Here is a 144,179-nt window from a genome sequence, read left to right as displayed (position 1 = left end):
CAAAAAGTCAACAAGTGACTCTTTCACATTGGAATACCATGGCCATCTTGCTTTATGCATTCTTCCCAACAAACAGTTTAATCACATTTCACTGTATATTTGTACAGTCAACAGACAAAGCACGCTAATAGCAATTAAATTATATGCTCATTTCTAAATGCTATAAAGTGGAGAAAAAACAAAACAAAACAAAACAAAAAAAAGAAAAGAAATTATGCTGGGTAACTCATCTGGAATATATACCAGGATATTTCCTGATAACTCGTCACGAGATTTTTATTTATTTATTTATTTGTTTGTTTTTTGAGGGGGTGGGGGTGTGTAAGGAGGGCAGGGGGTGAGGCTGCAAATAGTATATGGCAACAAATGTTGTCTTTTGGGAAGATTTTGCTCCTAAAATGACATGAGCACGATGGGAAAATCTATTCATTACTGCTGAAAAATCTGTCTTAGGAGGACTGCCTCACAGAAGAAGGAACACTGGCAACTGCTACTTTGTAGGCTGAGCATTTGGAGACAGTGCTTTTTCTATTGCAAAACTGATACATGTGATTTCACCTAACTGTATGCTTTTTATTACTAGGCCTCCCTGAAAGTGTTCTTAATGTGATAGTTCACTACTTTTCATGCTCACAAAATATTTTTGAAAGAATGGGTCTGCCTTTCAGTGAAGAGAGGATAAAAAGTCACTGTCTGCTCCTGTTTGGGTGGCATGAACATTACCATTCAAGGCAAGAAAATGAAGAGGAAACTGTTAAGTATGCTGTGATTTGATCTCCATTTTACTGCCTTAAAAAAGCAAGGGTGAGGAAACATGAACATGCAAAGTAGGCTGCTGAAGGACAACAGATTTTCAGCTCTCTGAAATATTAAATCTTCAGCACTTTGCAGGATGATGACATTTTATGGACTGGACAGAGTTCTTCATTCTCTACAAAGGGAACATTAAATTTTTTTCAAACCAGCCATGCAAATAAATGTGCACATTTCTTCCAACATATGACATTTTCTTAGTAATTTTAAAGAACTTGCTAGAACTTACTAAAGAACTTAGTAATTTTAAAGAATTTTGGGAGGGGACGGGGAGGAGAAAGACAAAAAAAACACGCCAAACATAACCTTATCCCAAAATAAAACAAAACAAAGCAAAAACACCTACCAACATCTAATGAAAGCTGATGAACAAGACCTGAAGAACAGATATCACAAGTTATTGCAGGGACTTAAAGAAGCAAATCAGTCATAGGACTCAATAGGAAGTTAAGATAAATGCAAACATTTCATGTTAGGTATAAAGAGAGATTTAATTATCAGACTGTTAATTAGAAAGCTAAATGTCAGCTACTGCTTTTTTTTTTTTTTTTTTTTTTTTTCCTCCACTGGTTGGTTTGTTAGGGACTGGGAGGTTGTTTATTCTGTTTTGCTTTGTTTAACTTCCCATCAGTAAGTTTACAAGTACTTACAAAACACATTCCACATGCAGCAAAGAATGACCTATCAATTTTATCAGAATATATTTCCTTAAAATTTATTACAATTTTAGGGGATAAGAGCCCAAGGAAGCAGGTTCTACTGTTCTACTGTGATTCAGTTTCACAGTTCCATGCCTCTGCTCATATATGAGTGATCTTGTTTTCATCTACAAAATCCTCATTAAGTTCTGCCTCCTGCACTGGAAACTGCAAAGTTCTTCATCTCAGTATGTGGGTAATTGTAATTGTGGGGCAGTGGGGAGTCAACAAGATTTTAGTATTTGCACTACCCTCCTATGTGATGACAAAAGGAGAATTAATACTTGTGATAATCTCAGCATCTGTACAGTAAGTAACCTCGGTGAAAAACTTCACAGAATATCTGTATAAAAGAGTGTATGTGAGTGGAGTATGTTTACTGCCCATAGTCTAATCTTAATATTTCATTGTGCTTTATTTTGAAGACTTCTCGTTCCTTTCATTTCCTTTTGTTACTGTTGGTAAAAGGAAAGCAGCATAGACTCTTGCTCATTATTGTTTATATTCTTATTCTTAGGTGATCTCACAGTTGTTACATTCGAGACAAGATATGCAGTATTTTTTTTCTGTTACTTGATGGAGAGATTTTTCTTTCATAAATCACATTACCTAAGAAATTTGATGAAAATTTTGGTGTTGCACCATGCCTAGAGATTTGAAATGCACTTTCAGAAAATGTAGTCTCATCCTCAGAAAAATCATACGATCAAGTTCTCATTTTTAAATCAGTTAAATGACTTGTATTTAAAGATGTGTATGCACTCAAATGCTTTACTGGCCCCTAAGGGACCAAATATGTACTCTTCTGTTACATACATGGTGTAGTTAGAACTGTTGGTGATTGGTGGATGGTTGGACTGGATGATCTTGTAGGTCTTTTACAACCTTGGAAAAAAGATATTAATGTAAAATTCCCCCAGTGACTGTGAGCGTGCAAAGTTGCACCGTTCTCCATTATATTCTCAAATGGGATAAAATAATCTTAGTGACCCCAAACACGATAGCATTATTTGGCATTTATTCAAGTGGTGATGATACCTAAACATCAAGGATAGATGGCAAGGTCCTCTAGAGATTTCCTTGGTCCAAGGTAATTTTTCCACTGAAAGCATTTGTTGTTGCTTCATTCACCCAAGGATGTACTATATGAAAAGTTATCCTCTTACTGAAACTCACATTGCTGGGATAGATTCCAGAGGTCTAAGCTGGGCCAGAAAACTGTGCCTTATGCTATATTCTATAGCACCCCTTCCCCCTCCATCCCTCAAAGTAAAGAAATAAAAAAGAACCTCTGAAATTATTAACATATGAAAGATTAGATAACAGCCCTCAGCCAAACCCTCAATCCAGTCCTCCCTTTATTAATTATAAAGTAACAGAAAAGCTGGCACACATATCTTGGCTGAACATGCAAGCTGTAACTCCTATGATAGATGATGTTCTTGCACTAGCCAATACAGTCATGTGGCTGTACCAACTGTATATATTCCACAGTTGTTTCCTTCCTGCTAGATCTGCCTTTCTGTAGTATGCATGTCCTTCATCCAAAGTGTATTGTTAACATAAAACATATTTTTATGATATGTGCATAACCAAGAATAATTAACACTGTATCCCACGGGGATAAATGCTAAAACTTAAATTTATTTCTGTTTATCATATCACTACTTTTTTACAGATGCTTTGTCATTACCAAGTATAATTTGTTTCAAAATATTTAGGGATGTTCTAGGAGATTGTCGCTTTGAAGAAGGGGAGATTTAGCTGTTCCAGGCTGGAGTCTTTCTGCATTATAATTTGTCTTCTTTTTTTCTTTTTTTCTTTTTTTTTTTTTTTTTTTTTTTCCTTTTTTCCCCTAGCCATTTTTTACCAGTACAAGAGCATATTAAAAACACAGCATTCCTGAAGAATCCCATCTGAATCATTGCTGTATTAGCACTAACACACAGAGAAATGATTCTTCTGGTGTTCTGTGTTGGAATCAGCTACAGGCATGGTTTGGAGGGATAATAGTTCATGAGTGTTTCCTGAAATAGTGAGGTGAAATAAAAAATAAAAGCATAATAACAATAAAAGAAAGGACTTGATTTTTAATGTTAACAAGCTGTATTCTGTGTTGTGTGCAAGACTCTTATTTCACAGCTTTCTAGGCTGAGCTGTGGTTGGTAAGAAGTAGGCATCCGGCTTTGAACACAGATGAGAAAACAAACCATGCCTGCCTCTCTATGTTCATGCTGGAAAAGACTTCAGATTTAACAATCATTGATTTGTCTGAAAGTGAAGGAAGCAGAAAGTAATTTAGGCTCTTACATGTTTTTGCAAAAATTGGTTAAGGCCTCTGTTTGTTTGTTTGTTTGTTTGTTTACTTGAGAATTTAGAATCATAGAATCATTACGGCTGGAAAACACTTCCAAGATCACCAAGTCCAACCATCAGTCCATCCCCACCATGTCCACTGACCACATCTGTCAGTGCCACATTCATATTTTACTCAAACACCTCCAGGGACAGTGACTCTACCACTTCACTGCCATTGCCAAAAATTCTTCTTTGGAGAATTCTCAGGTTATTGATGTAGCTCTGCAAATATGCATTGTTAAATGCTGAATCTTATGAACTTTGTGTTCATTACATAAATTTTGTTATGCCGGAATTTGCCCTTAAGTACATGACTCTTCTCAGCGAGATCTCCTGTGAATTGTCAGCAGAGGAACTACTCCTTCCCAGTAAGTGATTTGAGAAGGATGACAACAGTAGGGAAATGAGAATTGCAGCTCCATATTCCTTGTTTGTTTTTTTTTTTATGGGAAGGGGGGGGGCGTTGGGATCAGGGTGGGGCAGAGAAGACCTGTGATTTAGAGCTGCTGAACTGCATAAATCTTACCTGCAATAATAGAATCACAGAATCACCAAGATTGGAAAAGACCTAAAAGATCATCCAGTCCAACCGTTCACCTATTACCAATAGCTCCCACTAAACCATGCCCCTCAATACAACATCCAGTCATTCCTTGAACACCCTCAGGGGTCGGTGACTCCACCACCTCCCTGGGTAGTCCATTCCAGTACCTGACCACCCTTTCTAAGAAGCAATACTTCTTAATGTCCAGCCTGAACCTCCCCTGCCGCAGTTTGAAACCATTCCCTCTGGTCCTATCACCAGTTACATGAGAGAAGAGTCCAACCCCCAGCTCACAACAACCTCCCTTCAGGTAGTTATAGAGAGCAATAAGGTCTCCCCTGAGCCTCCTCTTCTCCAGGCTGAACATTCCCAGTTCCTTCAGCCTCATATGGCCTGTGTTCCAGACCCCTCACCAGCTTTGCTGCCATTCTCTGAACGCACTCCACGGCCCTGATGTCTTTCTTGCAATGAGGGGCCCAAAACTGGACACAGTACTCAAGGTGTGGCCTCACCAGTGGTGAGTACAGGGGGACAATCACTGCCTTGTTCCTGCTGTCAACACTGTTTCTGATGCAAGCCAGGATGCCATTGGCCTTCCTGGCCACCTGGGCACACTGCTGGCTCATGTTTAGCCAAGCGTCAATCAATACCCTCAGTTCCCTTTCCTCCAGTCTTCTGTGACCTCACCATCAACAAGGAGTGCTGATAGATAACAGAAAGTGGCTTGGCTGTCACCTCCACCAGTTCCCTCAGTACTCTTGGGTGAATCTGATCCGGCCCCATGTACTTGTGGCAGCCCAGTTGGAGTAGTAATAATGAAAGGATGACCCAAGATTCATACATACATTCTAGCTACATTTCTTGCTGACATCTGCCTCTTTTGCCATATTTTTACAGGTGAAAAAAGCACTGCACAAATAGAAAACAAACAAACAAACAAAAACAACAACAACAACAACAACAAAAAAAAAAACAACAAAAAACAACCAACCAACAAACAAAAAAATAACCAACAACAAAGTAAGCTGCTGATAAGATACTATAAGGCATACTGCATGCCGCATCAGGAATGCCAACTTTTTCCCAGGAGCAAGGTAGGTGGATGGACCTTTGAAAAGCAGGAAATCACCTTAACTCCACTACTTTCTCAAGGGACAGTGGTTGTGTTTTGAAGCTGGGGTTGACGTGCCTTCCTTATTATCTTTTTACTGGATTTTTTGTTTGTTTGTTTGTTTTTCTGAAGTTAAATATTAGTCTTTGGTTTTCAACACTTTTTATATGACAATTCATTTTTTGTTGGGACCCCCTCAAAAGCATTTTGAAGAAAATTTTTATGTAGCCAGATTGCAAATAAAAGCTTGTGTGTGGCAAATCCCAGATAAATCCTTCAATCCATGTATTATTGTCCACATTTTGCCTCTTTGTCTGGCACAAATAATTCCCATAATGTTTCAGAAAAGCTGAAGTTATTCATGGGTGGGCTAGGCATTATCCATTCAACCCATCTGCAAAAACAGAAGTTGTGGCTTCCACGAATCTAATTAAACACTTAAATTCTCCTCTCCACAGAGCTCTGTATTTGTCCTAAACTGATATATGCATGAACGTCAGACAGTGAAAGAGTTCTCTCAGTTTGTGTGTGAGTTCACACCTATGCTGATTGGAAAGAATGGGACATACCTTGGAAATTTTTGTCATTGCTTAACAAGTAACTTGTTTGGATTCATAAGGGACATATTAAAAACAGACAGATATAAATAAATGAAATGAACAAATAAAGAAATAAAAGCAGGAGAGTCGCTGATGAGTATATTCTGGCTTTCTTTTGCAGCACAGAGACAAAGGATTGGATACATACTTGGAGGATGACAGAGAACTCTCTAGTATGAAAGAAAGAGCCATGTGGAACATATTGATTCCTCATTGCTTTGAATGAAACAACTTCATTTTCTGAAGTAACAGTAAGTGCTTAGCAGGTTCTGAGGACATTTAGGGTGAAGCACACATTCATGCAGTGTGTTTTGAACTACATAAAATTGACTGCAGAAACATAAATGAAAATACAGCCTTTCTGGGTGCCACTAAGTCTGCCTACATTCCTAGAAAACATATGTTGTAACAGGCTGACAAAACAGAAGAAATACCCTAAATCAACTTTCAGACCTTTAATAGAGGACTAGACTCAGACTGAGTCCTAAAGGCACAGCCACTCCTATTTTTATCCTTCTTTTAAAACTAAGTACACCATTCATGCTGTCAAATGTGTTCATGGAGTTGAGAAGCAGAGCACAAAGTGGCAAAGAAGGACCTTTGTGGTAGTCATAAGGCTTTGTTTCTTCTGCTCAGTGCTTTTAAGGTGGAAAGTAGTTGAGTTGGCTGAAACAACTGGAACTGAGAAAGGAAGTGTTGCATTCAGATAAAGAAAGACCATTCAGTCCTGGTGTTGGCTGTATTATCAAGGTGTTAGAATTGATTCTTGCTAATGGACTTTAAGGAAAAGCAGTTAGCCATTTCAGTCAGCAGAAGGTAGAATATGAAAGGAACTAAAGAAAATCTGTAACACTGGGGAGCTTCATTAGGAGTTCTATGGACAGGGAAGTTCCAGGGTGCTTGAGAAATGGACTGACCAGACTAGGCTAATTGACAGCAGACAGACTACCAAAATTGTTGGAATGATGATCAGGAATGATGCCAAAGGTGAATATTGGTGTTACAGCAAAACTGAATAATCAGAGCCAGTTATCAGTAATCCTTCTATGGGCATGGATGTAAGTATGTTGAGTGCTCAGACATAGCTTACTTATTCTGTTCTTCAGAGTCTGCACACAGTATCCACAACATCAGCTCAGTCCTTCAGTGAAACCCTATTATATTCTGTAGTTAAGTGGGTAGAAACTTATAGTGCTCCCAGAGAGCTTCATTTATCATTATGGTGATGATTAGTCTTATTAGGATACAAGTGCAAAATCCCAATCACACAGAACTGTTGTGTTTATAAAGTTCTGCAAGGGAGTACATGAAATGCAGGAGGGAAAATTTCCATTCAAGTTCCTCTTTGGCTGCACTGAAGGACTTCCCTGCTGTTTCAAGGCAGATCATATTCAGAAAATTTCATGGGAACCTCTCCATTGAAAGAGACTCCACTGCTGTACACTACAGAGAGAAACAACAGCTCTCTTCTTTAGAGGCTGAGTTGGATCCACCTAAAAAATCAAATACTGATATGCAATGCAATGAGGAATTATAGTCACATTTCCTTTTGCTGTCTCTTCCCTTTTATGCTAAAGAACCGAAATATCCCTCACAGTACTTCTGTTGGTTCCTGCATTATAATAATGATAAGGTTGTTTAACTTTTGGCTCATCTTTTAGAGCAAATCTACCATCTCAGGCAAAGTAGGGACTACAAATAAATCAGTTAAAGAGATAAATTAATTTTACCAGCAGAAGTATGAGAATGAAATTACTTGCAGAGTAGTGGCACATACTTATATCACTATGAAGGTCTGTCTGACTGGCCAACATGATGCATGGTGTCTTGTTAGGAAGTCTTCTTTATGGAGTCTTTAGAAAAGGGCTATGTTAGGTAATGTTTGCACAATCTTTTTGAAATGTTGCCTCAGATGTGTTTCCTCTTTCTGTGAATCATTAGAATAGTGTTCTATATATATTTTATATATATATATATATATATATATATATATATATATATATATATATATATATATTCTCATCCAGCAGTGCAGGAAAGCTTGAAAAAATAGGTCCAAGTAAATATATTGTAGTCACTTATTGGTATTAGAGAAGAGGCTAAGGACCTCATTGAGTGCCTGGTCCTTTCAGACAAATCCACTACTTGCACACAGAATTATTTTCCTAGCAATTTTGTGGTTTTCAGAAACAATATGGATTTTTCATTGTGCATCACATCTAGAACCCTTTCAGTGCAGACAAATGGTATCTTCTCTATCATTTATAGATTAAAAGTGTAGACTTATGAGGCTGGAAATTTGTTTTCTCACAGTGAAGGAAGTTGACTGATCAAAGATACCACTTTTTCTGTCAACTTATTTTTCCCCTACATTAGACTGTCACAGCTACAAAGAGTAGAACAACTATACCATTTATAAGCATATCTTAGCATGCATGAAAATACAAAGGATAGCAGTAGAAAGAATTCATATCATATAACCAAGGCAATCCAACATGACCCAGAGGCATATCAAACATATCATCTTGTTCTTTTTAGTAACTGTATGTTACCTTCCCCCCTTGATAATCAGTCTTCATGAAGCACTGGAATGAGCTTTAAATATTGTTTCTGAAGCAAATTAAGCCAAATGGTACTCTTCCTGAAAGAGTCTAAAGAACTCTGGTGTCAAAGATGAATACATGTAGAAATGTGCATGATGGTATATTATCTTTCAGCAAAAATAAATAAATAAATCAATAAATAAAAACACAGACTTAAGTTTTATACAACTGACAACACCCTAGAAGTCATTTAATAACAGATCTTACCCAATTTCTGAACAAAATCTTACAGGTGTCTAATTACTGAAATGGCTGGAAGTTTTATTACAAGTCAGACGTTCCATGAACAGGCATGTATAACCAGCCAAAGGCAAAGAGCTTGAGAGCATTCATTCTAAGAGCAAAGAGAAATAAGAGGTCTAGTCATGGTGATAACCATATTTTTGCTCCTAAATAAGCTATTTTATCTTTCTGTCTCCTTTGAGTGCATCCATTAACTATTCCGTTTGGACAGCTAGTGATAAGAAATGGCAAAGGTAGACTGTTATTTCAGGAGCTTTAGGTAACACAGAACCATTGAGGTAATCTGATCTCACCTTCTCCAGGACATGTCAGATAGATGTCCAAATGGAATCCTTCAGCAATCCTGTACCTTGTTCTGGTATTGGAGCATATCTTCTAGGCATATATTCAGCATGCCTCCCAAACTTCCTGATGACTCTATCTGGAGAAAGAATATTACCCTTAATCCTCAAATAAGGTCTTTTCTAGCACTGACATAGCTATGTTGTTGCAATTGTTAACCTCTCTTACTTAATAATGTAATTAATACTTCTTGTCTGAATTTGTCTGTTTTCACCTGTTATATCTTGTTAGGCCTTTATCAGATAGATTAAAGAACCATCTTGTATTAGAAGCCATCTCATCTTTCACACAACTGGAGCTCAAACCATCTTTCAGTCTTTGTTTTTAATTGTGCCATGTGTAGAAGAGCTTTGCCAGATTTTCATGTAAGCTCATCTTGTGAATCGTATGGAATCATATGATTCTTTAATAATGCATGTGCCAAAACTGGAGTTCAGAGCTGGTGTTGGTCTGGCAGGAAGACCTTTTCAAATTGTACACTGTCTAAGCTGTTTGGACTCTAATCTTGACAGTGACCTTATGTGCTCTGTCCTACAGCAATAAATTCCTTACATGAATATAGACGGAATTATTACTCAGACCCACAACTGACAGTGCTAGGATGCACAGGGTAGATATGGTTGAGGAAAATATTTGGCATAGGGTTGAAATATGTACGGTGACATATCCTACCTTTATTCAGAATAGAGAGAGTAGAGATTGACTTTTTAAAGCCTGTGTGGTTCTTGTTATTCATGTCTTTGAGTGATGTCAAGCTATCCTTCTGAGGACTAATATATCAGATAAGCACAGTTTTTTTTTGTTTTTGTTTTTTGGCATGCAGTCACTTCCTTTTAAAACACAGTATACAAATTATTTCTGTGTGGGAAGCCATGGAATGCTTGGCAATATTTTTCACCTTTAAGAAATTCAAGTGGTAAATGCCCAAGCACTTCCACACACTTTGATCTTCTGGCTTGAAGGAAAAACTTGTATACGACATAGAAACTTGGAGTTCCAGAGTAGGCTGGCAAATCACTGCATGAAGCAAATATGGATTAAAGTATTCTAAGTGGCTGCTATATGCCCTTCTACTTCCTGGAGTATAGTTCAATTTTTTTTTAATTTTTTTTTTTTAATTTATTTATTTATTTTACTATAGCTTGCCCATAGAACAGATTCCAAACAGAAGCCTAGTTCTTGCACTACCTGCTGGTTTTGTGTAATTTTAATGTATGAAAGTGGGTAATCCAGAGGTCAGACTAATGCCAAAGGAATGGTGCTAGTTTGTTCAGATGCAGGAAATAACTTTGTTTCTTTGAAGTAAAGCTAACCACAAAAACTACTTTACATAGTAGGTACACTTTCTCCTCCTGGAACCTCGAATTTCAGTTCCTAATGAAGAAGGTGGGCTAGGCAAATCTGGAGTGATTTGCATCAATTTCAGAGACTAAAAGCCTCCTCTGTCCAGTGGAATAGACACATAGCTGTTGTTGCTGATGATGCTGAGATATGTCAGCAGACAAAACCTAAAGACAAAAAAAGAGAGAGAAATTGTGACTTCACTCAAAGATGTGATGATAGCTTTCCTCTTCAGGAGGAAAGGAACACTCTAGGGCAAAAGGCCCTACCTCTCTCCTTCTTCTCTAAGAACCATTCAGCTTGACTGCATTGTACCAACCTGTTTATTACATCTTACTTTACAGTGTCTAGGCTTCATTTTCACCAGTGTCTGACTCCATAAGCCAAGGAAAGTTATACAGCTGCCTAGTATAAAATTCCTAGCCATTGTCATTAGAGCAGTGCACTTTGTTCTGCAGGGTCTAAGTTAAGCTCTCAGTAACCAAAATGAGTGTTTTTTCTTGTAGCCTCCTCTGTAATTTCTGACTCAAACCAGCATTTCAGCCTCAAGCCAAAGGAAAAATTACCATGTGCTGTGGGTGTCTTTCTGTCTTGTACATCAGTCTGCACTCTTCTCTTACAACTTTCAGGACCCACTGATCAGTTTCAACCCAGCTTCATAAGGAGAGTGGGAAGTCTCGCAGATGGAAAGTACTTAAAAATGTTATGAAGTTGAGCAACTGGAGAGAGCAATTAAGTATGATAAATGCTTCATTCAAAGATTTGCTATGAAAATGCACTTAAGTGTCACAAACAAAAATTAACCAAAAAAAAAAAAAAACCAAAAAAAAAACCCACAGAAAACAACTTATATACTTAACCAAGCAGAAGGAAAAATCTTCGCTAAAGCTTGTATGTTACTGGTTATCAGAAAATCAGTTGGGCCTTGCGAGTTAAAAAGAATCAAGATTTCACCAGCCTTGCTTAGAATATGATATTTCAAATTTGCTTGGTTTCACTTTTGCATTTTTTGTTTGTTTCTTTCCATAGACCCCAGAGTGAGATGAGGTATGTATCTTGTCTACAGAAGAATCAAGCTAGTCCACAGTTTGGTAAGGATAAAGATCCTCTTTCGCTTTTCTAAACCTATGGGAAATCAAACAAACAAGTAAACAAAAGAATCACCAGTTTCTTTGATGAGCAAGTATTGCAGTTTGAAGAGTTAATCACATAACACCTCTCCCTCCCCTTGGGAGAAGGGGTGGGGAAGGAAGAGGAAGAAACCTAGCTGAGATAGGATAAACTAATCTATTAAGCGAAATGTGAGATACTACAGAATAATTAAGAGTAATAAATCAAAACAAACCAGAAATTAAACCAAAGGAGACAGAGAGTCCAAGTTTTTATCAGCAGGTCTTCCACAACTCGTCTCCTAGATAAGACAACAGAGCTCTTCCCCCACCACTGTGAATCAGAAATCATGTGGAGGCTCTTGGGAAATGCAGTTCTTGCACTACCTGCAAACATATCTTCCTGTTGGAGTGTCAGAACTCATGTGAGGCTGCTAGAGAAATCAGGAAACACAGCTCCACGGTACACTGTGACTCTACACTGAATATTAAAGCTTGTTCCAGAACTGGCACAAATCAACCCTACAAAGACCTGTAGGGTCTCCTCCTGCTTGACAGAGGCACCTGCATAGAATCAGTTACATTCTTGTCCTTATTTTCATTCCAGCTTGGTGATACAAGAACATAAGTCTCCTGACCTATTTCCCGATAAGTAGCTAGGTAGTTTTTGTTCTGTGAAAGTAACAGAGAAAGCTTGAACCAGATAGCTACAAGTCAGAAAAGTCTTTAGAACAATAAGCTTTTTGAACATCACATGAGCCTGCTCTTGTTTACAGCATTTTCCTTTTCTCTCTGTTATGCTTGCTGTGACACTGGTCCTAGAGAATTAAAAAGCACCAAAAAGTTATTCTAGAAGGGACTAGGGGATACTTAGATCAGCTGCCTTTGTCCTTATGGGTGACTTCAGCTTCCCAAAAGTTAGTTGGGAATACCACAGAGACAATAAAAGAGGTCCAGGAAAACACATTAATCATAACTTCTTCATACAGGTAATAAGGGAGTCCATGAGAAAAGGTATCCTCCTAGATTTGTTGCTTGTTAACAGAGAGTGTTTCATGAGTGAAGTGGAAATTGGTGATGGTCTTGGCCATGGTGGCCATAAGGTAGTCAAATTTAAATTCCTTGGTGATGGGAGGAAAACTGGCAGCAAAACTGCATCCCTGGATGTGGAAAGGGTAGACTTAAGGCTACTCAGGTAACTGGTTAATAAGGTACTCTGGGAAATTTTGATTTCTGGAACATGTCCTCTCAACTTTTCTAACAAGAAAGCATACAATTCCTGTTCTGAGACAGTTTTTCAACCAAGTTTCACTGATGGTGAAATGAAGAATAAGGAAGAAATACTTTGAATGCAAAGACTTCAGAGATGTCAGATTAATAGACTGACTGTCCCAGTTTTCAAGAAGAGCAGGAAAGAAGATCCTAGAAAATACAAGCCCGTCAGTCTCACTTCAGTGCCTGGCAAAATTATGGAGAAGATTATTCGAGGAGTCGATGAAAAAGTCTTGAAATTGTGTCATCGGTTGCAGCCAACATAGTTCAGGAGGGGAAGGATATTCTAAGCTACCTTAATTTCCTTTTGTGAAATGGTTATCCATCTAGTTAACCAAGGCAAGGCAACAGATGCAATCTTTGGGGATTTAATTTTGTCCTTCCTAACTCACAGCACTTCCTACACAGTACTACATCTCTGAGAACCTTTCCTTCTCTCTCATCTGCCAGAATCTGTGACACCTCATGGACTTCTGAAGTGAATTGCAGTGGCTTGCTTATCCACAGTCATCACTGTCAAGCTGCCATAAGCTATGCTATTGATTGAAGGATTTGTTAAATTTCAGTCCTTTCAGGGATGAGACCTAGCTGCAGAGCACTGTGGGCTGTGTTATACTATGATTTTCTTGTACCTATATTGTACTGTACCAGCTCTTTCTACAAGAATTCCTCTTCTTTGTTAATTGCTAAAGCTATATTAGGAAAAATAGAAAAACCAACAGATTAACCCTTGCCGTTTTTTCTGATATGAAAAACATGTATTTGTAAAGCAAAATATTTTCTGTCCACATCTCCCCATTAACAAAGGAAAGCAAAGCACAAGCTAAAATAATATCTAGCTACATGAGAAATTAAGAATCAAAAATACAGCTACAAGAAGTTAAAAGAGCTGCTTAAACTCAAGTTAGTCTTTTGCAGAAAACATAGGCTTTGCTGTTTTTCAGCAAGAACTAATGCATTTTAGAGTTCTGAAAAAATTCTCTGGGAGTGAAAAGAAAATGTTATAATAACTTACATAGCATGACAGAGACTTTCCTTATTCTGCTTTAGAGGTGGAAGTCTTTAAAGAGCTGCTTTCCAAGTAAAATCTTTGAAGTCAAAGAGCTGAAAGCACTGGTGTAATTTACAGTTAATTCTGAAGAGCCTGTCCTTCTGAATGAACAATACTAATGAGTCTACCTGTTATTCTACTGCCCAGAAAATACAAGCCACTCACTATAATCCATCTTAGCTGAGTGATAGTTCTTCCACCAATGAATTAACTAATGTCCCTGTAAGGAAGAAAATATGTTTGACTTACCCTACATTTAACTGGAAATGCTAGGTTTGGAAGAAGGGTTTGGACTCCTTGCTTCAGGCTGTTCACTTACCTCTTGCTCTGCACAGCACAGTCCTTGGTTCTTCTCTGGTAACACACTTACACACAGCCTATGTCAGACTGCTTAGTGGCTGAAAAAAGCTGCTAGAAGAAGTCAACATTCTGTTCCTGGCTAGGGAACTCTGCAATATACAATGGATGTGCTCATCTAAATCCTTTAGATTTTTTTGTCATACAAATGATGTGTAACAGGAAAAAAATAATAATAATAATAATAATAAAAAAATAGAAAAGAAGAAGAAGAAAAGGAAAAAAAAAAAAAAAAAACACACACAGAAAAATTATACACTTGCTCAGACACCCAAAGTACTGGATGAAGTTTACTCAGAATAAGTGTGAACACTTTTCTGCCACTGCAGGTTGACAAAGAAAATGGTGGGAGAAAAGTTGGAGAATGGATACCATCTAGTGGTACCACCAGTAAAATAATAGATTTGGAGGCTGCCTTATTTGTTCATGCTTTCCTCCTCATGGGTTCCTGGTTCATTCACATTGATCACTATCTTTCCAAAAAGGTGACATTTCAACTGGCAGCTACTGGGGACATATGAGGCAGTGCTAGACTGATCCATCAAGCTCTCAGTTGTTAGATGATTATTTACCCACAGCTCTTTGGGGAAAGGAGCTTGGTAGGAGGCTAAAAAAATTGTGTGGAAAAGTGTTAGAGCCCCAGAAGAATACACAGACTTTGCTTTCAGCTAGTAGTCCTGAATGCTGGAGATGTATTTCCACTGTCACAGCTCCATTTTTCCTCCATTCCTCATGTCTGTCAGGGCACAAACTTGATCCAAAGCTTGCTGAAGTCAGCTTGCTTCTGTTTTAGCAAATAGAGATACATCTTCAGATTGACCTCTGACCTTCAGACTGAACTTCAGTCAGAAGTTCTGACTTCCATGGAAGGGTACAGAGCCTTTGATAACTTTTCTTTTCACACATCTGATGGACAGTTAGGCAGTACCTCAGCAGATTTATGCAGCATTTCACCTGCTGTTGGACATAAGATTGCAAAATATGTAGACAGAGGGAAATTAAATCTCATTTTAATGGTTAGACACTAGGAATTCATGAAACTCTCTCACACCACTACTGGTGTCTGGATGTGTACAGTAGGAAGCGCATTTTCCCCCTCCACCACAATAGCTGTCTTGCAGCACTTTACCATGCTTCTCACTGGGCTGCATGGTGTTACTGTGTGTGCTCTAACTTTGGTCCCAGGCAGCAAGGCAGAGAGGTATGCCTAGCCACAAGACTGCAGTCGTGTGCGGGGAACCCTGAGCATGACTGCTGTTCCCTGAGTTTCTGACATTCATCTTGCCCTTTCCTATTTCCTCTCCCCTTCCCTTCCCTTCCCTTCCCTTCCCTTCCCTTCCCTTCCCTTCCCTTCCCTTCCCTTCCCTTCCCTTCCCTTCCCTTCTCTTCCCTTCTCTTCTTTTGCTACTTCTCTCCTTTCCTTCTAGCATTACATCCTAAGTCCTTGCAATGTGTGAGGTCTCTAAGTTACTACAAGAGTTCTTTAACTTTTCCATTGACTTTTTAAAATTTTTTGTGAGATACTTTGGCTTTCTTTTACCATCACAAACAAACAAACAAACAAATATTTTCAGTGACTTTGTACTGCTTTGAAAACATATTCCATCCCCACCCAACACAAACACTTTGAAAGACGTGATTCCAGTTTGGTTGAAAATGTTAGGTTTGGGCTTTTGAAAATCATAACTTTTTTGGAAATTAAATGTTTTCTTATTCTAAGATTGATTGAATAAAATAGATAATTATTATTATTTTTACTTTGATTAAAGAAGCAAAAAATCATTATACTCGGTAGCAAATCTTTGCATAATCTGTTTTTCTGATTACGCTACTGAGTCCTATTTTCTTTGCGGCTGTGTTCCTAAGAGCTGTCTGTTGCTCTATCAGTCAGTCTGTTAACATGACATCTCTCAATCAAGTCTTTGCAGACATACATTCAAAGTATATCTTCCTTGTTCCTCATTTCACCATCTGTAAAACTTGGTTGACAAATTCTGACTCAGAACAGGAATTGTATGCTTTCATGTTAGAAGAGTTGAGAGAAGGACATGTTCTAGAAATCAAAATTGCCAAAATTGTTTATAATGCTAAATGAGGATTTTGTTTCCAGTTTAGCCTCCAGCAGAGCTTGAACGTGTCTTCTCATTCATTCAAGGCTGACCCACAAGTCTTGGCCAAACCCTCAAATGTTTTACTCCTTCAAAAGGCCTTTAAGCTTTAATAACCACTTGTCCTACTAAGGCTGTTTTAAGTAAGAAATGTAATGTTACAGTTTAATTAGAAAATTTCTTTGGTGAAAAAAATGTTCAAAGACACCAAAATGAGAGATTTTGCATCCATCTAAATTGTACCTATGGATAATTTTCCTGCTAACCTCTAGGCTTTTTGGACAGAGTGGATATCTCATTTTTACTTCATAGTGCTCACTCTTCAGCATGCCCCTGAAATTTCTTAAAAGTGTGGACATTTCTCTGCTTCTCTCCTTGTGTCACCTTTAGCCACATCATATGCCTGACATTGGCATCCAGTCTAATTTTCTGGTTCTGTTTGACAGTCTGTCAGACTTACATGTTTACACGTGTCCCAGTGATGATCAGAATAAGAAAATAATAATTATGATTATTTTGTCTTTAAGAAACATGTCATCTGATGTACCTGTCATATACCATAGAGTTTATTAATAGAGTCTCTCTGTCACCTCTCTTCTAGGGCCCCATAAATGCTGATCCTGTGCAGAGATAGCCTACTTCTCTGTTCTGCTCTGAAATCTTTGTCTCTACTATATTAGGAAAAATTGCTTTTCCAAAACAGTGGTCAAGCATTGCAAGAGGCTGCCTGGAGAGGTGGTGGAGTCACTGTCCATGGAGATGTTCAAAAGCTGTATGGATGTGGCACTGAGGGACATGATTCATTGGGCAATGTTGATGGAAGGAGTACTGCTGAACTAAGTGCTCTTATAGGTCTTTTTCAACATTAACAATTTTGTGATTTGATGATCAAGCTGGATTTATGCGAAGACTTATATACAGTCTCACACAGCATCCTTATCTCTAAACTGGAGAGACATGGATTTGATGGATGCATTACTTTGTGGATAAGGAGATGTCTGGAGGGTTGCAAAGAGTTGTGGTCAACCACTCAATGTCCAGGTGAAGACCAGTGATGAATGGTGTTTCTTACTGTGACCAGTACAGTTTAAAAACTTTTTTGGAAACATGGACAGTGGGGTTGAGTGCACTCCCAGCAAGTTTGCAAATGACACAAGGTGAGTGACATGGTCAACCTACAAGAGAGGGGATGTGATCACTTGACAGGCTTAAGTGGTAGGCCCACAGGAACTTCATGAAGTTCAACAAAACTAAGTGCAAGGTCCTATGCCTGAGTCAAGGCAAACCCAAAGACAAAAACAGGCTGAGTGGAGAACTGCCCTGAGGGGAAGGACTTGAAGGTGTTGGTAGAGGAAAAACTGAATATGAGCACTTGTAGCCCAGAAAGCCAAGCGTATCCTGGGCTGCATCAAAAGAAGTGTAGCTAGTTGGCACAGTTCTGGCCTGATTCAACCTAGTTCTGTGACTAATGGGGCAGAAGGATGCATAGACCCAGACATGGAGAAAGGGGAATGAGGTTTGGAAAAGATAGGGAAATGGCTATATTTGGAATTCAAGCTATTAAATCTAATAGAATGAGTGAGAGGCTGGATGGACTTTTGACCCATTATCTCTGGTGCAATATGTTCCCGCTCATGTGAAGGAGGTTGGAACTAGATGATATTTAAGGTACCTTCCAATCCAAGCAATTCTGTGAACAACATGAGATGTTTTGAGAAACACAGATGAAAGCATCACAGTTCACAATAGCTGCTTGCTTATATTTTTAAATACCTGTTTTTCTTTCCCACTACTATCACTATGATTTTACACAAGCAATGGCTTTCTTTCCATAAAGCTTACTGAAGTTAGTGTGAGCCTTTTCTTTGACCTCGATGGGAGTTAAGTCCAGCAAAATGTCTCAAGCTCCAGAATTTTTATATTGGCACTTTCTGGAAGGCATAAATCAAAATAAAGTTTTATAAGGAAAGGATTGTTTATTTGTTTGTCTTACTTTTAACTCCAGCTCCAACTCTTTGTTTTGGGGGTTTCTGTGGTTTCAAATTGGGTCTCCAAATATATGTGTCATTTTTCGTGCTATGTATTTCTGTTATGGCCTGCAATTAAACTTCTTTCATAGATGAGAGGGAATTCTCATTTCAAAATTATGCTCTGAAGCAGAAATGTAGTAAAAATACGCTGAGTGTTTTTCTCTTCAAAACAAGTTCAAGAGATTCTTCTGGAACATAGTGTATCAAAAAAGTTTACATTTTAAACTTCACACACAGTAACAGACAAGACTTGACATACCTAGAACATAAGCAGGCACAAATTTAGCATACGTGCAACAATCTTAATGAATAGCTTGGCTAAAGTGAACAAATCTAGTTTATTTCATACTCAAGAAGATCAATTTCCAAGCATCTTAGAGGAAAGAAAGACAGATCTTTAGGGAAAACTGCAATCCAAATAAAATGGAATTATTTCTCATTTATGTGGAGATGCCACTGTGAGACCATGTACAGAATATGCAGTTATATCTGTAGGGCTGGAGAAGATACATGAAAAATGAAGATAAAATACATTGGAATAATTGTCAAATAGATCTATCTAAAAAAGTAAATAAATTACCTAATTCAGTGAAAAAGGAGCAATACTAAATTGTCTCCTCTTTTATTTAGTAGATGTTCCTGAAATACAGCCTCAATATGAGAAAAAATATATATATATTGATTAAGAATAAACAAGAATTGAATTTTATTTTGCCGAACTTATCAGGGTCAAGTGAAAATTGTATTTGCTTTAAAAAGTTCAACATTTCCCCAATGAAGCACATTTAAACAAGAAAATATATTAACACTGACTTCTGATCTACTCTGTTTTTGAGTAAATCACTTTGTGAATTGCCTTCCAGTTGAACTAGATTATATAAAGTATTATTATATTTATATTTTATATATATTATGTATATTTATATATAAATAAGTAAATATTATATATTTTATTTATATAAATAAAAAATAAGATACTTTTTATTGCAGTAAAATTTCAATTATATTCAAATCTAAATAAAAATCATTTCAGTTTTACTAAAATTTCACAGTCATTTATGTGTCATGAGCTTACCTGTTTTAAGTTTCAGAATCTACATCATTATTTTTTCAATTTTGAAATTCTGAAATTTAATTTTTAAATTCATATGTGGCCATTCTGTACATTGGATCACAGATGTTTTTGAAGGAAATTAAAAACAAAACAAAACAAAACAACAACAACAACAACAACAACAGTCTTGTTAATGTCAGAAAAAGAATAATCTGTTTTTACCATTCCTCTAAAACATTTCTGATTCCCACTTCCTAGCCCTTGAACTCTTGAATTTTTGTACTTGGTTTTTATTTTACCTATAAATGCAACTAAATTCTTTGCACATATGAGAAACATGAAAAGGGGGCTGAGTGGCTGTGAAGCCTATAAACTGACAGCAGCAGTCCGAAGCTTTGGAAGCTGTCAGTTTCCAGGTGAATGCATGTGACTTGGCAGTTCCTATTTTATAAGTATGATGTGTTTGTCTTTCCAAAGCAAAAATGTGATATCAACTTACCAGCTGTTTGTATTCAAAGTTGCATCAGCTTTGTTATGTGACAAAGATCAGTTAATTAGAAAGAGGGTTTTGTTTGTTTGTTTGTTGTTGTTGTTGTTGTTTTTAGAAGAAGAGTAACTACAGAACAAAAGGCAACAGTCTGAAGATAGAAAAGTTTTAAATATTGGATATCTGAAAGAAAGCATAACCGCACTTCATCAAAACAGCTGGTTTCAATGTAAAACTATAGGACAATCATTCTTCCTTACCTGCCCCTCTCCAATTTCTGCCATCACCAGTTTGCATGTGGCAAAAATGCTTTAAAACCTAAACAGGGTGTGCAAAGCAGCAAAACAACTTACCATCCCTAATAACGAATGCACTTAAGGACAGTGCCAAATTTCCTTCTCTTGAGTTGTCATGCCACCATTTCCTAACTGATTTTATCCTCCCTACCCATCTCCAAAGGGGAATACAAAGTTTTATTTTGACTGAGGAGAGAAAGTGACAAGACAGATTTCTGTTTCATCCTGAGACACCAATATTGCTCAAAAATTTGCCCTCCAGCCATTGGAAATGGAGCAAAACAAGCTTTGGAAAGCTTGTATGGTGAATGAAAACTGCTTGCTGGACTTATATAAACAAAATGCAAGTTCTCTGAAATCCACCAATTACAATTTAAAAGCACCATCAATAGAGAATTAATACATATTTGTAATGTGAAGTAGAGAAATGCAATTCCTTTTTCATAGAACAAAGATTTATTCCTTTTACATTGTCTTGTCTATTTGTTTCAACGGTTTTATTTTAATTGAACTACTACTACTACTACTACTACTATTCTTATTGTTGTTGTTGTTGTTGTTGTTATTATTATTATTATTATTATTCAACCAATTAAGCCCTGTATAGTACTGGTAACCAAACAGACATAGCATAAAAATGGAACACATTCACACAGATTCACAGGAAAACATTTAACCATTCAGCAAAACAGCTCCCTTCTCTATCTTTTGCTTGGTAATGATATGTAAGGTAAATGGTTTTTGACAACAAATAAAAAGGAATACAAAATTGCACGTGAAGTGAATTTTAACTAGAGTGAAAGAATTCTCACATAGAAAGCTAAAGAAAGTTCTGACAGACATATTTTCAGCACAGTGAATTGACCATCTCCTTACAAATAAAACTGTTACTCACTGTTGTCAGATAAGACTGGTTAACTTTTGAGTAACTTCTGTCACTGTGATAAATCAATCCAATTGTAATAACCTCATTTGAAAGCATCAGGTAAACTGGCATGGGGAGTGAAGGGTTGGCTTTCTTTTCTATTTGCTGACTTGGGAGAGACAGATTTTAAAAATCACAAGTTTATAACCCTTAGTGGTCATATGAGCACCATTAGTTTAACTTGCAATGCAATTAAATTGCAGATCACAGAGGAAATTGACCATTTCCAAGTCATGAAATGTATATAGCATCACTTAGTTTATACTTTGGATTTGGAAGGAAAGATAAACAGATTTCTCAAGTTTTGCTGCATTTGCAAATGTTTTCTCTTCTTCATAATTTCAAGCCCACGCTAATAGCTTGAAAGAGAGGTGCCTTGTGTTTTGCAATAAGAAAATCTCCCATCATGGTGCTAAAGCAATCACACACAAGATATTCTAGACAGCTGTTTTCTCTTTATATCACATAGGACCGCAGCTGTGCAAAGACAACCTCAGGACTACCTCCCAACAACAAGAAGTTAACTTGCATGCAACCATTATATGCAGTGGAAATGGTCACTGTTGGAAACAAACAGGTGGAGGTGGGGAAATGTAAGAGAAGAGCTTCTGAGGTTCCCAAGGCACACTGCGCTGCTTGGAGAAGTTCTCAGGACAAGGTTGCCATCTTCTACTGGTCTCTCACAGCCATGTTTGTGTTGCACCTCAATTGAAACATGAAGCAGTTATTTGTAAAGCCACCAAGTTTCATAGTGGGGCTGGAGATCAGGCTTGACTAAAAGGTTTCTTTTGCTTCAGCAGTGATGGTCAAGCATAGCTATTGCTGACCTGTTAGTTTGCTTTTACTAGCATATACTTGGTTCAGTCATTTATGACTGGGGTAAGACTCTCAAAATAAAAGTTCTACACACATAGAACTGACCAAACCATTTCTGGTTTCTCACTCAGTGGAAAACCAATGCTGTTTTGTGTAGTAGTGCAATGAGGCAGAGCTATGATCTCCCTGCACAACAGTTTCTCCCATTACAGAAAACTTCTGGGTTGTAGTTGATGTCAGTGTTATGCTATACCTAGTTTTTCTCCTTTAAAATGAAACAATATTGGTGTGTGTATATCACAGCAATTTCGTATGAAGAAATATATTAACATGGCTTAGATTTTTAAAGGAAAGAATTCATAATTCTCAGCAACATAATAGACACTCACATGAAATCTCCTAATTTTGAAGTTATACATGAGATACAATGTAAACTTCACATAGAAGTTGGAATTCAGAGAGAGATTTTAGGAAATCTCTATGGGATACTACGATTACTTTGTTAATTAAAGGAAATAGAAAAATAGTAATTTTGCATGTTGTAATTGAATACTTACATGTTGCTGCTAACAAAGAAAGATGAGTTGATTTTTTTTGTTGGTCTTTGTGATAACAAAGATGCAGAGCCCTGAAAGATAATGATTCTACTTCTGAAATAATTTTAATGCATTTAACTTATTTTGCTCTGCTTTGGATAACAGAAGACACTTTCAGGGCCTTTTTTTTTTTCTTTCCCCCCCCCCCCCCCCCCCCCCCCAGTTTAGAATGCTTTCTATTTATGAATTAGATTCAGAGCTATAAAGTAGAAATGATCCTGTTTTTTGAAAAACATGTTTGATGTATGTAAATTAGCTATTTTGGCTTCCATGAAAAGCATATTTTAACAACTCATCAGAATTTTTTACTCTAACATTGAGACATTTTTGCAACATTTAACAGAAGAACATAGCTCAGGTTCAGTTGGTAACATTTGTTTTGTCCAAAGCTGGCAGCTCATGTGTGCTTTGGGCTTTAAGATTCAGTAGAATTGATGCTGCTTGATAAATTGTAATTAGAACTAGCCAAAATATAGCATTCAAGGATGTTATAATGTTATCAAAGCTATCCAAAATTTAAAAATAAAATAAAAATTAAACTTCTTAAGAAGTAAATTCTGACTGAAGACAATATATGGTTCCCAACAACTGTTTGATTAGTCTTGGAAGCAGTTTAATATAGAAAATGAACACTGATGTCAATTAACCAAAAAAATGATCTCCTATCTTGACAATTGGTTTTGCTCACTACATTGGATATAAGTAGCTTTACCAGTGACATCTGTCAGTGTTCCAGAGGGACAGAATTTTAACTTCATCAGAAAAAGACATTTCAGGAAACATGAAGTTGTAATGTCTTGACCTGTTTCAGATACTTTTGAATGCCAATTCTTAATAGCCAGCATTAACTATTTGGACAACCCTAAGGAGATTTTAGAAATAAGGCAATACTTAATGGATAAGAAAAAAAAAAAAAAAAAAAAAAAAAAAAAAAAAAAGTATAGCATAGTTTGGCTTTCCCTTCTGACAAAACTATCACTTTGGCTTCAGCAAAATGCCTATTCCTACTCATCCATCCAGATGTCATCATCCCAGAATCCATTTCCACTTTCAGATGAAGTGATCTTTTTTTCTAGAGTGATACAAAGTGAGAAGAAAGCTTTTTTTTTTTTTTTTTTTTCATTATTTTCATCAATTTAGTTATTTTCACCTGCCTCTAGCAGGATATAAAATGTGAATTTTCTGAAGGTGCCTTTTGCACCCTGTGACTGTAATTCCCCATCAGACCCACTGAAGGGACAACAGTAAGTTTTGTTGCTGATCCTTCCAGTAAAGAGATAGAAAAAGCAGGCCTGCTACTTCCTCCTTCTGCTTGCACTAAATGCTCTTGCCTTACTGAATAAGTCATGCTTTTGCACAAGAGTTGACATGAGTTTACTCATAACTATTCATCACTTAGTTTCCAGTTGATGATGGGTTTTTGTCCTCAATCTGCATTTAGACAGACAGATCTGGAAGAAAGTTAACTTTCTGCATAAAACTCAACAATAACACATGCTAAAACTTCACGAGGCTCAACAAATCCCAATGCAAGGTCTTGCACATGGGTCAGCACAAACCCACTACCAATACAAGCTGGACTGAGTGAAGCCCTGTTGAAAAGGACCTGGGGGTACTGGTGTCTGGGAAGCTGGACATGAGCCAGCAGTGTGCCACTGCAGCCCAGAAAGCCAACTGTATCTTGGGCTGCATCAAAAGCAGTGTGGCCAGCAGGTCACTGAGGTGATCCTGCCCCTCTGCTCTTTACTGGTGAGGCCTCACCTGGAGTACTGTGTCCAGGTGTGGAGTTCTCAGTACAGGAGAGGCATGGTCCTGTTGGAGCACATTCAGAGGAGGGCCACAGAAATGATCCAGGGGATAGAACACATCCCCTTCCAGGACAGGTGGAGAGACTCTTTAGAAGGGTCTGTGGTGATGGGATGAGAGGAGATGGCTTCAAACTTATCAAGGGGAGATTTAGGTTGCATATAAGGCAAAGGGCTCTTACAGTGAAAGTGTCCCTGCCAGGCAGGGGACTGGAGTTTCATGATCCTTGAGGTCCCTTCCAACCCAGGTCATTCTGTGATTCTCTGATTCTGTGGTGAGGCACTGTCATAGATTGCCCAGAGTTGTGGTTGATGCCCTTTCCCTGGAGATGTTTAAGGTGAGGCTGGATCAAGCTCTGAGCATCCTGATCCAGTTGAGGATGTTCCTGTTCATTGCAGGAAAGTTGGACTAAATGACATTTAAAGGTCCCTTCCAACTTTAAGGATTCTATGATTCTAAAAGAATCTCTTTGGAGCTGAGATCTTTTGTCTCTGACTGAAATCTGCCATATGGCTGAAATGCTCTTATTCAAAGCTTAATCTCTTCAAGTAAGAATGTAATATGTTTACACCCGAAGCTCTTAGGGTTTTCATTTGATTTACTGAATGTGAGTTTTACACAGTTGTGTTGAAGACAGTGCAGTTGAAATGAAAATATAGTTTGGAATTGTGGATGTCGGTGTCACAGACATAATAGCAAGTGGTAAATATTCTGTTATGTCTCCATGGTTAGATGAGCTGTAATACGTGAAGCTGACAGCAATAATCTGTGTCTCTTGGCAGCTGCGATTTTTTTTCAGTCCACATGAATGCATGTCAGGCATGTTAAATACTTATAATAGACTAAATCAGTAAGTAATTGAAGGAGAAAAATACAGCTACACAGTTTTCTCTAACTAAACATGCAATGTACTAAAACAAGCTCTTCTTTTATACAATACTTCCACAAGTGAAGTATAAGGAAACATGGACAGATGGTAAAAAGCAGAAAAAAAACACACCCACAAATAAAGCCACTCAAATGTTTTTCAGCTGAACTTTGGCATTTCTATAGAGATATGCTGGTTCTTATCAAAGCCTTCTCTAAACAATTCAAACTGATGGCACGTATATTAAAATATATTTTTTACATATTTTAGAATGTACTTATTGAAGGAAAAAGAAAGTCAATCTGAGCTAGTGAATGTAGTATTACAGATGAAAATATGACTTGGCCCAGCCAGCTTGAGATTTAATATTGAGCAATGCTTTTTGTTTCTTAAGAAATGGAAAAAATATTATTTGCTGATGCTACAGTAGAAGTAGTTTTTAGCTATATCCATCCTTTGTGATTTTCTTGGCTATTATTCAACTGAACTAGAATAATTTCCAAATCTCACTGCAGATATTATTCTCCAAACATAATAATTCACCTTGACAAGTTTTTGGCAGGGAAACAACCAAACTATTCACGGCAATTAGGCAGCAAGTATTATTTCACGTGATCCCACAGATTCTGTCAGATTTTCTCCACAAAGACTGAAGAATTTCCAACCTGGCCAAACTGAAGTGATTAAAAAGCTTCTTAAAAACTAAAATGAGTCAAACATTTTAGACCTAAAATATCTGTTCTTGAAGTGGTCAGTAGCAGGTGCCAAAGGAAAAATATGGAGCAGAATGAGCACGGAGCGACAATTCCCAAAGTAACTGGACACAATGAAACTGACATTCAGGGCCCCACTGAGCTGGAGGTAATTCATCTGATTCAATAGTCCTTAACTTATTTTTTTTCTCATTCATTTCATGATTCTCCTTTTGAACTTATGTTGTATGTTGTCAACACTAATATTCTGCTGCAAGATATGTCATGGCTTAGCTGTGTGCTTCAGTTTAAGAAAGTCTTCTCTGCTCCTGAGGCTAAAATATGCAGGTTTCATTTGGTATCATCTAGTTTTATATTAATAAAAACTGCAGTCGCTGCAGCATAGAATGAAATTTATAGACTTCTCATATCCTATTCATCCTCTAGCACCTTTTTTTTTTTTTTTTTTTCAGTGCTGCTTTATAATAGAAAAAGTTGCTTCCTATGTCCAATATTTTCAGACCTCTTTCCACTTCTACTGTCCCACCCTCTTCTTCAATGCATGTTTACTAAACCAGAACATTGTCAGCAAAATGGAGGTTGCTTGCAGGAGACATTTTCTGAAAGAGAGAATTTCACCTGACATCTCACATTCCATTACCCGCCCCAAAAGTATACATATGCCCTAGAGGAACTGTTGTAAGCAGCTAAGTGTTAATCAAGAACTGCTAGATATCCTGTTAACTCTTGGAAAGGAACAGGAAATTGACTAGATTTTGAGAGTTATATAGTCTGAAATTTCATTCCTTCACATAATGTTTCTCTCTGAGAACAGTTAGATAGGGCAAATCAATATTTCCTTCAGCAAAGAATGAGACAAACTCAAGTGAGAATTTTAAATGCCTGCACTGAGGGTCAGTCACTGAGATGTGTCTGAACTGGCAGAGATGCTGTAAGGGATCTTGGCATAAATGAGTTTTACATACCTCTGAATTAAAGTAGAAGGTGTTTGGTTGGAATACTGTTTCAGCACTCTGAAGAGCTTTGTGTTGACTAGCATTCATGGCAGCCTCTGATAAAATGTGTACCATGCTACACAGCTAATAGGAATAAACCCACTTCCCCAAGAGTCATTTTCAGTGAATGCTGCCTGTACCAGAAATTAGTGTTCTGGAAGGAATTAATTATTACATGATAACCTGCAGACTGTGTTGTACCAAAAGTGGCAAAAAGTGGTAGTAATAGTCCTCTCAGTTCTCATAGCTCATGAAAATAGATGACCCCTTTTTCTTACTTGGATTTATGCCACGCAAGGTAACAAATTCACCTTGTGAGCAACAGTGCTGCTGGCCCAGACTACTCCAAAGGGCCTTCCAACCCCCAGACAGATCAACACTTCCTCCCATCTTGGTGTCATCTGCAAACTTACTGAGAATGCTTTCAATCCACTCATCCAGGTCATCAACAAAGACACTGGACAGGATAGGTCTCAGTAATGACCCCCCGGGAACATCACTTGTGACTGGTCACTAGATGGATTTAACTCCATTCACCATCACTCTCCAGACGTGGCCCTCCATCCAGTTCCACATCCAACAAAGTACCTGTCCAAGCCATGGGCTTTCTGCCTCTCCAGGAGAATTCTGTGGGACACTGCATCGAGGGTTTAGCTGAAGACTACATCATAGGTACATCATAGGTAGGTACAGACTACATGAACAGCCTTTGCCTCATCCACCAAGTGGGTCATTCAGTCACAGAAGGAGAGGTTGGTCAGCAGGATTTGTCTTTCCTGAACTCATGCTGGCTGGCCCTGCTTCCCATTTTCCCACACATGACTTGAGATCTCACTCAAGATGATCTGTTCCATAACCTTCCCTCGCACCAAGGTCAGGATGACAGGCCTGTAGTTCCCTAGATCCTTCTTGTGACTCTCCTTGTAAATGGGAGTCACGTTGGCAAGCCTCCAGTCCTCTGAGACCTCTCCAGTAGACCAAAAATGCTGACAGATGGTGGAAACCTGCTTGGCTATCACTTCTGCCAGCTCCCTCAGCACTCTCAAGTGGATCCTTGTAACAGTCCATTTGGAGTAAATAGTAGGTCTCTACCTGTTTCAACCTGAATTGTGGAGGGTTTATTCTGATCATCATCCCAATCTTCCAGGTCAGGAGGTGGACAGAGTACCTTGAGGATAACTACTCTGACTTTTAAAGACAGGTACAGAAAGCATTGAGAACCTCAGCCTTTTCCTTATCCTCAGTCGTCACATTCCCTGTCACATTCAGTAAAGGATGGAGATTCTCCTTAGCCCTCCTACTACTGTTAATGTATTTGTTAAGAAGTTTTCTGTTTTCTTTTACTACAGTGGCCATGCTGAACTCAAGCTTGGCTTGATTCTTTTCCCTGTGCATCCTAACAGTTTCCCTGTACTCTCCTCAAGCTGCTTGTCCCTTCTTCCATAGAAGGTAGACTTTGTTTTTCTTCCTGGAGCCTCAGAAGAAGTTCCCTGTTCATCCATGCCAGTCTTCTTCCACTCCAGTTCATCTCACAGCAATGGGACAGCCTATTCCTGTGTCTTTATGACTTCCTTCTTGAGGAGTGACCAGCCTTCCTGTACCACTTTACCCTTCAGGACTGAATCCCAAGGAATCCTCCCTAGAAATGTCCTGAATAGTTCAAAGTCTGCCCTTCAGAAGTCCAAGGCAGCAGTTTTGCTTACTCCCCCCTCCTGACTTCACCTAGAGAAATCTACTATATCATGGTTGCTCACTCCAAGACAACTCCTGGCCTTAGTATTTCTCACCAGTCCTTCTCTGCTCATGAACAGCAGGTCTAGCAGTGCACCTCCCTTAGTAGACTCTCTTACCAGCTTCTTTAGTTACTTGGAGAGAAGCTGCTGATTAGACAGTTGGTGAGTCAGAGAGGAGAATCAAGGCTGCATAAACCAAAAGTCTGAGTTTATGCTTGGCACTCTACAGGTTCCTGAAAGCTAAGAACACATCATTTTTAAATTATCAGGTTTATGTGTGGGTAACATATAGTGTTTGGGTAGGAGATTCATTCTGTGTGACTGAAATATCTCTGTAACTCTGTATCTTTTTCACAGGGTGTAATAGTACTATTACAAATGTTAAATGCCATTGCATTACTTTTAGTTAATGGTCAGCTACATCTGTACCTTTCCATATACAGTGCTGTGAAGACACAGAGAAAGTGACTGGCTTTTCTGATATTCCTATGTGAGAAAATATATTTTGGTTTTTTTTAAACAAAAACCAACAAAAACGAGAAGGCAAGTCTGCAGGCCAAACAGATGGTCAGCAAGTGGAATTCATCAGAGCTGGATGATTTCAATGTCAATGTAGCATTTTAATTGGAAATCCTAATTCAGAAACTATGCTATTTCATTCATGTATTCTCATTTCAGAAAACAAAAATCATCTGTAAAACGTGTTACTCCATAAGCATTTCATATTTTCTAATCCTCTTTTGTTCTGATTCATAAGTATACCACGCACTTTATTACTGCCTTTTTGCAGCATGAAATTTCTTGTAAAGTTTATTGAAAGCAGATTCAAAGGAGCTGGCTATGAAATTATTTACAATCAAGTTACAATCAACGTGACTCTTTCTAGTTAATGTCTTCAGCTAGGACATAAAGGTAAAAACATACAATAGATTTAAAAGTATTTTTACACTCTAGTTTTGTTGCCATGGAGACAAATACTGTCTAGATGAAGTCATAATATTCTCAAGGAGGTGCTAATAACTCAGAAGTACTTAACAACTTGCTGAAAACGTCCAAATTCATGCACAGTTTCAAAGGGAGTAGAAGTAAGCCAGAAAAAATACCAAGCTGCAGAACATCCTTTAATTGTTGCTAATACTGAGCAAATTAGAAAAACTTATTTATATGCCTTGTTCCATGCACTCTTTGATACCATAGTTGTGTTATACATACAGGAAGTCTTGGACTGAACATGGTAATCTTTCCTTATGTTAGTAGCAGCTTCTCCATGAAGGCAGTGCTGCTATACTGCAGAGTGTTTCTGCTGATACTGCTTGCTGATAGTGATGTAGATGTTTCTGTGTATTAAGTATACTTAAAAGTGTACTGGAAAGCAAAAGTATCAATTAGGACAAGTGTACAGTCTCAATATGTGCATCTCAGCCCAGTAACAAGTGAGAGAAAAGTATATTTTTACTACAGACAACAGGAATGTTAGTGCTAGAGTTCTTTCAGGAGGATCAAATCAATAGGAATCATAATGGGGTCAGTAGAAACTTTTAGTATTTGCCCCAAACTCAAGATGTTCAAGAGGATGAACTATTATCGAGTGTAACAATTAACACTTTTAGAGGCTAGAAATGTAATTCATTGATTTTATTCACTTTAGTATTCTATGGCCTATCCTTGCAAAACAAATGTCCACACACTACATGGATGCATATGGCAGGAGCACACCTGATAATTAATACATTACATCCTGAGTATTCTGGTCCACATGCTCACATCTTAGAGCATGGTTTTGATCCCATTAAGTGTGATGAAATTTCTGACATAAAATTTGTAGTGGCCTACATTTCATCTTGTTGAAACAAAATATGAGGTGGCCTCTTGCCCTGAGTGCACTGAGTACTGGCTCCTCTGCTCAAGTTACTGGTGCAATATATACTTATTTATTTATTTGTTCATTTATTTATTTATTTACTTACAAGCTATTTACACCCTGCCAGGTTCGTGCATCAGAAAGACATCCACAACTTTGCTGCCCTTCTCATTTTAGGTGGGTTATTCTGTTTTTTATCATTAGTATATAACAGTTCCCAGCACTCTAAAGAAAACAACAAGATGTGTTTGGAAATAAAACTAAGAACTTGGGCTGCTCCTACTGGCGATGATTTTGAGAATGCATTAGAGAAGATGATTAAGTCATCTGTCTTCCATCTATTATCTGACATGGTGTGAAAAATATGTGTTGACTCCTTGTGAGCTGTGGGAGTGTTCTGTTCTCAGTTTTGAACAGAGGGATTTTCTTCAACCCATTACAAATCATGGTCTGATTTTAATAACCATTTTCTCCTCTCTTGTTATTCAATTTTTATTTCAAGATGTTAATGTTTGTCTTTTTCTAGATTTCCAGATGGATTTCAAATGCTGGTTCAGACTGTAAACATTCTGGAGAAGAAGGTAGCTGGCAGTTAAGCTTAGAAGTCAGGCAATTTTACCTGGGAGCATGAATTCTAACCTACATGTCAAGATTTTATGTATGCAGTTTCTGCATTCACAGGCATTAATGAAATGCAGAGTGTAGAAAGGAAGGTAACACTGTTGATGTTTGTGGGGTCAAACTGATGCCAGCTATACTGTTAACGATGTGGGGAAATGAAGAAGGCTCTAGATCTATCCATGTTCTTGAACTCAATAGTTTCAGAAACACTTCCACTGTTTCCAAGGTCCAGTAACATGGTTGTGGCCTTCAAGGTCCTGGATGTTGCCTAATTCTTTTAATTTCCCCACTGGATCATAATCATTTGTGAAACTACTGGATCACAGAGATCTCCTGGAAGTATCGTTGCTTGCCGGAAGGAAGAAAGAAAGAATAAATTAACAAAAGGAAAAGGAGTTTTGGTGGTATCACTATGGTACTTGTGATTTATGTTGTCCTTTGCTGTGTCTTGGCACTGTGATCAGCTGAAGCACAGCTGGACACGTGCCTGAAGCAGGAATTTCATCAAGTTGAGGTAGTTTTTGATCAGACCCAATGAAGATGTCAGTTACTCACATTAAAACCTGTACAGTTGTCATGACCAATAACAAAATTTACGTGTTTTACATGTAACATAAATTTTGGCATGGACATATTGGAATAAGTTGAGCCAAAGGCCACAGAGATGTCTCAGAGATCTAGGACCACTAGTGAACTAGATGGTCTCCAATGGGTCCTTCAAACCTCAGTCATCCTGTGATTCTCAGTGCTGGGGCCAGTAAGGTTCAACTTCTCTATTAATGACTCAGACAATGGGGCACAGCACACCTTCTTACGGTCTTCTTTGATTACAACAGCTTGAGGAAAAAAATAAAATATAATTCCCTGTCAGCTGTTCAGTTGTCCCTTTTCCTTCAGCCTACTGCTAAGTGAAAAATTCATGATGTCTGAGTGGAAAAAAACAGGTTCAGTGGCATCAGCATGTGAAGGAAACTGCATGTAGCCTTGAACTCCTGGACCAAATGAAGCCCTGATTGACATTTTGGCAGAGGCCAGTGGGAAATGAGTATTGCTTCCCTGTAATGCTCCTGACCAAGGCATTCAGGTGCTAGAGCTCAGTTTTTGGGGCAAATCCCTCAAATTCCCCATTCCTTGCTGCAACAAGTTCTTAGTGTTGATAGAGGGAGGCTTTTTAGAGTTAGGGTACTGGATAGGCTGCGGTTGGACTTGATAATCTTCAAGGTCTTTTCCAACCTGGGGAATTCTATGATTCTATGATTCACAGAACATTTAACATTTTAAACTCTTGGAATTAGGAGGCCTGTAGCACTCAGACGGGATACTGGTAAAAATACACAAAGGGGGGAAAAAAAAAAAAAAAAAGTATTTTTAGTAGTCCATAAAAAGCAGGATCATTAGATACCTCAGACCAGATCTTATCCAAATTCACTGAGAAGTCCTCTAGCTAGGCTTGTCCAATTCCAGGTCACAGTTTTTACTGCCTCCTCTTCTGCCTTTTCTCCTCACCAGACTTTCCTCAGGAAATAAACAAGCTGTATAAAAGCCACCCATAGCAATAGACCACTTCAAGCAGAAAGCAGCCTGGGTGAAATTTGGAACAATTAGATCAAAGCTTTAAGCCAGAGAACGTTTTAAATGCATGCAATACTTTTTTTTTTTTTTTTTTTTTTTTTTTTTTTTTTTTAGTTTAGTTTAGTTTACAAAGGGAAAAATAAGGATTTGGTGATTTCAGATTGGTGAAAAATAAGGATTTGGTGATCTCTAACAAGCAGGAGGAACTGGAAACTGTGATGCACTCTGAAAGTTATGACATTGTTGCTATCACAGAAACATGGTGGGATGACTCCCACAATTGGGATACTGCCATCGATGGCTATAGACTCTTTAGGAGAGACAGGCGAGGTAGGAAGGGTGGGGGAGTCGCTCTCTATGTCAGAGATTGGATAAACTGTGAGGAGCTCCCCATGAAAAACAGTCAAGAACAGGCTGAGAGCCTGTGGGTTAGGATTAGAGATGGGACTAATAAAGGTCAGCTGGTATTAGGGGTATACTACAGGCCATCTGATCAAGGGGAGGCTGCTGATGAGGCTTTCTTGCTCCAGATGCATGAGGCATCTGGCTCACGGGCTCTTGTCCTGGTGGGGGACTTCAACCATCCGGACATTTGTTGGAAAAACCACACGGCGAGCTGCAAGAGCTCCAGAAGGCTCTTGGAATCCATTGATGATAGCTTTCTGGTTCAGGTATTGGACAGACCGACCAGAGGTGAAGCGTTGCTGGACCTGCTGCTCACCAGCGCTGAGGAGATCATCAGAGGCGTCAAGGTTGGAGGATTCCTGGGCTCCAGTGATCATGCCCTGGTTGAGTTTGTGATCTCAAGTGATGTGGGCCTGGCAAAGAGCAGGAACAGGACGCTGAACTTTAGAAGAGCAGATTTCAAGCTACTCAATGGAATGCTAGCCAAGATCCCCTGGCGTGCTGCCCTCAAAGACAAGGACGTTGAGGAGAGCTGGCTGCTCTTCAAGGATGCCCTCCTGGCAGCACAAGAGATCTCCATTCCCCTGATTAAGAAAGTGGGCAGGAGAGGTGGAAAACCGGCATGGCTCAGCATGGACCTGCTGAGAGAACTGAGGGTGAAGAAAGGGGTGTACAAGCTCTGGAAACAAGGCTGTGTCACCCGGGAAGAATACAGGGATGCCGTCCGGATTTGCAGACGTGGGATCAGGAAAGCCAAGGCGCAGGCAGAACTGAACTTGGCAAGGGACGTGAAAAACAATAAGAAAACCTTCTACAGGTACATTGGCCAGAAGAGACAGGCCAAAACGGACGTACCTACTTTGGTAAATTTAAAAGGAGAAATGGCTTCAACAGATGAAGAGAAAGCTGAGGTGCTGAATGAGTTCTTCACCTCAGTCTTTACTGGTGGCCAGGATTCTGGTCTTTTTCACGTCCCTAAGTCTTGCACCCCCATACCTCTATGTGGGGACCAAGGAGGTAAATCCCTCCCCACTGTAAGGGTAGAGCAAGTCCGAGATTGCCTCCTTAGACTGAATGAGTATAAGTCTATGGGGCCAGATGGCGTGCATCCCAGAGTCCTGAAGGAGCTGGCTGAGGTGGTTGCTGAGCCGCTCTCCATCATATTTGAGAAGTCGTGGCTGTCAGGTGAGGTCCCGGATGATTGGAGGAAGGGTCACGTCACTCCCATTTACAAGAAGGGGAGCAGGGAGGACCCGGGTAACTACAGGCCGGTGAGTCTCACCTCCGTGCCTGGGAAGATTATGGAACAGATCATCCTGGACAACATGCTTGATCACATAAAGAACGAGCACGTGATCCTAGACAGCCAGCATGGCTTCACCAGGGGAAGGTCATGCTTAACTAATCTTGTGGCCTTCTATGATGGAGTGACGGCGTTGGTGGACGAAGGGAAGGCGACCGATGTCATTTACCTGGACCTGAGCAAGGCCTTTGACATGGTCCCCCATCACATCCTCATCTCCAAATTGGAGGGAAGTGGATTTGATGGGTGGACAACTAGATGGATAAGCAATTGGTTGAAAGGCCGCAGACAGAGGGTGGTGGTCAATGGCTCTATGTCCAGGTGGAGGCCGGTAACGAGCGGTGTCCCTCAAGGGTCTGTCTTGGGACCGGTGCTCTTTAACATCTTTATTAATGACATCGATGAGGGAATGGAGTGCACCCTCAGCAAGTTTGCTGATGACACCAAGCTGAGTGGTGCAGTCGATACGGTGGAGGGAACGGATGCCATTCAGAGGGACCTTGACAGGCTGGAAAGCTGGGCTTGGGTGAACCTAATGAGGTTCAACATGGCAAAGTGCAAGGTTTTGCACTTGGGCCGGAAGAACCCCAGGCACTTGTACAGGCTGGGAGGAGTTGTCCTTGAGAGCAGCTCGGCAGAGAAAGACCTAGGGGTCCTAATAGATGAGAAACTTAACATGAGCCAGCAGTGCGCTCTGGCAGCCCGGAAGGCAAATGGGATCCTGGGCTCCATCAGGAGAGGGGTGGTCAGCAAGGATAGGGAGGTGATTGTCCCTCTCTACTCTGCTCTTGTGAGGCCCCATCTGGAGTACTGTGTCCAGGTGTGGAGCCCTCAGTACAAAAAAGATATGGAGATTTTGGAAAGGGTCCAGAGGAGGGCCACGGGGGGCTGGAGCACCTCCCCTATGAGGACAGGCTGAGGGAGTTGGGTTTGTTCAGCCTGGAGAAGAGAAGGTTGCGGGGTGACCTCATTGCAGCCTTTCAATACCTGAAGGGAACTTACTCCCAGGAGGGGAGCAAACTCTTCGAAAGGGCTGATAACAGCAGGACTAGGGGAAATGGTTTTAAGTTAAAAGAGGGAAGATTTAGGTTGGATGTTAGGGGGAAGTTCTTTACTAGGAGAGTGGTTAGGTCCTGGAACAGGCTGCCCAGGGAGGTTGTGGATGCCCCGTCCTTGGAGGTGTTCAAGACCAGGTTGGACGGGGCTCTGGGCAACCTGATCTAGTAAAGGCGTATGTTTGGTGGCCCTGCTAGGCAGGGGGGTTGGAACTACATGATCCTTGAGGTCCCTTCCAACCCGGGTGATTCTGTGATTCTGTGATCTGTAATCTTAGTTGGAATCTTATCTGTTGTTAGAAGATGATTGTCTTTGGAAGAGTAGTTACAAAGCTGTGAGGTTTAGATTCACACATGGCAAACTCCTGCCTCTGCATTAATTACCTTCTTCCTATTCCAATCAGCAGGTAGAAATGAGATTTATTTTATATTATTCCACTGACTTCAGATATCTGTCTTAATATATTTTTACTTGCTGCATGGAAACCTAAATTTCTTCCTACTGAAAGAGTGCTTATGTCACTAGAAGACAGAAAATTGCAGTCAATTCTGTGGGTTAGCAGCCACCATGAGCAGCAGTGAAAAGTAATGTTGGTTCTTAGAAGACGCAAAATTTTTATCAGAGTTTTTATAAAATTCAGTCTCCTTCTGCAAGATCAGACTTGGAGGCCATTGGCAGTAGAGACAACTATCATCTTTCACTTAAACTAGTGAGGTGGGATTTTTTCAATATATTTATGGAAATAAACTTGAAATGATTGCAAGAAACGTAGAAAATAGAAAAGCTAAATGGTTTATTCTGCATGCAGTAGGAGCTAGGCTCACGACTAATGAATGCTTAGGCTTGATTCGATTAAATACAGAGCATAAATAGTAAAGGCGAATATCTGAGGGAAAATACAAAGAGTATGTGAAGCTGCTTCTCTTCCTCATTTTTGTCTATTTCAATAAGAAAAAAAAAAAGAAAAAAGTTGCATATGAATTGCATTTCATAAAATTGTCATTATGAAGATAAAGCTGGGAAGTATATTCCGGTACAAAAATACTTTTATCTAGAGAAAAGTAAAATAAATACTTTGTTTTCTCTAAAAATAAAATCAGCAATGGATTAAGGACAAAAGAAAAACAAAAACAAACAAACAAAAACCTTGCTTCTTGAATTTCTTGTTTGCTGTGGATGCATTTGGTAGGAGACTAAGTTTGAAAAATGCTTGCCAAAAAAAAAAAAAAAAAAAAGGAGTAATTTCTGAGCCTGCATAAATGCATGTTCTAGGAAATCTGTTTGAGGGAATCTCTGCAATGATCAGTATTTTTTCTGTGCAGCTGAGATGGACGATATCCAGCTTTCTCTTTCTCTGTGTGCCTTGGTCCAATTGCCTGTCAATGGCATTGGATAGAGCTTTCTGGATGCAGTTTTCAGCTTCAACAGCGGGTAATGGTTTCCTGTGAACTGAATGAATACTTGCTGAGATTAATCACTTTCCTATGGCCACTGTGCCAGGGAACTTAGGTAATACACAATCCTTTTGTTGCAATGAAAATGAACAATTCAAGAAATTCCTCTAACAGAATCAGTAACTTTTAAGACCAAAGGGCTACTGACTGAAACTGATGGACGTATCTATATTTATGCGTGCATATATGCAGGAATGTTTTTATATTCCACAAAAAAAAAAAATAATGGCAAAGGATAACACATGTACTGCCTGATGTACACATCATAGCATCCAATGGTAAGATGTATTAATGCTTGGAATTTGTATTTATAGCCCCACTGCTTATCTGAGTGGAAAGATGAGGATTTCTCCCTGCAGTTGTGGCTCCCTTGGCTGACACCTGCACCTCTGTAAGGCACAGTGCATTGGCATTTGGAGACAGTGTGGGTGGCACTGCTGCCAAGAGGAGTGAATGCAACATCCTGAAGGAACTGGATGAGTCTTGTTTTATGTGTTCTGGATCTCCCAGACAAAAGGACATCTAGCCAGTGGTGGCAATGTCTGATTCCCTCTGCTCAGTGGAAATGGCAAAAAATGAGTGACCTAATTAAAGGCCCTTTGTTTGCAGTTTTCCAACAAGTGCCACAGTGCCCTTCACTGAGCTCTCTTGTTATGCCAAATGTCATACAATCATAGAATCACAGAATATCTTGAGTTGGAAGGAACACATGAGGATTTAGTCCAGCTCCTGGCTCCACACTGGACCACCCAAAATCCAAACCCAGTGTCTGAAAGTGGAGTCCAAATGTGGCTCAGGGCCATGCCCACTGCCCTGGGCAGCTTGGGGCCTTCCATACAGACACTCATTGTAATTAGGACATCTTCACAGCAGTTGATTTCACAGCCCTTCTGAAAACTGAAAAGAAGTACCCATGCACTGTGGTGTTAGCTCACTCATATGGAGGAATGTTTTGGCTTTTCTCAACAGACATAATGGTGTCAGTTTAATCGAGATGCTGCTCTTTCTTTGTAATGACATTGGTCTCAGGAAAGCAGCAGCCCAAATGTAGGCAAGACCTTACTGCTATGTTATTAGTACTAAATATGTAAAACTGCAGTTCTCATGGGAAAAACAGCACTTTCAAAGCCCTGTGTTGAACGGTTTCTTTTTTAAAGCTTATTTTTTTTTTTTCCCTACAATTAGAAGCATCATTATCAAACTGTTTTTCTATATGAAAAATAACACAATATAAAGGACTACAGTTGGTAACAACTACACTATTGTGAGGCGTGATAGTGTTCATCAAGCCAGTCCTGTTTTGTTATTACACTCAGCAGAAGAAGTGGCATCAATGATTTTGCTAAAATGCACACATAAGAATGGATAAATTTGGAACTGGAAAATACGGAGAACAGAGGTAAAGACCTCAGCATTTTTGAAAACACAAATAATATCACAGCATCCACAACAGTGGAATTTGCCTCCAGGCTCTGGGAGATGGTTGCAGTGTGAGAGCCTGTATGGACTGAATGAGATTCAAGACACACCTTTTCTGGAAACCTGCTTATAAAAGAGGCCAATGATACCTGTCTCAGAGGGAAGTGGAGTTCTGTCTCCTTCCTCCCATTCTCCATATCTTCGGTGTCTGTAGAAAAAATGGTTTCTTCCTTGCTGATAGTGTCTGGAAGCTGCAAGAGCATAGAATAATCTACTGAAACAGACAATTGTGATGGCGATTTTTTCTTTTTTTTTTTTCTTTTTGGAGATTTTTGTTTATTTTTGAGATTTGCTGTTGTTGTTGTTCCTAATAAAATCATACTGCCCTACCTTCTGTTCTGCTTATGTTTTTGTTGCAGTGAAATCTGCAGTCAAAGAGGCCTACCAATCATGCTATAAACTTTCTTTTTATACTGGAATTAATAATTTTATTTGCACATCTCTATTTCTTTCCACTTTATATTCAGTTCTTTTTCTTCCTTCCATCATTTTAAAGCCTTTCTGAGGGCTTCTTTTGTCTTCTGTACTCTAGGTATACATACTGCTGACATAAAAACATTCTAGTGAGCACTCTATTCAGCTATTAACATATTCTGTGATATTATTATTCTAAAGCACTTTTGATTACAAAGAAAAAAAAAAAAAAGGAAAAAAAAAAAGAAAAGATGGCTAGTGGCATGAAGCAACCCAAAGGAAAAAAGCTAAATAATGTCATTAGTATGTCATAATGATGTCATAATATCATAATATTATACATCATATGATGTCATACTGTTGTCATCATACTAGAACATTTACTAGGATGGACAGAACACATTCAGGTAAAAATATGTTTTCTAGGCCCATCTGAATATTGTTCTACTTGAAGTGATAGGGTTGAATTGAATGAAAGAAGCTTACTTCAAGTGGAAATCTTCATTATCTTCTCCTTGGTTGTATGAGTAAATGCTGTCTGTCTCAACCTTAGCTGTCCTTCCAATACACATATTCAGAAGTATGAAGATAAACAATAAGCTTATCTTTTACATTTCAATTTTGTTCTGTTTCGGTTTGTTTTGTATGTTTGTAAAGTGCCATGAAAAAAATCATCTGCCTCCAGGGAGGGATGGATACAAAATCAGAATATAGTTCTGTTCCCAACATAGCATCAGATGAAATGCCAAGAGATCAACTGTTGTTTTTGAATACTGTTCTTCTCTGGTTTCAGTGGAGCCTCCTGCTAAAAAAAGCTGCAGCAAGGCATGAACCAAGCGGTCATGGTTTAAGGCAGAAGCCCACACTTTCTTACATGTATGTTTCCAAGGAACTGAACGGTTAGGAATTAATAGGAAAAGAGATTTTAACTATTCTGGGGAGAGATCCATTGCCAGTTTCACTCATAACACAAAGTAAGGGTGAATTTAGCAGGAAAAAGTGAAGAAAAAAGTATTGAATACTGTTTCTTTTCAGCCATAAAAGCCACTTTGGCTTCAGATCTTCCCCACATGTACCCTTTCTTTTCTGAGCTGCTCTTGTTCCATGCAGTCTAAAGGCATTCCTTTGATTTTGTCAAGAATGCACTACTTGTTAGGGATTACTTGTTTAGATTACTGGGTACAGGGAGCAAAAAAAGAGTGGTAATTTAAATTTTGTGGTACTCCTTTGGCCTCTGTTCTTTGATTGTTTATTCGTTTTTCTTCTCCTTGTGGCTTGCTTTGTGGTCATACTGGACAGCAAATTATATGTATACAATCAGATCAGAGAATGGCTGGACTTTTTGATAGCATTCGAGAGTCTTTTCTCTATGTGCTGGTTGTTGATATGAAGCAACTTACATTCAAAACATGATTAAAAGAAATATCCTGGGGACATACAAAAACTAGGAGCACACTCTCTTCTTTTAGACTCACTATAACACACTGTATTTATTTATAAATGATCTTAATCCCTGAATAACAATCTGCCCTGCCCTCCCTCTTCCCTCTCCTCCCCCCTGCATCCAAAACAATGTGAGCATGGAGAAGGGCCATAAAATCCAATATGTAATTTTATTCCTCAGTTGTCTAGATGACAGCAGAGTTCACTATTGCTTCCTGGGTCATTCTGAGCATTCTAGTGCAAAACATCTCGCAAAAAGTGCCAACGAATCTCAGTAATGTTTCAGAGATCAAAGCATGAAAAAGAGGGATATTTTGTCTCAAAATAAAACTTATTTATTAACTTATTCATACTCATACCCTCACCATCACACATTTGCAAGCATTACAATTGCATTTCCACATAGAGAAAACAGAATTACCAAAGATGAGACAAAGGACAGGAGGCTTTGCAGGCCTCTTCAGTTCTCCTGGGGCTGCCCTTTGGCAGAAAACTGTGCACTGTTTTTCAGATGTGTCTTTTGTACCCTCTGCAAACGGACAGTGGTTGAGGTTATAAAGCAACACTGACAGTTTTTCTGTCTCCTTTTCCAAGTCATGTATTGCTCCAGAATTTAACTCCTAGTCAACAAGAACCTTGGGTTTCTGCTTCCTTTCTTATCTCTGTTTTCTGCCTTTCACTCATCCATCCTTCCCTGAAGGGATGTCCAGTGAAGCTGCATATAGATATGATGTGATATGCCACATGTTGCCATTCAGACAGTGCGAGGAGCCTTGGATGCCATTATTCACAGGCAAGTAGAACGAAAGAAAATGATGAGCTGGGGAAAAAAAAAAAAAAAAAAAAAAGCCTTGCTAACAAACAATAAAAATTCTTTAGCATTTATTATTAATCATATTTCAGTAGCACATTAATAGCATTCAGTTTATACATAAATGAGCACCAAAGCCTTATGTATTCACTGCGTGCTTAGCAACTCTCTATAATTTGATTTTACAGCTGATAATCTTAGATTTTAGGGGCACATTCTTCAGTCAAACTAGATGGTCAGACAGAAAAGTTTTTTAACAATTCCGTTGATAGCTTTACAAACATTAAGCTGTACCAGGGCACGCAAAAGTACTCTTCCTGCAAGTTTGACATTTGCTTGAGTCTAGGGAGAGGTAGAAAAGGTGCCTTATGTAAAGCAGTTCTGTGTAAAGAGCAATTCCGTTCCTACAATGGGAATAAAAATGCCTTATCCTTTTACTTTTTAACACAAACTTTTCATTGCAAAGTTTTTTTGCAAGGAACATCTGGCAGGTTTTGATTGTGCCTTTTCTCTCTGCTTTCTTTTTTTCTTTTTATTCTTTTCACAAATTTGCTGTTACCCGCTCCCACCCCCAGCAGTGATCTCAGGTGTTTATGCACCCTGGGGAGATAAGAAGGCTCTTCAAAAGGCATTTCCACATCCTAATCCTTCTGAGTACAAATCAAATATTGATCTATTTAGTAAACTAAACTGGAGTAGTGAGGATTGCAAAAGAGTGTTTACTCAGGAGACAGATCCCATGACGAAGGCTGAATGGTGGGATTCTGGTGTCACATTAGTAAGTACCGTATAAAAAGTAGACACGAGTGAAAATAAAACATGAAAGGGAACTTTGATGCCTGTTACCATGCAACAAAAGACATGTGACTTGGCGTGTGAGAAGCATGTACATTTTCTTGCTAGCTTCACAGATGCCTTGCCTTTACAGGTAATATCAGTTTCATTATTTCCTTTCTCGTTTTTCAGCTGTCCTTGCAAAATGGAAGTGATTGTTTTGAGAGAAAACAAGGAAAACACTGAATTAGTTTGTCAGTCCTCTGTATATGATGAAGATAAACTTTCTCCTGTGTGTATTCATTGTGTTGTTCAAGATGATCTGTCATTTGTTTTCATCAAGACACAAATTTCACGGCCAGTCGTAAATTTGACAGGGAACACTTACCTTTTCTAAACTGCAACTGACAAAAGAAAATGTGCCTTCCTGGAAGGCCCTTTGCCCTTTCCTGTTTCCAGAAAAGGACAGGAGTTAGGAAGCTTCCTGCTTGTAAGTGAATACAGTTCTGTGTTTGAGTCCTCTGCTTTTGATCTCTGGGGCAAGTTCTGAGCCTGAGTAAAGCTACGTATTTCTTGCATGCACATGGAAGGAAAAGTTGTCTAGAATTAGGCCAGCAAAGAGATCATGATGGCAATCTTTTCCACTAGAATTCTTATAGATGAAGCCAAGAGAGATTTCTGGTTTTCATCTCACACTAGATTTTTCATTTAGATGATTTAGTGTATGAGTTAGTTACTCAGAAGAGTACAAGGTTAAGCAGAACTGTGTAATTTACCTTATAATGGGCATTTCTTTTCCTGAAGAATTTCTTCAGGGTGGACTGACACCTGAAGAAATCTAATACCTGTACCATTCAGTGAGAAAGAGAAGGCATTTTTCCACCAGTGAAGAAGATGATAATTTTTCACTTAATCTGATGCAAAGAACATCCAGGGGTGTTTTTCCTTTTGTTCTGCACTAGAGGGACTGCAAAATATTATTTTCCTTTTAAATAAAAGAGCCAAAAGACATTATTTTCTTGCACAAATTTCTGGAAAATCAGATGTTCTTGAAGTGCAGAGGCATATACTGAGGTATTTCTTCCTTCGTCAAGAAAGCTAAAGAAGGAATGCAGTTGTTTCTTTGCTTCTGCAATTGCTTTTTTTCCTTCAAAATGTGTATATCTCCTTTTAGGAGAGGAAACAAAGAAAGCAATGCCTTTTTTAAGAAAACTAAGAGAAGTAAAATGTTTCCATAACAATTATTATTCACCAGCTCGTTTTATGGAGTAAAATATGACAAAGGAAGGGGAAAATAAATAAAAAATAAAAATAAAAAAATGATTAGCGTTCCACTTCAACAAGGTTTGTGAACTTTTTTTTGCTAGCCCACTTAATAACATTGAAAATGTGAAGAAACTACAAATGAAAAATGCTTGGTTGTATGTTAACAAGGAGTAACTAGGAATTAAAAAACAAACACCTTTCACAACATCAGTTTATTCTGTCTGAAAGAAGAACAGCATGTACAAACCAAGAAGAAGAGTTGGCTTACAGGTCAGCAAAGAACTAGTATGTCACAAGAAAAGATTGTACGTAACCGTTGTGAAAGCTGTGATGTGTAAGAGTGTGGCTACCTGAACTACACATGAGAGTTCTTTCTTGGCAGAAATTACACAATGGGAATAGAGTGGCAACTTCTACCTTTGTTGCGTGATACTTGTCAGTATCTTCCAAGGTAACAGCGACTGCAGAAAATCAAAGAAAAAAAAAAACATTTAAAATAACTCAAGAGAAACTCCTGACAGAAAATATTTGGTAGGGTCAATGTGATGATGACCTTGGAGAAAATCATCATGTAGCCATTGCTTGCTAATAGCTCTGAGGGAATGAAGAACACCTGTCCCTCCACTTTGCAGAGATTCACTGTTCTCACCTCTCTAAGCTGTCCTTCATTTCATCCTCATATCTCTATGAGGGGATTGAGTGCACCCTCACCCTCAGTAAGTTCACAGACGACACTAAGTTAGGAGGGAGCACTGATCTGCCTGAGGGGAGAGGGGCACTACAGAGGGACCTGGATAGACTTGGTCAATGGGCCAAGGTTAACAGCATGAGTTTCAATAGGGCCAAGTGTTGGGTCCTGCATTTTGGTCACAACGACCCCAGGCAACCCTACAGGCTTGGGGAAGTGTGGCTGGAAAGCTCCCAGACAGAAAGGGACTTTGGTGTGCTGATGGACAGTTGGCTGAATATGAGCCAGCAGTGTGCCCAGGTGGCCAAGAGGGCCAGTGGCATCCTGGCTTGTATCAAGAATGGTGTGGTGAGCAGGACTAAGGAAGTCATCCTGCCCCTGTACTCAGCACTGGTGAGCCGTCACCTCAAGTACTGTGTTCAGTTTGGGGCACCTTAGCACAGGAAAGACATGGAGGTACTGGAGCAGGCCCAGAGAAGGGCAACGAGGCTCGTGAAGGGCTTGGAGAATCAGCCCTACGAGGAGAGGCTAAGGAAGCTGGGGCTGCTTAGTCTGGGGAAAAGGAGGCTGCAGGGAGACCTTATCGCCCTCTTCCAGTACCTGAAAGGTTCTTACAGTGAGAGTGGGGCAGGTCTCTTCTCACTAGTGACAAGTGACAGGATGAGGGGAAATGGCCTCAAGTTGCGCCAGGGCAAGTTCAGGTTGGATATTAGGAAGAGTTTCTTTACAGAAAGGGTAGTTAGGTACTGGAATAGGCTCCCCAGGAAGGTGGTTGAATTGCCATCCCTGGATGTGTTTAAGAGCCGTTTGGATGTGGTACTCAGGGATATGATTAGTGGAGGGTTTTTAGAGTTAGGGTACTGGTTAGGCTGTGGTTGGACTTGATGATCTTCAAGGTCTTTTCCAACCTGGGTAATTCTATGATTCTATGATTTCTCAGCCTTGATACCCTAGAGTAGGGGAAAAGAAATTTGCCAGGCATTTCTTTTAACCCATGCTACCAGCTGTCACATTGCTGTTCTTCCAAAGTCCATAGACTATCAGGAATTCTTAGTAACAGTGGACTATTAATTACATCTAACAACATGATGTACCATTTTCTTTTCACACAAACAAGCCTATACGCTTTTAATAGCACAACTGAAGATTTAACAGCAAAGTGGAAAACCACCTGAACCTCCCAATTTCATTTTAAATTCAATCCTCACCTCATAAAACCACAGAGGTAATTCTCAGGTATTTGAGAAGATAACTAACAGAATTTTATTTTATTTTTTGTAATTATAATTTGATGGAAAATAAATCGCAATGGTAGGTATCTATAAATAAACATCCACAATATAAGCTGAATAACATTTCACAATACCTCCAGCTCAGAAAGCCAGCAAGCTGTGCTGGCTAGAGCACAATGAACTCTCTGCAAGGAAGCCTTCTCTTTTCTTTTAAACAATTAAAAGTAAACATGAAACAGATGTGCTTGCATTTGGCTCTTATACTTCTCACAAAGGCTGGATTTAGGTTAGACTACGTGGGCACCCAAGTTAGGGAAACAGATTGTCCCTGAGCTGTGCCTGCTATGGAATGAGTTGTTTTGACCTGTGAATGGCAGACATCCCCTAAGATGGCTGTTTTACATTGAATACTGAAAATTTTGTGAGATTTTTCTCACTTCCAAACTTTTAAGGTATCTGTCTTCTACACCTCACTGCTGAGAAGCCATTCATTAGTCACTATTGCTCGAAATCTTGATCTTCATTCCTCACACCTGAGATGCCTTGGCTCAAGCCAAAGAAAGATCCTTTCTGTCACAAAAAAGCCATTTGGCTCCTAGCATTTTTAAACAGGCAATCTATAAAAGTAATTAGAAATAAACACAGTGTCCAGTGAGGGGTTAGAATATCCTCCTTGCTTTCTGTGAAACATTTGTCAAAAGCAAACCTTTGAAAATACAGCAAAAATTGGACTTTGACAGCAAAAGCTTTCACTATGAATGACACTGGTCTCTTTGATAATATTGCTGCAGCATGCAGAAACCCCATCACACACTGGGCTCCATCATGCTAGAACACAACACACTACCTGCTAGTACAGCAAGTACCCAAAAAGAGAGTTCCTCTCCAAAATTTGTTAAATCTTCACCTTAAATGTTTATATTCCTAGGGGATTAAAAAGTACCCATGAAAATGAGGCCTTTTTAAATTACTGACTTCTACTGACATAGAACGGATACTGAAAATATAGCTACAAAGTAGAGAAAATCAATGTAAAAAGCAGTTTTTTCTAAGTTTAGAAATATGGGGCCATATTTTACAATTGTTAAGTTAGATACACTCATGTCACTGTCATTAAATAAGGCATGAATCCTTTGTAGTTTATTATTATTTGATATGAAAAGTGGATATTCACTAGATTTTGATGTACCACAAGGTATTCAGGTTAATGTTCACACCAGAAGAACACTTCCCTCTGAATGCAGTAGTGCAAGGAAACTTTTTATTTGTCACTCTTCATGGTCTCAATAATAAAATTAAGAGTTTCAGTCTTTTAAATTCAGAGTATCTTTGTATACATATATGAATATACACATATAAACATATTTACAACTGTATATTTATGGGCATCCTTGGGATAAAACCAATAGCTTAGACTTGATATAAAATGAAAATTTTTAGTCTTTTTTGTTTGTTTGTTTACTGTTACCAGAGATGGAGACAAAAATTCCGTATAAAGAAACTATCACATTCCTGACAGATACATGCATTAGAGATCTGTCTGTCAGTACAGCATATTCTGTGAGCCTCTTACATTAAAACCACAGTATCACCAAATACAAAAGCCCATATATTGTTTGGATGTGCCTCAAATATATGGACAGTGGAGGGTCCTCCGTGTTACAGGAATGCTGGTTTGGCCCAAAGTTATGCCTCTTGCTCTTTTTACTGAGAAGGTGCTGATGGAAACTTCAGACATCTTTTAAGATGCTTCATAAATTTTCCTACAATATATTTATGATACTTACTGAGGACCAAATGACCAATGACTTTTCATTAGCTTAATTAGTATCAACACCGAGTAATGTAGGTAGGGATTTCCATTGTGCAAAATAATGCAGTTGTGTTTCTAAAATACATAGCCATCCATAATGAAAGCTCTGTGCTTGGTCCATTAAAGGTAAGAATACACTTCTTATCACTTCCAGTGGAGGAACAAGAGAAAGAATAAAACAAGGCAGAAGCAAGATTCTGTAGTGTGCACAGATTCCCATCACTAACTCCACAGACTCCTATTCATTACCATTCAGGTGGCACAGTTTAGAGAAACTCCACCAAATTCAGCAGCAGTAATTCAGTTTGTGTCTCTGGAGGATCTAGCCCTATTTAAGTGTGCTTCTTTTTGTTTGTCAATGAATTCTGTCAACAAAAATACTGAGTAAATTTACTTGAGGGTGGAAGGTAATGTCCCTTCGTTAGTAATATACAGCAGTTTTGGGTTTTTTTGTCATGACTGAGTGCCTACTGTCTGACTCCTCTGTAGTACAAGCCCAGAGGATTTGGAACTATCCTGATATAGGTCATGATGAGACATGACTCTCCCTTGTAACAGATCTTGGCTTCTTCTAGTGCTCAAGGTAAATGGAAGGAATTGTCATAAACACTTTTCTGAGCGACAGAGAAAAGCTAGAAGTGGTTTCTTTTGCAGAAGTTACTAATACAATGCAGAAAGGCAGAGCTGCAAATAAAACAGATGGAACTTTTTTGGTTTTAATTTCTGTTGTTCAGCTGGTGGCAGTTTGCCCATGTCAGACAGAGACAGAAGCCTAATCCATCCCAGGTTCTTCCTGTAGGCAGTTCAGCTGAACCCAGCATGCTGAAGAAAAAGACGCACACTCCCAACTTGACCCCACATTTGTAAAGGGATTATCTTATGAATTCAGATGCCCAAATGCTATGTAAATATTGCCCAGAATCAAAGAGATTCTGAGAAAATTATCCTTTCTTTTTGCTTCTGAAACTGATGGATTCCTACCTTTTGTCTGCAGTCCCTAAAGTAAAAGGGTTGCATCAGAAGACAAACAGATAAATTCAGGAGAGAGGAGCTTGTGAGTGCTTGCATATGTGAGATTTTGTTTGCGTTTAGGTCTGATCTCTTCACCATCTTGTACGGCAGAATGTGTTCCCACTAGCTTAATGTAACACAAAGGCAGCATTGTGTGGTCCCATTCTCCTCTGTGTGCTTCCCCAGTCATGGGGGATGCACATGAAACTCTGTAGGGATGCCCTGGCAGATATTGCCAGTAAGTAAGGTTATGGACCTTCCTGCAGCAGGAGCGTGAAGTAACAGCTGGGCATAGCTGCTTACAGTTCATTTGAAATTTTAAGTCAATAATACATAATACAACAAAATCCTGTGATTTAGACAGCAAAACCAACCAAACAAACATGGCTGTGCGAGCTGCCTTATCTCATTTCTACACCAGTTCTGAAAACTGCCAAACTGAAAATCTGAACCTCCTGATAGTGGGCATGTCTTTTCAGAAGTCAGGCCTCAGAAGCCAGTGTAAGATAGAAAAGATGGTGTCTACCATCTTTATATTTTCCCTTCTCAGGTGGAAAATCTGATTCTTACAGCTGGGGAAAAAAAAAAATAGGTTGATCTTTCCAGTGCTTTAAGACAGGTGGCAAGTTCTCTCTCCCTTACATCTTCTCTGCTTTGCTCTACTCCACTATCTCCCAGCGCCTATAAACTGCTCTGGCTGAATTTATCAGGATCTAGAAAAGCTGGTGTGAGCGATGATCATTCTTCTCATCACAATGGCATTAGCTAAATCCTCTTTACCAAGGGACAGGCTCAGTGTTATTTTAACATTAAGTTATTTTCAGAGCTAACTTACGTGCCAGGGAAAATAGGTGCCTCAAAAGACTTGAGTCCAGGACTTCAGATGGTGGGGTTAGCTCAGTATCTGTCTGCTGGGTTGTGCAATATCTGTTAAAAGAGAAGCACACTGTGTGCCAGAGTAAGCTATAGGGAGGGGCACAGGCAGAGGCACATTGCAGTCAGAATATGGCTGATGCTCTTTCAGAGTCTTGATTCTCACATTACTGAAGGACAGTAAGCAGTCTGGAGGTCATGCATCAAGCAGTTAAATGACCAAGCCAGAGGTGGCTCTTGTGAGTTGTCTTTGTACACTGAACAGAGCTAACTCTCATTCTGCCCAGAGTTCTTGCAAAGCTACCTGAATAAATGGCCATTTCCAAATGGGCAGTTTGTTCTGAAATTCCTTTTGGCCTTTTTTCTTGACAGCAACTACATGTTTCAGTTACAGCTACAGAGCCTCTTGTAATTCTACCAAATTTTGATGCAACAAGGATCTGCACATGTGTGATGAGCAGGCTCAGAGAAGCAGGTCAGTTACATAATTATGCACAGATAAATGTAGTCACTGTTGTATGTACACAAATAAATAAATAAATAAATAAATTCCTTTTTCCTGTAAGATCTCTAGTTGTTCACCAGGAGATAACCAAACAAACCAACATCAATGTCATGGTGGCAAGGAGAACATCTAGTTGAAAGTGCAATCCCATGTAAATCTCAGCCTGCGCCTTCCTGAAATTCGGACTATGAATTTGTATACCAGCATAAATGTCTTTAGAGTCTAATAATCACTGAAGCTTGCGGCATCTGGTAAAGTGGGCTGGCTGTGCAAGTTGGGTGATTTTCTGAAAGTACTTCAGAACATGTAACAGCTACAGAAATAGACAGCGTACTTATTTTGGGAACCTGCTGTTCTCTCACTGCAGCTGTGAATTCTTCAATGATGCTTTGTTGACTGCTATAAGCGTGCTGCTTTTGATTTTTATTGAAGACACTTAAGTATGCAAGCAAGTCAAATCTGTTATTGCAGCAACTGAAACAGGTTTTTGTTAGATTTATGAGTTGTTGTTTTTTTTTTTTATCTACTTACACAATATGTATTTAAATTAAAAAAAAAAAAAAAAAGTGCAATATTGCCGTACATAGACTTCTCTCTCTTTGTTTATATTTCTGTTTTTCCCTCCTCAGTATTAATTATTGTTTCAAAATCTTTGACCCTTAAGCATGGGATTTTAAAAGTTTGTTGGCCTTTTTGGGACAACTTGAGGCAAAACCAAGCTACAGCCATGGATGTTGTTTTACTGCTGATATTTTGAAGTGCTTGATAGCTATTCCCTGCAGCTCTCCGCTGTACTCCCTCAGTGTGTGTCCACTATTGACACCGGGGCAGAAACAGACGTGTGTCCTTGAAGTCACAAAGGATCTCTCCTGCCATACCCCTGAACCTCACTCTTACTGGGAAGAGTACATCATCCATTTTAACTAACTCCTTCCTCTCTAGAAATGTCACATATTGCCTTCTTCTTTGCATCAGTAAATACCAGAGATTTCTTTTTTGACAAGGACCAGCATGCCCATTGAATAAGACACAAAGAAAGACTAAATCTACGGAAACATTAGGTTGCTTTTCTACAGTAACTCATTAAAACTGATAAAGGTTCTTATTCATTACTCTATTCCTTCATCGGAATTATTTCAATTCTATAAAACAGGGACAAGTTTCACCCAGTGTAACTCACACAACATATTCACAGTACTTTTGACTGACATAAATTTATTCATTGGAGCTGGTACAATCAGCAGTATTTAAAAACAAAACAAAACAAAACAAAAACGTTTAGATTTAAGCTTCTTACTATTATAGACTAATTATCTCAAAAAAATAAAATACATGAAGATGAGAACAACAGTACACTCTGGAAATGTATAAGTATATAAGCCTTGAGTATATTTATCTTCATTTTGTTTGGCTTAGTAATTACAGAGCCATTCTTCTATTCTTTCTCTAGTTCAGAGTGTGAAATTAAGATCCACAAGAGAGACAGGCATTCCATTTATGTTGATGTAAAAATGACCCCAAATCCTTCAGTTTCCTAAACTAGGAGTAGCCATACTTTCATACACAGTGTTATTATCTCTGCTTTAGAAAAGTAATAAATAAATAATACACACATACACACAAACACACACTTCTTTTATATGCTTGCTAAGTAAGGCTTATTTTTTGCTCAATTCTGCCATATCATTCATTCAAATATTTCCCTCTCTGATGGGAGAATTCAATTGTCTCACAGCTATTTTCTTCCCAGTGAAATCAATAATGGAATTTCCAGTGGTAGTAGAAATAATCTGCAAACATGAGCCACGTAAAAATGGTGCAATTCAATTTTTCTTATTGTTATCTCCTTCACCATAAAAAGAAAACAAAAAACAAAAAACCAAACCAAAACAAAAATCCAAAAAACCCCACAATGCAGCAAGTTCCCCGGGCCTAGATAAGCCTGTCAAATCTTCTCACTGTAAATTTGCAGCAGTGGACTTGGTGCACAGGATCAAGACTTAAAGGTGTCATTTTTTTCCCCCAACTTTCATTGAGGAAGGTTAATTTTTAGTGATAAAGCTACTAAAAAAACAGCATAGTGCAATAAACTTTTCAGTAATTTGAATGAAAAATAGCTCCTTTGTTTTTCCTCTTCATTTCACAGAACGTCATTTGCGGATGTTACAGGTCTGAATCAGGCAAGAGTAAGAAAAACACCTTGGACAAAAACAATTGCAAGTAACAGCTGTTCCTCTCAGGCATCGTGCTGATCTCTTCACTGTCATGCTTAAGAGATTGTTGTATTTCACAGAGATGTACTATTTTGTATCTATGCATTTCAAACACAATCTAAGCAATAACTAGGAAAAATAATTTACACTCTACTTGAAAAAAAAGAAAAAAAAAAAGCAGTACAAATAAAAGTGCACCAACGTGCACACATACACACACATACACACACACACACAAAAGGGATGAAATCTGTAATAATTCAAAGGTCTTTTCTCTGGTGTGGATATACCTTGGGTCCAACCAGTAGGAGTAGTACCCAACCGGTTTGGCTGCCTGATGGTTTAACTTCTTTGTGAAGAAGGATGATGCTGATACAGCTGAATTTGTAATAGGTGGTGCAAGTACGCGTCTCTTTTCCAAGAGGCATGTCAGTGTTACAAACTTGAAAATATAATGCAGTGATGTGGAAAAATCAACAAGCCATCTGAAATTCCATGTAGGAATTGATGTTGTGAGATCCTTAGTCATACAGTTCAGTATGATTTTGCATGAGAGGCTGAGTAAGATAAAGGAAGATCATTCCCACATTCCTCTGTTTTTTAAAGCTGTAAGAGTATCGATTACTTATAGGGAAGAGTACTTAAAGGAAACTTGGGACGTTCACAAAAACTGTAAGGATTCTGAATGTGTTTCATACCACAAGTGGACCATACATAACAAAAGAATATTGGTACCAGAGCCTTTGTTCTTATTTTTAAAATGCTCACTATGAACTAGATGGAAATTTCAGTGCTTTTACAATCAGAATAAATCTTAGATGACAGATAAATTATCTCCAGCCTCAGTCCTCAGCATGAACAATGTTTTGTGCAGCACAGGCAGACTGACTGATATTGACCTGGATTTGGGAACATCTGACATAAGGAAAGGTAAGCAGAGAACTAAGCTTCTCAGTGTCACATTCAGATCTGCCAAGGTACCTACACTAGTATCATGTAGTATCACTAGTAGCACTTATATGACCAGCAAGTCTTTTCCTCTTGTGAAGTTGCTGGGCTCCTAATGGAAAGCCAGTGAAAGTCAGACTGCGGGAGACAAGTAAGGCACTTGTGCCATAAGGCACTGGAAAGCTTTTGCTTCTTGACAACAACGAAGCCTCTCCCTGTGATTTTGCTGGGAAAGAGGTCCAAGTGGAGTTTTGACAATCTGAAACTTCTCAAATCTTCTTGGAGAGGAAAATGCATGGAACCTGACACTGACTAGGAATAGCTCAGAATACTGTGGAGGAAGACTATTCTCTTACTAGAAGACCTGCAGCCACAGATGCGCTTAACTGGAAAATAGAAACACCAGTTAGAAGTCAAGCAAAAAGCTGTTCTTGAAGGAAAGTGAGCTGATTATTTTATTGAGGCTTTTGCCACTGAGCAGGTATGAGCCTCTCTTGTTCTTGGAACTTCGTCTTTGTGGCACTGTTAAGCCTGCAGAGTGTTCTTTCAACTGGTAAAGGACAATTATCAACAAAATCACAGAATGAATGAAATTGGAAGAGATCTCTGGAGGTTATCTGGTCAACTACACCTGTTTGAAAGAAGTCACCTAGAAGAGATTGCACAGAACACTGTTCAGATGGCTTTTGACTATATCTAAAGAGGATATTCCACCATCTCTCTGGGCAACCTGTGCTCCATCACCTGACAGTCAAGAAATGCTTCCTGATATCCAGAGGATTCCAGTTCCTCCTGTGTTCCAGTTTGTGTCCATTGCCTCTTGTCCTCACCCCAGGTAACACTGGAAGGAGTCTCACTCCATCCTCTTTGAACTTTTCCTTCAGGTACTTTCAAAGGCTGCTCCAAAAGTACTGCCTCATATTATGTTATGTTGGCCCACGGTGTCAGAGGCAGATTTCATGGTATAGCAGTAGATCTTGAACTTTCCTGCCAGTATTACCTTACATGTTGTTGCTGTGCGACAGATGCCAGCAGAGACGCAATCTGAGAAAATGGTGTCCGATGTGGAAGTGTGGATAAAGCATAGGTGCGTCACTGAGTTCTTCCATCCAGAAAACATGGCACCCATTGACTTTCATTGGCACTTGGTGAACATCTCTGGAGACCAAACAGTGGGTGTGGGCACAGTGACATGCTGGTGGTGTGTTTCAGCAGTGGCAACAGCAACAGTAGGTGACCTCTGCTGGTGCAGATTTTTATAAGCATTCAAGCTCTTGTTCATCACTAGCTAAAATGCATAGCTAATGATGGTGATAATGCTTAAATAGCATCTTCTGTAGCTGAGAATTTGCTCTATCAAATAGTGTTATTGTGCTCTTTGTATCTGTTGTGGTTTTCATAGAAACAAGTAGGAAAGCAACCTATGAATATACAGTTAAGCTTTCTTCTCTTCAGTCTGAACAGTTACAGCTCTTCCAGCTTCTCCTCGCAGAGGAGGTGTTCCAGTCTCTCCATTGCTTGCCATTAGACTCCAGGTCTTTCTTGTACTGAGGGGCCTGGAACTGGATGAAGTAACCAGGTGAGGCCCTAACAGTGCTGAGTGGAGGGAAACAGTCACCTCTCTTAACAGCTGGTAATTATCCTGAATGAAAGCCACTCATGCCCTGCAAGTAGATGAGAATCACTGTTTTGCTCTCTTTTGTTACTCTCTCTTTTTGCAGTATTCAAGAGGGATTAAGAAAGTTCATTTAATAAGATTATTTGTGAAAGATCTACAGCTGCTACAGACTCCTGAGGAGGGATTATTTAATGCATTTGGAAAAAAAGATTACCCATATTTAAGTGCATAATTAAATGTAATCCTTTTTTAGCTTTAGGATTGCATTTACATTGCATTTATTCATTTATTTATTACTTTTCCAGCTAAGAGAAACATGGACAAGGAAGCCTCTACAGCAGTGGGGCATTCGTACCACCTTCAGTTGGCCAGATGTGATGTGGGTTGTTGTTTTTTTTTTTTTCAGCGTATTACAAGTGAAGCATATTTATATCCATGACGCTAACAAAACTGAGTTACTGGAACATTTTCAATATTTGTAGGCTTTAAAGAAAAGAGAATCTGCTGCTGCTAAACTTGACTGATTTTCTCTGATTTCATGCTTCTGAGATGGAACTGTCTTACTTAGACCTCTGACAGGTGGAAAAGACATCACGGAGTGTAAGGTGACAGATGAGGGCTCCTTAGGTCATTTCTGCAGTAATCAGAGGTCATATTTCAGGAACACTCTGTTCCCACCCACCACAGCCAAATTAAGGACCTTGTGTTCAAGAGAGCTCAGCATGCTAGGGCATGCGAATCTTAAAGAAATTCTTGTTTCTTTAGCGAGAATGAAGACACTAAATGTTCTGGGAGAGGGAAGACTGGGACCGGGAGCAAACCCAAGTAGATCCAGATGAAGACTTTTCTGTAGAAGTGTTTTTCGTGGCAAAATACTAAAAATTTGTCAGAAGTCACATCTTCAGAATCTCCAGAGCTGAAAAACTATAATGTTAAAGCAACAAAACCAAAACAAGCGAGTCTAGATTTACAGCTGAAAAATACTGAGATTATTTTTTCAGCCCAAATTTAAAATTGGAGAGATGCTGCCTTAGAAACAAACAAACAAACATATATGTTTAGTTAAATTTTAGTTTTCCTCAAAAGACAGTACTCTGATGGAAAGCTTTTAATTCATTTGACTGCCAATCAGTGGCACCAATCATTCACAGACTTTCAGATGGGAAAGCTGGGGCTCACTGACCAGCACTTTGAGGACAGACAGACATTTCTGTGGGAATGCTGTAGATTCATTCCATGTTTTGCTGGCTTCCTAAACAGTGTGATCTTGCTCCATTCCTCTGGGGAAAAACAAACAAACAAACAAACAAACAAACAAAACTATCCATAGAATAAGCTGCAACTGCTCTTAAAGAAAAGCTGAACAACTCTTCAAAGTATTTTCGCATGAATATCCTCTTTAGAAGTAACAATATTCTGAAATTTGTTGAATTTTGTGGGCTTAGCCTTCTTTTTAAATCAATACATTGCTCAAGAGCAAATTGTTGTCAGCAAGATAACTGAGAGCCTAGAGCAAAGTTACTTTTAAAAAGAGCAAACAGCAGAATGGAATATCTGCTTAAATGTGGTATTTTGAAGAACATTTATTTTCTATGTACTTAAGCATGAACTCAGGAAAATATGTACCATAATGTCAAGGCAACTAAAAAGTAACATATGGCTCATTAGTTATTTAGAAACATATTGCGTATTAATTCTTCTATTAAAGAAGAGCAAAAACCAACAAAACAACAACAACAACAAAGCACAAATACCTAACAGTTGCTTGAAAGTATGTGATAAGTAGTGAAATTTGAGACTGGAGGAGATCAGAAATATAACATCGACAAGATATAAATGAGGAGAACTGCTTAATGTCTCTTCCTAGAGAAAAAAATAAATAAATAAAATAACAAGAGTACATGCAATTCATGTGGTGTGTGTTTTTAAATAGAATAATAATAAGAAAATCCTGACTTTCAGGAAGGGTGGACAGGGAGTATCTAATTAATGGAGACTGCTTTCTTTGTGATCTGATTGCCTGTCATAACTCTCTGAGCACTCTTTTGCTTGTGGTGGAGGAGTTGTACCACCCACTGTGTGAGACATACTGGAATAGCCTGCTTGAACAGTACTATTCAGTACTGTATAGCATGAGGATTCCTTGGGTGTTTGGATTTGCCTTCATCAATTCCCAAATGAAAAATGATCTGTTAGCCATTTCACTTATCTACCTTTTGCAGAAGGCAGGAAGAAAGAAGGAAGGAGAGTTCGGGAAGATTCATCAGACTGCTCTAAAGCTCAAGTACTGATTTGAGAAAGCAAGGATGTGAAGCCAGACAACTGGAACAGCCGTGATCAGAAAGAAAGCAAAGGAAAACATTCTGAAACAAAATTCTGAAAAGCAGCCTTAGGCAGATAGCCAACTATAAGCAATTCAGCTCTTTCAGAGGAGTGTCCTGCTACTATTAAAGTGGAGCTGAAAAGAGATTGCAACATCTTCTTTGTTAAAGATGCAGCTGTGTCAGGTACATTAATTTGAAGATTGAGCAACAGTAAAAACAAAACTCAGGTTTAGATAGTGACAGATAATGTAAATAGAATCTCTCCTGACGGTACACCGTGATCCTGGGTACTACAGTGTTCAAATTAGAGAACAGTAGAAAACAAAAGGAAGATAATAAAAGTCATGAGCTAATATTGGAAGATTACCAGATTCTGTTTGTGTTCACAAAGTAACAGGTGAGGCTGTTAGAGTGTTCTGATGCTGCTGTGCCCACGAAAACTACCTGTGGAGACTTGTCATGAAATAACTACATTAATGTCCATTCAATGCACACGAGGAAAAGAAAAGTTTAAATTCAGCATTCTTGGCCATACAAAAACATGTACAGTACCTTTCCAAAGAGTCTTATGCTCTTAACAGAATGGCACAGTCTTGAACTATGACTAAATTAGTCACATCATTAGAATTTAAGATTCAAAACCAAAATAAATAGACTAACATGCTTGTTGTAGGCAGAGCCTTCCACTGCCTGCGCAGCACTGACACTTTTTCCATAGTCCCAGCCTAATTTTGGAGCAGGAATCAAACCCTTTGCCAGTATACTTCTTTTTTATTATTACTATTTTTCCTGATGTTCAGATATTACAATAGCTTGAGGGGAAAACGAACCATTTCTTCAGAGTTTCTTGCTGTTTCACGCAGAGGTGGGGGAGCCTTGACACCCTGAAATCAAACGCTGGCTATCAGTATTACTTACTGGTGAGGTATTACAGATGAAACAGCTTCAGCACATAAAAACTGTATTTTGTATTGTATCAGCTTTTCTTATGCGTGACATAACAAGCATTTACTTTCTTTGACCTTGAGTTGCATAGACAATGAAGATGGGTGTCCTAAACCTATTTTACCATTCGTTAAGAGACTGAGTGGGGAAGAAAAAAAAAAAAAAAAAAAAAAAAAAAAAGTGTGAAAAAAATGTTTTTCTTCCTTAATTTCTTCTGGCCAATAAACAGCATTTTTTTCTCAATGTCTACTTAATAGTAAAAGCTCACTGAAATGAATACAGAAAGCATGTACTCTTGGAGAAGCTAGCATGTACTTGGTTGAGTACTCTAGCAAGTGCTGCACCTCTTCTACACTGCTATTCATACCATCTCATATCTTATGGGACAAATATATCTACAAATTACTTATCGAAATACCTGACAAATCACAGGGAGCTCTGATGGAAACGATGGAAAGTGGTGGCAACTTTCATGGAACTAAGGCAAAAATTAAGATGCCTTAGTTTGGTTGGTAATAAACTGAACAAAAGTAAAAGTGGGATAGAGCAGACTCTTACTATGGACAGCAGGTACCATCTTGGGATCTGTGCTAAAGGTCACAGCTTCCTGTGGTTGGCTTTTGCTTGACTTCCTAGTTTGTGATTTTGTCCCAGAAAAGACAGTGAGCCATCATCTGCTGTGCTTAGTGGCTGAATGTGCTTCACTCTCACAGTCACTCCAGCAATCACTAATCTTCAGATTGACTACTCTAGTCAAACGTGCTCCTACAATGTAGTAGGGCACATTTAAGGAAATAGACATCAGGTTTATTTTACTGTGTTCTGAATTTCAGTGGAAGTACAACCATTAAATTTCTGCACTATTTCTATGTTGTGGCTTCTGTTCACCTGTATTCACCTTTTTATCTTGCTGTTAAGGGTGTAACTCTTACAAAAAAGTAATTTTTACTGTAACTCTTTTCTATTCCATCTTATTGCAAGCTTTGTTTTGATTATTTAACCAACGTATTTTCTAGAGGAAGAACACAGATTTTAATTCAAGATCTTTTTCTCTATTTCAGTGTGCTTGCTGAACAGCTTTTTCCAGCTTTTCCAGAGTTCTCAACAGGGAGGAATATTATTTATTCAGACACCTACAGCAACAGGGTACCTGCCAGAGAGATTATCTTCACAAAACTCTCAAAAGAGTTGAAATGTTGCCTGAAGCAGGAGGCCTCTGCATAATTTGCTTTTTATCTTTGCCTAACAAGGTCATAAGTCTTCATTCTAATACCTCCCCTGAGCAAACCCTGTCCTAAAGAACATACCGACCCTTAGAAGCAATTCATGAAGAACACAAAGGCCAAAAGTGTATTTTGTGTAATACCTTAAACTGGAAATACACAATTTGGCATATACTTCTTTCCATATGTTGGATTGCCTACTATTATGTCCTCAAGAATGACAAGTAGAACCCCCCAAAAATGAGTGACCTCAAAAAAGATAAATACCAAAAGGAGCTACCTCTCTCATTTGCCCTTCCCTGTTTAAAGAGGATTTCCTTAATGTAAAAGTTGCTTTGCCTGTGTGTTGGGGTAGTCAGCAGTATGAATAGTAGATACAGTTTTGACTTTCTTAAAATTCAATTTGAGCAACTTGTTCCTATTTTTTTACTTTTACTTAAACATCAGATATGTGACTAATTATCATGAAGTTGAGCTGCTCAGTGCATTTCTGAGTCAGATAAAAAGATGGGTTGGCAATTCTGGGATGTGCATATGCTGTCAGATCTGGGTCCTGCACACAAATACCTGAGCTGGCTGCCAAACTTATTAGTTTAGGTACTGCTGTCAGCAATGTGTGGCAATAGAAAACTCTGAGTGGAAAAACACCTCCTTCACTTATTTGGTACTGATCCTGTGCCATCACTTGGTAGGCTATTGAGAGAAGAGAGCTGTGAACTGACTTGTATGCCTCCCTCTGTGAACCCGCAGCTTACAAGCCTCTCATATGTAAAATAGGCAGTGGAGAAAGTACTCTAGAGTTTACCTACTGTATTTTTCCATAGAAAATTGGGTTAGAAGAGCTTTCCCTCTGCTGAAACTCTGTTCCTCTGAAAGTTAAAGAAGACCAGATAAACCAAGATGTAAAAGTGAAATGGAAAACCTACCCAACAATTATCCACTCTGAAATGTTGTTAAGTAGCATGGAAGTTTTAGTGCTCTTTCTAATTGCTTAGATCTTGCTGAGAAAAAAAAAAATATATATATATATATATATATAATCTGATTTTTACTTGGAAAAAAAAAAAAAAAAAAGTTACAACTCTTTGCACAATTGTTCTTTCACAGAGTAAAGCTTTTCCTCACCTCCAGCAATCTTCTCAGTCCTCAATCCAGGATACTCTGTGCTCTGTACAGTTTTCTCTGGGTCTGTGAGATATTCTGAAAAAAATTAAAATAAAAAAAATATAGGATTGAATGCTGGTAACTGGCCAAAAGAAAAATGAAAAATGAACAAAAACAAAAACAAAGCAAAACAAAACAAGAAAACTAACAAACAAACTAAAAAACACTGATTTAAGGAGAATGGAGATGAGGGTAATGTCACTGTTAGAGAGGTCCATCTCAAATAAGTTGTTAACAACTCAAAGTTCATTTCTTTTTCTTATTGCTTACACATCTTTTCATTTTTTTTCGGGGAATGTGTATTTCTGAAGCCCATATCCAACCCGTACCCTTGGTAAAAAGCTTTTATTTTCTGCTTGCAGTGATCCATGCAAAGAAGTTAATTAGAATAGTACAATAGTGCAAAGAGTGCAAAGCCATTGAATAACAAAGCAGGATGGAGATCTGTTCTACTCATCAGTAATAAACCTGTTTTTAACTGCTTAAGTCATGAAGCTGGAGACAAAACTTAACATGACTTAAGCTACCATTCATGGAGTGAAATAATAGTACAAAAGTGGTTCCTAAATATCTTTTATAGAATGCATAGGGCCTGGGTCTTGAAGAGCCCTAGTCTTGCCTCTTTTAAAGAAGCCTATGAGCTCACACTATCGTAAACACTAGGTGAGGTGTAGATTGTTGTAGAAGTGCAGTATCTATCTGTGTTGGAGAACAGTGTATTATAAAGTGTGGCTTTGTGTACTCTGCTAACTAAGGGCAATACAGGAACTTTTTACAAATACATTCAAGTTGGCTACACATCAAGAGAGGGGAAAAATTATCCTAATATAATACTGGCACCACATTAAATAGTTGTAAATTGGTCATGAATAAGTTTAGACTGGAATTTAAGAAAAATCTTCTAACCTCCCAAATAGTGAAGATCTGGAAAGATCTTCAAAACAGGGCAAGGACTCCAAAGTGGTTGCAAGATGGAGCTTGATAAGAAGAATTCTTGGAAGGAGGAATAATGCTGGTGGCATGAAGACTTGAGTTTCTAAGGTGGTATAAAAGGAAACTGGGTCACTCTTTATTTATAGAACATTTGGAGCTGAGCACTCTAGGAAGGCCCTTCTCTTTTAACCAAAATTTAGCTCCACCCTTCTAACTATAATTTTTCCTTTCATTTTGTCCTGCCTCCCAGTGAGGCGCTGGAAGATACAGGCAGACTGATTTGTATTCCCAGCAGCAGCAGGTCTTTGGGAGGTGTACTCTGCATATACCCTGCTCACACAGTAGAACAGTGACTGGGTCAGATGTCAGTTCCCTCAGGTTAGCAGTACTGTCATCAGTAGCACAGACACAGTGACACATGCATGAAACTGGCTGTTGTCCCAGCAATAATCGCAAGGGCTGTTTGGTTGAACTGCAATTGTGCACTCATAGCAGACACTGCTTTCAAGAATCACAACCGATTACGTTTCTTGAAGATGTATTTTTAGCTGTTTTTGTTGTTGCTGTTGTTCATTTGTTTGCTTTTTCTTATGTGGAGTGTTGCATTTGCAATGTATTTGCTCTGGGACTTTAAATCCAAACTTTAAGGCTATGAAAATTCAGCAAAGTAGCATGCAATAATTCAGGTGGCAGCAGACTCTAGACTGAAATCAACACTGTTTTGATATCTGGAAATTAATGAAGTTTCACACACCCACAATTTTACAGAATAGAAATGGAATTGTTATTTCAGAGATATATTGCTTAGGAAAATATCATTATAGCTACTTGTGATGTCATTTTATTGTTTAGAAAAAGCAAGTTTTTAAAAGCAAATAAAAAATGGATCTAGTGATAAATACCACCTACTGAGCTTGAATGCCTGCCATATTTGTACGAGTGAGGGCCATGCGTAGGTAAAACTTCACTCAATTTTTTTCCCCACAATTTTTTTTTTTTTAGTATGATGCCATACTCACTTAAACTTTCTCCTGGTTTCTTAGGCCTAAGTTGCTTTAGCTTTTCCATGCCTGTCAGCCTGAGCTGTAAAGTACATACTACTGACACAAGTCACTGTGGACCCAAGGGGTTTAGTGTTAATTGGAGTTTGACCACTCTGTCATGTAATGCATTACCAAGAAAGCAGACCTTATTCATGCAAAAACTGGTACTTGTTAAAGTTGTTAGCATCTGAGTTGAATGGGAAAACTTAGGCAAGGTACAAGCTTTTTAGCTTAAAATACACATGTACTGTCTTAAATAAACTGAATGTTAAATATACATCCACTTAACCATCATACTGCAATAGCAAAGAACTGCTATAAAAATACACTACTACTTTCTTTATGTAGTCATGGTATTTCTTTACAAGACTTAGAGCTTTTCAACTCCTCGTACTGCCTCTGGGCTCTGAAGCATTCAGTGATTAAGTAACCTACTGAAAGCCCTTCATTTTTCTGTGTCAGATAGGTTTCAAATCTAAAATCACAGCCTGCACTGTGACTTTGGGATTCCTTCATTTCCCTCCATCCATAAGCACCAGAGGTGCATTAACTTCAAGACTCTCCTTACTCAGTGATAAATGGAAAAGAAAACCCACTCCTGTCTCTTTTCCCCTTATAAAAGCTGAGGAACAACAGAGAGCACCTCTTGTATTTTAGAGCATCTTTTTATTTCTGTTGGGCGCAGCTGTGTTAGCACTGTTTACAGCAGGGCATGTGTTACTGGCATAAATCATGACTACACCCTTGCATTTGCATCTGTGGCTAGAGTCCCAGGGTAGTAAGGCTTCAGGACAGAGAAATGAGACAGAAAATATATCATCAATGCTTTAGGCAGCCAATAGGTGTAAAAGTGATTAGTCCTGGAGTTAGGCCAGAGCTCCAGGCTGCAGAAGATACATGGTTCCTAAGTGACCGCAAATGGTTTAATATCCTCTCCTGTGGTAGGTCCAGCTGAGATGCCTGACAGCTCCAACACTGATTCACAGGGAAGCAAGCCTCCCACTGCTACTGAGTCACTGCCACCACTTCCTACAGCATCTGGTTTTACTTGGAATTGTCCCAGGAAAGTGACTATGGCCCATTAGGGCTGCTGAACCAATGGACGATGGTGCCTGGGAGCAGTCTATGTGGTAACACACTTATCTTGGAATCCCTGTGTTTTCCAACTCAGTTCCTCCAGGCCTGCACAAGCCTTTACTATGCTCTTTCTTTCCCAGCCTCCTGCAAAAGTTTCCTGCCCAAATCTTTCTTCTTCCCTAAGACGTACTTGTTAAGTGACAACACTATGCTCTGGATGCTTCCCAGGTCCTGTAGCCTGCCACCTGGCAGAGGAATGTGGTCAGCCTCCCAGGCATTTGCCAGTGGACAGCAGAGCCATGAAGGAGGAAGCAAGCTTTCTTACTGCCTATGGCCAATAACAGGATTAGTGTTGTTCCACAAAGCATCTTACTCCTGGGCAATACACAGCTCAAATAAATGCAGCTCTTCTGCTGCAAGAGCAGAGAGAGGTTCCCTGTCCAGCAGTGAAAACCCTGTCCCTGCTCCAAAAGCTGGATGTTCACAAGTCCTTGAGGCCTGATGGATTGCACCCCAGGGTACCGAGGAAGTTGGTGGATGTGGTTGCCAAGCCACTCCCCATCATTCTTTGACAGTCCTGGTGAACCAGAAATGTCCCAGCAGACTGGGGACTGGCAAATGTGATGCCCATCCTCAAAAAGGTCTGGAAAGATGATCCTGGTAGCTACAGACCTATCAGTCTCACCTCAGTGCCAGGAAAGGTTATGGAATGGATAATCTCAGGATCCGCCATGAACCAGTTAAAAGTCAACCATGGGATCAAGCCCAGTCAGCATGGGTTCATGAATGGTGGATCCTGTTTGACAGACCTGATTTCATTCTAGGAGGAGGTTATGGTTGGACTCAGTGACCTTTAAGGTCTTTTCCAGCCTGAGCAATTCTATGATTCTATGAAGCATAGTATTATCTTGCATGGAAAAAAAGTGGAGATGCTAACTATCTGTCAGCTCTTTGGTGAGGAGCACAAGTTAGAGCTTATTGTCCCCAGGTTTTATTTTCACTTATTCAGATGTTCTTTGGGTAGAGTCATAGAAATATAGAAAGGATTGGGTTGGAAGGGACCTTAAAGCCCACTTACTTCCAGCCCCCTGCTATGGGCAGGGCTGCCTCCCACGAGCCCATCCAACCCAGCCTTGAGCACCTCCAGGGATGGGGCACCACAGTTTCTCTGGGCAGTACCTTACCACCATTTGAGTAAAGAATTTTCTCCTTACCTCAAACCCAAATCTCACTCCTTTTACTTCAAAGTAATTCCCTCTTGTCTTGTCATTATCTGCTCTTGTAAAAACTTGGCCTCCCTTCTGCTTATAAGTTGCCTTTAAGTACTGGAAGGCCACAGTGAGGTCTCCCTGGAGCCTTTTCCAGGCTGAACAAGCCCAATTCCATCAGTCTTTCATCAAAGGAGAGGCCCTCCAGCCTCCTAATCATTTTCATGGCCTTCTCTCAGACAGCTCCAACAGCTCCACCCCTTCCTTATTCAGGGGGCCCCAGTCTTGGATGCAGTCCTGCAGGTGGGGCCTCATGAGGCAGAGCAGATAGGGGGGCAATTGTCTCCCCTGCCTAGCTGGCCACCCCTCTTTTGATTCAGATTATTTAGAAAGCAAATAAAAAAGTCAGGGAAACTGCAAAACAGCCTTGGACTAAGATCTTGCCATTGTTCACCATTGCAAATATATAGTAATCTTCCATGCATTTTGGGGGTTTTCTCATATCTGTTGATTTTGTCTTATTCTCTGGGGTTCAAGAATTCAGTCCTTATTTTCATCTTTCAAACTTAAAGGGGGCTTATTGGCTGTATCACTTTTTCCTTCTTAGCAATTAATATCTTCCAGATATTTTTTCCAGTCCTCAAATTAGGAAACTGTTTTCCCCTGGCCATGTTATTTGTATAACTCTGACAAAGTATAAATCTGAGACAAAGCTATTAAGTCTAATTCAAGAGATTTCTAAAATACTATTTTGTTCTGTGGATTAGTCTACATACTATATATTTTTTTCCTTTGGAACAACCATAGAAGTGGTCTTATGCACTTCAAATTATACTCCGCTATTACTATCTATTTTCCTTCTAAACTAATAGATTTTATTAAATATTTTATACCTATATATATATAAAGAAACATAACAAATTGTTAGCTACAACAGGAAGATCATCTCCATGTAGATCTTTTTAAAGTATTTCAGTGCTATAGGAGCAGTCTTTTTAAATGAGATCCCACAAAAATGACACCATATGATGGCAATATCAGGTGAACCATATTCTCATGGTTCTTACAGAGTTCAGTGCAGATATTTGCTTGTCCTGTGTTCTTTTTTATTGCTGTTTCTTTTTTTGTTTGCTTTTTGTTTTGTTTTGTATTAAAATGAAGAATTCTTCATTTTAAACTTATCTAAGAATAAACTACTCTGATAATAAAATGGCGGAAACATTTAATCTACATAACAGAAAGATATTTTACGATGTTTTAATCCAGCCACCTGCCAAGAGAGACTAATTCACTGAGTAAGACTACTTTGGGAAACTGTCCTCACACTAAGTATACTTGCCACTCATGTTGAGGTCTGATATCAGATTTCCCATGAGACAAATATGCACCCATGTAGCACTTCCTCTTCAGGGATCTCAAAGGAAGATAGTTGATGGTGGTGATTCAGAGAGATGGCTCTCTTCCTTCTGAGTCAGGGCTGAATCAGTACCCTGGCATGGTGGATAGGGCACAGAGCACTGCGGAAGATTCTGTGCTGTGGGTGAGTCACTAAAACTGTGATCTTCTGTGTGTGCAATCACTGCATATTCCAGCACACTCTGTGCATCCACCCAGTCGCTCTCCTTGCACTTGCCAAACCTAAAACTGGATAATTGTCAGCAAATGATCTCTCCAATTGCATTAGCTATTATGATTTCTTTGCTTCTTATCATCAGCTGTCCTACACTCTTTCCTTCTTCTGAGTGGCTTCAATGTTGCTTCTCAGTACTCCTAAAATTTTACCAGGACTGATTGCAGTGGCTCATGCAGGAGGTCTGTTCCTGTAGTCTTCACAGAATCACAGAATCACAGAATTGTAGGGGTTGGAAGGGACCTCTAGAGATCATCGAGTCCAACCCCCCTGCCAAAGCAGGCTCCCTACACCACGTCGCACAGGTAGGTGTCCAGGTGGGTCTTGAATATCTCCAGAGAAGGAGACTCCACCACCTCCCTGGGCAGCCTGTTCCAGTGCTCCATCACCCTCACCGTAAAGTTCTTGCACACATTCATGCGGAACTTCCTATGCTGAAGTTTCAGCCCATTACCCCTAGTCCTGTCCCCACGCACTACTGAAAAGAGACCAGCCTCGCCACTATGGCTCCCACACTTCAGGTATTTATAAACCTGGATCAAGTCCCCTCTCAGCCTTCTTTTCTCAAGCCTAAACCGACCCAGTTCCCTAAGTCTCTCCTCATAGGGGAGATGCTCCAGGCCCTTCACCATCTTTGTGGCCCTCCGCTGGACTCTTTCTTTCCAAGAGATCCCTGTCTTTTTTGTACTGGGGAGCCCAGAACTGGACACACTATTCCAGATGAGGCCTCACCAGGGCAGAGTAGAGGGGGAGGATCACCTCCCTCGACCTGCTGGCTACGCTCTTTTTAATGCACCCCAGTATGCCATTGGCCTTTTTGGCTACAAGGGCACACTGCTGGCTCATGGCCAACCTGTCGTCCACCAGGACACCCAGGTCCCTCTCAGCAGAGCTCCTCTCCAGCAGGTCTTCCCCCAGCCTGTACTGGTGCATGCAATTATTTCTTTCTAGGTACAAGACTCTACACTTGCTTTTGTTAAACCTCATCCGGTTTCTTACTGCCCAGCTCTCCAGCCTGTCCAGGTCTTGCTGAATGGCAGCACAGCCTTCAGGCGTGTCAGCCAATCAGCCAATCCTCCCAACTTCGTATCATCAGCAAACTTGCTAAGGGAGGTCACTATCCCCTCATCAAGGTCATTGATGAAGGTCGTCTTGCTGAGTCAAAGCTCCTGGTTTGATTCACTTTTATTTTTTGTAGATTCCAACAAGATACCTGGACTGATCGTATATAGGAATTTCTGAGAGGTTCTTTTTGTCTTTGTATGTTTTCTCCTGACAGTGTGAGATGCCACGTTCTCTGGTGGTGTTAGCTATTGGTGACAGTAAGTCTCTGTGATAGGAGGCCAACTTCTGCTACCTTGCAACTAGAACATCTCTCAAGGCTAGGTGGTAGTATGGACTCACTTCAAAGAACTCATAGTTCAAACAGATGAGAAGGAGTGATGATGTGATAGTGAAGAGATATAGCATAAGAAGGATGGTTGTCCCGATCACAATCCTAGTATACTGGCAGATGTAGAAATGGAGTCTAGAGCTCTAGAGTCCATTGATTTTACAAAAGCAAGTATGTTACAAAGACACGTTATTGTCATTTAAAATAATGTTTTTTTTAACAACATCTTAAGGGAGTGAGATAATCTGAGAATATCCAGAAATACATGGATGTACTTGTAACAAAGCCTGTGGACTGTCAGCAGTAGAAATACACCATGTGAGCAATTGCAATCTTATCATAAGCTAGAGGCTCCCATGTGTGCATGCATGTGGTTGTGGATGCAACTGTTTTCCCTTAACAGATGTCATCAGCAGCAACACGAGCAACAGAATGGGTTTGTTACTTTTTTTTTTTTTTTTCTTTTTAATTTTTTTGAATTCATTTACAACACTGTCTTAGAGTACAGGCAGCTGTTGATCCAGATTGCCGAGAGCTGCCTGCTCAGCTGGCTTATCCAGAGAGAGTGATGAACCCAGAGTCCACGGATCATATTGAAGTTTGCTGGTGTGGTGCCATCTGGTGCATGCTGCAGTTTGGAGGTGCTCAAATCTGCCAGGTTGCCTCCTGCAACTTTGACTGAAAGCCGGAAGGAAACAGACTTTGCATAAAGCAGACAAAGCATCCAAAAATATGCATCTGTATCAAATGCAACTTGGCTTCAGCGCTAGACTTAAAGGTTAGCTGCTTTGGCCATAAGCCAGCCTGTGTCTTTGCCACAAAGGCTAATGGTGAGCTGGGAAGTATGAGGCAATATATTGCCAGCAGACCAAGGGAGGTGATCCTATTACTCTCCTCAGTACCTTTGAGATCGTACTTGGAGACTCAAAATTTCTGCTTAGTTTTATTCATGTTTAAATGTGCATTAATTTTTTTTTTTTTCTTAAAAGTTATATGGGATTTTATTTCTTCAGCAGTCTCTAAGTTTTTTCTTCTTGTCATGTACATAGAATAAGTTGTTTAGAGTGGCTACAAAATGATGACAATATTAATTGTTATGATTGGAAAGTCTGAGGAAAGCCATTGCTCATTGAAACTGGAGATTATGATTATACATGAAAACATATAAGATACTAAAACCAGATTAATGTAAGTAATATCTTCCCTGGTGTAATCAGATTTTCCTATTGTTGTTTTGCATGTGGATGCTAAAGCTGCTGTTTGAATGACTCTGTTTTCCTCTGATTCACACAAGGAAAATACAAAGACACCTTGGTCATATGAGGTACATTTTGCATTTAATCCATATTAACATTTACTTCAGAAGCATACTGAATTTGACCTGTTTTGTTCTGTGACAGCTGATGGATATCTTGCCTTTAACTTCAGCAGGAGGAAGTTCAGGTCTGAAGTCAGTGTAATTATTCATTCTGAGATAGATTTATAACAAATACAGCTCTTTATCTTGTGAGCAACTTCCTTGCAATGCTAATTTCATAGAATCATAGAATTACTCAGGTTGGAAAAGACCTCAAAGATCATCAAGTCCAACTGCAGCCTGACCATAGTATCCTAACTCCAACAACCCTCTGCTAAATCCTGTTTCTGAGCACCACATCCAAAGGGCTCTTAAACACATCCAGGGATGGTGACTCAACCACCTCTGTGGGGAGCCTATTCCACTACTTAACTACCCTTTCTGTAAAGAAGTGTTTCCTAACGTCCAACCTAAACTTATCTTGGTGCAACTTGAGGCCATTTCCCCTCGTCATGTCACCTGTCACCAGTGAGAAGAGACTTGCCCCGCTCTCACTGTAAGCATCTTTCAGATACCAGAAGAGAGCGATAAGGCTGCCAACTGGATTCCACTCCATTGACCACAACTCTTTGGGCCTGGCCAAAGTGCTTCACCCAGCGGAACACATGCCTGTCCAGACCATGGGCAGCCACCTTCTCCATGAGAATGTTATAGAGGACAGTGTCAAAGTCCTTACTGAAGTCCAGGTAGACCACACTGACAGCCTTGCCCTCATCCACCAAGCAGGTCACCTTGACATAGAATCAAATCAGGTTTGTCAGACAGGATCTACCATTTGTAAATCCATGCTGATTAAGCCTGATCCCCCTGGCTGACTTTTTATTGGTCCATGATGGTTCCCAAGATTTTTCATTCCATAACCTTCCCAGACACCGAGGTGAGAATGTTTGGCCTGTAGGTTCCAGGGTCATCTTTCTGGCCCTTTTTGAAGACAGGCGTCACATTCAACAGCCTCCAATCCACTGCGGTATCCCCAGTCAGCCAAGACTGCCAAAAAATGATGGAGAGTGGTTTGGCAACCACATTCACCAACTCCTTCAGTACTCTAGGGTGCAATCCATCCAGCCCCATTGACTTGTAAACATCCAGCTTTTGAAGCAAGTCCGAAACTATCTTGTCATGGATCATGCATGGATCATGCATGTCATGTCCCTGTCTACCAGCACAGGGGGCTGTGTTCCAGAGCTGAATAGCAAGGAAGATTTCTTTATCGCTGTATATATCTATATACTTTTTACTTTCCCAAGGAAAACTTTTATATTCTAACACAGTTATTCAGTACATTTCCACTAACAATCCATTGGCTAGAAAGCAATTGAGTTCCATAGCAAGTCTTCATAACAGCAGAGACCTTATTTTATGCCTAGCAACTTCTCCAGCCTGTCCAGGTCCCTCTGGATGGCTTCCCTTCCTTCCAATGTATTTACTGCACTGCTCAGCTTGGCATCATCTGCAAACTTGCTGAGGGTGTACTCAATGCCATCATCTGTGTCACTGATGATGTTGAAGAGCACCGGTCCCAAGACTAGCCCCTGAGGGACACCGCTTGTGACTGGCCTTCACCCTGACACAGTGCTGGGAAAAAAAAGAACAGACTCTGGCACTTTATGAAAGTAACAGTTTATTAGAAAATAATATAAAATGTGCTTCTGATTGGTTGCAGGCGTGAATCACGCATAACACCTCCATAATCATTGGTGAGTATGTGGATGGCACAAGGCAATCACACACCTAAGTTTCTACTCTGATTTGTTGGCAGTAAGCAACTTCTTACCTCACCCTGAAGTGTAACTTTTTGCTCTTTTTCTAATGCAGCTCTTGTTATGCTTATGCATCTCCCTATTCTTGCTGACTTTGTCAAGGACTGTGTCTGACCATTATCAGTCTAACACACCACAGCACGTAGGCCTTAGCCTAGGCTCATGTAGTCACGTTCTCTGTTAACCAAGTATGTCTCTATAATACAGAACTATTAATCACAACCCTTTGTCTCCATCCAGCCAGCCAATTCCTAATCCATCAAACAGTTCATCCTTCAAATCCATACCTCTCCAATTTAGAGAAAATGATGTGGTGAGAGACCATGTTAGAGGCTTTGCAGAAGTCCAGGTAGGTGACATCATCGCCCTTCCCCCATCCACCAAAGCTGTCACTCCCTCATAGAAGACCACCAGACTGGTCAGGCAAGATCTGCCCTTGAAGTCATGCTGGCTGTCTCAGGTCACCTCTTTGTCTCCTATGTGCCTTAGCATAGCTTCTAGGAGGATCTGCTCCATCATTTTCCCAGGCACAGAGGTAAGGCTCACAGGCCTGTAGTTTCCAGGTCTTCCTTTCTCTCTTTCTTAAAAAAAGAGAGGAATGTTTCCCTTTTTCTAGTCACCGGAGACTTCATCGGACAGCCATGATTTTTCAAACATGATGGAGAGCAGTTTGGCAACCACATCAGCCATCAGTCTCAGAACCCAAGGATGGATATCATCTGGCTCCATGGACTTATACAGATTCAGTTGATTCAGTTTCATGAGGAGGACTCAGACTTGTTCCACTGTTTCAATGGGACAGAAATCACTCCCCACACCCTCGCCTAGATGCTCAGTATCCTGGCAGGCAAGGGAAGACTAACCACCTGTGAAGATTGATGCAAAGCACTCACTGAATACCTCAGCTTTTTCTATGTCTGAGAAAGCCTGCTCCCCATTACCTTTCATGAGAGGGGGAATACTGTCCTTGGCCTGTCTCCTCCTGCCTATGTACCTGTAGAATCCCTTCTTATTATCTTTCACATCCCTCACCAAGTTCAGCTCCATCTGCGCCTTGGCTTTCCTAATCCTATCTCTACATACACAGACAACAGCCTTGTATTCCTCCCAGGCTACACAACTCTGCTTTCACTTCCTGTGCATTTCCCTTTTTTCCCTCAGTTTAAGCTGCAGGTCCTTGCACAGTTGCCTGCCTCCCCTGCTCAGCAACTTCTGCTGGGGAATGGAGAGCTGTTGCACCCTCAGAAGGGTGTCCTTAAAGAGCTGCCAGTTCTGTTCCATACCCACACCCTTAAGGACAGTTTCCCAGGGGATCCCACTCAACAGTTCCTTGAGCAGACGGAAGTTCGCTTTTTTAAAGCACAGGGTTGTAGCTCTGTTTTTTGCCAGGCCCACATTCTTCAAGATCACAAACTCCACCAAGGGACCTACTGTCCCCCTGCCACAGACATGGATTGATCTAAGATAGCTCTGTGACAGGCATGGTCAATACAGCCCAGGCCACCTCCAATCTTAACCTCTCAAATGCACTCCTATGCATTGGTGAACACCTGGTCCAGTAAGGCTTCACCCTGGCTTCACCCCTCTATTACCTGGATCAGGAAGTTATCCTTGACAGACTCCAAGCCTGGTGCTGGCAGTCCTTACAGCAGACTTCCCAGAGCCCCGAAGTCCCTCTTGATTACATGAGAACCTTTTTTGCCTACCTCTTCATTTTCAATGTGGAAAACTAGTAAAGGATCATAATCAGAGGGCTTAACCAAGCAACTGATGTTCCTAGCAACATCTCTCACCCAGGCTCCAGGCAGGCAACACACCTCCCTGTGGGATGAGTCCAAGAGGCATACTGGGCCCTCCATTCCCCTCAGAACTGAGTCCCCTATGATGACAGCCCTTCTTTTTTTCCTGACTGACACTGTATCAAAATGGGGAGCAGACTGACAAGCTTCAGGCAGCCTTTCACCAACATCCACATCCCCCAGTTCCTCCAGCTCCAGAGCCTCATACCTGTTATGTAAGGATAACTGGGAAGGTGGGACAGCCAGCAGGGCAGTCTGCTTGTTGCCCCATACAGGGACATGTTTCATCCCTTGCTGTCTCTGAGGTCACCCTTTCCCACCTGTCTGTGAGAGACCAGATGATCCCCCACTGCTTGGGGAACATCTCCCTCACTTCCTATATGGATGGCAGAGTGCAACTTCACTAATTGATCCCCTTCCCACAATCCCAGATGCTTATCAGCCTTTTGGCTGAGCAGATCATCCGCCTGCTCACATCGCACACAGGTGGTATCCCTGCTGCCCTTCTGTAGCAGTGACCGGGCCAGGCATTCTCTGCAGCCTGAGACCTGAACTGTGGCATGGACATTCATGTTTTCAGTCTGAGTCCCCATGTCCCCAGACCGCAGCTGCACTTCAGTGTGTCAAGAGAGCAATGACCTAAGTGACGTGTTAAGTGCTAAGTGTTAAGCGCTTCCTATATGGCAAGGTGCCCTGGCCAGCCTGCTTGCCCTTCCTTGTCTGTGCTGGCTGATCCACTCAGAGTTTGCCCCGAAAATCACAGCCAGATAACAACCCTTCTTGCTGGGCAGTCCCATGAATGGCCGGCTTAAGTGTTTCTCCGCGGTAGAACGGCCCAGGTGATTCACACACCGTGACTCTTTCTCTCCATCTCTTGTGGGCAATGATGCTTCACCGCCCTCCGAGGCTTTTTCTAAGCAGGGCGCGTGGACTCTGCGCCGTTGCCGTGGCAACGCCCACACCTCTTCAGCCGCTTTCACAAGCACTGTTAGGCCGCTCTGTTCTCTCCGGTTTCCCTGGATGAAGGAACCAACCGAAACTGTACCTCGCGGTTCTAAGCGTCCCGGCAGCAAACCTCGACGATCAAGCTGTTGATTCAGTAGGGGTGGGGTGTAGGAAACCTGAACTGTTGTGAAACTTCCAATGGACTCGTATGATGGCAATAAAGCGTTAGCTTTGGAGTTGTGTGCACAACTGCTTTGGGACTCGGGCAAGGGGGAAAAAATGATGAAAGGGCACATTCTTGCTGTTGTTCATTTATTATCTTTATTTTCAACAGAAACTTCAAAGCAAAAACAATCATACCGTATTTATGTTTTCAGAGGCACTTGCAGTTTTTAGCAAAAATTCATAACGAAAATATAGTTGGATATCAAGCGCTTTTTATCAGACTTGGGAAGTTGCCTTGCACAAATCTTTGCATTGCATGCTTTCTGTTTTTACCTATTTTGTATTTACCTACAAAAAGTAGGAAGCCATCAGATATTTTTTCTTATTCTGTTTAATACTAAGTTTATTTGACAACCAATTCCTTTTCAGGGTAAGTTTTTAACAAGCTCCAGTTAAACTAAACTAATCTGTTTCCATTTAAATTGCCCTGAAATTCTGTTTGAGAAATGCCTCTAGCTTCTATACAGGCATGTCCAACTTGTGGCACATGGCCAGAAACAGCCTGCAATGCAGCCACCCTCTTTGCCCCAATGCCATCACAGAGGAGGCTCTACACCTCCAAGTATGCACTTACTGCTCAGCAACAAACAAACACCAGTGTCCTATCAATACAGTCTTGCCTGAAACAGGGCCCAGGAAGGATGCAGTGCAGTGCTAACTCAAGCCATGTCAAATAATTGTAGACATTTTGAAACACTGGCTGAACACAGTCCTTGGAACACAGAAAAACATGCAACTGTGCTTTCTGTTTTGATACAGGAACTTGAGAATAGGTTTCAAGATTGCTGAAAAAGTCATCAGTTTATGTCTTCAACTCCATTTGCAGGCAAAACAAGTGCAGATTTTCGAATGGAACGTACAGAGTTGCAATCAGACATTCAACTCAAAACTCTGATCATGTCTCTCTGCTGGACTTCCACAAGCCCAGTCTTACCAGAGAAAGGTATGCCTCGCTTCACAATCAGGTGTTGTTCATGTCATCACCTTTCTTGGCACTGTGTACATTTGGGAACAGTTATTAATGTCAGTTAATTAAAACAGTTATTAACAGTCAAAAATCTCTGACAAAGACCCTCACTAAGAGTCAGCAATGACTGATAAATTAGTTTCACAAAGTATTCCAATTGTTATATGACTTTGTTGCTCTCTTCTTTGTTTTAATATTTTAAATATTTTAAAAGTTAACTTTTGTTACTTACATACATTAATTCTACTACGTTATGGGTGCTGCTTTGAAAGTAATGATGTTATGATGAAAGTTATGATGTTGGCAATATGGTAGTGGAGGTCACCTTCACTGCTGCACATGGTTATGAGCACAGTATTCAGGCTGTGGTAGTGAAAATGCATAGCTGAAGGTAGGGACCTCACTGGAAAAAAAATTGTACTTTGCAGCTGAAAATCCTCCCTATCAAAAAGTTACTGCATTCATTGCATCTGTTGTAGATTCGATGAAAATAAAGAGGAGGCATTACTTTTGGAGCTGTCACACTGTGGAAGGTGGGTCAACACACTCAACAATACTGTGTCAGCAGGGCTCCCCCTCAGGCACAGTGCAATCACTCAGGCAGGCCCGGCAGCGTACAGGCTTTGCTGCAGCCCAGGCCCTGCTGCCCTCCATGATGCCAGTTTAAAGACTTTTCTTCTTCAGTGGGAATGCATGCTGCTGCTGACTGTTCAGCCCTCCAACACACCTGTATCCTCATGAAAGGCCTCTAGCCCTTCTGGAGAATCAGTAGCACCTCCCCATTGAGTAATGTGAGCAAGCATGCTGAGGATATGCTCTTGCATCCAGACCAGTCTTCTGATTTCCATCCATTCTTGATGCTGTGATCCACCAGGAGACAGCCAAGGGAACAGCTTCATAACGGAAGCATGATGACGTGTTATGAAGCATACTTATGAGGAAAGAGGGAACGGAATGGCCAGCAACACAGCTCTGCAAGCCTGCCCCCTTCTGATTTTGACTGCTGCTGTGAATGTCTCAGCAGCAGGACTGTCGAAGTTGCCAAAGAACTGACCGGTGGATGGGTGTCATGTTCTGAAAGATGGAGGACTGCAACAGAAGGAAATGAAACAGGGGTGAAATCCACCAACCCCTTCAGACCATGCCAGCCCCACCCATCGCTTTTCCAGGCCAGGAAGAGCACCTGAAACTAAAGGATTAGTTCAAAGGCACTGCAGATGCTCCATCTGCCCCAAGAATGTTCCTCTGCCCCTGCAGCATTTCCTTCGAGCAGGGAAAAACACGGCTAAACACTGCTCAGGCTCTGTCCCCTGCCCCCAGCCCCGGCACACATAGCACTGTTCTCACTCACCACTGTAGATTTTCTTCCACTGTCCCTGACTTTGCTTCCCGTAGAGCCTCACCAGCCCTAGATACAAAGCTCACGTCAGATCCCCACTCCCCAGCACGCTCCCAGGAGCACAGTCCAGCCAGCCCAGCTGCTTGCAGTCCTGCACCCCAGGCAGGGACGGTGCTTGAGGGAGGACCTGAGCAAGGCACCTATGGGGGCTACTGCCATGGGCAGAGTGTACCTGCAGGCTGCAGGACTATGCCTTGCTGCCAAGGACAGGGCTCAAAGAGGGATCCAGGATGAACTCACCAATGAACAAGTGAGCCTCTTGTCGTATGGAAGCCTGAGTATCCCTCAGGTACGGCATGCTCTGCCACAGGTATTTATTCACCCTCCTCCTGTCCTGTTGTAGCTGGAGAAGAACACAAAGGAATGGGGCTTGCCTTGCTTCCCAGCTACAGGTGCGGCCCCACTGCCAGAGTCCCTTTCCTTATCAAAGGGGTGGGGGTCATGGAGTTGTCCTTACCAAGCACTCCATGATCCCCAGTATGTTCCTCTTCATGGCCTGGTGCTCGAGCTCCTGCCAGTTCAGGAACTTTGCACAAGCAACAAGGGCTTCCCCAGCAGCCTACAGAGCAAAAGATGTTGGGAGATGGCACCATAGACACAGATCCCAGGACCCAGAATAGCTGCTGCCCTCACCCTCCATTCCCAGACCACCCCCTGAAGTGTCAGCACACTCCTGCCTGCGTACTGGTCTCATCTGAAATTCGTACCTGTGCAACGCTCAAGGTCTCATCACTGTTCTGAAAGAGCAGAGGGAGCAGGCCCCAGCGTACTTTCTTCCGCATTTTTCCTTTTCGCCACCATACCACAGCCTCTATCACATCTTTGAAGAGGAGGATGGAAGACTCCCGTACTTCATCTGACACCTAAGGGAGGAATAAAGGGGGACCTCAGCAACACTCTCTTGTTGCCCATGGTGAGCACAAGGTGTGGCTGAAGCAAAGTGAGATGCTTCAGAGTCACATTCTGCATAAATGTGCTGTGAATTCATGCTAATCAACACAACAGGTTTCCAGCACTCAGTGCCTGTGCCTCAGACTGCTCCTCCCAGCCACGCTATTACATCAAAGAAGAGCTCCGCAAGCACCAGGAAAGGAGAAAGGGCTGCCCTTTGGCAGTGCCTCCAGGGCACACACTGCCTGCTTAGCCTCCACCTCCCTTCTGCCACACCTGGGGAGAACGTCTGGTGCTGACAGTAAAGGGGCCACTGGAGAAACTGAAAGTAACCCTTGGCAGCAGGTGCTTTGCACTGTGGCCAGGCTGGGCCCCAGCACAGGGGCCTCACATCACCAAGAACAACCAAGCTGCCAGGGACAAGGCCTGCTAGGCTACAGAGCCCAGAAGACATCCCATGACAGCCCAGAGGAGCAAAGAGAGAAGAACACATTCCAGCCAAGCACCCATCCGCAGATCTCAGCCTCCCACAGCAGACTTACGTGATTAAAAAGATGCAGGAGCTTGTCAGCCAGCTCCAGAGCAATGGGATGCAATGCCATCTTCCCCAGATGATTCATCACGTTCCTGAAGATACTCAGTGCATTAAGAGTGATGTGAACGTTGCCAAACTGCAGTGTCTCCATGACGTCTGGCAACAGGGCCCGTATTTCTCTTGCCTGTACAAAACATAGTTTCCTTTTCATCAAGAGGGCAATGGCCTCCCTGGCCTAAAAGCTCTGATTTCAGGGTGCCAGCCACACGCCTTGCTCCCTGGTAGCAGGAGCTCCGCAGGAATGGAAGCATCCAAGTGGGTGGTGGCCAAGGGTGCACTGATACAGACATGGGGAGATGGGAAGAGATTAGAAGAGCAAGGACTCCATGTCCCAGGTTAGCCATCCCCTGTTCCAACAGGCCCCCAAGTAGCCCATCTGGCAAGTTGCCAGGCAGCCACCAGGCCCCACTACGGCCATCATTCAGACTCTTGAGTCTTGGGCAAGGTCAAGGCACAACACTACCCACTGCTCTAGCATGAGGATGCCAACAGGGTTTTCGTTTGACTAGGTCCTGCTCACCATCTCAGCTCTCTCTGACAGAAGGACAAGGCCTCTAAGCACCAGCCAGAGCAGTGGCAAGCTCTTAATCTTCAGAAACATCTGGAAGAGGTCTGGGTTACATAACTCTTGCAGGATCTCTTCAGTGGGGTCCATCACCTGAAACGAACACAGCAGTGAGAGCCAGACAGAGGCAGCAGGACTCCCCAGGGCACCCTGCAGCTTCTTGCTTCTTTGGCAGCTCTGGCCAGGGCACTGGGGCCACACAGTCTGGCCTTTGGCAACAGTGCCTTTGGAGGACTTCATAGTCTCTCTCTGCAGCAGGCCTAGCACTATACCAGATGACTTTTTGGCCTGCTACTCCTGCCCTCTGACCAGTGACGGCCTCTTGCTCTCATGCTTCTGAGGAGCAACTGACCAGCGGGAGCTGGCACAAAAATAGTATCTGGCATGGGTGGCCACAGGCACTTCAGCCATGGCCCTGACTCTTCCCCCACCCTTCTCCAGCTTTCTTGTCTGGGGGGCAAGGCATGGCGAGGCAGGGAACTGAGGAAAGACAGCCCTCTCCTCCATAGTAGGAGAGCAAGGTGCCCTGTGCAGTAACTCACAGTCAGGCCAAGGAGACCAAGATCCACTGTGGTGATGTTGAAGGTCTCACACAGCTGCTGGTCCTGAAGAACACTGCGCAGTTCTTTGAAGACTCTCTCTGAAGTTCCTGCTGGGGCAAGGATGCTCATCCAGATTTCCAGAGTAGTCCTGCAAATGAAGAGCCATGCTCTGTCAGTAGGGCTACCTGAGCCACAGCACCATGGCTGGGGAAGGCCTGGCAGGCCACAGGCTGTGATCCAGCCCTGGCTCTGCCACCATGCAACCTCCTGATGGGAGCTCTGGGCTGCCTTGGTTGGCATTGGCTGCTGCATCCCTGACCGGCCCACTGGCTCTGGAAAGCACAGTGGAATGGAGGGCCTGCTCCTTGGGGAGGCAGCTTTGCTTGGGTCTGGCAGCAAGAACATCTCTGAGACCCACTCCTCACATGAAAAAGACTGCAGGGATTGCAAGGATGGTACCTGTCACAGTGTGGAAGGTGGGTCAACACACTCATCAGTGTATCTCTGGGAAACTGGCTGGCCAGCATATCCAGCAGTGAGAAGAGAGTCTGCTGAAGTGATGAATGCCTTCCTTTCAGGTTTCTGTGGATGGACCCAAGAATCACTGGCACCTGTTGGGAAGACACGGGGAGAATATTGCTGCAACTGTACTACAGACAGTTGCCACACTGACAGTGATATCACTGCTCTTTCCATTGTTCTATGCTGGCTTAAAATGGCTTCAGATACCCAAGAGCTGTGGAGAGCAGGCCACATAATAAGCATTGCTGATACAAAGGGAGGTGGTTCAGAGGCATACTCTGCACAAAGGTGTTTTGTGTTCATGCAAAGCAATGCAACAGGTTTCAGTCACAGGGTGCCTGTGTCTCAGAGTGCTTCCCAGCCACCCAACCTGGTCAGAGCAGAGCTCCCCTGGCACTCAGACAAGGAGGAAACAGGTCTGGCCCTCAGCAGTGCCTCTGGGGAACAAGCTGCCTGCTTAGCCTCCAACTCCCTGCTGCGGCACCTGGGGAGAATGCCTGGTGCTGGCAGCAAAGGGAGCAGTGGAGGCTCTGAAAGTTAAGGTTGGCAGCAGATACTTTGTTGTACAGAGGCTGAACAAGTCCCCAAACCCTGGCCTCACATCACCAAGAATAACCAAACTGTGAGGGACAAGGCCTGCTCCTCCTGCCCCCTGACCAGCCACATCCTCTTGCTCACACGCCTGTGAAAAGCAATTACCCTGCAGGAGCTGGCACAAAAGTGGCACCATACATGGGTGGCCACAGGTAATTCCCTGTCCAGCCCTGCAGACTTCTCAACCTGGTCAGAGGCAATGGCTTTCCCTGGTCACCCATCCATGACCCCAAATCAACCCCTACATTTTCCTAGCTTCCTATTCTGGGGGGCAAGACAGGAGAAGGCAGGGAACTGGAGAAAAAGAGCCCTGAAAAAGAGCAAGGTGCACTGTCTGGTAACTCACACTCAGGCGAAGGAGGTCCAACTCTGCTGTGGGGATCCCACAGAAAAAGCCCCACTTGAGTGACAAGAATAGCACTTCTAAGACCCTCACTGATGAACGTGGGCAGGAGAGCACACTCTTCCACATATCCAGAGTAGTGCTGCAAACAAAGAGCAATACTGTGTCAGCAGGGCTCCCCCTCAGGCACAGTGCAATCACTCAGGCAGGCCTGAGGCAGGCTTTGCTGCAGTTCAGGCCCTGCTGCCCCGAGTGCTTTTGGAGGCCTTGGGGCCCAGCCTGGGCAAATAGGAGGGGCTGAGACAGCCTTCCCTGAGGAGCCTGATGGGGGCCCTGGGCTGCCTTGGTCAGCATTGGCTGCTGCAGCCCTGATCATCCCACCAGTACTGGAAAGCACAGTGGAATGGAGGGCCTGCTTCTCAAGGATTTCCTGCAGCTTTGTTTGGGTCTGGCAGCCAGAGTGTCTCCAAGCCTGCTCATAACATGAACGAGATCCCGGGGCTGTCAGGGCTGGTACCTGTCACTCTGTGGAAGGTGGGTCAACACACTCATCAGCGTATCTCTGGGAAACTGGCCGGCCAGCATATCCAGCAGTGAGAAGAGAGTCTGCTGAAGTGATGCATGCCTTCCTTTCAGGTTTCTATGGATGGACCCAAGAATCTCTGACACCTGTTGGGAAGACATGGGAAGAATATCACTGCAACTGTACTACACTGTACTACAGCCAGTTGCCACACTGACAATCACAAGTAATTCCCTCTCCAGCCCTGCAGACTGCTCAACCTGGATGGAGGCAATGGCTCTCCCTGGTCACCCATCGATGACCCCAAATCAACCCCAGCCTTTTTCCAGCTTGCCATTCTGTGGGCAAGGCAGAGGGAAGCAGGGAACTGGAGAAAAAGACCCCTGAAAGAAAGCACGGTGCACTGCCTGGTAACTCACAGTCAGGCGAAGGAGTTCCAACTCTGCTGTGGGGATCCCACAGAATTCTTCCTTCATGATCACAGTGCACAGCACTTCTAAGACCCTCCCTGATGAACGTGGGAAGGAGAGCACACTCTTCCACATATCCAGAGTAGTGCTGCAAACAAAGAGCAATACTGTGTCAGCAGAGCTCCCCCTCGGGCACAGTGCAATCACTCAGGCAGGCCCGGCAGCATACAGAGACTTTGCTGCAGGCCTGGCCCTGCTGCCCTGAATGCTTTTGGAGGCCTGGGGACCCAGCCTGGGCAAGCAGGAGGGGCCGAGACGGCCTTCCCTGAGGAGCCTGATGGGGGCCCTGGGCTGCCTTGGTCAGCATTGGCTGCTGTGGCCCTGATCATCCCACCAGTACTGGAAAGCACAGTGGAATGCAGAGGCTGCTTCTCAGGGATTCCCTGCAGCTTTGTTTGGCTTTGGCTGCCAGAGCTTCTCCAAGCCCTGATCTTCACTTGAACTTGATCCCAGGGCTGTCAGGGCTAGTACCTGTCACTCTGTGGAAGGTGGATCAACACAGTTGTCAGCACATGTCTGGGAAACTGGTAGGCCAGTATATCAAGTACTGAGAGGAGTGTATGCTGAACTGATGTTTTGTTGCTTTTTAACTGTCTGTAGATGAACTCCATAATCACTGGCACCTGTTGGGAGGACACAAGATTGCTGCTGCCACCATACTGCAGCCATTTGCCCCGCTGCCCTTCCCACTTGCTCTTTGCTGGCTTAAGGTGGCTTCAGATGCCTGATCCATGGAGGGCAGGCAGGGCACAGTAATCCAGCCTCAGACTGCTTACATCCGTCAGCCAGATGCCAGGCTGTCTCAGAACTGCTTTCAGTATAATTTCAGCCCATGCATCATTCTTATCAAAGCAGACTTCAGTGGTCCTTTCAAGTGCCATGAGGACGATGCCTGTTCTCTGAGGAGGCTGGAGGAGTTTTCCAAATGACTATAGTAGGAATGGAAAAGAGAGAGAAGGCATGTCAAGTTGAGTGAGAGAACATGACCTGGAGGGGAGAACCAGAGTAAATGGAAGGGTGAAGACCCTTCCTTCAGGGCATAAACATGCTGTGGGCTCCCAGCTCTGCCCAAGCTTGTCTTGCAGGGAACCCTGAGCTGCAAGCGGCTCTGGGATACAGAGAAGGGAGGATAGCCTGGCTGGAAAGGTCCTGGCTCCTTACCTCCTGACAGAAACTGCTGGCCATGAAACCGCAAAGCTTCCAGATCTGCTCCATGGCCCTCTCACGCACAGTTTTTCTCTGGGATCTGGTGAAGGGCAGCAGCACCTGTGAGGAGAGGAATTGCTGACTTGCCTGGGAGCTGCTGAATCACAGCATCTATCTAGGCTTCCACTGAGCTGGTGCCCAGCCCTTCAGAGGCCTAGTGCCACTGAGGTCCCTTGCAGGTTCCTGCTGCTGCCAGTGTCACTCCTATAAAGAGGGTTCCAGTTCTACCAAAGTGAGCTTTGGGGACAGAGCTCCACAATAGACAAACCTCCAAGATGTTCTGCAGCTCCATTCTGCCGTAGGTGCGATGGCTGAGCAGCAGCATCTTCAGCATTTTCTCCATAGCGTGCAGGGTCTGAGAAGAGAGCAACAGGTTGTGGAAGTCTCTCAGAGAGCCCTCTCACCCCAAGGAAAGTGCTGTGAAACCCTCTGACTGCCAAGGAAGGACATCCACAGATCTATGCACAGCCTGGGGGAGGTGCCATGGCAGCAAAGCTGCTGTGTGCAACACCGGGCGTGTTGCCAGGCCCATGGCAAGAATGAGGGGGAAAGGGTAGGGGGAAGTGAGGCCAAGACCTGGCCTGCAAGGATCTTTAGTAATCTCTGCATGCACGTGAATAATCCAATCCAGAGCCATGGTGACATGCAGAATCAGACTCTATAACCAAAACCAGGTTATAAAGCAGGTATGTGTTTATTCAGTGCTGGGCACATAGAGGGGATCACTCCTCCTGTCATGCGCATCAATAGACAGAAGCATTGGAAAGTTATAGGGCAAGCATATACATATTCATCAGATTTCCAAGAAAGCATTAGCATATTCATTGTTTTTCTGGGAACTCATTTACACTCTGTCCCTCCTACTGATGCATGTGAAGTTCAGAGTGGTGGTCTCACTTTGGTGGTCATTGGGATGAAGTCAGAAGTCTTACTCAGGTTGATGTTCCTTCCTTGACCCAATTCCTTCACTTAAACCAGTCAAAACCAGTTTCTTTGACTACCTTTCCCTTCTGTTTGCCCAGCTGCATTGTCTTGACTACAGAAATGTCAACATGTCCCACTGGTCTTTTGATTTTCCCCAAAGCCTAGGAATCTTTATGTGAAAGGCCCTTATTCACCTGATTTCTGATTTCAATGGGAACTACAGTAGATCACCCAGTACGTACTTGATCATAAAGGCAGATGTTCAGGTCCTCTTTTGGAGGAAGGTAGGAGATGGCTTTGAAGCACGTACATGTAAGAGGTATTATTTCATCGTCTGAAATGGCCTTCATTTCACTGCAAATAGAGAGATCCTGATGTTGGGAGCAGTGCCTTGATGCCGAGGCAGGGGTGGAACAGGTTCTCCCCTGGGCAAGGCTCCCTGGAAGGGATGTAGAGCCTGGCTGGGAGGTGCCTCCTCTATAGGACTGGCCTGGGCTGGAGGATAGTCCCGATGCCTCCTGCTCTTGGGCAAGAGCCAAGACGCTGCAGGGAGCTTCAGAGCTTCCTCTGACTTCTGGAGAATCCCAGGGCAGAGGAGAGCTGAGGGCTTCCCTACCCACATGGGGGATGCCTCCCAGCTGAGGTCAGAGCCACCAGGATTGTACCCTGGGGAAGAGCGGGGAAAGCCAGGATTGGGCCAGTACCTCAAGGCAGCGACTGCAAGCATGGCTTTGTACTGCACTGCTGTGCACAGCTGGTCCATGGGCTCATTTTCCAGCATCTCCTGTAGAGTACAACCAAGATAGAACCTAGCAGTCACCAGCACCCAGCACCAGCAGATGTGGTGGCTGAGCAGTAAGGCCAGAGGAACCCAGTGCCCCCAGCCCAGCACCAGAATGCAGAGGCACCCTGCATATCCCACTGCTGACATCTCAGCAGCACTCATAGTCCCCCTGTCTACCCCTGCCTCACAGGGTGCCAGTACATGGGCAGCTCTGCCCCCTCCCACAACCCCTTACATTGTCCTCTCACCTTGACTTTCTCTGCCAAGTTCTTCTCACGGCAGAAAATAGCCAGGCTCTCACAAAAGCCCTTGTTTTTGCTGATTCTACCAATGCTGCAGATGCTCTCCAGGAATATCACCTTGAGCTTCTCCTCCTGGCCACCACAGAGAGACAAGGAGAGAGTGTGAGCTGGGAGAATTGGGTCCAGTAGGCCCAGAGCATTGCAGGCTGCGGAGCAGTTTGGGACGCCTGGAGGGCAGCAGCTCTGTCCAGCTGGTGGCTCTCCTGCAGCCTGAAGGCAGAACCAGAGGGACCAACAGGGGATGTGGGTACAGCTGAGATGTTACCTTTTCTGTACTCCCGAGGAAGTTTTCTATGATATCTAAGGCCTCCTTCTCCTCCATCTCTTCATTCTCCTCCTTTGCACCAAGAGGCAGGCAGTCAGCACCTAACAAAGGAGTTAGCAGCGCTGTAGAAGGGCCAAAGGCAGGCACAAGCAGAGGAAGGAGCTCTGCCCTCTCCAGCCCTGTGCTTGCTCCCCTGGCACAGGTTGCCCCTGGCTACCAGGACAAGGAGCCCTGGTGTTGAGCAGCAGGCACTCGCTGCTTCAGCCCTGCCCACCATGCTGGCAACTCTCACTCACCACCATGCAGCAACTGTATTTTGGTCACTTCATAGGGCTCCACTGGAGGTCTTCTCTCCTGGGGAGCCACACTCTCTGCCCAGGCCACCCTGGGGTATCTGGGGGGTCTCTCCTCCATCCTGTGAGATGAAGGCTAAGGGTGGGAAGGTAGCAGCCACGGGGCTGCCAGGGGTAGAGGGAAACGATGTGGACTGCGCCTGGGAGCTCCTCTCCAGACCCGCACACTCCTGCCCTGTCCCCTCGCTGTCCGAACGGACACTGAAGTGCCTCCAGGGCGGTTCCAGCTGTTGCTGTGTGTCAGAGGAATAGGTCACAAAGGGCCCTGTTGCCCCACTCAGATGGGGCTGGCTCAGAACCCTGGGGCTCAAATAGCATAGCCCAAACTCCCCCCCCAGCAGGAGGGATGTGTGCACATGCTTACCTAGTAAGCTTTGAAAGTAGGTCTGAGAGCAGCCATACTGCCTAAGCTCTCCTGCTTTTGCTGTGAGGCAAGTAACAGCCACAGGAGGACAGAGAAGGAAGACAAACATTCACCATCAGTTCAGCAGCTGTTTTGCTCACAGGCTTGTGAGCTCCTGGGCATTAACTACTAAGTAGTAAAGATGTAAAAGATGAGTTTCACACAAGAGATATAATCCTCTGCCGCTGTTTCTTGTTAGCTGACAATACACTGTCCGATAACCGGTCACACTGCATCCCAATAAGGCATTTCCCTGCTCTTTGCCACAAGCAGTGTCTGTGCGTATCTTTCTGGTGCTGTACATGTGAGTTTCTGCCACATGCTAGGCTTGGTCCTCACTCTCTCAGGATCATGGTCTTGTGGATCAGTGTTATACAACATTTCCACCACGGCAATTTCCCTCGGGTACTGAATACCTTTTTCGATGGTATCCCACTTAATAATCTGAGTCTTCAAAGCATCCTTGAAGGGGTACCTTTCCCTCACGGCTGTTAACAGTCGGTCCCAGAGGGTGTCAGCTCCATCCGAACATCTGCTAATCCTTCTGTCAATAGCTGGGTCTCTGGCAATGCTTCCTAGTTGGTGAGCTTCATTACCATCTAGAGACAAGCTGTTGGCCCCGTTGTCCCAGCAGCGAAGCAACCAGGAAAGGAGACCTTCATTTTGACGCCGTGTAAACTCCTTTCTTGAGCCTTGGACTTCAGTCAACTTCAGAGGTCAACGAACAGTAATAGAGATTTCCTCCTCATCACTCTCTTCTTCATGCCTCTTAGTTTTTTCTTTTGCCTTTCTCAGTGCCTATCCAGACCCAGCACCTGGATCTTCTGCTGCCTCCTCCTCTGCTTCTCCTTCTTTTTGTTCTAGACATGAGGACACCCGTTTCCATTTCTTGCCTTCCACAGGGGCAACTGATATTGTTACTGGTGCCTCCTGTGACTGATCAGAGTTGACTTGGGGATTTTCTTTTTCGACTTGAACCTCAGATTGGAAACTCTCTCTCTTTAGAATAGTATTATACAGAGCACGGTATGCATAAGCCAAACCCCAAATAAGGTTTACCTCCTTAGATCTCTGTAAGCCGCACCATCTCTGACTCAAATACTCAATTTCTCAGGGTCCCTCAGGTGTTCAAGAGTGAAATCCCACAACACTGGGGGCCCCAACACTTCTAAGATTTTTCCTAAACCTTTCCATATTCCCTGCCAGTCAGCATTCTCCGGTTTTGGAGGGGACTTCCACATAGAACGAATGTATAGGAGTGCATTCATTGATATTGATAACATGAACATGAATATGAACACGAGTATGAACACTGGCTTGGTTTTTGAAAACCATGTGGCAATCTGATAAGACAACCTGGAAACCGGATTGAACATCATGGTGTTTTTAAAATTAGCTACTGTGAAATTAGCAATTGTGAAATTAGCCATTGTAAAATTAACTATTCCATCTGGGATGCAAGTGTCAAAACTGACATCATCCTACATTGCATAGAAGTACCAGGCTGGTGTTTCCATCAGTGCCCTTACTTGGTTGTATAATACATATATTCCCTAACAAAAAATCAAAAAATTAAGAAGAGGCCAATAAGTTTCAAAGAACATGATGGCTTTGAATCCCCTATGCAGTGCTCCTAAAATAGAGTGCAGACTCATAGCTGGCAGGCGCTGTAAAAGTCAGAGTTAGCTAGCTGTGCTCTGAGAGAGAAAGAAATACCTTTGTTTTCTTTACAAAAGCAAGATAGCAATGTTTACAGCTACCCCTGAATGTTGACAGTTCACCTGGAACTTCAAGGTCACATTCTCAGTGAGCAGCTACGAAAAGATAACACTCCCCTAATGAAGCTAATGAAGCTCTCTGAGAGCAAAGAGAGATTCATTCTAAAAGCTAAAAAGCAGCACCTATGCCCACATTCTCCACCAAAATCTGTCACGGGTTACCTAGATCTACCTGTGCCCATGACAGGGGGCAGCCACCCCATAAAGCCCCCAGCCCAAAAGGGAAGGGAAAAGGGGAATGGGAAAAGAGAACAGCGGCAGCAATCTAAGGAGGAAATTTATTTTACTAAATATGATATCGGAATACAAGATAACACAATATAATACAATATGATTGAGGCTGATAAATCAAACAAAACAGAGAGAGAGAGTCCCCGAAAACCCAGAGGCCTACTGTGAGCTCTAGGCGACATGGCTGTAATGCTTCCCACTCTCTGAGAGTCCGAGAGAAAACTCCAGCCTGGGAGCGAGATTATATATGTCCTCCTCCCATGACCTATCTCTGACCGCAAAGTCCTCTGGGATATGTAGTTTTCTTCTGAGAGTGGAGTATTCTGGTTTTTAATGGTCCATACTGCACAGGATGTGATGATGTGGAATATTGACAGCAACATTACAAAACCATGACACCTGATCATGGCTGTTCCCCAGACACAGCTTTTTGCAATCCACCCAATTCCTAACATAAAAGGCAACTCCCCAACCCCTCCTATCCATCCCTTCTGTAAAGCCTGTAGTCCTTCATCAGGGTATTCCAAGCATGGGATTCATCCCACCATGTTTTTGTGATAGCAATTAGGTCAGACTTTCCCAATTATGCCATGATTTCTAGCTTCTCCTGTTTATTTCCCATACTGAGCACACTGGTATAGAGACACTTCAGATCAGTTACTTCCCAGAGCCCTGAAGTCCCTCTTGATCACCCAAGAACTTTTTTTGCCTACCTCTTCATTTTCAATGTGGAAAACTAGTAAAGGATCATAATCAGAGGGCTTAACCAAGCAACTGATGTTCCTAGCAACATCTCTCACCCAGGCTCCAGGCAGGCAACACACCTCCCTGTGGGATGAGTCCAAGAGGCATACTGGGCCCTCCATTCCCCTCAGAACTGAGTCCCCTATGATGACAGCCCTTCTTTTCTTTTCCTGAAGCTGTATCAAAATGGGGAGCAGACTGACAAGCCTCAGGCAGCGTCTCCTGCACCAATGGACTTTCACCAACATCCACATCCCCCAGTTCCTCTAGCTCCAGAGCCTCATACCTGTTACATAAGGGTACCTGGGAAGGTGGGACAGCTGGCAGGGCAGTCTGCTTGTTGCCCTGTACAGAGACATGCTTCCATCCCTTGCTGTCTCTGAGATCACCCTTTCCCATGTGACTGTGAAAGACCACTGCTTGAGGAGTATCTCCCCCACACCCTTCCTGTAGGGACAGGAGAGTGGGAGCCCACCCATCAATCCCCTCTCATAATCCCAGATGATTCTCAGCTGTTCTACTTCTTTAGCTCTACCACCAGGCTGAGCAGATCATCCACCTGCTCACATCGCACACAGGTGGTATCCCTGCTGCCCTCCTGTAGCATGACAGGGTTAGGACAGCCTGAGACCTGAGCTGCGGCATGGACATTTTTGCCCTATCCTATGTATGGGTCATGCTTATATTAATGCTTATATTAAAATTAAGAGTTCCACTCATCAACTCGGTATCCATGTGGAGACTGGTTACAAGTGGCCTTCTTCAGGGAGCAGCGCTGCAAGTATTGTAGGCAACATGGACAGGGATCAAATGCACCCTCAGCAAGTTTGCAGGACACCAGACAGAGCACTGGTGTTGAAGGGGTGTGATCCAGAGTGACCTGAAGAGGCTTGAGAGGTAGGTCCATGCCAACCTCATGAAATTCAGCAAGGCTAAATGCAAGGACCTGCACATGGGTTGTAACAATCCCAAGCACAGATACTGGGTGAGAGAAGAATGGCTTGAGAGTGGCCCTACAGAGAAGGATTTGGGGATGCAGCTTGATGAAAGACTCAAGGTGAATTGGCAATGTGTGCTTGCAGCCCAGAAGACCAACTGTATATTGGGTTGCGTCAGAAGAAATATGACCGGCAGGTTGAGGGAGGTGATTCTGTCCCTCTGTTCTGCTCTCATGAGAACCCGCCTACAGTACTGCAGTTCTGGGGCCCCTGATGGAAATATCCAAATAATTTATCAGGACAGTTGCGAGAGCAGGGTTGTGGAACTCAGAGACGACTCAATGTGAGTTAACAACTGAGTACAACTTTATTACAGTGCAAACAACCTTTTATAGCCCCCAGCTGCAGTCGCGGCATAATACAATTGGATAACCCAGACACAGCACAACAAATGTTTGGTTGCCTTCCAGCCCAACTAAACAGTTTAACAATACCCTGACACCGTGACAACTCAGGACCCTCGCTGCCTGCTCCCCACCCCTCTGCCCCTCTCGCTCACCAAGCCTTCTCACAAGGTTGTAATGTCCTTGAAGCCATCATGTCCTCCCTGTTCTCTCAACCAACTCCCAACGATTCCCCCTTTTTCTTTTTGGGCTATAAATACCATGGGAATCATGTTATGTAGTATGCATTGAATCATATTGATCGCTAGTTTGAATCCAATTACAAGTCCCAAGATGATGAGCAACCATCTAATTCAGTAGCTTGTGTATGATTTCTTAGCCACTGCAATTGTTTGGATTCACTATGATCAGATAAATTGAAACAACACATTCCATCAAAGTCACCACAGCCATGGCCCTGTGCCAGAAGCAGAAAGTCTATAGCAGCGTGGTCCTGAAGGACTGCATGACAGAGGCTGGACAACAATTCCATGAGGGTGGCCACAGCCACACTAGCTTGTTTTTCAGCACAACAAGCAAGTCTCTCAGTCTGCTTCATGGCATGTCCAACAGCGAAGCCAGGCTGCAGGACTGATGCAGAAGTCTTAGCAGTGAGAGACCATAGTTCAGCCCAGTCATTACAGGCAGAAGGGAGCGATTGTCTCTGTCGGCTTGATGTCAGTGGTGACGCAAGACTAGTAACCAACTCAGCCAGGTCTTGATGTTGTGAAGCCAAAAGCATCAGTCTTCCCAGGTAACATGGCCCACCCTGAGCATCCACAGGAATACTATTCCACGCACAATCCCCGCAGGTCAGGAATATATCTGGGGGCAATGCTTTAGCACTCTTATTATTCCATAAATACAGTCCACCATAGTTCCACTTTTTTGCAGTCCCATATGGGACAGCACAGTTTGGCTGCTTGTCTCCTATTGTATCATTATGGCAACCACACTAACAGCTGCAAATAGTCAGAACCCGTCACCCATGTATATATTATAAAACAAACAAACAAACAAAAACAACCTCTAATTAGAAATTTTGATGATGTTCATCATTGTCATGCTTTTGTAATTTTTCTATTGGCATTCCACATCATGACATCATGTGGAGCACAGAGAAGAACTACACATCACAGAGGACCTCACGGTCAGAGAGGGAAATAAGTCACAGAAGGGTGATCTCCAAGCGAACAAAGGAGAGACTGATTACCCCCTTTGTGCAGTTGTTAGTTATTGTAAGTTTCCATCAAGGTGTGAAATGGATTACTTATCTTCACATCTGATTGGAAAATCAAGAAAAAATAACTGAGAATTAAAATATGGAGAGATACAATAGGGATGGAAGACTTGGTGTGGTGTGAAAGTAAATGTCTTCTTCAGACATTTAGCAGGATCTGAAGATCATACTGTGTTACTGAAACCAGTGGCTTTCTTGTTTTGCCCTGGTGTGTTTTACAAAATGCACATATTTACAGCAGTGAAACAGCATGCTCATAAATAATCTGGAAAACATTAAAAACACAGAAATAGCAGGACTGGCCAGAACCGACAAGTCCCTTCTCGAATTCCTGGATACAGCTGCATTTTAATGCTCTATATAAAGCCTTCTGAGGAATAGTTCCCTTCTTCTGCTCTCTCCCTCCCTGCACTACTCTGTAGCTAGTCCCAGGTCTGCATCTCTTGGCACGTTAAGATCTTCACAGAATCACAGTCATAGAATCATCAAATTGGAATGGACATCAGGAGATCATGAAGTCCTGCTCTTCCCTATCATAGGTCGCACAGGTAGATGTCCATACAGGTCTTGAATATCTCCACAGAAGGAGACTCCACAGCCTCTCTGGGCAGCCTGTGCCAGTGCTCCATCACCCATATCATAAAGATGTTTGTATGGAACTTTCTGTGTTCAAATTTTTGATCATCACTCCTTGTCCTTGCACCCTTGAGAAAGCCTGGCCTCATCTGTTTGCTTCCCACCTTGCATTAGATATCTATAAACATTTATCAGATTCCCTCTCAATCTTCTTTTCTCCAGGATGAACAAACACAGGTTACTCAGCCTTTCCTCATGCAGGAGGTGCTACATCATCTTTGTGGCCCTCCACTGGACTCCTGAGACATCCTTGTATCTTTTGAACCAGAAAGCCCAGAACTGGATGCAGAATTCTAAATGTGGCTTTGCCAGGGGAGAGTAGAGGGGGAGGATTACCCCCCTTGACCTGCTGGCCACGCTCATTTTATTGTACCCCATGGCACTCCACGGCATCCCAAGCCACAAGGGGACACTGCTGACTACTTCTCTCCCTCCACATAAATGAGAACCAACTTTAAAAATATGTTTCCCATACATTCACTGACAGAGTCCAGGAATTCCATTCTCTTTTGTGACATTTTTGTATATTGTGAATGATAGGCTACTCTCTGGCCTTCAGAAAAAGCAGTTTGTTCATGCAGAAGACCAGCAATAAGAAACTATCAAATGAAATATTGAGACCCTAATTTTCAAACAGTTTCTTAATTTGCATCACACATGTACTAGCTTATTTTCTGGCTTGTTTGATTCTGTCTGGGTTTTGGTTTGGTTTGGTTTGGTTTGGTTTGGTTTGGTTTGGTTTGGTTTGGTTTGGTTTGGTTTGGTTTGGTTTGTTTGTTCGTGTTGAGTGTTTGTTTGATTGCTCAGATTTTTTTGTTGTTTTGCATTTAAGATCTCATTCAAGTACACTAAGAACCAGAAAAAAATCAGAATACTGATTTTTTATTTTTTTTTAGCTTTCAGTTAGCCCTGGAGTGATCAAGCAGTTAGAGAAGAGGATCTCTGGAGGTCCCTCACAGATGAACAATTCTTTTCTGCTCTATATAGACTGATATCTGCTGTGGTGGAAATCTTAGATGCAGACACATCTACTGGAAAAGAATGTACAAAGCAAAAGTACAAATTCAGTGTAGCAGATATCTCTTGGCTCATTTAAAGACCTACTTTCCTTGAAACCTCAGGAGCTACAGATATGCTTTAAATGGAGTAAGCATTAAGTAGTATATCCTAGATTTCACTTGGTTTGGTGTTTTTGTTTTTTGTTTGTTTGTTTTTTGTTTTGTTTTGTTTTTTTCTTTCAGAAGATCTCTATTTATTTATTTATTTATTTTCCACAAAGAAGTGGCAATTAATTCAGGCCCAATGTAGAAAAAAAGCAAATACAGAAGAGTAATTTTATGAGGATTAAGTAGAAAGCAGAGAACAAGATGGAATTTGAACCTGTTTTTTCTACATGCCAGTTTAATGCTATGAATACCTAATCAGTTTGCTTTAATAAAAATAATGAAGAAATAGAAGGAGTGATCAAATTTCATATTATTCTGAGAAACTGTATACATATATGTGTGTCTTTGTGGATATTGTATAATTTTCAAACAGTATGCCCTTGTTTGTTGAGTTGAAGATGGTATCTTTAGCAGAGACTGCAATCTCAAAATACTGTATTAAAATCCAGAGCCTGCCACTGATGAGCTTCTGATGAGCAGTCCCCCTACCTGTGTCTTCATTTTCCCTTCTTCAAAGAGCAGATAATGAAACTGATCTCCCTTATAAAATACTTTGAGATTTCCTGATGAAGGGTACAGAAGAGCAAGAAATCTTCAGTTATTTGATGTAATTAAGTGCTTAAAGCTCTGTTGACATGTAGTTTGCATTTTCATTGGGTTCTTCTGTACCTTCTTTCCAACTTTGCAGCTTGGTGGATGAAGGCTGAATGAACAATCAGTTGAGAAAAATTAAATAAATAAATGTGTCTGCCTTTCAAAAATTCATAGTCATGTTAGATGATGTAGCCTGAGGTCACAGTTCTCTAACCACTAGGCCTGAACTTTCAGCACTGCATGGCAAGCACATGGAATCCCAGGCAGAAGACATGTGGGAAACGGTGATAACAAAAAAAGAAGCTTCAGAAGTGAATGCAAACCTTGTTGTTTAAAATATAGGCAGCATTGGAGAGACTTAAAACAAGAGCTTTTAGAACTCAAGCCTCCTCATTGCTACCTGAAAAGATTTTGTGGCAGTGGTAATTTCTATCATTCCTGGGGGCTACATCTACTTTGAAATGGAAATTTCTTTCGTAGTGTGGCTTAAACCAGTAGCTGAGGACCAGGAGAGAATAAACAAATCTGCAGACACCTATGATAAAATCAGAGGAGTTGAAACTACTGTTTTAAAAGTCTCTTTCTCACTAGAAGTTAAAATATCCATTCTCTGAACAAAGAAAATTAACCATGCAGCTAAGATACCCAAGAGGAAGGGTAAGTTACCCACTATTCCAGTTAGTGCATTTGCCTTTAGGCTGCCAATTTGAGATGACTTAATTGGCTGGAACTCCTGTTCTGTTATACCAAAATGAAAACACAGCCACCATAGTTCAGAAACACTGTGAGAGACAGACAAGATCACAGAATCACAGAATTCTAGGTGTTGGATGGGACCTCTTGAGATTATCTAGCCCAACCCCTTGCTAAAGCAGGTTCTTTATAGCAAGCTGCATAGGAAAGTGTCCAAGTAGATTCTGAATACCTACAGAGGTGAAGACTTCACAACCTCTCTGAGCAGTCTGATCCAGTGATCTGACACTCTCAAAGTAATTGTTTTCCTCAGGTTCAGATGGAACTTACTGTACTCCCATTTTGTACCTATTGCCCCTTATTCTGTCACCAGGCACCACTGGAAAAAAAGCCAGGCCCCATCCACTTTACTCTCATCCTTTAGACATTTATAAGCATTGGTAAGATTCCTTTTCAGTCTTCTCCAGGCTGAACAGTTCCGTGTCTCTCAGCCTTTCCTCATAAGGCAGATGCTCCAAGCCCCTAAACATCTTTGTGGCCCTCTTCTGGACTCTCTCCATGCAAGGGTGCAAGTTCCATGTCTTTCTTGAACAGGGGATTCCAAAACTGGACACAGCACTCTAGATGCAGACTTAGTAAGATAGACTAGAGTGGGAGGATCACCTCTCTTGACCTGCTGCCCACACTCTTTTTAATTCTAATGAAGGCAAAGTTTTCAATTATTTCATCATAATTGAATCAGGGAAATGGAGTCTCTGCAACATACTAAAGGGATGGAAACTTGCAATGTTATTATAGAAATCTGGGAAAATATGCAGCAGATAGAAGAAGTAGGTTGCTTCTGACATGACTATAACTTATTAATCTTATTTCAGTTTCCTTCTGCTGACCGTTTTGAGAAGTAATTCAAGTTTTGAGACAATTAGAAAAATCTTAGAAATACCTTACTAAGCAAAGACTGGGAGGTGGAGTCAAAGATCCTTGTGCATCCATCCCTTCCAGCTTGGGATATTCTATGATTCTGTAACTGCTACGCCTCAAAGATCTAGAGTTACAGTAAAGAATCATACAATCGTCTAGGTTGTAAAATACCTTCAAGGTGACTGAGTCCAACTACAAACCTGACCTACCAAGTCATATCACTAAAATGGCATGTCTTTTAATGTCCCATATAATCTTACAAGTCTGGAGTTCAAAGAAAAGTATCATTTCCTGAAATAAACTGTAAAGCTGTTGTTCATAAGCACTATTGTTTAACTCGGCTTTGGAACACCAAATGAATTCAAACTTATTAAAAGAAAGAGGAAGCTGTTGGAAATTGGTTCAACATCCAATTACTGTAGCACAGTTAAAATGTCCCAGAAGAAGCAGGAATTTTGTTTGTTTGTTTGTTTGTTTTGTGTGTGTGTGTGATTTTATCCTATCTAATTGGGATTGAGCCATAAGTATCCCCTCAAAGTCTTAAGAATCCACTTTTTTTTTTTTTTTTTTTTTTTTTTTTTTTTTTTTTTTAATGGCAATAGAAAAGCAGTACTTAAAAACCCCTAAAAATGTCCTTCTTTTTCTCCTATGGCAAACAAATAATGTAATAAATATGAAAGTATCCAGCATATACGTTGCAGTACTATACAACACTCTTGCTATTTCATGTGCCAAAAAATAGGTCTGCAGCCATCATCTATTGCTAAAAGCTATTTTCTCAGTGGGCCACATATCTTTCCCTGTAATCAATCCCCGCTCACAGTGCGTCATTCTTTGGGAAATTTGTTGTCAAGTAAATTCTCTGCTCTACAATTTCAGCACATTAAAGATATACGTAGTTATTTGTTAGAATGTTCTGTAGAAAATTCATAGGATGTCAGAATTGTCTGTGGTAGCTTCCTCCTCTTCCTCTTCTTTAGAACATTACATTGGAGCAGGACATCATATATATCACAGAACCATATAATAGAATCATAGAATGGCTTTGGTTGAAAAGGACCACAAAGATCATCCAGTTTCAACCCCCCTGCTATGTTCAGGGTCGCCAACCACCAGACCAGGCTGCCCTGAGCCACATCCAGCCTGGCCTTGAATGCCTCCAGGGATATATCTTGGGTTGATTTTGATCCACTGACTTTTGAATAAGTTTGAATTAATTTGGTGTGCTCAGGGGGTATTTGGTAACAGAAAGGAGGAGATGCAGAAAGAACACCACTAAAACTTAAGAGTATTCAGGTCTCCAACAAATTTGATGTAAAAAATAGTCCCATGTGAACTGATGGCAAAATTTGACCATAGGTCATCCGTATTGTGTATTGCTTTTATTCTTTAAATCTTAAATATAACTCAAGCTAAATTAAGTATCTGAAAATCCTTAATTACCTCAAACTAGAATACTAGCAGCCTTGCTAGTGATATTAAACCTGAAAACAGGTGATCTCCAAAAGGTAATAAATGTCTGCATGGCTTTAAAAACCTTTGTGCAAAGATTTGTTCCTAGTTTTGCTTCTAGGTGCAGTTTCTCTCTTTCTGCTAGTAGTAGAACAAGAACATGGAGGAATTCTGGAAGACTTTATATCTGTGTGGCTGTGTGTCTAGCGCTATGGGAGCACTCACATGCATAGGACCTTGAAGGAGCAGAATGGCTCAGCTATGCAGCAAAGTTGAATCTTATTCCAGCTCCTATACATACAAGCTTATTAAATCCATCTTCATAAGCAGTAGTAGTTTTCAAATCTGTCAGGGGCTGTTCCCAGTTCAGATAGGTGAGTTCAAGGGAAACTGTCAAGCTGTTGATTTCCCTTGCCTAGGAGCTCTGTCAAAGGGAAGAATCTTGGTGGCATTTTCATTTACAGTTAAAAATCTCTGTAAGTAACCTTATGCTGATAAGCAGCATGTGTTCTGCATTAAGTTTACATGGCAAGGCTTTCTGGGTGGGAGACTGCAGGGATGTCTTTTGCTCAGAGACCAGCAGTGCCCAATGTCAGAGCAGAGCAGATCGTGCTGCTCCAACAGGGGCCCGCCACTGCCTGAGCTGAGCCATGAGCGATGCTGAATGTGCTCTGGAAGCGCAGATATAAGAGAGACAGAAAATGCTGCACAACAGCATCTGGGAGAGGTGGGAGAGAAACGGAAGCGAGGCAGCCCTGCAGGCACCCAGGTCAGTGAAGGAGGAGGGTGGGAGGTGCTCTAGGCACGGAGCAGAAGCTCCTTGCAGCCCATGGAGGAACAGTCTGTCCCCCGCGGCCTGTGGGCGTCATGAAGGATGCTGCGGTGCAGTAGCGGAGGGGACCTGCAGGAGGCGCAGCCCGTGGGTATCCCACAGAGCAGCGTCGGGCCGGAACTGCAGCCTGAGGGAGGAGATCATGGTGGGGTTGGAAGGTTGGGGAAGCTGCTGCCTGTGGGCACCCGTGTGGAGCAGAGCCTGAAGGGTGGGCCCTGTGGTACAGAGCTGTGCTGGGGCAGTGCTGGGAGTGCTGCGGCACATGGGAAACCCACGCGGCATCTGCTGGGGAGGGCAGCATCCATGAGAGGGACTCGCATAGAGCAAAGGGCAGAGAGGGACCGTGGAGGAATGGCAGAGGCAGAGCATTATGGACTGACTGCCGCTCCCATTCCCTGTTTCCCCACAAACACGGGAGAAAAGAGTGCAGGCTGGGAGGTGGGTTTACTTTGCTTTTAGTTCTCACTGCTCTGATCTGTTAGTAATACATTACATTTATCTCCCAATGGTGAGTCTGTTTTGCTAGTGACAGTAATTGCTGAGTGACCTCCCTGTTCTTATCTCAACCTTTGAGCCCTTTTCCATCATATTTTATCCTGCTCTTCTTTTGAGAAGGGGAAGGAAGGAGTAGTGTGTGGTAGTTCAGCTGTCCATCAGGGTGAAACTACCACAAGAATACATTCTTAGAAGGAAACCATGCACGTGGCTGGAGCACATATCCTGTATGTAGGTGCTGTAAAAAACAAAACAAACAAGTAAACAAAAAACACTGGAGGACATCAGTACTCACAGATAACAATGTTTCTGCACAGAAGAATGAGTATCCAACATCTGTTTCCTGGATCCTCACTGTTCTGTCCCTTTCACACATCCTCTTCTCCTGTCAAGCTATTACTCCACAGACATACTAAACTCCACAGACATGCAGGGCATGCAGACTGAACTGATGTTTCCTCAGTTCATATATTTTCAAACTTGATACTTTTAAATACCAGATACTGCCATTCACTTAGAACACAAGACTGTCTCTTTTTACAAACACTACAGTGACCTGTTTGTGACTCTGATTTCATTTCCTTTAAAAATAAAACCAAGAGACTACGTTTTGGTGGCCAATACTGCACAGATCATTTTTTTCCTCAGAAATTGAGAGAGAACATCTGAGTGGCTGACAGAAACTGCCCCCAGGCGCACATCCCACTGGAGGCTGGAAACACTCCTGGACTCCCACCATGCAGCAGAGCGTCCAGCCCCACAGCCCAGACAGCTCACCAGCTTGGAGTCTCAAAGGCCTAAAAATAAGCAGGAAAACACCACTGCTTATAACAGAGAATACAGTGCTAGTCCTGGCATGCCAGAAGAGATCCTTGCTCAACAGGCAGCAGGCACATTCCTGAAAAGTCAGTGCCCATTTTTTGAAATGTCATTGGACATCCATACATTACTAACTTTTCCTGCCCACTCAGACTGAGAAAGTGATGCATTCCTGAACTATTTTAGTTGACTAACGAGGGGTTTATTCACCAAGGATTCTCCAAGGAAAGCTTGAATTTTATCCTCCAGAGTAATTGTAACATTTCAGGGGTTTTTTTTGTTTTGTTTTGTTTTTTTCTTATCCCACTTAAGCTCTTGGAAGCCCAGCTGCCCCTGCACCATTGCTCCCTGAAATTGGCAGTAGCTCTTGTGTTATGTGCACTAGCTGACTGAGCATGCCACATCCTTGCAGTACTCTTGCCCTCATGCACAGCTCAGGATAGAAAGCCTAACACAAAGTCATGCAGCATATGGAAAACAGACCTCCTTTTTCCTTTACACTTTTTCACCAGGTCTTTCTCTACAGGGCAGTTCTCAATGAGCTCTTCTCCCAGTCTGTATGCCTATATGGGCTTGTCCTGACCTAAGTGCAACACCTTGCACATAGCCTTGTCGAACCTCTTTAGGTTTAAGTGGGCCCATTTTTCAAGTCTTCCAGGTCCCTCTGGATGATGTCCTTTCATTTTATTGTGTTAACTGCACCACTCAGTCATTGATGTCATTAGCAAACTTCTTAAGGGTATGCTCAGTGATACTGTCTATGTCATTGATAAAGATGGTGAAGAGCATTGGTTCCGAGATGTGTGACTGCCCTCCACCTGATTGTAGAGCTGCTGATCACAACTTTCTGCAACCACCCAACCACCTCTTTATCCATCAAACAATCCAGCCTTCAAATCCATAATTCTTGAATTTAGAGATTAAGATGTGGTGGATCTCCTCATGATCTTCCCAGGTACAGGTGTGAGGTTAGCTCTAGGTACTTCATATCTACAATTACATTTACATTTATATACATTTATATATATATATAATTACCCGTAGTAATGCAGGTAACCATCTGATAGCTAGAGGCTACATCTCCCTGAGACCAAAGGCCTGACTGTGAGGTTATACAATGCTTTCATTAGTTTGCCTGCACTGAGGCACACTGAGGGCTGACACTGGTGGTATTAACAGTATTTCTAAGTTGAGTATGTAACTGTGTTATCTCCACTTTGCAATATCTATTTGGTGGCTATTGAAGGTGAAAAAAGCAACAAGGCTGGCAACAGGCTAAGCTTGAAAAGATTTCTTTTCTTTTAGATTTCTTTTAGTTTACATGCCATGTAAACAAGCTGTTCTTACAGAGGTTAATCAGTGTCCAGTCACAGTCTGTTGGATGCATGTGTATGAAGTTCAATAGTTCCTGTTCACTTACTCCATGATTAACATAAATGTTCTGCTGTGTTTGCTACTAATTTTTTAATTGGGTTTAGAACAAGTATCCACTGGTTGCAGCTGTGGCACTCACAGACCAGTAAACAATGAATATACTCAATGTATGGGTTCAGCTTACACCGTGATAACCTTTCAAAGATACTGTTCTTGTTTGCACTGCCATGGCTGCAGGGCTCGTTCAGAAGGGATGCTTGAATTTTGGAATAGGTAATAAAAAAAAAAGAAAAGACCCTGCAAGAGGCATGGAATGATTGTGTTGTCCCAGTTAAGCTTATCTGCACTACTAGTTTTCTTGAAAATATTTGTTTAATTCAGCTTCTAACATAAAGAGATCTGGTTAGTGGCATGATGTTTCAGATGCTATTCAGTCAGCAGTGAAAGAACAGGACTTCCTGCATTACATAGAGTGGACAAATTACTTCAGGTTAAAAATGGGGGAAATTTTCCAGTTGGGAAAATGGAATACTCTGAGACCCTTCACATCTTGGAGGGATATGGAGCAGCAGGGGGGAAGTAATCAATAACCAACTTTTAGAGAAGTGGCCCAGACAGGTGAACAGGGCTTGAGCTCACAAACCACTTGTGATTCAAACATCTTCTGAGCACTGCTATACCGAAAAAAACATCCAGATTGGGTCAGATAAGTGAGACAGATTTTCTTGCCAGAAGACAACTTGCCCCCTGTTGTTTCTGCCTTGCCCTGCTTGGGTAATGTCTTCAGGGGACTGTGTAACAATAATGGAAAACACAGTTTTTAACTTCTGCTCTCACTAGTCTGTTCCTGGAAGAGGAGTACTCAAGACTTGAGGCAGCCTTCAATTCTTTCAGAGATCTGAGACCTCCCAAGTAGAAATTGGTTTAAAGTGAAATTTTAAAAAGGAAATGGGATGTGTGGGAATGATGAGAAGAAGCTGAAAGCTGAAATAGATAATTCAAGAGGACAAATGAAAAGTCAAGAAAGAGATTTTATTAAGTTAGAAAAATAAATAACAAATTAAATGTAAATATGTTACAATCATATTACCACGCACATAAATTTCTGCAAAGATTTGATTCTCTGTTTTAGGCTTCTTTCCTAAAGCTGGTTCTTTCCTAAAGCTGGTGCCATTCACAGTCTGTGGTGAGGATCTGAGCCACTGGAGCAATTTCAGTTCCAGATCCAAACATAAGCAATAGCTTGTGAGCTTTCAATTCCTTTGAGCCTCACCCAACTCCAATTTTGCTCTATCCCTTCAGGGGAAGCTTTTTCTCTTTGAAGCTACAGTACAACCCATTGCATTGCGGGATATAGGTTTATGTTCTCCTTTAGGCTAGCCCAACCTGGGACATTTTATGCACTGCCCCTTCATATTATCCTGATAGGGAAAGAGATCTCTCCTGTGTAGAAACTGCAATAGATGAGGTGATATTAGGAGTTTAGAAGGCTGCAAAAGATTCATTTATCCAAATCTCCCTGTCTAAATTAGCATTTAAAATCAAAATCATTGTGAATTTAATCAGTTCAGATGTTTGAAGGTGCAATATTAATGTTAATTTATCTTTCCCCTTTTTTCCAGCATAATCTTGGAATTATCATGAGAAAGATGTTTACCAGAGGGTTATTACATGTACTGTTTTCTTGTTGTCACATGCCACAGGCAAGCACAACACTTTGAAGAGAATAGCTTCTTTCTGATAACAAAGATAAACTGCTGTAAACTAATTGCTAAGTTGTGGCACACTAAGTAAAGTAATGGAAAAATACAGCGTTCGTAAGTTGCATGAGAACATCCAGTCTGAAAAGTGACCCTGCTCTGAAAGCATCTATGGCCAATTACAGATACCTTTCATATGCTTATACACGTGGATCCTACTGCATTTGATGTTGTAAAAATGCAAAAGGCTCGGCTAATTCCCATTTGGCCTTACTTCTAAATAAATAACAGAAATGGGTTAAAATGATTAATTCTGACTACTGTTGCTAAGAAACATTGGAGAGATAAGCAGGTAAACCTGAACAAGTAGAACAATATAAAAGCAAACTGACTTGAGACACGAAGAACCTCAATGCTATCCTTAATAGTACTATGTTGCTGGGGTTTGAAATAATTGTGAACCTCCAATATTCTTTATGACCAGAATACTTTAGTATTCATCAGGAAGTAGTCCTGTGAAATCTCTGTCTGGATGAGCAATGTGGTTTCTGAATGGGCCATATGTTGTAACTGCAGTTAGAGATAGCTTAAGTCTCTCCTTTCTGCCCTACTTCTCTTCCAGTGGAATGAGAAGTCAGTAGTTTTGTGTGTGGAGAGAAGGAAGGACTGTCAAAGTAGAGAGACCTAACAGAATGGTTTTTCCTGGGAGGGACCTAGCAAGTTCACTGAATCCAACTGTCAAACCACTTTGGGGGTGGCCCAAAGTAAAGGTATATCATTAAAAGCACTATACAAATAAATGCCTCTTAATCACAGAGAGGCACAGGGCATCAACCACTCCTCTTGGAAGCCTGTTCCAGTGTCTGACTACTCCCTTGGTAAGGAATTCTTTTCTAGCATCTATTCTGAACCTCCACTGACTCAGCTTTAAACTACTGCAGCATGTCACTGGATACCAGACACCAGGGAGAAAGTATTAGCATCTCCCTCTCCACTTATCTTCCTCAGGCAGTTGTAGAGAGTAGTGAGTTTCCCTCTCAGTCTCATTTTCCTCAGCCTTAACAGACCCAGTGCCCTCAACTACTTCTCATAGTACATGCCCTCCAGCCCTTTTACCAGCTTTGTTGCTCTCCTCTGCACGCACTCAAGTGCCTTTACATCCCATTCAAATTGTGGAACCCAGAGCTATACATGAGATTTCAGGTGGGTCTTTACCAATGCTGAATATGATGGAATGATCACCTCTTTTCCATTTTAAAATTCCTCTCTAGAATCAATTTATGTTTTTATGGCTTTAATCTGTGTTTTTGGTATTTTTCTAAGATTTTCCAAATAAATTTTGCAGACTTGAAAGTTTCTGTTCTTAGTTTCTTTGCAGTTGTGAAATTAAATGTAATGGTCATCATCAGCACTCAGTCCAAAGGGAGATGTGAACAAGGTGTTTCTGTACTGTGTTTTGCATTCTTTCTTCTAATTACTACCTCTAATTGTAAAGTTTTTAATGCAGAAAACTTTGTCTCATTTAAGTGACAAAATTAACTCAGGGATATTGAAATACAATGCAATTCATGAAAAAACAACATCTTTGGAAGTAGATAATGCATTTTGAGTAGTTCAGGGCATAATTTTTAAAGGCAAGTGCTGAATTCCATAAAAGGAAACTCTACCTTTTGTTCAGCCTTCAATTATCGTCATTTTTTGGAACCTCATGAATCTTCTCCCAAGGATTTTAATCTCACCTTGTTTACATTATTCTGCTTCATAAATCTTCAAACTAATTTAAAAGCAGTGAGAAATATTGTCGGATCAATTTATTTTACTCCAATCACAACTCATTTTCAAGATCTTAAAAAGACTGGTAAAAAGCAAAGCAACACACCTTCCCATCTGAGCTGCAGTTTTCAAGGGACTACAGTGGGCCCTGGCACTCTTTATGATGGAGCGTCTTACTGATTGTTTCAGTCCTTAACAGAGAATGTAGGGATTCTGTGAAATCAGATAATTTGTTTTGTGTCACTGACTCCCCACAGAGGTGTGTACAGAGGGCAAGGGTTCATTCTGTGATCTGTTGATATCTTCAGCATTATTCTGCTGCTCATCAAGGTCTACCAGGACTGGGATTTCTCATAGTTCTTGCTCCACAGTTTTGTGAAGCATTAAGCAAATCATTCTTAATAGTAATATTTATATGTATTGCTTTTCATCTGAAGAAATCAAAGTGTTCAGAAATGAAGCTTTTCAACACTTGCTAACATATCTCCTGTAAGACATGTCTAACTGTAATTAAGGTAACTTTATAAACCGAGATTCTTTCATTTTATATGAACAGTTGTGACACCTAGGTAGTCCCTCTTTTTTTTTTTTTTTTTTTTTTTTTTTTCTTCTCCAAAATACTTTGTTCAAATAATGGTAGATTTTTGCCATATAATTCTCTCTTTTCTCCCCCATGGCATGCGAGTTTTATGTAGTGTGCTACTTTATGCCACTTCTAGAATAGGCAATAAACGAAAACTACCACCCTTGTTGCCTTTTCTTTGGATGTGGCAATATATTGCCCTGTGAGCTTACCCTACTACACAATTATCCCTAAATTAAAAAAATGAGAGGGAGAGCAAAGAAAGGGAAGAATGCAGAGTGGGTGGGAATTGGCTGATAGGAAAGCAGCTGGCATATTAAAAACAGACGACTGAAGATGGAGCGACGTGCGGGTGCTGCCTTGCCAAATCCCTACAGGGGGGAAAATGCCAACTAGATTTCAATGAATAAGCAATTAACATTATATTAGATTACTGCAAATAAACACTGATTTGGTAAGAAGCCAGGCAAATCACTTAATATGGAGAACAGGAGGATCCAGAGGGCGTAATTTACCAAAGCTCCAACAAAAGCCATTCTGTCTTTTCTGTTAGTTTCACAAAATCTATATCAGGGTAAACCAGTATCTCAACGCTCTTGATTTAAATCCATTGCCCAGATCCTGTGTAGAGGTTAAATTAGTGCAATTAGGCTGATTTCTTCAGCTGATCTCTCTCCAGCGATTCACTTAGGCCTTTTTTGTTGCCGTTGTTGTTAAATATTGTTGCTAGTTAAACTTCTCACTACTCCTCAAAATATAGCGAAAATACAGGAAATCAAGAGCACTCTGAAGTGGTGGAAATTCATGTATGAGTAGGTAATCTAGAGAACAAGGTCATGGGGACCAAAACAAAGCAACTGATGCATAGTGCAAACCATTATCCTAACACCCAGGCCATGCTTCATCTGGGATATGGGACAGAGAATGCGTAATGAGATGGAATAGGAATCTGATGATGAAGTTGTAGGTTGGATTCATTACATTCTCACCTCATATCCCCCCCTTTTTTTTTTCCTAAGGCAGCCATTCCCTCAAGGAAAATAGGATATGTTAGATGATGCAGTGGATATATTTCCCTCCATTTTTTGTGACTAAGCATGTCAGCCGGGGAAGCAGCAAAAATGGGCAGGCCCGTATTTTACCTTAGAATCCAGTAGTATTTATCTTTCATTCTTAAGTCCTTTCTTCCATGTTGAGAAGTAACAACACTGAAAATGTAGACTTTTTATGCTAGCAAACACATCTGTGTTCACCTCCAACAGGGCTCTGTTGTACATTTTTCACACAGGGAATGTCCCTGCCTGAAAGTGAGTGACAGACACAATGGAAGCTGTGCTGGAGAACTCAAGCTGTACATTATTTCTGTAATATGTCTATTGATTTTATTTTGCTTTGCTTGAAACAATATCAACTACTACCTCAGAAGAAATAACACTGCATGGATATACAGAATAGCATTGTTCCAGTTTACATTGGCCATCAAGCCACAAGTGAATTTTGCTTTGACTTTATCTGTACCTGCATGTTGTCATGCATATTCTGGAACAGGCTGCCCAAGGAAGTTGTGATGCCCCATCCCTTGTACTGTTCAAGGCCAGGTTTGATGGATTCCTGAGCAGTCTGATCTAGTTGTAGGCAACCCTGCCCATGGCAGGGGATTTGGAAGGTCCCTTCCAACCCATGTCATTCTACTATAGGCTGTTTGTATCAGAGTCAATCTTATGAAAAGCGACCACTTTATATTTACTTTTGGTTGTGCTCTTCTCCTATGACTACTGTGAAACTTGGGAAAGGGTGAGAAATATTAGGCACTGTGATTTTTTTATTTTTTTTTTTTGATGCTGCACATTTGTAGAAAGTACAAAGAAACATGGAAGGATGAGGTTCTGCCTATAGGGACTGAGAAGTGTGGAGTCCAACTGAGCAGCTTAAAGGATATTTATCTTTGGTAGGAAGCAGACATTTGAGTTTATTCCACCCATGTTAATACCAAAATCCAGCATGCTGCAGGATCATTTCTCAAAATCTGTAGATACTGTTCTCTCTGGTTGTTGGCTCACTACTGGTTTTTGTGGTTGTTTTTTTTTAAAGCGAGTTGTCTGGGTAAGCTTCAAATCATTATGTGGCCATCATGGATCTGCTTGAGGAGAAATACCAAATTTTCTTCTCCTCTATTCCCAGCTGCAGATTCTGTGCTCCTATGCTATGTGGTGCACTCATTGTAGCATAGCTCCCTACTCAGAAAACAGCCATGCTCCTTTCCTATTAGAAAAGTACGGGTTTATGAAAAGAACAGATAAACGTAGTTCCTAGTATATACATATATGAAACCTTAAGTTAAACTTGTGCAGAAAATGAAAATTGAATTAAATCTTGTTCACACTAGATGAGAGAAAAGGAAGGGCAACCCTAAATATCACCAACTTTTCTGTATCTTAATGCCTAGATGCATTACTCTTGTTTTCAAGACATTAGCTCTATGTGGCCTTAGTTATAAGTATCCGTATGCATTCACCTTTCTGAGCTTCTTGTATGCATGTTTACCTGAAGTGAAGGAGCAGTGGAAGAAAATCTTAAAACAGAACACACAGTTAAGAATAAGAATGCATATCTAAGTGGCTTTGGCTATAGGTGGGGAATTTACAGATCATGTAAATTATCCTTATTTATTTACAAGTGCTGCTACGTGAAAGCCATCTACACAAGATGTATATATAGAGAGAGACAGACTTCATGTTTTTTTCTTGTATTTATCCTGAGCTTGCAGTGAAACACTTTGTGCAGCTTTGCTGCTAGTTCAACCAGTTTGCAGCAATTCAGTTCTGACCCAGAAACAGCACCATCTAGTGATCTGTAATTCTTTGTACCCATGGGAAATCAAACACTACTTGATGTTGAAAATTGTGTTGCAATTATATGTTACAGCAGTTTAGTTAGTCTACAGGCCTTTTGAGTTTACACAGTAAAATTAAGGCACCTCTTCTGAGGAACTAATAAACATTAACTCTGGAGTGAAATAAATGATTGTAAAAACAGACAGATTCTCTGTTGCAACAAGCATAGCATCATCTTCAGAGAGACTTGAGTTGAAATGTAAGCAGTAATCTCTCATAAGCAAAGGTGATGTGCATAGACCTCGTAGAAGTGAAGTACTAGATTATACATTAGACTCCTAAACATTGTACTATATTACACTTACTGTTTGGTGTGTTGAACAGTGAGTTTTTTGTGGTGTTTTTTTTGTGTTTTTTCCCCCCACAGAGATGGGAAAACTCTTTTTCAGATGTAAAGCAGTTTTTAAATATGGAAGTGACATGGAAGCTTAATTGGAAATATCGTTTGATGAGATTTAAGTTCACATGTCTCCGTAGGACTTTAAATTTAGCCATTAATAGTCAAATCATCTGATTTCATTGTGACTTTTCTGGGGTTATTGATTTTTCTGACATATTCGTACAATAGTGTTCTTCCGTTTTCTTTAAATATGATTGGAGGAGATAGTCCAAGGGATCCAGATTACCACTTCCATTGCTTAAATGGATATTTATCCCTACAGTACTGGAAGGAGGCTTTAGATTATGTGAAAATTATGCTTTGGCAAAGACAAATGTGGTTTTGTCATGGTTTTATCCTTTTTAGCAACAGCCAGCTATGAGTCTGTTCTTTATTTTAGGAGTGCTGTATTAAGGATTAAAGGCTATTATGTGTTTTTGGAACTTACTGGTTTCTTATTAAGTTCATATTTTTCTGTTGTGGAGTTGTGTATATATATAACCAAGTGAGGGCACTGATGGAGATACCTGCCTGGTACCTATATGCAATATTGTATGATTTGAATACTGACAATTATATGTCAAATGGAATAGCTGATTTCACAAACAACACAATGTTCAAACCAATTTCCAGGCTCTGTTCTTGGTTTTTTCCACATTTTTGGAATGCTGAGTTAGTGAGCATGCTCATGTTCACGTTATCAGTCTCTCTGGATGTATTCCTTTCCATTCACATTATGTGGAAGAAGTCTTCTCCAAAACCAGAGAATATGAGCAAGGAATATGGAGAGGTTTAGAAAAAATCTTAGAATTGTGATAAACCTGTAGTAGGATCAGAAACATCTGATAAAGATTGGGATGATCAAAGGAGACTACTGAAGGAGCTGATCAAACTAATTAAAGGTGATGAACCCTCCTCCTCACCTGCATCATCAAAAATCTCAGCTATTTAAAGTAAACGCAAGCAAGGAACAACAGTAAGACTACATTGCATACTGCCTTGTGGTGTTACCTATGTGACCATGGAGAAGACATGAGGAAGTGGCACAACTAACCTACTCCTGTACTACAAACACAGGTGACAGAGCTACAAAACAGATCAATCACCAGTGCAATTGCTCCAGATACTAACGGTAATGAATAGAGGGGCCCTGCCCTCAGCCGGAGGGTGAAAGGGGAAGTGATAATAGAGTTTATTGGACTGTGTGGATTCAATGGCCTGGCACATCAGAACCACAGGAATATAGCACTGGTGGACACCATTGCACAGTGCACTCTAATGCCCTCCAGTCATGAATCAATCCATATTTCTGGAGTGACTGGGAGATCTCAAGAATTGACTGTGTTGGAGGCTGAAATAAACCTCACTGGTAAAGACTGGCAAAAACATCCTGTTGTGACCAGCCCAGGGGCTCCATGCATACTTGCTATTGACTACCTCAGAAGGGGGCATTTCAAGAATCCTAAGGGGTATTAATGGGAATAGCTGCTGTAGATATGGACAACATTAAGCAGCTGTCTGTCTTGCCTGGCCTGTCAGAAGACCCATCTGTTGTGGGGCTGCTACGAGTAAAAGAGCAGCAAGTACCAGTTGCCACAAAAACGGTGCACAGATGGCAGTACCGCACCAACAGAGATTCCTTGCTCCCCATTCATGAGTTGATTTGTCAGCTAGAGTGTCTGGGAGTGATCAGCAAAACTCACTCACCCTTTAACATCCCCATATAGATGGTGCGTAAAGCCAGTGGAGAATGGAGACTGATGGTAGACTACCATGGCCTGAATGAGGTTACACCTCCACTGAGTGCTACTGTGTTAGATGTTACATGTTAGAACTCCAGTATGAACTGGGGTCAGAAGCAACCAAGTGGTATGCCACCACTGACATTGCTAATGCCTTCTTTTACACTCCTTTCGCCACAGAATGTAGGCCACAGTTTGCTTTCATCTGGAGGGTCATTCAGTACACCTGGAACCATTTGCCCCAGGGAGAAACAACAGCCCAACCATTTGCCATGGTTTGATCCAAACTGCATTGGAGCAGGGTGGTACTCCTGAGCACCTGCAGTACATTGTTGACATCGCTGTGTGGGGCAATGCAGCAGGAGAAGGTTTTGAGAAGGGAGAGCAAATAATCCAAATTCCTGTGCAAGCTGGTTTTGCTATCAAGCAAAGCAGAGTAAAAGAACCTGCTCAGGAGATTCAGCTCCTATGTATAAAGTGGCAAGATGGGCATTGTCACATTCCAGCAGATGTGATCGACAAAATCATTGCTATGTCTGTGTCTCCACCCACTAGCAAGAAAGAGACACAGACTTTTTTGAGCATATTGGGCCTTTGGAGAATTCATGTTCCAAACTACAGCCTCATTGTAAGCACCCTTTATCAGGTGACACGGAAGAAGAATGACTTTACATGGGGCCCTGAGCAGCAGCAGATTAAACAAGAGATAGTCTGTGTCGTGGCCTTGGGGCCAGTATTGATGGGACAGGATGTAAAGAACATCCTCTATACTGCTGCTGGAGTGAAGTGTCCCACCTGGGGTTTGTGGCAAAGAGCCTCAGGAGAGACCCGAAACTGACCCCTGGGATTTTGGAGTCAAGTGTACAAGAAAGAGCACTACACTCCAACTGAGAAGGAGATCTTAGTCGCTTATGAAGGTGTTTAGGCTGCTTCCAGAGTATTCAGTACTGAAACTACTGGCACCTCAACTGCCAGTGCTTAACTGGATGTTTAAAGAAAAGGTTCCCCCCACCCACCATGCTTCTGATGCCACCTGGATCAAGTGGATTGTGCTGATTACACAACGAGCTTGGATGGGGAACCTCAGCTGTGCAGGAATCCTAGAGGTGATCATGGACTGGTCTGAAGGTAAAAAGTTTGGAACATCACCAGGAGAAGAAGTATCGCGTGCTAAAGAGGCCCCACCATACAACGAACTGGCAGAAAATGAAATTTGCTGTGTTCACTGATGGATCTTGGTTACAGCAGTGGGAACAAAACAACTGTCAAAGGAAGGGTAAACCTATTTGGGCTGCTGAACTGTGGGAAGACATTGCTGTCCAAATAAAGAATATAGTCATAAAGGCTCATCACGTGGATGCTCATGTGCCAAAAAGACAGGCTACTGAAGAACAGCAAGATAACCATCAGGTAGATCAAGCTGCTAAAATTGAGGTGGCTCAAATAGACTTGGACTGGCAGAACAGGGGTGAATTATTTCTAGCTTGATGGGCCCATGAGACCTCAGGCCATCAAGGAAGAGATGTGACATATAAGTGGGCTAGAGACCAAGGGGTGGACTTAACTATGGACGCTATTGCACAGGTTATTCATGACTGTGACACATGCCATAATTAAACAAGCCAAGAGGATGATACCTCTCTGGGGGCAAGGCTGTTGGCGAAAGTATAAATATGCTGAGGCATGGAAAATTGATTATATCACATTACTGCAGTCTTGCAATGGTAAGCATTATGTGCTTACTATGGTAGTGACAATGACTGGGTGGCTTGAAACATATGCGGTACCCCATGCTACTGCTCAAAATATTGAGTCTAGAGAAACAAGTCCTGTGGCGATGTGGCACTCCAGAAAGAATTGAGTCCAATAATGGGCTCATTTCAAAAATTCCCTTATAAATTCTTGAGCCAAAGATCATGGCATTGAGTGGATTTATCATATCCCCTACCATGTACTAGCTTCTGGTAAAACTGAACGATACAACTGGTTGTTAAAAACTATGTTGAAAACAATGGGTGGTGGAACATTTAAGCACTGGGAGAAGCATTTGGCAGAAGCCACCTGGTTGGTCAACACCCGAGGATATATCAATCCTGATGGTCCTACCCAATCCAGCCTCCTACATACTGTAGAGGGAGATAAGGTCCCTGTAGTACATGTTAAGAACATGTTGGGAAAAGCAGTTTGGGTCATTCCAGCCTCTGGAAAGGGCAAACCTCTCCGTGGAACTGTTTTCGCCCAAGGACCTGGATGCACTTGGTGGGTGATGCAAAAACATGGGGATGTTTAATGTGTACCACAAGGGAATTTGATGTTGGGGGAGTGCAGTCAGTAATTGCATGTAATATATATAGATAGATAGATACATATAAAGCATGATGTAGTTGTGTGGAATAAGGGGTGGAATGTCATGGTTTTATGATTTTGTTATCAGTATTCCACATCATAACATCATGTTCAGCATGGGGAATTAAAGAGTTAATACTCCAGTTCCGTGGACTGACAACTTTCCAGATACCTGTTTCTCAGAACAGAAGAACTACATGACCCAGAGGACTTTGTGTTCAGAGGGGAAGATATGTCATGGGAGGAAGTCAGGAGACTGTTGCCTGGCACTGTGGGTGTTCTCCCTAGCTGTGCTCCTTCCATTCAGAGTAAGGCTTTTGGTTTCAGACACTCTCTCTCTCATTTTAATTTGATTTATTAGCCTCAGTTTAAATTATATTGTATTATGTTGTGCTATCTTGCATTCCAATATCATATTTAGTAAAATTAACTTGCCCCCTTAGATCATTGCTGCTGTTCTGTCTTTGGGCCCAGTTCCCATCTCCCTTTTTCCTTTCCTTTTTTCATGGGGGGGGGGGGGCAGGGGGGGGGCTGCAGGCCTGCCACCCCCTGACACGGATGCAGATTGATCTAGACCATGACTGTTTCACAAGTCTTTGAAAGGCCGTTGTTCTACTGTGTCTTAACAAAGAATTAATCCCAAGAAGAAACAGAAACCATGTGCCATATCTCATGAACCTTTTCTGGTGTGCGCTTGAGGAGTTATTTCACCTGGACTGCTAACCATTGTTCATCCTGCTATAGCAGGAGAGCAACAGAATCTGAGGACAGTAACTTAGAAGAAGTAGGGACAGGAAAGATAAAATCTTTAGCAAAAGTCAAGGGAAAACTCAAATTCCATGGGTATCCAAGTGGCTTGTCTTCTACCAAAATAATTCTGAGAAGCTGCTATTCGATGTTCCATGACAGAATTTTCACTTCAATTACTCTAAAGCCTTCTGAAGTCATCTATGAGACCATTAGAATTAAGACCAAGGTTTTGTGTTAGTATGTTAATAATTTTAAGGGATGCACTGTCCTTAAATATTCATTTCTAAATTTGGTTCACAAAAAGTTATCTGAATTCTTTTTTTTTTTTTTCTTTCAAAGTGACAGGGAGGATTTCATGAGTTTTGTGAGAAATTTCACCACCAGAATGGTAAAATAAAATAAAACAAAACAAAATAAAAGCACAAATAAATAAAGCCATCTATGAACAGCAAACATCTTTTATTTCATAGTCATGAAAATAGCTGTGAAGTCTGAAGATTCTAAGATATCAAACCAGTGCTTTGTTGTGCTCCTTTCTATTAATTTTCTCTACCATTTTAACTGGGAAAACTATAGAAGTCACTGATTTCTGTTTTTACAGTCAGTTTTCTTCTTGGCTCCTTTTCCTAACCAGCTGGTATGTACTAGCTGAAATCCAGATATTTCACAACAAGAGCTCAGCTTTGGCCATACTTGTTTTTCCCAAGTTAGAATTTTAAATTCAATGAAAATGATCACTTTGTTTCACACTGTGTTGGTCTTTTGGGGGTGGCAAAATAAATTAAAAAAATTAAAAAATAAATAATAATTTGCTTTTCTTCTTTGATCAACACCAGTTCTGATCCCTGCAATTCAACAGCAGTGTGTCATTGTAGAATTGATTGTGTAAGTAGAGAAAGGGCTTTGTGATATTTGATTGCTATGGCACTGCTGTGCTGGGGAGACTTTGTAAAATTATGCACTCTTATTGAGCCAGTATTTCTGCATCTGTTCAGTGGAGATGTTGTCCACCTCACATTATGTTTTGTCAATTAACATGTATACTACAACTAATGAGTGGAAAGTACTGTACAAGCACAAGTAAGGCATAATAGCTTCAAATATGGTACTAACCCTATAATTTCACTGCTTTGCTACACAAAGAACTCAGCTTTTGCATCACAAGCTCATGTTACAAAGATTAAGAGGTAGGTGCTCAGAAATTCCTCGAGCAGCTCCAGGGCAAAAGACAGTCTCTTTTATGGGCTGCAGGTTGAGTTTGGAAGTCTTCTCCGTAAACACATACTCGAAATTCAAAGTCTCTGCACCCTAAGGGTGACTCCACTGTTATGGAGGGAGGAAAGGGCAGTGGGCAATACTGGGTACTCAGCACCTACATGCCTGTTCTCCCTGTTGTGCAGTGAAGCCACAGTGAGGCAGAAAGGCACTCTCTCCCAGAACTTAGCACCAGCTACACTGCTTGTTCTTGACACTGTGCTGTAGCCATGGCAGGAAGAAGTCAGGTAAGGGCAAGCAACTCCAAGTCTCTCACCCCTCAGACAGCCACAGGACCCATCATCATAGTTCAAAAACTCACTTCCAGTGCTTCTGGGTCTTTCTAGCTTCTGCTTGGAGGAGTCCTCTGCCCTAGCTGAGCCACTGATGTGGGAGACTGTTGTCTCACACTTCTGCAGGATATGGCCTCAGGCAGTGCAACTGGGTAGCTCAGAATCCTAAGGGTTTCCATTCCAAGGCATGGAAGTGTAGTCTTGACTTGAGTGTTTGTCCAAGAAACTGTAGAATTGTAGCACATATCTGCGAAGCCCTAGTTTCATAACATTTTGGGGGACTTTAATCAACCTGCCTTTTGTTGTCAATCTTAATTCCTCTGCTGATTTTCTTTCTGTTTTGATTTTAACAGATCAAGTAAAAGAATGTTGTAGATAATGAACTCAAACATGAACATGTTTCCCTGATTGAAGAAAGAGTGAAAGTAAAGAAAGCAATGATCTCAACATATCAGTCTAAAAATTATAGAAAGTATAAATTTACAATCAGATGAATTTTTGTTTCACGCTCTCCTTACTGGCCTTATAATTTACATTTTGATTTCATTGAAAATAGATGTAACTGTCAAAGCACAAAAGCAATCCGTGCACATTCCATACCCGCAGTGAACGCACACCCATGAGGGATCACAGTTTTCTCATTCTACCTTAAACCTTTGTACAAAAATGTATTCTCACACACTATAGATATCAAATAAGAAGGGGCAGTAATCCTCCTCTCACCATCTTGCAGGAAACAGCTATGATGATGATTGTGACTGTGGGAAACAGCATAATCAAAGCAAAGGCTAATATAGCAAGCAAAGCACCTAATTCTATAGCCTGTTACTCATTTCCAAAAGACTGGATAAATGTCTAGGTAGCCAATAAATAATTCACATTAAATTTTGGATAGCAAGCATATTTCAATACTGATAGCAAGCCCAGTAAAGATTTTCACTCTCATCACTCTCAAGGATGCGCTCAAAGTCCAGGAGAAACAACACTACCAAAACCTTAGTTTCTTTGTGTTGCTTGACTGGGGACTCAGGCTTTGCTTCATTATTATTTACTGAAATATAATCAGTTAACCACAAGAATACTGGTGGTTGATAACTGTTTTCTTGTAGCTTTGCCATCATTAGGATGCAGCAGTAAATGCTGTTTTCCTCTGCTACATAAATTCCTGCTCTTTTGAACCTCATTGGCTCCTTTATTGGCTGTGCATTCATTTCGCCCCCATCTTCACTACTGTCCATTTCTGTCTCAAGAAATAAACATTATTCCATAGATAGCTTTCACAAAGAAAAAAAAAAAAAAAAGATTTTCAGAGACTGCAACAAATGTCCTTAAGAGCAATAAAACTCTCATAAGCTCAGTCAAACCAAGCATGAATTCTTCCCCTCTCCAGCTTTGCTTGGGCAAGCAGTGAAGTGGTATTGAGTTTTGATTTCTTGCTATTTTTTCATTTCAGTCCCTGAAGATCCATCCTACCTGTTTGTCCAACAATTCTGTATCTTGAAGCATATTCTAAACTTGTTTCTTTTTTAATCATGCATCTAAACAACTCTGACACAAGTCAAGATTGAAGTTTGATGAAACATTTAGGTGAAAATCTAAATTTGTGCTAGAGGAAGTTATTATTGACTGTAATGTGTTTCTGTCCTTCTGGTTGTTTCATTTGTTTATTTATTTTCTTTTTTTCCCATGTTTGTTTGTTATTCATGTGACACGTCCCTACTGAATATAAGAATTAACCTTCAGCATCTCTGATGTGGTGAGCAACCAGTCTATAGTGTTCCTTCAGACATTCTGCTTTTTTCAGCTCTTCCCTTTAAATACAGCATGTGGTAGAGGAGCCTCACTATGGCTTGGAAAAGCACAAGAGCAGAAGTCCAGCAGTTAAAAATAAATTCAAAAAGGAAAACCGTGTCTTCAACTCCAAACGTCCAAGGCAGATTCTGATACTTCTGATACTAAGCCAACAGGATTACCTAAGAACATGTTATGATTTTTAAATCGCTCTGCATGTGTTATTTTCTGGAGAGACTGTAAGGAGAAAAGTGAGTTAGTAGATTTTTCTGAAGTTCCAGCAGTGACAAATAGAACAGGCTTTGCATTATCCACAAATGCAGGCGGTGCCAGGGTTTGAACTATTCTTTTGAATGTTTGCAAAGTTAACAAATGGCTTGGAAACATGGAAAGATAAAGCAAGCCAGTATTTTAGCTGGGGCAAATCATCGATGTCTTAAATTTCTGTGGGCGGTTTCCTAGAAATCCAACTGCAAATACATAGGGGATGTAATTTGTTCAAAACTTTATTTTATTTATTTATTTTTCAATGACGGGTAGTCTGTGAAGTATACATAAGAACTTTTCAATTTGTTTCTAAAACTGACCATCTAGAGAGGTGTACAAGTAAGAACTTTTTTACTTTTGTGATCCCAAATTTGAAATCTATCATCACTGATACGTTGTATAATGTCTTTAGAATTTGATTTGCTTTTTAGTATTTATTGTGTAGAAAACAGTAATCGCTGTCTAACTTCTGAAATGGACATAATGTCTGGACACTAGATCCATTTGGCTGACTACTAGAGCCACATCTGCCTAAATAATGTCATGACTGTATGCTCCAGCAAGGTGATGTTAGTACCCAGCTTGCAGCTTCAGCTCCTCAGCCCTTTTATCACAGAAGAGCAGCATGGCTATCATGCTTCAGGTTGTAAAGCTAAAGTGATTCCTGCTGGAAAAGACATTACTGTTCCATGGTCCACTGGAAGCTGTAGATATACCTTGGGGTATTCTCTCTCTTTTTTTTCCTTTTTTTTTCCCTTTTTTTTTTTTTTTTTTTTTTTTTTCCTCTCTGTAATATTTGTTATGGAAGGTTAAAAACAGAGGGGAAAACAGAAGAGTGTATTTGAAAAATTGTGGCTGTCAGGAAAGTCACCCGGGACAGGAAAAAAGGAAATGCCACTCTCATTTACAAGAGAAGGAGGACCCAGGGCACTATAGGCCAGTGAGCCTCAACTCTGCCTGAGAAGATCATGGAACAGATCCTCCTAGAAGATGTGCATAGGCATATAAGGGATGAGCAGGTTATTCAAGACAGCCAGAATGGCTTTTCCAAGGAAAGGTCATACCTGACCAATCCGGTGGCCTTCTGTGATGGAGTGACAACAACAATGGACAAAAGGAAGGCAGCCAGTGTCATCCAACTGGATTTGTGCAAGGCCGTTGACATGGTTCCCCACAACATCCATATCCCTACATTAGAAGGTCTACTTGTAGACAGAGGGGTGTGGTCACTGGCATTATGTTCAGGTGGAGGCCAGTGATTAGCGACGCCCCCACGGGTCTGTCTTGGGACCAGTGCTCTTCAACATCTTCATCAATGACATCAATGTCAGCATTGCATGCCTCAGCAAGTCTGACAATAACACCAAGCTGGGTGGTATGGTTGACACATTAGAAGGGAAAGATGCCATCCAAAGGGATTTCGACAAACTCAAAAGGTTGGCACCTGTGAACCTAATGAAGTACAACATAGAAAAGTGCAAGGCTTTGCTCTTGGGTTGGAGGAATCCCAGAGAAGAACTCCTTGAGAGTAGCCCTGCAGAGAAGGACCTGGGGATCCTGGTGGATAAAAAACTGAACATGAGCTGGCAATGTGTTCTTGCATCTCAGAAACCCAATGGTATCCTGGGGTCCATCGGAAGAGAGGTGGCCAGCAGGGACAGGGAGGTGATTGTCCCTCTCTACTCTGCCCTTGTGAAGCACCATCTGGAGTACTGTGTCCAGGTCTGGGGACCCCGATATAGAAAATATGTAGACCTGTTGGAGAAGGTTCAGAGAAGGGCCATGAAGATGATCAGAGGGCTGGAGCACGTCCCCTATGAAGACAGGATGAGGAAGCTAGGTTTGTTCAGCCCGGAGAAGGCTATGAGGAAGACCTCATTGCAGCCTTCCAGTGTTTAAAAGGGAATTATAAACAGGAAGGGGATTAACAAGGGTTTTAAGCTCAAGAAGAGAAGGTTTACATTGAATTTCAGGGGAAAGATCTTTACAGAGAGAGTGGTGAGGTGCTGGAACAGGCTGCCCAGAGGGGCTGTGGATGCTTCCTTCCTAAAGGTGCTCAAGACCAGGTTGGATGGGCGCTGGGCAGTCTGATCTACTACCAGATCTGGAGGTTGATGGCCCTGCCTGTGGCAGGAAGGTTGGAATTTGATGATTCTTAGGGTCCCTTCCAACCCAAGCAATTCTATGATTCTATGATTCTATGAGTGGCTTTTTCACTATGATGTCTTTGATTTTATAAATAAACTTATTTTATAAGTGGAGATGTGATGAAGGTTTGAATTTTCTAAACCTATGGTTGAAAAACTATTGCCAGCCTTTGTCATGGTTATGATTTTTGGTTATCAGTATTCCACATCATAACATTTATCACATCATGTAGTGCACTGGAAGTTGAAGAGTTAATACTGAAGTTCCATAGATCATGGATGGTTCCAGGTACCTGGTTCACAGAAGAGAAGAACTACATATTACATGCCTCAGAGAACTTTACATTGTTCTGTTTCCATTTTCCATTCAGAGGGAAAGATAAAACTGTTCGCATATCACAAGATGCCCTCTCTTTTCTCTTCTGCTTCACCCAGCTAGATATCTCACCTCAGCATTAGAGCAAGGCTTCAGGTTTTAGATACTCTTTATTATTTCATTTTGATTTATTATCTTCAATTCCAACTGTATTATATTGTATTGTAGTGTATTATCTTGCATTCCGATATGTTATTTAGTAAATTAGTTTGTTTCTCCTCAGATTCTTGACACTGTTTTGTTTTTAGGCCCATCTCCCTACCTTTCCCCTTTCCTCCCCATTTCCCATTCTCAGGGCATGGGTCCATGTATTGCCCCACCCTGCTAGTCACGGAACCAGGCCAAACCAGCCTGTAAACCTTTGACAGGCTTCCTGCATTTTAATCTTTGTTGGTACACAGAAGTCTTCTCTGAGACAATTGTCCTCATTACCTCTGAGTAAGGAGTGAAAGTAAGTAAAGTCCTCAGGAAAGTCTCTGTGAAACACACTCCTAGCAAATGGTTCAGTTTGATTAGTTTGTGACGGAAACTTGTCTTGCTGCAACATTTCTTAATGATAAATGTGTGTGCTGGAATGACAGCTTATGGCAAACTTGGACAAATTTTGTATATGCAGCCAAGAAGGAAAAAAAGGGTTTTTTTTATTTTGTTGCTACACTCAGTTTTCATTAACTTATGCAGCTGGGTTTGTAAACACATGAACTGAATGATGAATCAACTCAATGAATCTTATAGCTCATATATAAACCACGACAATCCTGTTTATAGGGAGTTTGAGGTTCATATTCTGCCTCTCTTCCTCACAAACGATTCTGAGAAAAATCTGCTGAAGCCTTTCCCCTTATCAGTGTATACAGTGGGTGCTAAGTAGTGTGCAACATCATATATATGGCACGTTCCTTATTCAGTATTGAGTATACTCATGACTCTACAATTTGGCTGTACAACAGCAAGTGTACAGCCTAATATTAGCCTTACAAGTTACTACCCAGAACAAAATTCTGAGTCATGAGAATGTCATGTTTTAGAAGCTGTGAAACAGTGGCAGAAAACAGAACACTGGATTGATCATTAACACCACTTTTTGAAAGGATTGTGCACTAGCTGTGTGTTAAATGGGTTATACTGCAAGGTACTCTGCCTTGACTGAGAAATCTCAGTCCCTTGGGAATTTACATTAAACATTAAAAATTAATGCACACACACGTAAATTATTAAAAGGGAATAAAAAGAGAAATCAATGGAATCAAATGCATTAAGCAAAGCTGAAAATTGCAGTGTGTCGTGGTAATGGAGAACTACACCTTAAAAACATTTGCTGTCCTTTCACATTTACAGAGCTCCCAGTTTCAGTGAAATTATTTACCAAAGTACTTCCATGCCTGTTTAGCTCCACCACAGGCAGGCCTGGAAAAGCTCTGAAAAATGTCACGACCATAGTCAAAATATAAAAAATAGTTCTGGATGTGATTGGTGTTCTGCTTTTCTTCTTTAAATAGTAGTAGAATTGAATGACCATAATTGCAAGTATTTGGAGATGGGTATACCAACCACTCAGTATATTTGGGAAACCTTAATTCATTTGCTTCATGGTCCCGCCTCCCTTCACCACATTCCAATGTCCCTTGGCTGAGGGAGACATTGCACTCCCCACTGGAAAGACAGTGCATCATTTCTCTTCCAAAATTGCTGTGCAACATCCACAGTCTTTCCAGTCAGCTGTTTAGTCCATGTTATGCGTCTAAGTGTACTTTTCCTGGGTAAAGAGAAGTGGGATGCAATTACTAACACACTGAGTTCTTTCTGCTCTTCACTACAGCTCTGATTCTACCTAAATACTTCATTACTGCTTTATTGGCACCTGGACAGATAACAGCTGAAAACATCTGACTCACAGAGTAAGAAGCAGGCGGCTTCATGACTGAGGAGGTAACTGAATCACTTGAGGCTTTTGAGAGTCTGGTTCTGCTTCTACCAGTTTTGAACATTAAGAAAAAACGTGGGTTGCTCCAAAAATAATGCCTCCTATTTATTTACATTTAAATTGCAACAGCTTCAAAAAGCACGATATCTCTATTTATTAGAGCAAATTCTCAAAGCATTGTTCTTCAACATAATCACTTCCAATAGCTATGCACGTTCAGCAAGTGTCAGTGAATGTCAGTGGATGCCATTTTTTCCACATGGTGTACTAATTGTAGTATCACTGGTATTTACACCCTCTACTGACATATTAGTGGCACGGAATTGAAGCACTTCAGAGGGAAAGTGGGTACATCTCCTCCAGAACTGAATGGGTATTTGAGGAAGAAGGACACAAATTTTGTAATATCAAACAAAAGTAACGTATGTTAAAGAGATTTTGTCCACTGTCAAATTAAATGAAAATGAGACTTGTTGGTTTAACTAGAGGTGATACTTGAGAAACTTATCTAACTTAGGGTTCCCATAAGATACCTGTGAAAATTTCTGTACCTGTATGGTGAGATCTGAAGTGAAAACACTTGTGGTTTTCATGCCTTTATCATATCTATTCTCATTTATCTCTTCTTAAATAAGGAATTCATAGTGTAGTGGGTTGTCACTTTTTTGCTTGTTTGTTTGTTTTTTGTGACAGCTATTTCAAACTTCTTATTAGACTCTTCTCTGTTTTTGTATTGTTTCTAGTTCTTCCACATAGTGCTTTGTCTGCATAATGGTCATTTTAGAGCAGGGAGTCCTTTGTACAATTACTACATGTAGTGCTATAAATCTTGGACTTTAGGATTTTAGGCATTTACCATCATAGAGGTGCATGACAGTGTTGCATTGATGCCCTGCTGTGATATTAAAACCACTAAGGCATGTGAAGATGCAGCTGATAGCTCTGGTAGTGTTTTGTGGCAGGTTTTCCATAGCATAACCATACATTAAAAGAAGTAAAATGGATGATTAAGGATTTTCATCACCCTGCTCAGCCTGGATATAATTTAACCACAATTTCCGGGCATTCCCACATGCTGCATATGTTAATGAAAGTGCTGGCCAAAGGGTGAGGCAGTGCTGTAGTACATAAAGGGAATCTGTTTATTATGATTTACCCAGCATCGTGGAAATTAGTAGTAATATATAGTTATTTAATAAGTACTTCACAAATCTCACTTATCTTGACTAACCCAGCAAGTTATACTCCATTTTTGTCTGCTTATAAGTGGACTCCCCAGTTATTCAAAGATACGTCATTAGTTTCTAGACCATATGTTTTCATACCATGCAGCTCTGGGGAGGAAGTGTGGTGTAATAGCATCAGTGCCAGGAGCAGGCCCTGCTTTGTCTTCTTGGAGAAGAAAAACTGTAGGCTCAAGCTTTTCCAAGTCACTCCACCTCATTCCCTGGCCACTGATGACTGAACCAGTACTTTCTTCACAGGAAGGCATACCGGCTACAGTTGAAAATACCACATGGATGCTGCTGTCATGAACTCCTGTGGCTGAGTTTCCTCATTTGTAATACTGCATGTTGAACTGTTGCAGGTTGAACTGTTTCAGTTGTTGGTTCCATCTACCCATCTGCACTCACTAAACCTGCTTTGTAGTTTTACGCACTTCTCTATGTCATACTGAAACCACAGTGTTGACTTCTTTAGTAGCCTAGTATTGTTATTCCATCTTCCAGTGTTAGTATGTGTCTAACATCTAATCTCTATTGTCATTCACAGGCAGATGTGTGCATATATGGGAGCCTCTAGAGAAAAGTGTGAACTTGTACCAAATGCTGAATTCATACCTTCTCTGCTTTCTTTCAGATATCACCTGTAAAAGTGACCCACCTTTCTCTAAACCCATTTGGAAAACAAACCTTGGCAAAAAACCTAATACTATACCTTTGTGTTACAAACAACTTTCCATTCCCTCTCTTATTCTCTTGGGTCTCTTCTTGGCTGAAGCTGCTTTTTACTGTCACTTCTTGAGCTGAATCTGTTCTACTCAAGCATGACAGTGCCACTTCTACCTGTATTCAAGGCCAGAATTTCTTCTTTGAATGGTATAAAATTGGAGGCTTTTCTGAGATCAATGACAACTGAGACATACGTGTTTGTTAAAACTTCAAGAATATGTCATGAAGAGAAGTGAAAACAGATTTCTTCCCTTTAATGCCAACAGTTTTATATGGGAGAATTCCAGTTCATACATGGTGGGAAAGGAGCATGTTGACATTTCAGAAGTGATCAGAAATGTTTAGACTCAATGAGACTCAAACCAGTGTTTCAGACTTATAGGAACATCCAGATACCTACTGGCGTTTCAAGTATTTATATTTTTTTTCCATAAAAATATCAACACTGAGAGTTTTGATCTTTTCTAATAACATGTTAAACATTCAGGAAAGTCAAAGTGTAGTCATGAACCGTGAAGTGCTGACAGCTCCAGCATTCCTGTTAATTGGACATTTTAACCACTTTTGCAGTTTGTCCACATTTCCTGTCATTCAGGTATAGAATAGCATGTCCTCTGCCTTCTGTACCTTCTGGTTGCTTTGAATTAAGCTCTCAAGAGCACACACATTTCTGCAGGCTGTATTTTTCTTCACACATTTAACACCGCAGAATACAATATTCACAGGCTAGGGGTCTTCTGCTTGTTATGAATTACACTATGATTTAGAGTGATAATAGCCTTGTACAGGATTATGAATTTCTCCCGCCTCAAGCTTTGAGATTAGAATCCCCTGTATGTTCACCAATATAAGTTTTAAGAAACACCTGTCAAAATAAAAAATAACCAAATCAGCTCAGACAACAAACACTGTAACTTCAGAGTCTATAAGTGTTTGGTATTGCCTGGTTCTTCTTGAATGCCTGCTGGGTAAAACTGTTTCTTATCTTGATGCTAGAATGTAAGGAGTGAGTAATTCTGGAAAGGACAAACCAACAACTCTGTTTCATTGTCATTTTATTGGCTTTCACTGGCTTCAGTGGGAACTCTGACTCAGAATCACAGAATCACAGAATTGTAGGGGTTGGAAGGGACCTCTAGAGATCATCGAGTCCAACCCCCCTGCCAAAGCAGGCTCCCTACACCACGTCACACAGGTAGGCGTCCAGGCAGGTCTTGAATATCTCCAGAGAAGGAGACTCCACCACCTCCCTGGGCAGCCTGTTCCAGTGCTCCATCACCCTCACCGTAAAGAAGTTCTTGCGCACATTTGTGCGGAACTTCCTATGCTGAAGTTTCAGCCCATTTTCCCTAGTCCTGTCCCCACGCACTACTGAAAAGAGACCAGCCTCGCCACTATGGCTCCCACTCTTCAGGTATTTATAAAGCTGGATCAAGTCCCCTCTCAGCCTTTTCTCAAGGCTAAACAGACCCAGTTCCCTAAGTCTCTCCTCATAGGGGAGATGCTCCAGGCCCTTCACCATCTTTAAAAGACTCAAAGGCTTAAACACCTGTTAGAGCACACAAATAACTGCTAATGGTGTGAATTTTGAGAAATGTAGAATGGTTTTATTTTCTAATTCAAGATGGTGTGAGACCACAGCCACAACCCCAAGTCTTGAAGTCAGATGCCCTCTACTGGCCATAGTGATTTTCCTGTTGTTAAAAATGCATTCTGTATTCTGAAGAGCTTCTTCCAATAAAAAAATCATGTTTATCTGCAATATTATTAATTATTGCCTGATAAGCAGATAAATTATTCAGAGTATCTTAAACAACTCCTACGATTCAACAGGTGGTTGGTTTCTTTTCCAAGTGATTTTTAGGACAGAAAGGCAGAAAACTGCTAGATCATAAAATAAAGCCAAAAATTGTACTTTAGCAGAAGAAGTTATTGTTTTTGTGACAGTGTAGCTTAGTGCTAAGATCAGGGCCAAATTATGAAGAAGATATGTAATGTCTTTGAAAACCTAAAACCGTGATAGAAAAAAGAGAGAGAGAGAGAGAGAGAGGAGAGGGAGAAAACACTGGACATGCCCAAAATCATAACAGAGCAAAAATCGATAGTACATCCAAGATGGCAGCCTAAATGTTATGAGTTTTCATTAGCTATACTGCATGGGTTAACATCGGACTCTAAGGAGCCTGATTCACTTAGGGAGGAGAGGGGAGAATATAAGCATGTTTCTTTATGTGAATTACAATTGCTTGATGTCATTCCCCTTCCTGGAGATCTTAAATGACTTTGCCTTCCAACATACGGCCACAGTTCACTCTTTTCTGCAAGGTACTCCAGGCACTTGGATGTATTAAATATCTGAAGGAAAAGTTTGTCACTACAGAGCATATCAGTGAAAGCAAGTAGAAGAGTTCTTTCGCTGATGTATCTGGTGCATGCTCTGCTTGTGTGAGCATTTAGGAATTATAAGAAATCACGAAATGTCATGGACTTAACGTTAGTGGACTCATAGCCTAAAATTTATTTTTCATAGGTTATCATGATGTTACTGATTAACTGACTTCTGTATTTTTTTCCTGTACTCAAGACTAATTGAAAAGTATGAGTTGAAAGGTGAAAAACAAACAGGAGTCCTCCAGGGCTGTGGTTCTAGAGTCACAGCAGCTTAAGAGGCAACAGAACCCAAGCCATATTGCAGTTCATCATATACACCCTTTGATTTCTACTCAAAAAGTAAAGTTACAGCTTACAACACCATGGGGACTCCATGGGAGATAAGTTGTACCCTCCTCATGGTGATAGCTGAGCCTGTTGTGCCCCTGTGGGAGATACTTCAGGAAAGAGGCTACACCAAGTCTATCTTCAGCAGGGCTTTGGTATCCTACAGTGTCCTGTGGTATCCTACCAGCATCCTAGATGCTTATCCCCACTTTTACCCTTCTTCAGTATAGCTTGACCTGGTGTTTTTAACTGTTTCTGTGTGGAATTTCCTTTTTTGGATGGGGAAGGGCATAAGAATTGACCAATAGTTTGTCTTGGACTTCACTAAGGCTCTAGAGAGCTCTCAGAGTGTGAAAAATACTTGGTGCAGAAGTAGTGCACGTTTTTAGTGTCTCTATTTAGCTGTGTGTTATTTCTTTCTCATGGCTTAAATCTGTTCTTAAACTGTGACTTCTAAAACCAATAATAGGTTTGTTGGTTTATTTCAGCTGTAAAAGTCCAATCTCCAGAATAACTGGTTATATTGTTTCCATGGAAAGCACAGGCATGTAATAATAGATGCTATAAAGCAGCATGCGAAGCACAGTGAAGAAGGTGCTCGAGTACTGTCGCTGTGATTCGTCTTCCTGCAGAAACCCCTTCAAAACAGTCTAAGTAGACCACATCAACAGCCTTTCCTTCATCCATCAGACAGGTCACAGGATTGTAGAAGGAGATCAGATTGGTCAAACAGGACTTGCCCTTCCCGAACCCATGATGGCTAGGTCTGATCTCCTGGTCATCCCACACCTGCCATGTGATCTCCCTCAAGACAATCCGTTCCATTACCTTCCCCAGCACTGAGGTCAGGCTAACAGGCCTGTTTCCCTGATCCTCCTTACAACCTTTCTTGTAAATGGGAGTCACGTTGGCAAGCCAAATTCTTCTTAAGCCTCCTTGTGCTCTCCCCCTGAGGACTTCAGATGGTTTTTAAGCTTTGCTGTTAATACCTGGTTTATCTGTTCTGTGGTTTAAGGATTAATTATGCCTCAGATTCTCATCATAGATGACAACTTGGAGGAACAGTTTCATAATGAATTCTGCTACTACTCTGTAAATAGGCAGCTCTCACCTTGTAGGCTGGATTTAATATTTAATAAGCCTTCCTGTGATACACTGCTGTCTGAACTGAGCCTAAACTAAGTGAGTACATGTGAGTGTCAACAACAAGTTGGAAGAAGCAGAATGCATCCTGATGGCAGCTTTCAGTTGCTGTTGGAAAGGATAGATTTTAACTTTGCATGGGAAGAAGCAGAGACATGCTTCAAGTGCAGCAGTTTGCATGGAGCATTATATTCAAAGATGGGAGGAAGTAAGCAAATGTAGAGGCCATGGATGTGACCTTTTGGCTAAGGCTTTGGCAAGCTTCAAGAGAAGAGGACAGCTATGAATAGATTTATCAGAAGCAGTACTTAAAGGGTGAGTGAATCTACTTGAACTGTGCTAATCAATACTTGTTGATGATCTAAGCTAGTTTCAGATGTGCTTATGTTACTGCAGCAAGTGAGCAAATGACTACTTACAAGAGCTTGGATCAAATTAGTGAGGATACAAAGCAGGCCAGCCTGCCATTCCCTGCAGCCCTGTCTGACGTGACACACCTCTCTGTGTACACTTACTGAAGTTCTAGGAACACTTCTAACATCATAGCACCTTATGAGTTTTTGTTTTGTTTTTGAATTTGTATTAATTGAACATGTTTGTTTCTGTAAGTCAAAGGCATATCTTACAAGGACTAAATTTAATCCATAATGGGTTAAATGCCCACTGTATGGCATTTTACAGCATAGGAAGCAGTAGAGTTGAACAGACTGTGCAGTATACCTGTGCGTGCAACGGGTAGAAGCTAGTATCTCCCAGCTTTTGGGAGACAGCCAGACAGCCAGATTCTAGTCATTCTCTCTTAGGGCTAATACAGAGGAGGCAGCCAACTGCTAGGCCTAGTTCTGTTTTTATTTTTCAAGCTGAAGTTAATAGTGCCTTCTCTCTTAAGGGTAGGAAAGAGTGGGGATGAGATAGCGACAGAAAATTGAAGTGCAGGGGGAAAAAAAGAAAAGAAAAGAAAAGAAAAGAAAAGAAAAGAAAAGAAAAGAAAAGAAAAGAAAAGAAAAGAAAAGAAAAGAAAAGAAAAGAAAAGAAAAGAAAAGAAAAGAAAAGAAAAGAAAAGAAAAGAAAAGAAAAGAAAAGAAAAGAAAAGAAAAGAAAAGAGGAGGGGAGGGGAAGGGAGGGGAGGGGAGGGGAGGGGAGGGGAGGGGAGGGGAGGGGAGGGGAGGGGAGGGGAGGGGAGGGGAGGGGAGGGGAGGGGAGGGGAGGGGAGGGGAGGGGAGGGGAGGGGAGGGGAGGGGAGGGGAGGGGAGGGGAATGGAAAGGAAAGGAAAGGAAAGGAAAGGAAAGAAGGAAAGGAAAGGAAAGGAAAGGAAAGGAAAGGAAAGGAAAGGAAAGGAAAGGAAAGGAAAGGAAAGGAAAGGAAAGGAAAGGAAAGGAAAGGAAAGGGAAAGGAAAGGAAAGGAAAGGAAAGGAAAGGAAAGGAAAGGAAAGGAAAGGAAAGGAAAGGAAAGGAAAGGAAAGGAAAGGAAAGGAAAGGAAAGGAAAGGAAAGGAAGAGAGAGAGAGAGAGAGAGAGAGAGAGAGAGAGAGAAAGAAAGAAAGAAAGAAAGAAAGAAAGAAAGAAAGAAAGAAAGAAAGAAAGAAAGAAAGAAAGAAAGAAAGAAAGAAAGAAAGAAAGAAAGAAAGAAAGAAAGAAAGAAAGAAAGAAAGAGAGAAAGAAAGAAAGAAAGAGAGAGAGAGAGAAAGAGAAAGAAAGAAAGAAAGAAAGAAAGAAAGAAAGAAAGAAAGAAAGAAAGAAAGAAAGAAAGAAAGAAAGAAAGAAAGAAAGAAGAAAAAAAAAAAAAAAAAAGAAATAGAGCCATCTCTCTGATCCAAAGATTATCCTGCTGTTTTCTCTTAAAATGACAGTTCACTGCCTTTCCTTTTGTTTCAGTTGGTGACTAAGAGCTTCAATCATTGGTGGGAAAGTCAGATCGCTCCAGCACATTCTTGATCTGAGGAGGAATAACCTGTGCAAACAGGAACTGTAGCACCCAGTGTTGGAGCAGAATGGGACTGCGTCCAGACAAGGAGTGCTGTGGCTGCCTGGGAATGAGCATCCCAGCCATGTGCCAGCAGAGTGAGGTCCAGAGTAAGTCATTTCTCATCTGCGTGCTTCCACACATCCTTGGAAGTCAGGTTCTACCAAACCCCATGAGGAAGAATCATGAATTATCACCTTTCTTCCTCCACTCAAAGTCCTTGCAGGGGCTGTCTCACTGAAGGTGGTCCTAGTCAGACAGAAACGTGGAAGTAACTGACACTGAAAACATACTTTAAAGGAACAAACCAAATAAAAATTATTTAAGCAAACACTGGTAAATCTTTGAGGGGAGGGAAGGAATTCATTAATACCTAGAACTGTTTTTTTAAGGAAGACTGGAGGCAGCTTGTGTACAAGAAACTGTTCTGTATGACATAGGCCATATTGGATAGGAATGGGAACAAAGAACTGTTATTACAGCTGAGGAAGAAAGGGTATTTCTATCTAAAAATATTTCAGATTTAATTATTTTCTTCTATTAACCCCAAATGATCTGTGTTTAGACAAGGGAGACAGATGAGATTGTCCCTTTCCCACTCCCAGTAGCCAACACAAGTCAGGTAAGTACATAATGAGTACACATCAAGAACAACCAGTGCTCAAATATGTTTAAATACCTGGCAGTAATGCAATCCAAGCAAGCAAAGAATAATATATATATATATATATATATGTTTTTAGTGGAATTATGAATTTGCCTGAGGCTGAACTTCCACGTCTCCTGTTGAAGGTCTTCTGCAAACACATACCTAGCAACCCAGAGAATAAGCAATGCAAGGTAACTCACTATTCAGGGCAACAATTTATTAGGACAGGGCACTTCAACGGGTTACAGGAGACCTAAGCTCACCTCCTGTACTCTTTGTCAGAGTTACAGAATCTTCCTCCCTCCCTCTGATTTTTGACAAAAGTCCAAGCCAGCTTAACACCACTTTATGCTCAGCTGTGAAGACAGCAGTGCAGGGAGATATCAGATGATTAAGAACTTTATCTAGTTACTTGAGATACTCAGGAAACAATCGTATTCGCTTGGATAGCTGTCTTCTGAATGAGCTTTCTGGAACTCAGTCTCTTTACTCCTGTAATTCTGTAATCAGCTGACTGTAAAAAGATCACATGAAACATTCAGTCAGCTCTTTGCTGTGTCGAGCTGTGGATTTCTGTAGAGAAAAAGAGAAAGGCTTGGTGCTGGAGGGCCATTTGCTGAAGATTCAGCACCATAGCAGTGCTACTTTCTTCTGCTCAGTGTTATATATGGTTTTAAAAATTGTGTGTCTGCTTTCACATGGAGTTGATCCAAAACTAATAAACCTTGCTGGAACAATGCTGGCTCCATACAGAACTACAAGTTGTCCAGAGAGTGCTACAGAACCACCGCAGAACTCCCTTGTGGAGGAGGCTCAGCAGTATGCAGACCAGAAGGACGCACACAAAAACAGACCAACCAGGATCAAGTCTCAGGATACCTCACACAAGGGTCCGTGGAGTGATAATGGTGTGTGTTCTGAAATGCACGATGATCCAGGAGCACCTTGCCTCCCATGCAAGACACCACCCAGAGCGCGGACAAAAAGGGAGAACAGACATTTTGCACCTTGTTTGCTAGAAACTCCGGACTGACTCTTCATCTCAGGTCCAGATGAAGTTACTGTCTCAAGCACAGGCCTTAACTGACTGTCAGGCCCCAAGGTCCCGTAAATTTCTTAGAAAGCCTTTTCAGTATAGGTCAGAGTGTTCACATGTGCCCATTCCCACTAATGCACTTCACTTGAGGTCATAAATCTCCTCTGGGAAATAAGTGTTACAAAGTCACCTCCAGCTGAACTGGTGCTGAGAAACATGACTGGACCAAAGGAGAGTTGAGGCAGAGGGAAAGATTTTGTGTTGTACTGAATAGTGAAATACCCGCTTTAATTTGTTTAAAGAAAAAGATTAGTGCCTCTCAAACTCTTTTCTTGCCTCAGGAAATGATGCTTTGATGAGAGATCTGTATTTCATGCCATGCTTGTGTGAATCAAGCTTTACTGAATCACAGAATCATAGAATCACAGAACCATATAATGGTTTGGGTTGGAATGGACCTGTAAGATCATGTAGTGCCAACCTCCTGCTATATTCAGGGTCACCTTCCACTAGACCAGGTTGCTCAAAGCCCCATCCAGCCTGGCCTTGAATGCTCCCAGGGAGGGGGCATTCACAGCCTCACTGGGCAGCCTGTTCCAGTGTCTCACCACCTTCACAGTAAGGAATTTCCTCCTAATATCTGGTCTAAACAGTCCCTGTTTCATCCAGGAAGTGTGCATCTCACCATAATGCTTGAATTTAAGACAAATATGCCTGTGTTTTTGTTTCATTTGTCTGTGTGCTTTTTTTTCGGTGGGTTGGAGGTGACGTCCTAGCAGTCTTCTGTACACTTTCTGATGTCACACATCTTTGAAGAAAACATACTGGAGTCTTCACTGCAGTTCATATACTAAGCTGAGAGAAACTGCAGAATCTGCATCAAACTGATTGTCAGGAATTCCTGGCTTTAAAAGCATTTCTGCCCATTGTTAGTAGATTAATCTTGGAATACCCAGCTTCTCTTCTCTGTGAGAGATGTTTCTATCCAGTGTTTAGGGAATATTTTGACCTTATGACAAGAATTTCTACCACCAAAACTGCAGTTAGGGTCTATTAGCCATATTTAAAATCAGTGATATAATACAGTGTCTGGACTGCACCCAGGTGGTTTTGAGCAATTCAGCTGGAGAAAAGCTCTGGTAAATTTTCTTCTAGCCAGCAAGAAGCACACAGGTGAAGCCATGTGTAGATGAATGCTAAGGTTATCTAAAGGCCAAGTTCATTTTTTTAGTAATGAAAACCTGATCAACAATACTCCTGAAGAGAGTAAATTCTGATGAACGAAACGACTTCTTAAACTACTTCTTTTTTTAAATCCCTGCTTTAATATGAATTTTAAATTGTCCTCTACTCCTCTTCTTTGCATAATTTCCTACAGAGAGAAGATTCATTCCCAGAGAAAGATGCATTGATAGCCATTAAATACATAAGCAGGATATCTGGCTGAGAAAGCCAACAAATGGCAGAAAGCATTTAAGAGGGATCATCACAAATATATTAGCTGTCTTCCGTTATCAGAGCTAAGACCATGAGTTTAGGTGAGTTTTCAGAATGGCCAAGTGTAAATGTTATGTTCTTTCAACTGTCAAAAGTCTATCTAAGATCAACAGAAATGAACAAAAGGAGTTAGTAAACAAAAATGAAGAAACAACAAAACCGAATGTGGTTTACCCTGCGCATAATTGCATCTGAAGTTAGTAAAAATTAAAAACAGGAGGTTGGTTATAGATTTTCTAAATAAAGAAGTTTGCTGCAAATGTAGCTGAATATTTTTTGGTGAAGTTAAACATGCAGGTAAGCAGCTATTTTGAACCACATTTTATTCCCTTATTATTTATAAATACACATAAACACAAGGAATATTAGAAATAATATAACTAGAGTAACTAGAATTGTTCTTCTATAAGTTATTTAAATATTTATTTTACTCCATGTAGAAACACATGGAGGGAAACATGAAGCTTTTGTAGCAATGTTAGAACTTGGTAAACAAAAAAATCTTTTAATAGGATCCTTTATTATCCTCCAAGAGTACGCTGTGGTACAACCATGATACCCTTGGGAACAATTTTCAGAACCAGATTTCTAAATAAAAAAATTGTATATGCTTTCCTTATACACAGTGTGGAAAAAAACGTAATAATCAGTCAAGACAGCTACAACTCTAAAGCACAAATATAGATTTTAATGTTAGCCTGAGAAACCTTGGAAAGAATAGAATTATTCAACACTTGCAGGGTGAAAAGTATAATGTTAAGGGTCTCTATGTGGTTCAATCACAAAATCTCTTTTCAGATACACAAAGGGATGCTTTAAAGCAAAACAAATGGGGAAAAAATAAAGACTCAAGAAAGTGAGTGTAGGTATATCGGTTACAAACCAAACATAAGTAGATACTTTTTTTTCTATTAAACAACCTTGGAGCAATTATAATGCCTATTTTAAAACTTTCTCATAGCTTCTTCTAAATTAATAATAACTTAAAATTAGACAGAATTTGTAGTATGCATAGTAAACTTCAGTTTATCCAGATTAAGCTCAATTCATGTCTATACTTACATGTATTCTTCCTAACAGGAAAAGGAATGTCTTTAATCCAGAATTGCTTTTTGCTCCATATAACTAAATTTTCCACAGCTGAAACAGGCTTTCTCCCAGGATTCCATTTTATTTTGTTCAGTGCTCCCACATTAATATATACAATCAATTGCATGTAATGGTCTTCTTTGAAGTCATTGAGTCCCCATAGATATAGACAGGCAAATTTTTGTCTATCTTTGCTTCATTATGAGGTCTGCAAAATCTCAGTAGAGTTATGTGGACATGATTCATGTAATAGTTTCCATTCACACTGAAATGTGTGGGAGATAGATAATTGTCTTGTAATAACACATATTAAAAGTACCTAATACCTACATTTATTTTCACAGTGTTGCAACTCTTGTAAAGCTGTACAGTGTTTCTACATTTCTGGAGACTAAGAATGCTACTATATGGGCCTTACAATTCTGTGTTCACCTACAGTTGTTGAGAAGACTGCCACCAAACTGTTGACAATACATGAGCCTCTTTCCTGAGTCTGCCACATCAGCACTTCTTACTCCTGTCCTCGCATCCTATATCTCTGCAGTTAGCATTCTGCGTGCTGATGTTGGAGGGCATCTCACAGTTTCAATAACCAGAAGAGGATGGGGCATGCAGCCATTCATCAAACTACATTTCTTAGTAAGGAACTGGGGCCCAATTGGATCCTGTCTAAGAGGAAGGCTAAGGGTGACAGAAAGCTCACCATGAACAGAGCTTGGGTGGAAGAGGTGCAGTAATTAATTTGGAAGGTGTCCTGAACCTTCTGCTAAGCCCTGGCAAAGATATATGCCATGGACAGAGAAACTTCTGTCCCTGGAGACTCTCCAGGTCAGGCTGGACAGGGCTCTGAGCAACCTGGTGTAGCTGTAGGTGTCTCTCTTCCTTACAGAGGAGATGGACTAGCTAAACCTTAAAGGTACCTTCCAACTCAAAAGATTCTACAATTCAGTGATTCAGTGACATCTCAGCCACAAGAAACAGCTTCCTCTCCTCTTTTCAGACCGGAGTACTATGTTTTATGTCATATTAGTAGTGATGACATTGTGGTCTACCTTCCAGGCACTGCTGTTCTTAAAAACATGTTTTCTAAGTACATCTGATACTTTTCACACAGACAGCTGCATAGAAACAAAGAGCTGAAGCAGAAACAGTGAAATCAGCATTCTGCACTGTTGTTTTTCATATAGTAGGCCATAGAAATGAGTTAATGTAAGCATATCAGTGTTTGTTTTTTCTTAAAAATACAAGGTGCACAGGTTCCCTAAGGTGAATGGCTGAAAGAGTATATGTGGGATATGTATGGATCTCTAATTGTCAGTCCTTCCTGCTATGCTTGAGTTAGAACATGCTGTCAGCTATGAGAAGGAAAAATAATATTCTAAAACTGATTTCCTCCCAAACTTCTCTCAACGAGAACAAATCAAAAGGGCAGGTCCTGTTTCTGGCATCCAAATATAGTGTTTGACAGAGCTGTGACATGGTGATTTAGCAGAGCATTCATACCTAGAAACAGTTTCACTGAGTGCAATCCCAAAACAAGCTCAGCCAGCCTAACCAGCACTTCTCTTCCCTTTTCCCCAGCCTAGTGCCAATGCAACAAGTTCTTCCTCTGCAAAAATGAAGGTTTTCTTCCATTCATGATTTGCAAGTACACACAGTAAAATTAGTTCAAAATGGTATGTGGGGAATAGCATTCAAGTCCACCTCCCACCTGCAAGAAGGATGAGTTGGTATTTGATCTTTTGTCTTTATTTCAGTGTAAGGAGGAGAAAAAGCTGGCTTTGGAAGGATGTAAACAACACTGTGAGCAGGTTGCTTAGGCTCATTACATAATTTCATTATGGTAATTACATTACCTAATTTCAGTAAAGAATTTAGGAGTGTTTGGGTTTCCAAAATCTGTGTTATGCAGGTGACAGTACTTGTATATTTGCTAGAAAAGGTGTTTTCTAGAAGTGCAGTTGCATACTGACTCCCCTCTTCAAGGGCAGAGAGAGTCTGAAAGTGCCTCATGAGACTAAATAAGTACAAGTGTAAGGGGCCCGATGGCGTTTATCCCAGGGTTTTGAAGGAGCTGGCTGGGGTGGTTGCCGAGCTGCTCTCCATCATATTTGAGAAGTCATGGCTGCCAGGTGAGGCCATGGATGACTGGAGGAAGGGTCACGTCACTTCCATATACAAGAAGGGGAGCAGGGAGGACCTGGGGAACTACAGACCAGTGAGTCTCACCTCTGTGCCTGGGAAGATCATGGAACAGATCCTCCTGGACAACATGCTCGATCACATGAGGAATGAGTGTGTGATCCAAGACAGCCAGCACAGCTTCTCCAGGGGAAGGTCATGCTTAACCAATCTTGTGGGCTTCTATGATGGAGCGATGGCAATGGTGGACGAAGGGAAGGCAACCGATGTCATTTGCCTGGACATGAGTAAGGCCTTTGACATGGTCCCCCACCACATCCACATCTCCAGATTGGAGGGATGTGGATTTGATGGGTGGACAACTCAATGGATAAGAAATTGGTTGAAAGGCCGCAGACAGAGGGTGGTGGTCAATGGCTCTATGTCCGGGTGGAGGCCGGTAATAAGTGGTGCCCCCAGGGATCTGTCTTGGGACTGGTGCTCTTTAACATCTTTATTAATGACATCAACAATGGAATTGAGTGCACCCTCAGCAAGTTAGCTGACGACACCAAGCTGAGTGGTGCAGTTGATACGGTGGAAGGAAGGTATGCCATTCAGAGGGACCTCGACAGGCTGGAAAGGTGGGCTCAGGTGAACCTAATGAGGTTCAACACAGCAAAGTGCAAGGTTTTGCACTTGGACCGGAAGAACCCCAGGCACCTGTACAGGCTGGGAGGAGTGATCCTTGAGAGCAGCTCGGCAGAGAAGGACCTGGTGGTCCTGATGAACGAGAGACTTATCATGAGCCAGCAGTGTGCTCTGGCAGCTCAGAAAGCAAATGGGATCCTGGGCTCCATCAGGAGAGGGGTGGTCAGCAGGGATAGGGAGGTGACTGCACTGTGTCCAGGTATGGAGCCCTTAGTACAAGAATGACACAGAGCTGTTGAAAAGGGTCCAGAGGAGGGCCATGAAGATGATCAGGGGGCTGGAGCACCTGCCCTATGAGGACATGCTGAGGGCGCTGGGCTTGTTCAGCCTGGAGAAAAGAAGGCTGAGGGGTGACCTCATTGCAGCCTTTCAGTACCTGAAGGGAACCTATAATCAGGAGGGGAGTAAACTCTTAGAAAGGGCCGATAATAGCAGGACAAGGGAAAATGGTTTTAAGTTGAAAGAGGGAAGATTTCCGTTGGATGTTAGGGGGAAGTTCTTTACTAGGAGAGTGGTGAGGTCCTGGAACAGTCTGCCCAGGGACACTGTGGATGCCCTGTCCCTGGGTGTGTTCAAGGCCAGGTTGGATGGGGCCCTGGGCAACCTGATTTGGTAAACATGGAAGTTTGGTGGCCTTGCCAGGTAGGGGGTTTGGAGCTTCATGATCCTTGAGGTCCCTTCTAACCTGGGCCATTCTGTGATTCTGTGATCTGTGTGACTCCTTTGGTTGGTTGTGTGGGAGTAGCATTCATTTTTGAAGAGCTGCTTGAATAATGTGTCAGTATTATCCTCTCGTGAGGAAAGCTTTGCTTGTCTTCTGTCTCTCATTCAAGAGAGGACAAACACTTTTTCAATTTGGTCCAGAAAAATGAATCAGCAAATATAATTAATAAATTCCTATAAATTTAATTAGGGAAAAAAAAAAAAAAAGAAAGAAAGAAAGAAAGAAAAAAGAAACCATAATGTTACAAGAACAAACAAAAGGTACTGCACCATAACTTCCCATCAACTTCTTATCTCTTGGTAATACTCTCTGGATAACTTTTCTTTGCCATGCCATCAATATTCAAGGTATTACTTATTTCCATTGACCAGTGGTTATTAACTGTTAGTGCTTCCAGGGCACAGGTGACATAAAGCAACATGTTAGACATATCACATGGATGTGTCCACAGAAGGTTCAAAGCGTATTTATGTAGAGAATGATTAAGAAATACTTTGCAAGGAATTTACCACAGCATTTTCGTAGAACTTATTAAGATCCTTGGCTCATAAGTAGACAGCATGGCTTAGATTATCCATGGGACAGTACGCTGTGTTACTGTGCTGCAACCACAAGAGTCTGTTCCACAGCTTACTCCCGAAAAAAAAAAAATGTGACAGAACTCAAAGTTCTGTGTCAGAAGCTGGTCACCTCTCTGCCATGTCTGTGTGCAGCTCTGCAAAGCTTTACCACATTTTACAGGTGGAAGGCTTTGCTCTTCCCTCCATCTCACCTGAAGATGAAATAGCAGAGAAAACAGAACTGCAGTCTGACTTGGGTAACCACAGCTCATATTTTGGTCTGGTAAGGACAATGACAGTTTCTTCACTCAAATAATTTGGTACTTTTCTTACAATGAGAAGATGTGCTTTTGTCTTTCTGTCTTAGCACTGGTAAGTGTTTTGTAGGCCTCAAAGGTCAAACCAGATTTCAACAAGACAGGAGGCTAGTCCAAGCGGATAGTAAATGTTTTTTAAAAGTCCTGTGTTTGGACTAGTCTGGTATCTACAGCACTGAGTTTCTCCTGGAATTGGCATTGAGCTACATTGTGCTCTGCAGTGCCTTTGTTTTTCTTCTATTTGCCTTCCTATACACCAGTGGCAATATCAGTTTTCTTGTCACTGCTGCAGACTGCAGACTCCTTCCCACCACAGTATACTCCATATAAGTTCACATTCTGATTCCAGGGAAGTTAAATCTGTGCCTGTTGTGTCATGGATTGAACCAGTTCAAATTTTGGCTATGCAGATTTGGCAAGCTTTACGATAACAGCATGATCCAGAGATAAGCCTGCTCAGGGCTCAGTGCAAAGATATTTATTAGGTTCATTTGGCTGTTAGGAGAGTGTCGGGATTTTGACATGGCCACAACTTAGCATTTCTATAGGACAGACCTTACACTATTAAAACTGAGTTATCAGTGAACTTCAGTTCTTTTGTGGGTTTACAGGAGATACTAAGGCCATTTATAGTGTTAGAGAATGGTTAAACTGTACTGTTAAACTGTCATTTAATATTGTGCTGGGTTGACCTCAACCAGTAACCAAGCACCCACCACCTGCTCTCACTCCACCCCCAAAATGGTTACAGAGGGGAGAATTGGAAGATCAGAAGCAAGAACACTCATGACTAGAAATTACGAGTGTTTATTAAGTGAAGCAGAAGATTCACATGCAAGCAAAGCAAAATTTGATATCTCAGCCACTCGAGCAGTTCTATACAGTATTGACAGTATAGAAATGATTCTGTAGCAGGACACCGTTCAGTGATTTTCATAAAATGAGAAGATCATGCTTGGAAAGTGTGTAAAACTCTATTTTCCAAAACAATGCTGTTCATCTTTTGATTGTACTCTGGTAACAACTCCTGGGCTTTTAAGCCCACTGTTCCTTCTTAATCATTACATTCATTGCCTTCTGACAACTAAAACAGAGACCACAGTTGTGTTACTATGGGAGAAGGGAAGAATGACACCTTAGGAGGAGTTTCCACTTCTTTCCTCCATAGTCCTTGTTTGGAGCAGGAGTTAAAAATGAAAACAAATTAGGAACACTTTGGTTGGATGTTAAGTTCTAAGTTTCTGGAGTTTTGTTTGTATATTTGCTTTTAATTTTGTAATTAATTTGTCATAAGAAACAAATCTTTTTTTATATTTTATTTTCAGTTTGGAATAGCACTTAAATAGACATCTACAAACACTAACAGTAGTATGCTAAGAGCTTGAGCTCTTGAAGAGGAGATCTGTTTCTTTGCTGAACATGTTTTTCCCTGCTGAATGTACTAAAAAGCATTATAATGATTTGTTTTGTTTTGCTTTGCTTTATTTTGTTTTCTTAAGTACAATGAAAGACCACAGTATGTTTTCTTTAAACATATACTGATATTATTAGGGATAAGGAGAAGTTTAGTTCATTTTTAAAGCACGGTGCTGTCATTTGGACAACAGCATAAGTGGACATTTTAAGAACATAGTAAAAATGGTATTATTGCATATAAAGATGAGATGATTTAAAAGCACAGGAAAAAAAATACTCAAAGGCACATTTAATCTCCTTTAAAAAGTATTTGAACTTCTGTGATTTTCTTGGCCAATAAAAGGTGATTTTGAACTGTTGTTGCTAAAAGAAGAGGTGCTCAAATATGACTTGATTACAAATGGAAGCAACATATGCAAGATCTGATAGATGAGGTTTCCTGACTCTGAAGCAGAGTTTACAGACTGCCTGTCAGTTGGAGTTAGACAGAAATCAATAATTTTATGGCAAATCTCTTTTATTCATTTTAATACTAATTATAAGAGTAATTTTTCTCTGTCTAGGTGAATACATGTGCTGTTGACCACTTAAGTCCTATGCAAACTTGGTTTTCAGAACTTGACAGTTTTGGCATAAACACATCTATTTTTCATATGGATCTGGAATGTAGTCCATCTTTAATAAGTACAAAAATCTTTCAAGATTTTTATCTTCCAAATTTTAGTCTTAGCAATATATAAATAAATGTATCTACATAAGATGGGTACAATTAAAGAAAAGTAGCACTTTACATGAGGTTCACTGAACTGGGTGAAGCATCATGATATCTAGTAGGGACTTGAAGATTGAGCAGACAGTGAATATCTAAATCACACAATCACAGAGTAGTTGAGATGGGAGGGAGCCCTGGGTCCAGCTTTTCAAAATCCTGTCCTAGCAAGGACACCAAAAGCAGTTGTCCATGACCAAGTCCAGGCAGCTTCTGGAGAGCTCCAAGGAGGAGACTCCACCACCTCTCTGGCTAACTTGTGCCAGGGACCAATAAGCTCCATCAGTGTTTCCTGATGTTCAAAGGAAAATTTCTTTGCTGCCGCTCGTATCCACTGGCTCTTGTCCTGGCACTGGGCATTACTGACTAATATTTAACTTGGCATTCACTGGGACCCAGGTCCTCTGTGACAAGTTGCTTTTGGCCCACAGCAAAGATGTGCACTGAGGTTGAAGGTTCTTAAATACTTGGAGGTTAAAAGACAGAACAAGCTTCATGCTTTATGTTCTTGCTACCAGGTTGACAGCTGTGATGACTGGGAAATTGAAAATGCAACAAATTTTATTAGTAGAGGTAGTTTCAATGATACCATTGAATATGTGAACAGTTTTTCTTATGAGGTAACCAGACACACAAGCTTGCAGTAGATTTTTCCGTCTGGTGAGGGTTTTTTTGTTTGTTTGTTTTGTTTTGTTTTGTTTTGTTTTTTGTTTTGTTTTGTTTTGTTTTGTTTTGTTTTGTTGTTGTTGTTGTTATTTTTTCTCTCCTCATGGTGTTTCTATGATCCAAATATTCTCTTTGGAGGGAAGAAAGAAAGACCTGGAAAGAAATACAGTCCTGAAGGGCTTGAATTAAAATAGTATACCTTGTGTATACTTTTTTACAACAGACAGGACCGGAGGAAATGGACACAAGTTGTATCAGAAGAGGTTTAGGCTGGACATATGTAGGAACTTTTTTCCTCAGAGAGTGGTCAGGCACTGGAATGGCCTGCCCAGGGAGGTAGTGGAGTCGCCATCACTGGCAGTGCTCAAGAAGCGTCTGGATAGGGAGCTAGGAGATATGGTTTAGGGGTTTTCTGTAGGTATGGTGGAGGGAGGACGATTGGACTAGATGATCTTATAGGTCCTTTCCAACCTTGTGATCCTGTGATTCCCTACATCCTCACTTACTGAATATGCATGAATGGACACATCTAAACATTCCGACACTTTTTACAGCCATGCAGTCTACTGTATACTGACAAAAATGTGTGTTCTTTCACCTTGGAAGAATTAGTTAAGTCCCATGTACTGAAAATAAGAGGAAGCCAACAATGCAGAAGTCAGTCTTCTTTTCTTACAAAAGGGCCTGATCCTTCAAAATTTGTATGGAAATATTTTGAAAACCAAATGACGAATTGCATCTTCAGCTAGTAATTTGGACTAAATAAGGTGAAGATTAAAGTCACTTCAGGGCAGGTAGCACCTGCAGGAAGTGCTTTGTACCATATAGATGTGATGTCTTTCACACATAGATACAGCAAATTTGACCTCATTAACCAAAATTTGTTTTGGTCTCAGGGAAGATTCATTATCTTCTTGTTTTATAAGTAGTCTGTGCTCCTTTTTTGTATTCTCTTTTTTATTAATTGTACACCCTCAGATTTTATTAATCAATATTTGAGGTAATTAATATTTAACGTAGTTAATTGAGGTACTTAATATTACTTAATATTTGAACTCCATCAAGTTGATTCTCCTAAGCTCAATGTGCTCCCCCTTTCAAATGGCATTAATTTTGAGCGTGTCAGGATATTAGTGTGTACACTGAAGGATGAATACCATGAAGGTAACAGTGCATTCCTGGGTTTTACCATAACTGATTCAGTAGTTTTCAGTAGTTCAATTTTTCAGAAATGGTTGTAAGATCTTTTTTTTTTTTTTTTTTTTTTTTTTTTTAACACCTATTTAAATCTCAGGAGCTATTCAAAAATGCCCCCTCTGTGAAAAAGTTGCAGTATTTCTTACCTCTACCTGTTTACCCTGAAGAATCCAGTCTTATGTTATTTTAATTATTTTTAGAGCATATGTACCTGTAATTGACATTTTTCTGGTCGGGCTTTCTAACACTAAGGCAGAACTATAGTGCAATGATAATAATGGCCATTGCAATTTAGTATTGGTCAGCTTATCAGCTTACCCTTTGATTAGACAATTCTCCGTGCTAACACTTATCACAGACAACTGCTTTGTATTAAATGGAATGGCAGATAAACTGCAGATTTAAGTTTGATTTGCTGATGATGTTCAAGGTACCTTAGGATCTTCCTCTTGGAGAGAACCACAGATGGGAGAAGAGAAGAAACATGGCAGAATGTTCCCTTAAGGTTTTGACGAAGTGAGGAGAACTCAAGAAGTCAGACTTTTTTCCTCACACTGAGATTTCATTATGCTGTCACTGATTCCCCTTCTAGAAGGGAACTATCAGTCTTTATTTCTCTTTCATTTTTTCTTCATCCTTATTTTTGGGCATTCTGCTGATACACAATTAAATGTTGAACTTGAAGCATTTTTTTTACCTAACTGCCTATGCCTTCACGCAGTCTCTGTTAAATATTTTATTGTAGCAAATTGTATCAAAAGGTCTAAAAAACCCATATCATCACTGTGCCTCAGCTGTAGAAAATAAGTCTGATTGTGGATGCCAACAATCTACAATTACCTCTATTTTTCTTTAGAATGGTTAGAAAAGCCCACTAACATCGCTTTGGTCTTTCAGCAACGTGCTTAGTTTCCTTCAACTGCAATATTGTTAATAAAACCTGCAGATGAATAAAATGCATATTTAATTTAATCCTTTACCCTTTCATGAGCATTTACTCATACTTTTCCACTTGAGGTGCTGTTGTCTGTTTATTTAGCAGCTGCTACAGTTCCAAAACTTCTAGCTTTACACCTGAGTTATATAATACATATCTATCCTTTTTACTAATTATTTGTAGACTTTGAAAAGGCAGTTCTGTCTCAGGACATAGAACAAGATTACCTAGCCAAAGGTTTTGTAAGGTCCTTGTAATTCAAAACAAAGAATGCAGATTAAAAAAAAAAAAAAAAAAAAAAAAAAGCTTAAATGTACTTTAGACAATAAAGAGTGCAGCTGAATAGCAGCAGGCAGGACTTCTCAGCTGGTGTAAGCCATTGTAGTTCAGCTTAGGCCTGAATCCATTGAGTAACAGGCTGTTGTGCTTCTTTCTAACACTAATTCATTCCTCTAAAGGTACAAATGTGAGTTGCATGCAACCTGCCATACGAGCTCAGAAATGTCAGCAAGGACAGCAGCATTCACTGTGTCACTCATATTCTAGGTGATTTAGGGATAACGCACTGAAAAGGCCTTGGCAAACATATTTCTAGAGTTCTTTGATCTCATTACAGAAGGCAAGGTGTGTCTACAGATTCTTTTGCAGGGAAGATTTAGTTAATTGTTCTTGCACAATTTCTGGTTTGTCTTCTGCATGGCAAGTAGTATTTCCACACCTGGTGTAGCAACGGACAGCGTGTCACCTGTCGTGCTTGCAGTTTTTTAAATTGTTACTGGATTCTTTGCTCATGGTATTCGTTAAACTTCAGCTTTGTGATCTAGGTGAAATTATGCTTAAAACAGTGAACTACAATCCTATGCTGTCTTAAGATAATGTGATATGCTATTGTACAGTGAATGTTTTCATTGCAGGAAACTGACAGGACTGGGCTGACTGTGCTGACTGGTTACATGCTGTTCTCAGTCACTTACAAAAACTCTTGTAAAACAAGGAACTCAAGATAGACTCAGTGAGTATGACTTAGATAAGAATCCCACTCCCTGTACATGATTTCTGTTGAAGTACTCGAAGAAGAAAATCAGGAAGGAGAAAGCTACTATGTTGTGGGGTTTTTATAGCAGTCATAGCCCTTACCTCTTCAGAATAAGTACAAATGCAGTTCCCAAAAGAAAGTGGCTTCAGTGAGCCACTAGGAAAAAAGAAATGGCTGAAATTGGCCAGATAACATCTTTCCTCCTGCACTGACCACCAGCAAATATGTGGGAAAGGACATCAGAATGAGAACAAGCACTGCTCTGGCCACTCTGCTCTTCCAGTTTCTTATGGCCAGTGGGTTAGGAATTTCCTAAGCTGAATGTCATATCTCACTGATCATATTCAATAAACAGTTATGACCTATCTTCTTTGAGTTTCCCCAGCCCAGTCTTGAAATTTCTCTCATCAGAGAGCAATGTTTCCCATCACACTGTGACAGTTGTGGTGTTCAGCTGTTGTGTTAATAATACAAAATCAATTAGTATTTGTATATTTTATTTTTTTATATATCTAATAATTGGAATTCTTACCAGATGAAGGAATATAAGCAGAATATATATTAAAGATATACTGAAAATATGGACACCTTCCTTAGTAACCACAGAGGCACAGGCCATGCGTGAACTGCCCTCAAAAGTCGAAGTGAGGGAATAGATAATGTCTGTAACTCTTGTTTGGTGTAGGCCAGTGTAAGTTTTTGTAGCATGTCACATTTGTTTTTCAGAGGATTAGAAGTCACACATGCTTTTGACATGAAAGAGGCCTGAAAGAAGACCAAATCTGAAGTTGCATCATATAGAAGTAGCATTCTGGACTGTAGACTGTGGGTCTTGGAGTGAAAATGTGTGTTTTGGGATCATCAACAAAGTGACAAAAAAATCTATTTGATACTGGTAAGTGATAAAGTATTTATTATTTAAGAGGCTATATTGCTCAAAGAGCATTGCAGTTTAGATTTAGAAAACCAAACTTCACAGTGACAGAAAAAAATCATCTCCAAGCTTTCGTGTCCCCTAGGATTTCTGTTTTCTTTTGCAGATGGATCTACAGGTGAATTCTCATGTGATTTATTTTCTGAAGAGGAGCATGATGGTACCTTTCAGTCCACATTTTCAGACTGAACATCTATGAGAATACAGAATTTTAAATTCTGACTACTGGCATTCTGAAATAGAAGGTCCTTCTGTCATATGTGCAAACCAGTTGTAAGCTGAAGCCTTGCGCAGCCTTCAGGAGGTATTAGAGAGAGTCCTCCCTAAAATCTCCCTTGCAGTGGAACTTACTGAAGTGTGGGGTGTGAACTCAATCACAGTGACTTCTTTCTCTAAAACTTTGTAACTGCAGAATGAAAAGTCAAGCTCTATCACATCATCAGAGCATTCATGTAGTATTCACCTACATCATAAGAAAAGATGTGCCTTTGTGGTGAGGGGGAATGGAAGGAGTTATGAAGGTGCTGTAAGGTCTCAAGGGGGAGTGCTAGTGGCTTGTCCATGCAAAGGAAGCCCAGATCTGCTGCTATGACTTGTAAGAGACCCCTGAACAAAGATTTCATTTGTGGAGGAATTGCTCCTGATGACAGAAACAGTGGGGTGACAGGGGAATAGGACTTAACTCCTAGATAAATAAATTATAGCTTATAATTAATTTATATCTAGTGTTTAGCAATCTTTGGCTGTATATGATGAATACAAAAAGCTGATGGTGTAAGAGTTGTTTGTTTATCAGAGTAACAAACCAAGTGCAGGCTTCCACCTGTTTTGTTTCGACGTAAAGGGAAGAACTGCAGAGATTTCACCCTCCTCTTCTTCTCAGGAGGATGGCTATTGAATATAATGTATTGATGCGTATAAGTGTTTTTCTGCATCTCCTCCAGGTGGCAGTTGCTGAAAAACTAAAGATGTTTGATGCTTTTTATTTTACTCAACTCAGAATTCCCCCTAGAGAAAAATCTAAGTTATTGTAGAAATGTTACCCTTCCCTTCCCTTTCTTCTTCCCTTTTCCTTTTCCTTTTCCTTTTCCTTTTTCCTTTTCCTTTTCCTTTTCCCTGTAAAGATCAATAAATTAAAAATCTTGTTCTGAAATGTGTTTGTGAAAACCTTCCAGAGAATTGGGTTCCTGAGATGTTCATTTTTCAGTTCAGCCCTGATCCCGTTCTTGGGCCAAAGCGTCCAGCAAACACCACTTCCTTATTTTTC

This window comes from Excalfactoria chinensis, chromosome Z (genome assembly GCF_039878825.1).
Source record: "Excalfactoria chinensis isolate bCotChi1 chromosome Z, bCotChi1.hap2, whole genome shotgun sequence".
NCBI classification, from domain to species: domain Eukaryota; kingdom Metazoa; phylum Chordata; class Aves; order Galliformes; family Phasianidae; genus Excalfactoria; species Excalfactoria chinensis.
Note: the sequence above shows the minus strand (reverse complement) of the source record.